General features: G+C 41.5%; 1 protein-coding gene across 1 annotated transcript; it reads left to right on the top strand.

The window, feature by feature from the left end:
- Positions 1–42,421: 42,421 nt before the first annotated feature.
- On the top strand, positions 42,422–107,195 carry LOC124163433 (homeobox protein caupolican; the record flags this gene model as incomplete). The annotated part of the gene is made up of 4 exons (XM_046540741.1): positions 42,422–42,904; positions 45,264–45,373; positions 101,613–102,019; positions 105,579–107,195. Coding segments are annotated over 4 exons (2,523 nt in total), but the record flags the coding sequence as incomplete, so codon positions are not given.
- Between the last annotated feature and the right edge of the window lie 36,984 nt (positions 107,196–144,179).

Below are 144,179 nucleotides of genomic sequence, written 5' to 3'. Positions count from 1 at the left end.
CCGAGAACAAACCTTCCATTTAGTTAAACTCGCGAAAGCCAGAAATTTTTTGTCACTAGTCGATTTGACTAATATTACAAAATAATAATACCTAATCACTTCTCACTGAAGATAGTTTAAAGCAATTTGTATGGTTCATACCTCATTGTACGACTTCCCGGAGACGTTAAGGTATACTCGAAGTCAATGCTCTTTCAGAGCAGCTTATAGCTTCAATGTCCATAAAATGCATTGCAAAAAAATAATGATTCTAATGAATTACACGAATAATTATGTACACCTTCACATTTTGACCCAAGTTAAATGAAATTAACTAAAAAATAATGTACCTCTTTTCTCCGATTACTCCCACTGACTTGAAGTAGTATGTGTTACAAGATTGTCGTTTGCGTTGATACTTAGCTATTACTACTAGAAACGTCGATGATAAATGAAAGAAGAAGACCACCTATTAGGAGTTAACACCTACAACTTTGCTGGAAAAATTTGGCGTCTTCTCAGTGTGTTTCAATGTTCTTTCTTCACACTGTAAAAGATATTTTTTTAGATTCTTACTTAAAAACGCAAGAACCATTTAAAACTTTAACTGATTCATTTAATCACTCCAGGTTAAATTTTATCTTATGATCTAAATAAAATGTGATTTTCATTACCTACTTTACTGCCGATAGGTTTCTAGCGATAGCGATATCGAGAGTACCAAAAAGTTTTCATATGATCCTGGCGACCATTTTTGAAAAACTCGAAAATCTTGTTGAAAATATGGCACCACCACGTTAACCTTATCTTGTTCAGGTATTTGGCCAAAATGTCGGCCAAAATATAATATTTACAGGGATAGTACAGGATTATGACACTTACAAATGAAAATAAAAGTAATTACTAAAATATTTTGCTTAAATGACTATAGTACATTCTGAAAATGTTGCACTCTGACCCCTAACACCCTCCAGGAATATGGTAATCATACCGGAAAGTCAGGAAACGATCTATTAAACTAAGTCATATTGACGGATCTAGGGTTGGCATAGAGGGTTAATGTAATTTATCTAGAGCTAAAAGGTAAAAGTCCACAATGCCGTAAAAATCGTGTACATGTGCATAATTGTACTGTGCAAAGCAGCATAAGGCAAGGTGAGCAATCTGCAGAGGAACTGAAGGTAAATGATAGAATAATTATGAAATTAATCGTCCTCCATGTATTTTTAAGGAATGCATTGGGATTATAAATTATTCTTATCCAACTTAACCAATAATAGAGATAAATATTGAACACCACTGAAAAGAAAAACTATACCTTCGCCCTTTCCCGCTCGATGCAATAAAACGTTCAATTACCGTCGAGTTCATGATGAACGAAGTCCCTTCTAGCTAGCATTCAAATGCGTCTTTTGTTCTATCAATAGAAAGCGGAATATAAAACTCTCATACGCAATTATCATCAAAAGTTAATTCAATTTTAAACAGCGATTAGGATTCAAGATAGAAATAATAACACATCTGAATCTGTGTCCTCATCCCTCCATAAAATGAAAGGAATAGTAACACTCAGCACGAAAGGCACTAAAAATCAATAGAGTATTTATTTTCCGTAAATATTTCCACTAAATTTACTAAAAATAGTTTTTTATTTGTTTTTCTTAAGCGTTAGGATTTTTATATTTTCTCTAAGGATTTCGTTCTCGATAATTTATATGAAGTCGGATATAGTGAGTGTTTTCGCATATTTTTATAAACCTAAATGAGCAACATCAGAAAGTCTTTGAAGATGTTATCTAATCTGAGCTAACGAAGTCTTGACGAGTTGAAAAGCTAATTAAAAGGTAATTCAAGCATGAAACGATGCATGATTAACCTCTAATAAAAGCAATAATGTAACTTAAACGAAAACAATTTGTAAGAATCTTTTCAAGTTAAGAGGATGGTCAATTTTTCGTATTCCATTGGTGTGAGCGCTGTTTTTGCACCTATTAATGGACATTAGGGTAATGTATATTTAGTGACATAATCTGTGTAGCATCAGTTACGTTTTAAAGCTTTGAGCGTGCAGGCTAAGAGGTATTTTTTGAATGGGTGTTCAAGGTTGTTTAATGAAAACGCTCTTGTGGGGTAGCATATCAATTACGACATATTTTTGGTAGTAATTTCATTTCAGCTTATTAATTGACAAAAGACGCAAATAGATAAAGATTTCAATGCGAAATGATAAGCTTTTGATCTTCTTTCGCAATTTTCAATAATAAAAAAGTCCACTAAGTACATCAAATCTAATTACGCATATTACCTTGTTGAATTTGTGTTTTGAATTAAATTTTTGTCCATCGTCTTGGCTAAGCTTCATTGACGTATTTCTTAAGCTTGAAGTTGGAATACATTACCATTATTTATGCAGGTTGTAATGTTTATTGTAATTAAAATGGGAGTGAAAATGATGTGAAATGTGCACATATTTTCTTCTCGAAACCCATTTTTATTCCTATTTCTTTGTTTTCAAATGGAGCTTTTCCACGTACAAAATAGTCAATCTATGAAAAGCAAATCATCGTTTATTCTAAAAATTCAAATCCAATGTAAAATCGTTAAAATGTCCGGGAAAAATGTTATTGCGCAAGCAAGAGGAAGGTATCCAATTTTCATGACTGCGGTTATTTAGCCGGTAGGTATTCCAAGAGTTTGACAACTCAGATATTACGACTCAAAGGTCAGCTTCAGAGAGAATATGTCATGACGAAGTGTTTCTAACGACGCAATTAACCTGATTTAGCCAAATTAAGGTGTTTCATACATCCTCGTAAATATCTTTTCTTCCCTTTCCTCGTTATGCACATGTTCACACCTTTACAAATGCGATCACCTTGAATGAAATCTTAGGCAAGAAAAAGGTACTTAAGAGTAGGTATTCTATCAAATGTAACTAATTGGATAATTGTAAGGACTAATGAATACAAAAGAACCCTCTCCTTCCCACTGTTGTTTCAGGCGTGCCTATCAGTGGATATAAATTAATAATCATATCAAAATAATCGAAAAAATATCCTAAAAATTTCGTTATTCTCCCTTTGCGCCTACTATAGTGCTTGGCGACATCACCAGTTGCATAATTTTGTTGTTTAGCTCTGTTTCTAGCGTTCTTTTATGAGTTTTGATATTTTTTCTACGAGAAAGATACGTACCCTTGAGGAATTTAAGGATTTTTACTTATTTTATACGTGGTTCATAGAATAATTTAAAGTCAGTACAGTTATCTGGGAGCACGCAATTATATCCATTTATTTTTCCAAGCTTTCTCTCGACTAATATTTTTTTTCTATTCATTTAGAGCGGTAACACTGCCCTCAGAATTCACTAAGTAGAACATGAAACTGGTTTTACGAAGATAGATAGGAATAAGAGTGTTTTTTTGTGATTCCGTATGCCTTTCTTTATTTCTGAGCATTTCCCGGAGTTAACTAAGTACGCGTAGCATAACATAGTTTTCCAAGTCCTGGGCAATCTTGGGAGAAATAATGACACATGTCACTACAGGGCGAAAAACGCGTTTCCTGAGCATTATCTTATTCGCTCCTCCCTCTGCATACAACGTGTTTGCTTAGCGATTGGCGCTTTTTTAAATTTTCCGTCGGTTTAACTTGAATTATCGATGCTGTTCAACGTCAACCTGGCGATATCATAGTGCCACAATTCATGATTGTCTCTCCACAGGCCGAACAGTATTTAAGGAATAAGGAAGTAGAAGCAGACACGAACTCAAGGAATCCATTATTTCCTAAATTTAACACATGCTCACAATTTACGTTCTCCAAATTTAAAAAAGAAAATCATTCTTCAAAGTTAGCTATAGGCTCTGAACACCATTTTCAGTAATTTTAAATGCTGTTACGAAACAAGTTTATTAAAGACGAATTGGAAGATGGATAATAATGTTTTGGAGAGCTACTTATTCACAGATGGTACCCTCATACTAGGCCAATTCTTAGACATCTGCATAGGAAATACTTGCGCTCTCTGAACTGATAATGGGACATTTAATGGGAGCATAGAATATTTATTTGAGAGATTTATGGAGTTATAAAACTTTTAATATGGTACATGAATCCCACGGCAATATGACTAGTGATGTTGGAGCTAGCGATTGTAGAGTGTCATTATAAGGGTCAAATGCGGAAATAATCGCAGTATTCGTTAAAAAATTGATTTTTAACAACCAAGGTACATAAATCATGTTGCAGAAAGTGTTGGGGCAACCAATATTCGTCGACAGTTTCTGATGGTTTATTTTTGAGAAATTATTGACCTGGCGTCGTTAGAAAATCCTTTTACCGAAATATTGCCGTTTTTTAGTCAATTTAAGTGCATATTTTTCGGACTGTAAAAATAAGAAAAGTTAGGATAAGTTAAGTTTCTTTTGGATTATATCTTTCAAATCACCTATGCCATTATCGTCGGACGATTTCCGAAAGCCATGCGAAAGATCAACTTTTTCACGTGGAGATCATACGTAAATAGCTTCCTCATTCTCATCAATTTAATATAATAATATTAATGTGTAGTACTGTATATCAATATCATCCAATTATCAAAATCTAACGAACAGTTTCTTACTATAAGGAAATATTAACCCGAAGAAGAAGTTTGCCGTGAAAATCATTTGACTTCACTGGAATAAGAATCCGAACGTTACGGACATCTTTTTCGCCGGTTACATGTTGCATAACGGACAAGGGGTATTGCAATGCATTAGAAAACATCCAAAAAATGGCAAAGAAAGCTGTCACAGAGGTAAAACAACACATGACTATCCCCTCCTTCATCAAAGAATCCGCGAGCACAATAGGAACACGGCAGAGCACGCGTCAAGTTCGGAATAACGCACGTACACGCATATTCATGTAACACACTTTTTTTTTGGATTGGGTGAAAGAATGCAATTGCAGAGGGCATGTAGGATGAGCATTCCGTCGAGGTGGCATTTTGTAGGGGGGGCGGGAGGGTCGCACGCGCAGGCCCCATTCCCCGCACAGCCATTCCTCGGACGCAAGCGTTTTGCGGGGCACGGCTTGTTGATGCCGGGCGCACGGCGGCACCTCGCCGAGGGCCGCCGCCGTTGCAGCAATCTGCATCCGCAGCGGGATTGAGCGTCGCGAGGACTCAGCTTCCGCCACGTTCTCCCATTTCGCACGTCTCCCCCATCCCCCTCTCTTTGCATCCCTCGTCCCCTCGAGAGAAAACATGTGTCGCCCACGCTCTGATAAATAATAAGCGGCCATTCTCCGTTTTCCGCACCCGCGGCGGGATGCTACCGCTCTCAATGACGGGGTGCCTCCTCTAGTGATAAAGAGTCAGGCAGGTACCCAGAAGGTAGGGTTTTCATAAATGGCTCTTCATCCGAGTTACCATGGCAATGGTAAATAACAATAGTCCGCGATTATCAATGTTTTTTTAAGGTTGTGCATTGAGTGGTATATTTGTTTATTTTTTATACAAAAGATGCATTTATCAGAAAAAGTGTTTAAATAGGTGACAGTTTTTCTTCCTGAGGACTTTAACGTAACTTTGCTTGGATAAAAAATTCCTCTCCGAATGGCATCAGTCCTGTAGAAAATTCAAAATTTGCTATGAGTACGCTTTTAACCTGCATAAAAATTGATCAATTAATGAAATTTAGCATCTTGGAAGTCTACCATGGAACCTTGAGAGACTTATACTTTTGTAGTGTTTAGTCTCAGTTTTTACAAGAGTCAACAGTTAGCTAGTCATCTCATAATTTTAATTTTAAAAAATCGCATCAATATTCATCTCTCCGCTATAATTAAGGTATTATTATATTCGGGATATGGATATCGCGTATGTCGTAACGACACAATTATTTACCAATATCGGGGTATTATTTGAGAGATGACCCACCTTATTTATCCTAAGTTATCCTGATTCATCCTATCCGGGGGTGATTTACATTCTTATTCGCTGCGAAATGGATGCCCTAAATTACGGGATGACTCCCGCAGTGTTTGCCAAGTAAGCAAAGAGTCGTCGAGTGGCGACGAGGGCTTCTTATGAGGGATTGGTGTGCTTATTTGTTCGCAGAACGACGCCCTCCCCTTTGATGATGTTTATCCTTCTCCGTTTCCACTTTCTGCCCCCGTTGCTACTCCTAGGCCGCTCCTACTTTTCTTTCGACACGTCAGTATATTGGTTGTTTTGAAGTGTTTCTCAGTGCCTTGTGCAGCTGGTCGCACAGTTGTCAACTGTTACCCAATACAACGTGCCGCGGTTGCACGAGTTGGCGCTCTTGTGGACCTCCAGGGTCCTAAAACGCACTTCGAAAAATTGATGACTCAACTTTTGACCCTCGATAACAAGTTTTCTATCTAATTATGTGGTAAAAGTTCCAGGAAACTTGGTAAATAACGTTGATATTCATACTCCAGAGAAGTAATTAATGAAATTGGTGATTAAAACCGTATCTACATTCATGAATTTGTGAATTGGTCAACTGATTTCCAGAGTTAGTTATTCTCACGTTTCAGGCGATGCTTTTTTTCTACACTAATGCAAAGAGCATTAAAAATAGAGATGATTAAGGTGGTGTTGGCATTATATTTTTGGAGCCAAAGAAAGTAAAATTGTTCTAATTCAAGGTCTATCAGAAGAATATCTAAGCCAGATGTTTCTAAAGGTTATATACACTTCCAAATTAATTCTACACATGCAATTTTACATATTTAAGGAGATTTTCACGATATAATGGAACTCACATCAGTGTATTAGTATTTTTGGCACATGTAAAATGATTTTATGAAATTAACCCCTTTATGAAAAAAACCCATTAAAATTGCTATAGTGTGGAATGAAGACTGTATCAATTCATCTACTCTATTAAAAATTATGGTTTTAGATTGATCAATGTTTAATATAATGGCGTAAAATAATTTAGCTTATATCATTGGATAATTATTATTAGATATAAATAAAATATTTTAACGGGATAACAAATTTAATCATTTTAGAGGCTGGAAAACAGATGTGCAATGACTGGAGGAGCTATTTCATGAGTGTTTATTTCACAATTTAGCGCGCAACCACTATAAAAAAAAAATGGTATCAAATAATGAAATACGTTATTGCGGCCTAGGATAATTTTTTATTTTTCATTAATTCAGCGTCAAAAAAACCCAGATATTTTACTTTTTCCAATTTTGGTTTTGCTCGCCACTTATTAGAGCAAAGGTATGAATAGAGTATCATCATCCTTTTAATTGGGGGCAAACTTTAAAAAGTATTGTCAGGATGGTGATTTTAATGTTCGACTGCATTATACCTCCAGCGTTATGATACCAGTGAAAAGTGTTCGATCCATCAGGCCATGCGCATTTATGCCGATAAATTGCTGATGTGTTGCCTGAAATCAGAATGAGCTCCACCAGGTTGGAGGAAACGCACCGAACTGCATCTCAAAGTTAATGCCCCGTGTCGTAATTTTTAGGGGTTAATCGGAGAACAATCATGGCAGCAAACGATTTGGAAATTTTTCAGAGGGTGATGAACTGAGCAATCGTTTATGGGATGGCATTTACATAATGGCGAGGATGATTTAAACTCCATCTTATGGGTGCGCAAAATATCATAACTACCTACTATCAAACACATGTATTTCTTCTATATGGATCTTCACCCTGTGTGAGGTACTAGCCATGCAATGAATAACTAAAATTTAAAACAACGGAACAATAATGTGTTAATTAATATTATTTGAATGGGGATTGGAAAAAGAACTAATGAAGAACTGATGACTAAATGATAGGTATACGATGACGGGAACGGTTATACTCTCATCATTGAACTTAATTATATCAATTTAGATAGACTGATGCGTATGGAATATAATGGTACTGTTTCCTCAAATATTTATAGATTTTTAGTATGAAGAGGGCAACGACTATTCAGATAATCTCGTAGGTCATGTTTGAATTAAGGTGCTATTTAATATTAATGCATTTTATTGTATATATTCTTTTCGAAAACATTCAACTTGTATTTTGCCTACATTTCCACGACCATTGATCGAGTGTTACGATTGAAAATTGGAAGGGAATGATAGTAATTACTGATGTGTCGACAGCCAATTAACGACGGTTTCGGAAAATAGGTTAAGCGGACAAATTAACGGGGAATAAAAAAAATTCTGCTGAAAGAAACACTTGCATTTGCACGTGACTCGGACCTTGTCCACAAATCACTCGTGGACACGAAGGCCTTTTAACAACCGAGATGGAAGTGGTCGTCAAATTTTCGGCGCGTTTCATTGCAAAATTACGAGTGTAACCAGTATTGCGGCCAGGCACGCCAAAAACGGCGGAGAGCATTATATCATCGAAACGATTGGCCCGCTTTTCCGACTCAACAAGCATCCGCTCTCGGCGGAAAAACGTCCGGTGCCGCCAATTGACATCTGAATAATTGCAAGCAATGCAGAAAATCGCATCAAACACAGCAATGCATCAACATCCTGCTTCAGATCTGTTGGAAGTTTTTAGGCGCGATTTGAGTAGGTATTTTACCCTCGCTAAGCACCCATAAAGTGTTGCATTCCGTTGATTACGTGATATTACGTTATTGAATTTTCTTCTACATTTATGTACTGATCAATATATATATATATATATATATCCACGCATCAATTGACTATATCGATGAAACAGGGCTTTCCCTTACATCTACGTAACCATTTAACTCCTCCGAAACCCTTCTTCACATTTTCCGAAATTCGCTATATCAGAATAAAAAAAAACATTTAATTCTCTCGATAGGAAGCGCTGAAATAAATGAGTTAATTTTATAAAGAAAGGCTCCCGCAGGCTTAATTCCATTTCACATCGCTTCTGGAATCCAGGGTGGAAGGTGGTAATATAAGGTTCGCTTCGTCGGCCAGAGAATGAAAAATAAGATTACACACAAAAAGGTTGAAATGAAAAAGGAGGAAATAAAGGGAGGGGGCGGGGGTGAAAGGGGTAGGCGGAGAGTACCCTGTCTGTGCGGCCGCCTGTTCGTGGACAGGGGCTCGATAGGAGGCGACTTGAGGGAGTGAGTGTGAGGTATCCAGTGGTGGGAGATTTTGAGAAGGCGGTGAGGGGGGAGGTAAATGGGGGTGGCAGGAGGAAGGTTGTAAGGGGTCGAATTGGGGAAGAGTGAATGTAACCCTGTAAGCCGCATATATCACTCGGAAGCAGCGAGTGCGACAACACACGAGTCGGCCAATGCCTTCGGAGGACATACGCGGAGTTTAAAAAAATCGCCTATTTTTCGTTCAGTCCCTCCCACCCCCACAATCTCCCGCCCGCCTTACAATCTCCCCTTATCAAACCCTTTTCCTCCCCATCACGTCTCATTCTTTTCACTGTTCTCCTACCTATGGCGCGATAGTTCTCCCTATTCCCCACGTTCATACTGTGCCATCAATTCGTTGCCGAGTTAATTTTTAGAACAGTTTTACTTAACTTTTTCATATTTCCTAAGCAAAACTATTAGCATCATGCTGACTTTATGTTTTCTTAAGCTGTTTACCTAAAAAAAATCATAAGCAAAGTTTACTGAATTTTATCGTTTTCTTCAAATTCACTTTATTACAATAACCTCAGATACTTGGTAAATAAGCGGATACAGATAGCAGTATTTGGGTAGTTGACGGTCCTATATTGTCATAGAAAACATAAGAAATGATACACGGTTTTGTTCCTGAAATTTCTCAAGATTTCAAATTATTTTGATGATTGATTAATATGAGATAAAGAAAAAAGTATCCCATCAACCACATAAACCGTAAATAACTGGATAGGTGAGTTGGAAGCTAAATTAGTCCATAAAGCATTAGCTGAGTACATTAACAAGGAGCAAACACTTTTTCACAGTGCGAAACAGCTTTGTCTCACTGCCTCCAATTAAAACTCCGCGACATAAACTCACCCTCAGTATAGTTACACCTCCGTGCATCCCCTTCCAGCATTGAGCCAGTGGCGGATTCCCCCGACGAGTAAAAATATGATTGCACGAGGGTGAATCATGTACGCTCATGAATCCTCTCCCCTCTTCACCAGATGAATGTGATTCCCTTCACATCGCTCCGAATTGCCAAGTTCATACATACACACTCACGCCCGGCCCGAAAATTCTCCCTCCCCGCTTACAAACACACCACCACGACCAATCCAAACGGCTTCAAATCGACTCTATATCGTGACAAAAGCATTCACGGACCACCCGCGCCCGACACCCCACCTCACCACACCCGCCCTTTCAACTCCCGCCACGCCACTCCGTCCCCCATCGGGGGTGGTGGGTAAGGGGGGAACCTCAATCCCGCCCCCACCACCTCCCTTTTAAAGTGCGTTAAATTGAAAAACAATCGAACGCCTAATCCGAAGCGAATAAATCACGTGAGCCCGCGACATGAATCACGGGAAGTGGTGTGAGAGATTGTAGTGACCGGCGTTTATTTTTTAAAATTCTTTTTCGCTTCACTTTTTTTTAATTGACGAGAGAGGGATGGGAAGGGTGGGGAGGGAGGGTTTGAGGAGAGCTAGGGGAGGGAAGGTTTTTTTTACAATAATAATAAAAACGGAAGGCAGGAGAGTGGGGAGATTGAGAGAGAGAGGAGAGAGGTTGGTCTGGGGGCCTTGAGGGGGGAGTTCGCGAAATGGATGGTGACCCCCGGGGGGTCGCGGGTGGTATCGCCGAGGTGGGCGTGGACACCCCGAGGGGTTTCAGGGCAGTCGCGGCCCACGAGGAGGCATCTGGTGGATCCTCCGAGGAATTAATTCGCGCGAGCATCATTCTTTTTTTTATTTTTGGTTCGAAGGGCGGCGAGAGGAAAAAGGCCAATGTAGAGAAGTTTTGATGGCGAGCGAGCGGAAAGAGGTTTTTTCGAGGGAGTTTTCCCGAGTTTCCGAAGAGCGAAAGAGAGGTGTAATGTCTGAAAAAGAGTTAAGGGTTGGAGGCGGCGGGGCGTCACGTATTTTCTGACGGGCGGAATTGGGCGGGGGGTGCATTCGCAGAGGTTGTTTGGTGGAAAACACAGGCACAGTTTCGGTGTAAACTTGTCGGGGAAGAGGTGGAGCAAGGAGTCCGCCATACGTGTCCGTTTGTAAATAGCTGGGGAGGAGTGAGCGCAGAGAAAGAGAGACTGTCCACCGCATGCGAGCGATTTTTTTCCCCAAAAAGATCAGTCTTCGAGAGGAGGTTTACCTCAATATACAGGGATACGAGCGCCGCCGATATCTACCCGCGGCAACAGCAAGACAGAGATTGTTTACTGAAGCGGAGTCCCTAATTTAATAATGGTTGTAGTTCATTGTGTTGACTCTTTCAAATATTGACTGTACTTGATTTATCTTTAGAAATTTGCTAAAAGCGGTGATCTTCTTACAGAAAATAAGTGATCGGTCGAGACTAGTGACTTTGCGTCTTACATCCAGTGGTGATATTGGGTTATTTTCCCTGAAAATTAGTGATAGCGAGCTAATGGGTGGATTATTCCATAAATAAAGCGACGATGCTGTTGATATGAACGTCAAAAATAATGTAATATTTGGACAAAAATGTGAGCTCGATCTCTTTCCGACCATTCTCTCAAAAAAGCAGGCACCGTTTAGATTTGCTGATAGCTTAAAAAATCGGAAATTTTGTATAACTAAGCAAGGGATGCTTAAAATTAGCTCACATTTAATTGCAACGCAACTAATCATTCTTCTAGCATGGCATCATTTGAAGTATTGATTTCGTCTTACAATTAGTTAAAACTTCACTTACCTCTTCACTTACTTTTACTTCACACTTACTAGCTTCACTTACCCCTGGTTGACGTGTCCAATAATATTCAACTGGACACCCTATGAGCCTCCAGCGGACCGGAATCGCGTATCGGAGAGAGACGGCAGTTGTGCAGGAGTCGCACTCACGGTTCATCGGAGAATAGAGAATAATATGTTGCCGTGGAGACGGGGAGAGGATGTTGGAGGGATGGGGAGCTTTTCGCTTTGGACGGATGGGATTTGGTGGGTGTGTGAGTGTGCAGATTTTTCTGCCCGTCCGCCGTTAATGCCTTCCCGTGGATATTGATGGAGAGAGGCCGGCGTCCGTGTCTCCGCCACCTCGATGTCTCCGTGGCGGATGATTTTTTAATCGGCACCGTCACCGGCGGCAGCGAAGGGATATATAGGATATTGGGCAGCGGAAGGGATATCTCTTTTTTATCCTCGGGAAGGGTTCAGGGCGACAAATCTTTCTTTTTTTACCTTTCCTCTCAGTCGATTTTGATCATTATTCACATGGTGAAGCACAGCGCATTTTATGCATGTCTCCCCCCTTTTACTGTTAGGTCTACTCCGTTACTGTTCTTCCATCTAATGTTGTTTTTTTCCAGAAACAATTGCATTTTTTAGGCGTAGGAAATTTTTTATACAATTATACTTTTTTCCGATTCAAGAAGACTATCCGAAGTGAAGAGTTTTTTTTATTTCGCCGCTCTCCTGAATATCCCTGATTATTCATTCATTGAGTGAGCTATCTGTCAAACCGAGGGCGCGCCAGTATAAAGAATCGTACCTATTGGAGTTTGAGAGGTTAAAAATATAGAGCGGACAGGGAGAATAAAATTGTTCGACCAGGTTCGCTGCGGGCCCTCTTTATCCCCGAATCGATTTTCGTTCGCGATCGCACTCTTCTGTCTCACGGACGATTCAACGGTCGTCATCGAATCGTAGATTCGTCCGCGCGAGCACACAATATCGGCAAAGGAATGCTCTCCCTCACCACATTCGCAAACTCTCTGACTCACTCCCCCTATCCGTGTCCCTTGCTGAAGTTCAGGCCTAAAACAGCGCCGAGCTTTGCTTCTCGCTAACGAGATCCCTTTTGCCCTCGGAGGTATTTCTTATCAAACGCGGGAGTAAGAAATTTTTCCACCCACACCCCTCCCGTCTCCTTGCATGTAATCATTTCCTCCCCCTGGGCACGGCAAGTCACTGCTCTCGACCCACACTTTACTCGAATGGGTACACTTGATAAATCTTAAGCTCAGATGAGGGTAAGCAGTGATGGTGGAGGGAAAATTGTACTACAATCGTCCTTCACCGAAAAATATGCAAAAGGGATGACATACTTTAATTACATTGGCTGTCCAGGGTAGGCTTTGATCATGAAATGAAGTTAGATATCCAACTACTGGTGATTTTGATGTGGGCTGGCTGTTAAAATTTCTTTATTTATAGATTTTACATTGTCCTACCACAATCCTCTAGTTCTTAAAAAATTATAATGAGTGGTTTATTCCTGCGAGATGAATTTAGTTGCACATCATTTTTTTAGCCACTATCGATTGTTCCAATACGATTTTGTCCTTATTTCATCGTTAACTCTATTTATTTTTAAATATTCAACACTGAGCGCAGCGTTTTATAATACAAAGGAACTTTTTTCTCATCTAACATTGACATAGGATGGGGAGGAAATGATGTTGCCCAATCGTAGGTATACAGCAATCCAGATTTATAGGAAGTTAAAATATTTCAACTCGAAACGATACGTTTAAAAATGGTGGAAGGAGTGGACACTCAGTTTCGACTAGTCCTTGGTGGTAATTATCTATGCGTACATGTCTACATGAATATTTTACTTTACTTTCTGTATTCGCAGAGTGTGTCCGACCCTCCCATCCGGTGCATCCACATCCGCACCCTTGTCCTTCCACACCACCTCAGCATCGTTTCCGCGCCGAATAACCCGGCCGCTGATGCGTTTCCAGAACCCCGAGAGAAATCGTCGCTTTGCTCGCGTCAAAAAACTCTTGTCCTTTCCGATAGATCTGCAGCATTTTTCTTCCCCTCCACTCTTCCCTCCTCTCGGCACTTTTTAATTGTGGTTTTTCGACGGCAGCTGTGCTCAACAGATGTCACGGCTTCTTCCGCCCTTTAGCCCAGGGGGGTTTGTTGAGAAGAAGGGGGTCTTGCTGGAAAGCGAGCAAGAGGGATCGCAGCGAGGGAGACACAGTCTTCTCCTTCCGTTCCTGGAATCCGCTGTTGTCCCATTTCTTTCTCTCTCTCTCCCTTTCTTTCTCTTCTCTCCTCCCCACACACATCCCTCCACCCCCTTTGCATACGATATGGTGTGGGAGAGTTGGTGGAATGAGAATCGCATAGTGCACAGGAGTGACTTACGTGGGGATGGAAGGAGGAGGAGGACACGGCAAGGTCGTGGAATACCCTGTCGCTAAGGAGGTTGTATCGAACAATTAATTTTATCATATTTTCCTTCGAAAAATTATTTTGTATCACTCTAGCCGGCCTCGGTGGCGGCGGGGTGAAATCCTTGCCTGCTGTACCGTAGGCTCGAGTAGGAAGGAGTAGATTGCTATTATTCATAGCATGGATGTTTGTGTTTGTTAAGTTGTTAACATGTTAGAAATCCCTGAAGTAAAGGCTAAATTAGTGCTGTTTTCGGAGGCATAGGAATAAAATATAAATGTAAAAATACATGAAACATCTTTTTAATGCTAAGTAAGGGTACATAGAATGCGAGAAGCTTATCGCAAGAGCATATTTTTTAAAGGATTCCTTTTTCAACCCGCATAGGCCAACCATGGCCTTAGTTCGTGGCGAGCTCTAATCGAAACCAGCTGTCGGGTTGAAGCTCTGAGGGAGTGATTGAGCCGATTGCAGCGGCATTGTAATATAAATAACGTCGTTTGTTCTTAATTGGTGCATTAATTTGCTTATAATTAATAAATAAATATCCTGTCCAGCCCATTTTTTCATCACAGTTTTTTTTTTTATTTTGTAACCCACAGTTTTTCTACGCGTAGTAATCGATTGTGGCGGATTTGAATTCGATAGATTTACAGTTACTGTAGCATTGAATGGTAAAATTTTCTGAACAACAGTCGATAAGAGTACAATGAGAACTTAAAATTATAAACGTTTAAGTTTCGAGAAATCTAAGTATTTACCGCTTGGAAGCATGGGGGTTAAAACCATTTTTAATTTTTCTTATTTTCTCTCTCTCGAGGGGAACGGCATATCGAGTCCGGGGGAGAATAGGGTGGATCCGGAAGTTTTCAAGTGGTTGGGTTAAAAAAAACGTACTTTTTTCTCAGCCCATATCCACAGTGCGTGAAATGATGTAATTAAGTGCATCGGGAAAACATGAGCAAGAATGTGTTGCTTGGTAATTTCTGTGTTTACTTTTTATCTGGAGACGAAAAAATTCAGGCCAACAATTAAAAAGCCATATTTGTGCAGCCCCTCGTATAATGCTATCTTCGATCTGAGGTCTTGTTTTTCAAGTACGGACAAAAGAGTTTCGAAGTGCTGCGCCAAGAAAATTTGGCGATCTCCCATGGGTTTTAAAAGCTTGAAAATATATAATTAAATAGTATCCATTCATTTCCAGCTTCTGTTTGAAGATTATATCTTTTACTGCCCATTATTTTTACATTTTGGCAGTATTTAGCAGTAATCTGGCATGCATTTGCTGTAAGTCAGTATGTCGTAAATGTAATATTCTCCAAAACCTTTCGTGATCGAACCATTGCCGCTGCAAATTTAACATTTTAGAATGAACCAAATATGCCAAAGTTTTCCCAAAAATCCGCAGCAGCTGAGTGTAATGAAAAATTCATCAGAGAAAGTTCCATTCAGAAATACTTTTCTGGGTTCCGGTTTGAGATTTAAACAGAAACCGGAAGCAATAAATTGTAGACTGGAAGTCTTGAAATCAAACGTTATCGTAACAACACAACAATTACGAAGAAGTATGCTCACCTTTTGCAGCCATTCGGAGAAAAATGTAGTTTTAATGATTTTAAGTAGTTGTATCCACTGAATCACAGAAACGGGACCAGAATCCCAATCACAAAAGCTCCCTGCTGTGCAATATCAAAAATGTAATCCTCAGCACTACTTTACGGTTGTGCATTCGACTTGATGAGAATCTCTACCCCACGGATGTAATTAAAGAACAGCGCAACGGTCGAATAAAATATATATTATTTCAGCTAGGATTCCTTAAGGCTTACTGTGGAAATACACTAGTTCTCTGGAGCGTTATTATGTTGTACGAGGTTTATCATAACTCCGGTGGCTTTCTACTTTGTGATTCTTCCTCATGGAAAAAGGCTTTAGGCGTATTAACCGTAGGTTAAGGTTGGCATATGGTGTTAGCATACAAAATTTTCAAAATAAATCATATTGAAAACTAAACTGTATTTGTCTTCGTAGATATAAATTGTTAATCTCATAATTATATTGCAATTCAAAAAAATATATTTTTTTAGGATAATTAAAAAATAAGCCTCGACCAAAACCTTTGTTGAAAAGCAATTTTCATATCATTTTGTAATTTCAATTTTTTTGCTTTGATATCGTTGAAAAGAAATGCCACTCTTTAAAATGAACTCCCAACTTCGGGTCTTATTATGCGTTCGTATTTTGATGGAAATATTCTAAAAATATATGCAACCGCCTTGAATGGTACGAAAAACCCTAAAATTTGAGAAAAATGAAAACAAACTGATACTAGCTACTTGTCCTAAGGAAGTCATATAACTCGCGGTAATTCCCGGGATAAGCTTCACGGATTAGATAACTGCGGCAGTGAGTCTCTTGACTACCGTAAACCATGTAACACTAAGTGATATGAGAAAATAAATTAATAATTTTTGCTCAACACGTCCATGTTTTCGTATATAATAAGCCATTACTCTATATTCTGGTGCATCAACATCTTGGTTTCCCAATGCTATGGGATCTAACTATAATATAGCCTTTATTCAGGGCTGAACTCCTTGAGCAACAAATGTCTGCACCCTTGCATTCTTGGGAGAGGTTTCGCGGTGGGTAGATCTTATTTTATCCGTCCGACATCCATTGCGACGAATTCTCACATTATCTCCTCCCGTGCACCGGAGGAGAGCTTGCGTCCGCGTTTAGATCGGCGCCGACGACAACGAGCCACGGAGAAGTCCCCGGTGCGCGTCCGTGCCATTCATCCGCCCAGCGGGAAACGCACCTTCTTCCGCTCGTCCCCGGCCTCCGAGCCGTGCATCATCATCCATCCGTCCTCCTCCAACGCTTACTTACGATCCAACCCGCCAGGTCGCACTGCTTTGGTCGTTAAGGCTACAACAGTTATAATTTTTTCCGCCCCCTCTGATCCAAATCTAAATGGCGCACAGTCCTTCACATCCGGGTGCCTTGTTCCTCGCCGCCCCTCACCCCACTCGCCTGTTCCCTTCTCCCTCTTCCCCCTTCCCCTCCACTTCAACCCACCCTACACCCCCATCACGAAAACTCGCTCTCCTACAATTTCCCTTCGCGACCTCTCCGCTGAAGACGACATCCACCTCCCTCTTTCTATCTGCCGGATTCCCATGCTCTTCTTCCCCAATATCTCCCCGCTGATCCACCCAGTTGTGTGTCACGAGATTATTCACAAACCTAGGCGAGGTTAAATTGGCTAAAACTCCCTCATCCGGTCTCCAATGACTTTGACTAATGTGCGCAGACTTTACGTGCATGATAAGTGTAGAGATGGATCGATTAGGTTGCCTGATTATACTCACAATCCAGGCTATCGCAGTGGTGCGGAATAAATATGCTCTTTTAATTCCTGGCATTTAAAATAACAGCCCTTATGGAATGATTGATAGAGTATCAAAAGAGATTCCTATTACATGACGTTCTCAAATCACCTCTACCAATACAGTGAGAATTAGAGTAACTTTTTTTCATTAATATTTTTAATACGAATTAAAAAGAATGAAAATTGAGAAGAATTGGTGAAATGTGAATAAGTATGTTAGAATATAGAATAATGGAAATATGTAGGGTAATAATTTGAGTTTGAAAAATTATCTCAACATATTTTTTCCTAGTATTCGTCATCGATAGTAATGGAAACGTTTAAGTAAACGTTTTTACACGTTCAGCCTCGTAATTTTCTTTTAAAAAGCGCATAATTGAAAAATATTTTGAGAAACCTGGGAGATGCAACTCGTATGATTCTTTTGTAAGGATGATGCACTGAATACATCACAATGATACCATTATTATTGAATTTCCACCAACATCCTCCACAGTAATATTTCAGGGGCCATGGATACGCAAAGGCAACATCCGTGAAATCAAAACGCTCAAATCAAAATCTCTTGAAATCCTTTCCAACGGATATCTGTATTTTCCCAGTGTGCGGTCGGCTATAAGGAGTCAAACATCTTTATAAACAAATATAAATAGATAGGACTGGTTTTGAAGCGGCGAGAACTGAAGTTTTCAAAAAACGAGATAGGGCCCAAGCGAACTTTGGAAAAAAAGGAAGCGAGTCGGGGATGGGGGAGACGGTGTGTGGGATAAGAAGGAAGCCGCATGCGATTGAGGTGGGGTGGAGCGCGGAGGGTAAACATATTACTTGGCTGTCGCCGGAGGAGAAGGTTGCGAGACTGTTATCGATGTGTGACAGTGATTCGAAGACGAGGTATCTACAATGGATATGCCGCTATCTCTTTGTATCACACCACGGCGAGGGAAGAGATACGGACCTACATCTTACATTATGAGCAAGTCGTTTCTTTGAAAAGCATTAAAAAACGCGGGAAGCGGTAGGAGAGGAAATAATCATGGTCGAATATCTGAACCAATAAATGTAAGATGCATCGGCCCATCAAATCATGCTTTTCCTACGCGTAATGCCGAGCGGAAGAGCTCATAAATATCATTTACGATTTGATGAACCGGCTACACGGAATTCTAAAGATAGGATTTAATTCAAAAGGCTTAAATTGAGAGAGCATTCCAAGCTTTGAATAAGTGTCATATCGTCGTCTTTTCCTTAGTACTTCTCTTTTAGATTCTTCTTCTTAGCGTGGAAGGAAAGATTTGATTTTTACACCCATTCATCTTATGAATCAAATTAAAAAGAGTTAATTAGCAGCAGTTTAAAAACTTTATTTGGTGTTTGAAGCTTAACGTAGAAAAAACATTAGCGCCTATTTGTTAATAATGAGTGATTTTCCAACTTTCATAGAAACCTCGCGAAATGGCTGTGCAAATTTGATTCGATGCGGTGGCCTCTTGACTTAGAGACCCGAGTAACATGTGCTTTTTGGATGCATTCACTAACTCCGTTACCTCTTCTTGGCTCCTCGGAGTAATCCCCTGGGAACAGGGTCCTACGTTTAGTGATCGATCAGACCATCCACCCTTGACAGTTTGCGACTGAGTCGGCTGCACAATCTGTGTCTGTGGCTATACTCGGTGCCAATGCAACGCCTGAAATCTCGTTAGTTAGATAGAAACGATTATCTCTTTCTGTCGCTCTATTTAGGACATCATGCAGTCAAATTTGGTATTGTTACTTCTCAAGTTCTTCTGTTTTCCTTAATAATGCCAGGAAAATCAGCATTTCATTTATATCATAATTCTAATTGGAGCTATATCGCATAATATTATCAACGAACAAAAAGTCAGTCGGAACCACGGAAAAATAACACAGCAACTAGTACTTGTGAAATCAAATAAAGTTTTTGAGATGAAATTGAAGTGGTATAAAATGTAATAAGAAGCAACCCTAATAACTCTCCGCTACCACCTGTGAGCCGTGGACGAAAGTTCGAGAACTATTTTTTAATTAGCTAAGTAGTACTAACAAACAAATTTCAAGCGTATGTAGTGAGGGTCAGGACTTTGCTTTCTCTCACCTCATGTTGGAGTGCGAAGGAGCTGCAAAGGTTCTCGCGGCAGCGGCAGCTGGTGGAGAGGCGTCGGGCGTGTACTCCGACTCGTGGTTGTACGAAAAATGGTGCTGAAGGAAATTAAGCTGGCTATATATGTTGCTCCAAGTGCCATTCTTCGGCTACAACCAGGTACTCGTACGCATTAGACTTTGGCCTTCAGATCATAACAAGCCCTAGCGGGCCCTTGGCTCGGCTCCGTAGCTCAACAGTGAGCACACATACAAACATAGAGCCAACCAGTAGTGTGTGTTGAACCTTGGTTGTCAAAAGGCCCAACCTTTGCAATCTTGATTAAAACAGTTACAGGTTATCCTATCTTTTTCGACTTCTTTAGATATTAACCTAAGTTGAAAAATTATCACTGATATTATTTTATAAATTATCGCTGCATAGCTAAAGATATAAGGGTCAAATTTATAGCGTCTTTAATTTTTAATGGAATTTAGCTTACGTCAATATCAAATACCGACTAATTTTGCTGCCTTCTCATCTATAGCTTGCCATAGCCTCTTGCAAATCAAATTATTTTCTAAAAGTATAGGCTGAAGAGGTACTGCCATGAATCCGACTCCGGCCAAGTTTATTTAGTTTAAAATTATCTGAATATACCGATTGTAGAAAATAAAACAATTGGTATCATTCCAAAGGCTTAAACATTTTCAAATAACATCTATTTCGATGATGTTCTTTAGATGTTTTTAATCGTCCTGAAAAAATTAGAACTATTAAAACCATTCTTATGCATATGCTGCCTTGATGGAAATTATAACGTATCATCTTAATTTCCAGACAGCAGGAATATCTAGCGAGAAATGCGGTGGTTACGAGTGTAGTGAGGAGTGGATAGAAGAATTTTCTTTGACATGGTGCCTCACCGACGGTGTCCATAGTGTAGTTATCCCTCTCTAGAGGTTCCCGAGGAAAAAGATGAACCGTTACTGCTTTGTCCTCCCAGCGATTGGTCCACGGCTCATGATCCAGGCCACCTAATTGGCCCCCCGCACAGCCTCTCCTCTCTCATACCTCGGAGCCGATTGGCTCTCTGCGGGGAGGACGAGAGGGCTACCCCGAGGGGGCCTAGGGCCCAGGTAAAGCCCCGCGAAGGGTGCGCTCTCAAGCTTATCGAAATCATCCCGTTGGGGCGGGCGACACTTGGCTTCCCCGGCGTCCGATTGGGAGAATGAGCCACATCTGCCCCGTGCATCGACGGCGATCCGGTCCCACCGCCTGCCTCACTTTAGCGATCGCGGCCACCTAGATCAAGGAAATGGAAGCACAAGCCAGTCTCTCTGAAGTTTTCATACTTTCACGGATATAAATAATGGAATAAGGATTAATTTTGTGGAATTTTTTATCGCCATGATAGAAAAATACAAACTTTTGTATTTTTCCACACTTGAATCCAACCTAAGTCGACCCAGGTTACAACGGCTTGCCGTCATTCCAGGAAAGTATAAGACACAGAATTCTGCCACACGTTGAAACATACTTTCATGCAATTAGGCTCAATTTCTTCGATTTTCGCTGCGTAGTAAATACTCCCAATATATTCATGTTCCTCATGCCATGAATTAGACTATGACATTCTAGGGAATGACGGTTAACGGTTACTTATCATAAAAGTTTTTGTTTTCTTCTATCGTCATGTTTCCATACTTGGTGTTTTTATCCGCGTCCTTGTGTTTCCGTAAAGCAATTTTTCCCTAGTGAGACTAGGTAGGCTTCTTGCGGTAAAACAGGTTCACAAAGACGAGCTGTTCACTTATTTGAACGTGACAATTTTGGGCCTCTGTCATTGCTACACATTGCATTGGAGGACGCCTTGTTTTAGGCCCCTCGAATCATATTAAAGTCGGTCGCCGAGAAGTGTTCACACAAGTTTTTCGTTACTTCGAATTGCTTGCATTCGAATACCGATATAAAATTATTTCGTCATAGAATATAAAATAATCATGAATCCATTGCATTGCATTTTAATTCCGTAGCAGTCATTATAAAAACGAGAGCTGTTGCCTGGGTAGTTACTGAAAAATCTGAAGCTCTTCGTCGGTTACGCAGGTAAGAACATTAGGACGTTGACGGAGAGAAAAATGTGAAATTAATACCTCATTAAAATATGTGAGGCAGAAAACATGATGTTCTGCCACACGTAATTACGTCCTTTCATGCAAGAAGGCCTAATTTCTTCCATTTTCCCAGCGTACCATGTTCCTCATACCATGAATTAGGCAACAGCATCCGTTAATGGTATCGATGAAGTAAAACAACTAAATCTAATGAAAATTTACCATACTTGAGCCATATGATATTTGATTATTTACTTAAGAGGGTTCGAAATGAATACGGGTTGCCCGCTTAATGTCAACGGTCATGTGATGTGAGGAGAGAGAATAAGTTTCTTCGCGGCAATAAACCTTGTATCATATGTGGTACGTGAACAAACTGGAAAGTATTTGAAAACAGCGCCTGTACTAAGAGAACATTGAATTGCATATGTTAGGATAATGATAATCTTTCAGTCGATTCAAGATCGAAAGAACTTTTTCAAAACATCTGAGCATATCTCGTGAAACATTATATTTAAAACTGTCACACCTACTTTCGGTAGCTCCAAAACAGTGGATAATGTCAAACACTAGATAGAGTTAATGAGAAAACACTAGGATGAGCTGCAATGCATACATTGGCCGAGTTTAATCTTTTGAGCGGGTTTAAATTACATAGAATCCAGTATCTTAGTCGTAAGAGGTTCTTTCGTGGTTTCCTCGATCGCTTTCAACTTTCTTCCGTCATGATCCTCCATTAGCATTGCGATAAGTAGTGGAATGATGGTTGCTTGTATACTGCGGCCCTGTTCAACGTGCTCACCTCTGAGAGTAAATATCTGAATAGGCGTTGGCACTCACGGAAAGGTAGCTGCTTTTTTGCCAGGGTTCAACGACTGAGCGTGGAGGGGGAATAAAGCAGGATGATGAAGAAGGATTAGGAAAACATTCTGCTCCTTCTGTTCCCCACTGTGTGACTGGCGACTGCAGGAGCAGGGCGAATGGCGAAGCTCGTTGGGGGAGAGGAGGCGGAGGACGGGAGTCCAGTTAAAAGCTTTTGATGGCTTATGGAGAATCAGTTTTTGCGGGCTTAAACCTGCGAAGCTTCCTGGTTAAGCGGCTGCAATGGCGGTTAAGTACCACACCGTGTATTCGCGCTCGGACATAAAACACGGCGCGCGGAGGTCGCCAACAGAAATAAAATTAAAAGGAAAGCTTCTCTATTCTGCGCGGGAGGGAATGAGCGGAAAAAAGAACTGAGCCGTTGAGAACCCCGCAAAGGGATGAAATGAATGTTTTGCCGCGGAAAAAAAATTGTGAATGCATATTAGTGGGTGCGGCATAAATTAAGGGAAAATGAAATTAGCGGTGCTGAAGGAAAGAGCTGATGGTGCCCACAGTTTTTTTTAAATAATATTTTCCGTCGATTTTTTTTTTCGTAGCAAAAATCACGCAGACAGAAATCCCTCGCGCGCGGTGGGCGGTCGGGTGCCGGATTCGTTCGGTTGGCATCACCAACTCATCAGCGCCATGTGCGAATAAAAAGAACTGGGGAAGGAATTAAACCAGTTCGTAATGCTCATTTGCAAGAGAGGTTAGCACGAGGAAAAATCGCTAGCCGTCCTACAGCCGTCGTTTGTTTTCTGGATCTGTTTCATCCTTGCTCAGCAGAGCTCAACAGTACCAGCAACCCATACTTTGTCGCGGTCGTTTGGGATGATTTTTAAAGGAGATTTGCTCGTAAAGAGAAAAATAATGGAATAAAGATACAACTGAGTATTCCAATTCCAAAAAAAAATCTATTTAATTTTCTTAAATGATGAAACATTACCAAAAATGGCCGTTTGTATCAACTTTGTGACTTTTAAAATATATTTGCAGATTTTATGCATGATTTCGACGAGTAAGCGAAATAAATATGAGAATTAATTAACGATTAGTACTGGTTACAACGGCAATGCAGTAAAATATGAGTCTAGTGCATTTTGCAGACATAAAGAGGCTCATTCAAAGGCTAATACTTAATTTGACCATGTGATGACTGATCATGAGGGGGTAATAAAAATCGTCTTCTGAGACACAGAAGTTTGACAAATTTATGTACAACCTACGGGGATTGGATCTAATTCCCATTTTCAACAATCATATAATTTGCGTGTGAGCCGAATTTTGGTGTGAAGTTTGAAAGATCGTTTGACAGAAAAAATGAAAAATATAAGAATCTATATTGAGGAAGAACATTAATACACTGTGAATTCAATACAAAAATTTTATCGAAAGCTTCATTGCTCTTCGATAGGAGTGTTCCGTTGGTGGGATATTGGTTTTTTTGATGAAGTTAGTAGGCAGTGTGGTAGCCAGGAACTTCTTTGGGGAGTCCAAAACCAGAGGCGGAAATCTTTGAAAAAAAGAGTGCTAAGTGAAGGGTTTTTAACTAATTTTAACACTTATCATCATCAAAAAACTTCATTTGTCAAAGTAATCTTTTGTAAATTCATGATTTTTCTATATGTTTTATAATATGAAGGAAAGCAATTGTATTTTTATATTTCACGGGGGGGATCTGGACCTCTCGGACTTAGCCCTTCGCTACTTCGCTGTAAGTAGGGATATATTTGGATGTGATAATAAAAGACGAGGCTATTTTTTGGATGCACTAATTAATCGTATTAATTTTCACAGCTCTATATCAGCTGCCATATAATACTCCACAAATGCTTCTCACGATCATTACAATTTATTGGAAGTATTTAGATGAACGCATAGCACTATCAACTATACCAGCTCTCAAGGCCATTCAGACAGGCACCACCCTTAGATAGACCCCTTGGGTGTAGTCGCGTGGTGTGATAGAGGCGTCATCATGGGATTCGTAGGAAGTTGGAAGGAGTTACGAGTAGGCCGACCGACGAACGACTCCTAGAACAAAGCTCGATCCTAATAGGGTGAGCGAGAATTATTGTGAGATGCGATTAATGCTACTTAAAACTCTTAGCTCGGAAGGTTTTTTTTCACTTGAGCATTCAAGCGAATTGAATATAGTAGCGTGCGCTTTTATTAATGATTAGTTAATGTTCTCTTTTTCGGCTGGCGAAGGTCTTCCGCTCTGGGTATTAGCTGTCACGAAACAAAAAGTACTGGAGGACTGAATTCCGAGGTAGAAAAGCGACGAAGTCTGGAAAACGATAAAAGCCTGGCCATCGACATAAAAGGGCTCGTATCGTACAGGTTTTCATGATGTGCGCTTCACCGAGAACCCTCGTCCCCCATATATTTTCCGGATCTTTAAAGACCAATGACGATCGTACTCAGAGCAAACGAAACCCGGTCATAAAATAGCCCTCCTCACCATTAGCATTTGATCTCTCATTTCCTCCAACTGCTCGCTCAATATTTTCCCTGACTTTTTTGGATCACCAATATCATACGCCCTCCACAAGAGAAATGATAATTTTATCACGAATTTAAGCATTATATTTGATTAAATTCAAACATGTAAGCACAATACTTTTACATTGAGTTTGCGTTTATATAATATATAGTATAGTAGTCGTATATAATTTCAAATCATTAAATTGTAAAAAAATCTAGCAGTTTACATAACAAATACTTATTTAGGTTAAAAAGACGGAGAAAGATCAAAGGTACCCAAATCAGGCTTAAAAATTGTTCCCTACTCAATATCTATGGACTTTTTCTCCCGTTAGCATCTTAATAAGTTCAACTGGAATGATACATCCCATCAATCCCTTACGGATATTTTCTCTCTATTAACAGTTCTTGTAGTAATAAGAGAAACGTAAGGACGGTATCAGAGCAGAGAACATTTTCGAAACCAGTAAAAATATCATTATTTTATACCCGGAGGATCACAGTCACACTCCAACGTCGTGATGGTTCCTTAATGAGTGACTACTTGTGAACTTCTGTTTACATCCTTTACTTAATGCAGGAAATTCAATGCCAATCCCTTTTTTCTACCATAACGCCTTCGATTTCTTCACATATCTCAAAATGTAGGTAATAAGCAAAACAAACACGAGAAAAAGCAAAATCTGCGTAATAACTTCCCTAAACTGCACATCGTTTTAATTCGCGAATAAAGAGATAGTATTCGAACACTTCGCGGTGCCGTAATTAGTAATGTAACGTGTGCTTCGTCAGTTTTTTTTCTTTTAACCTGGAGTCTCGATGACCTAACTAGACAAATTCTCACCATGCCTGAGTGGAGTGGATCGTTTCATGCAAATGAAAGGCCGCCCATTTAACTGCGCCCCAAGGCTTCATCCATTCTCTCCCTCACTGCATACATGCACCGCAGCCTCTCCTCGCATTAGTGCCTCTCGGCCGCGAACTTATAGATTACTACTCTTCCAGCCCCTCCGAAAATTCTTCACCCTCGGCACCACTTTTTGAGCTGCATGCACCGTAACACACACACGTCGGGGCAGACAACAGGGCCGGCTGGCATCGCCCAATCCCACCCCTTAAAGAGGATGGGACTTATATGCGCCGCCCCTTAAAAACACCACCTCCCTGCTCCCTATTATTTTTTATCGCCGCGATGCAAACTCCGAAGTGACGGGGGAGGGCAGCCATTGTGGCACCCGGGACGAGTCGACTAGTGTGCGGTAGGGCGACGGCCATCAAGGTAAGCGGGGAGGAGGTTGTGTTGCACCCCTGGGTAAAAAGGATGGGTTACAGGGGGAGAGGAGGATGGGCGAAAGGTGAAGGGCTTCGGACAGGGTTCTGGATTGGTCGCCACGGTAAACTGCCCGCCATGGATGCGACCCGGAGAATGGGGTGTGTGAGGGGGATTTATTCGTGAACGTATGAGAAACCAAAGAAAGATCCATGACCGGAGAAAAATCTTTTTCTCCCCCGCTTACAATTTATACATAAAACGTACCCCGCTGTTCTCTTGAATCTCCTCCGCCGCGTGCGTTATTGTCCTCTTTTTTATATTTCCTTTTACATCGCTCGCCGAGGAAGTAATACTGGCGGCCGGTTGCCGACGACAATGGATACATATAATACAAATCTGGGATGAAAAATGAAAAGGCGAAAAATGCGCAAGGACGGGAGTTCATACGTATCGTGAACAGAATTTTGTGGCAGCTGCGTGGGTTGCGAATGTTTTTTTTCACGAGGGCAATTGATATTGGCCCAAGAGGACTCGCGGGGCAGTGAAAAAACTGGCTTGCTATGCACAGATTTTATTTCATAAAAGAGGAAGTGGCAGAGTCTGGATAAGCTTCATGCTAATGCAGGAGGGTAATTCATTCAGTAATGACTTTCGAGGCTCGACTTGCCCTCACTAAACAGATCAAAATAAAGAAAGAGTTTCCTTCTGTGGTGTCTAGTACCAATTAGATTGACCTTTGAATAATATTAGTGTAGCAATCACGGAAACTATACCCTTCACCCTTGATAAGCTCCAAAAAAGAATTTTGTAAGCATTTTATTTTTTAAATCGGCTAAAGAAGGCGCCAAAAATTGCTTTTTTTGTTGTACACTTCGGAGTCCAATCATATATAAATAACCGTAATATCTTGCGACTTCTTTCATAAAGCCTCGGTACTCCATTGCAATCTGAATCTGTTGAAATTTAACTCCACAGCGAGTTAAAATGGTGGCTATGGACTGAATGAACAAGATTTGTCATTGAAGTACCAGTATGTATACATAGGAGCACATGAATTACTTCTCCATGCACTCCAGGCTGCAAAACGAGCAGCAAAAAATATACCTAGGGTCTTGTATGTGACAGGCGTTAGGGGGTGACTCTCCCCAAACAAAAGAAATAAAGCTAATCCTGTATTGACGTGTGTTTCAGAAAATGGACGACGCATTATTAGAAGCAATGGTCGCCTAGGGTTTTGCAGGATAATGGAGGGGGTAAGACGTGCAGGCAGTTGGACAAGGCCAGGCGAGCAGGGTGGGCGGGTGCACGGAGGGATATATAGGCAAGATGGGAACTTTGCATTCATGAAGGAGGAGGAGGGGTAAGGGATACTAAAGAGAGGGAGACAGATCGGCAGGGACTGTCATACTGAGAGAGGTGGACTAGTTTAGGGACGACTACTACTGCTAGTATGAGAGGGCACTGAGCCTACAGCTGCCGCTTCTATATATCCACTTCCTCCGTTCGCTTACATTCGGACCAACCTTCCGTCCCAAACCACCCGCCCAAAAGCCCTCTGCCACGTATCGTGAGACCCCCAACCCATCGAATCAACCAGATCCAGAAGCCTCACCTCCCGGCCCGTATTCAAACAACTCGGAGAGCACCCCTAGCTCTACCTCGCCGACTTACCGTCAACCTCACGTCACTGACCTCTTGTTGCGCGCACCCCCCCCCCCCTAACGCTAGTCCGTGCCTTCTTCCTTCCTCCATATTCTTCGCTCAGGATCCCCGGCCCGCTGTGTTGCCACACACAAACAAACTAGCACAAAGGAACCTCAGGCTTACATTAATGAAAGGACATCGTCCGAAATCCGGAGAGAGTTATTGTCATCCTGCCACGGATCACGCATTAGGCACAATCGCCTACGTTCCTGCCGTTTGGGTTCACTCGAGTTTTAATCTATGCCCCTCGTACATGAAGGAAGGTTTAGTTAACACTATGGCAAACAGTTCGCGAATTGCTAATACAAATAAAGGTATCACAGGTGGGGAAATGCTTATAACAAGCTGGTTCCTCCACCCTGTTGCGGTGAAGGTGTTACAATAATATTATAAGTTGTGAGGAACCATCTTAACACGCACCGTGATGAACGAGACTATGACAATAGATGAAGAAGTTATGAAAAGCATTTTAAAAGAACTACTAACGCAGTTGCATGACACAGGTCGAGGGTAATTAAAGCCTAACCGTAAAAAAGTCGTGCAAATTATTGGATCCTTAAAATAAAAAAAGCCCCGAGCGCTCGGTAAAATTCCTACTTAGTGACTCTCGACTTAATGCCACTCATTTTAAACATCCAGATTGTTCTGTATTTGCTCGTACCATTCGTAAATCCTTTCATTACCGGCACTTTTAATTGACAATATTCCGCGAAGTGCAATAAAAATGTCTTCGCCGATCCCATGCGAGCGAGATAATTAACTAACTCGAGGCATAAATGTCTGCTTTAACCCAAAACGCTCCTCAGCAGCATAAAAATTCCTGCCTTCCGTTGATATTTCGCCTTACCACCGCCTCACCGAAACCCTCTCGCTCCAGCGTTGCCGTCGTGTTTGGTCACTCAACACGAATAAAAAACCCTCGGAGCACCTCTTCCAACAACGTTCCCGACACGCTAGGTCCTCCAACACGCAAATATAATGAGAGCGGCCGCTCTCTGCAGGGCAACATTTTATTATTCTTCTGGAAAGGAAGGGAAAGAAAAACACACTCGAGTTCACATTTTGAACACACCGCGACAGCAAGGAGTAATTGGCATCACGGGTTTGCATGGCTAGACGTCCACTCAACTTGTAAGCTACAGGGGAGGTGGAGGGAAAGCTATGTAACACCATAATCCTCATCCCTCCCAGTTTGCATACACGACCAGATGTGTCGTATATATAATACATATAAAAATGAAAAGTGTTACCGAGGTGGCAGTAAAGAGGCTGTGTGCATGGGGTTTTGTCGCGACGATATTAACGCCGGGTCACCGGGAAGAGGAGGGATTAGTAATGGAAAGACAAAAACTGTGTGAGGAGCTGTATTTCAATAGGTTTGAGTGCAGGGGTGAGGGGTTAAAATGGGCCGAGAGAGTCCGTTGACGGCCATCAACGAGGGTTTGGGTGGACAATGCAAGGGCTCAGCGTGAAAAAGTGAGAGTGAAAGAAAGAGACAATAATTAATTCATGCTCCATTTGAAATTTGTATGGAGGCGTGCATCGGGTAACAGACGCTAATATATATAAGCTAAAGGGATGGGGTGGAAGGACGACATAAGGGACTCAGACTGGTGAGCATTAAGGGGGTAGTAGGTATAGGCAGCAGATATAAGTGTGAGAGAGGTTATAAAAGGAGCGAGGATATGGTATGGGGGAGAATGGAGGGATAAGGGGAGGTATTCGTCCCTTGCACATCCAGGGACGGAAATGGCGAGGCAAAGGGGGTCTCAACCCCCCCCCTCCCCCCGCGCATGACCCGGAATAAAAGAGGAAGGGAGTGGACGAAATTGAATGATTACATTATGTACCCACACATAACCTTCTCGCCCGATGGATGCATATAAGGAATGGTAGCGTATGCATGCGCGGCAGGGGTAGGTACTCCCTCTTCCCACTGCGTTGTTCGGCGGTGGGCTGTTATGTGTGTCGGTGCATGTGCGAAGTTAAGGAGATGTGCGTACGGATTGGGTTAAAAGTGGGGGGGTGTCTGTATCGGGTGGGTGGGGAGGCTTTTTGCGGGGTGAGAAATTGGGGTCGATGGGATGTGGCAGGGAGTGTGTGAAGCTTGGGGAGGGATTGCATTACGGATGGCTTTTTGACTGCGGCCTGCCCCTCAGACGTGCGCGCCCAACAGTTAAACCAGCCATATCCGAGGGGCTGGGGAAAACGCAATCGGTCACCGGAATAAGTGAATTGAGAAGGTTCAACCGATCAGAAAACCTAATAATATCCAAAATTGCGTGTGCCGCAGTTTTGGGTTCAAACGGAATAAATCATGGCTTCTTTTTCTCCCCCAACAGGTCATTGTCCGCGATTCGGTTATGATTGACTCCCTCGAATGTTGATATTCTCGCATCCAAGGATAATATATCTTGCAACAAAACATTCATTGTCTCGTGGTGTTTAGGGAAAATCGTCTTCTGTGGTTAGATGTTGTTATTCCTGTCATTCTTATGAGTTTCTGCGTTGATGTATGACATGTTTCCCCCCATACGAATCAAATTGCATGGTAAACACCACAGTTCTCAGATTTTCTTTGATTTTAGTAGAAGTAAGCAAAGACATTTCTTGAAATCCATAAAATACGTCTGACTCACATTATCTTTTTCTCTGATAAAACATTGCTGAGATTGACTTTCCGTCACATTATCTCTAAAAGAACAAAGTGAATTGAAAATGGTAAATCACAAAGGTGGAGCATATTGAGAATCACCGCTAGTCAGCTGAATAGTAATTATATGCTCCGCGAGTTGCATCCGAAAAGGTCACAAGCGGAGCTCTACAGATACTATTCATAAAAAGTAGGACATAAAAGTCTTTCAAGCTGTCAGTTAGTTATAATGTTTGCCATTTTATATCCGTTTACCAGTTTTTTCTCTCTCCCATAACGAGATACAGTAATAGTAGTCGTGGTAGCTCTATAGCGAAATTCTTTGCTCATGACCTTTTTGAGCTTAAATAATCAATTAAAGGGATTATACATAGATATGTCATTCTAATTGACAAACATTTGATTTTAGCTCTATCACTTTAATTTACTGTTTAATCATCAGTTACCAATTACCATGAAATGTTTACATTGGGACCTAGAGTTATCGGTTAAATCTAGGACTTATTTCAGCGAGATTAGGCGAATAAAATCTCCAAATTTCTCTTAAAAAAGATATCATCATATTGTAATCTTAAAGACGGAATTTTATAATGGTAAAGCAGTCCAAGCTCAACGATAACATTAATGCGGCACCCGCGTATGGCAAACTCAAGGCTTCGTTGTGCGCATACCTGCGGGAGAAGTAAAACATCGACTAAGACAGCAATTTTCTATAAGTGCAGTATTATCCTCCGTATCGCTTTAATACCATAATCCAAATCCAACGCTAACATTTTCCAGTTAAGTAATAAGTCTTAACAGATAAAACTTCTTTTTTACCCTCTTCAAACGTGGTGGTCCTTGGTCGAACTGAAAAATGCCGGCTAATTAAAGAGAACGGGTATATTATCTCCTTGGATAACAGCCTGTACTATCCTGTGGGATGTTGCATATGTCCTACCTGTCTTGAGAAATGGGGATTAACAAATTTAATCTCATAAAATATCCAGTTCGGCGAAGACTTTCGGGATCTTACTATTGAAATTTAATGAAAATGGTCCCTTCTCTACCTTGCGTATCCATTCTTCCTTCGTCCCGACTCAGTCAAATATCGCTCTAACGAGAAGGAAGCGTGAAGAAGAGGAAGAGACAGCCATTCCTCCTTCCACGCTAAAAGCCCCATTATGAGGGCCCACGACCTCATCGAATGGAGACGGTGTCCTTCTGGGGGGACGGAATCAAACCTGCCACCTTCAAAGCACAAAAGCCGACCGACCGCCTGCCCCTCGCCAAAGGCGTCTCCAGCCTCCTTCACATTATTTTATTCCGTCTTATTTCCCTTTCTCGGCCAACTCCCCATTAATTTCCTTCGCAAGGGGACCTCTGGAATGTCGCAGCGGAGGAAAAAAATAGCATCAACCCCCTTCACCTCTTCTTACCCATCGATTCTCTTTTTATTTTTTTTTCAAACCTATCCTCTTCTCGATAACGACACCTCCTCCTGCTCTCCGCGTCCATATTTTGAATATTACTCGAGAGACTCCACCTTCCTCAACCGCGTCCGCCAATCAAGGCACACTCTTCTCAAACTGTCTGGCACTGGGGAGAGGGGAAGTGTGTCGGCGGCGGGTGGGTTGTAAGGAGTTATAAAGTTCATTCTCCTTTCCCAGACTCTTTCTCTCATCTCTCCTTCCATCAAAAAGGTCTCTCTTCTCCTCCCACCATTTAGCCTTCTCCTCTTTTCTCATCTGCACCCTTCAAAATCCCCTCCCTCTTTAAGAAAAAAAAATAACCCTTCGGGAAGGAACCCTCATATTAATATTATTTTTTTTTGTTTTCGAGAAAAAGAATCCCCAATCGAGTCGGAGTGTTCGCTCGCAAAACAAAGAGTAAAAAAATAAGAGTCAAAGAGAAGAGGCTGGCGAAAAATATCGAGGCTTTTCGGAGATGGAAAGAGAGGAAGGGTGAGATAAGTTGGATGACTCGATCCAATGGGGTGGTTGGAGTTCCTTTTCGTGGCATAATCAGAGGAGAGGGAGGCGGTGGAGGATGGGTCGCATTGGCGATCGGTCACGCGAGAATGATTCCCGGCGATGCCGCCTCTTCCCCGCCGCCCTCCCTCTCCATCCTCCGCGAATTCACTCCCTACCGCCCATCTACTCCTCTCCGCCATCTTTCACCCTGAGGTATCTCCTCCTCTTTCCTCATCCCTCACATAATCTCTCCTTATCTCGCATTCCTAATTTTCGTCTTCCATTTTGTGATCTCCTGATCCTCAACTCCTCCAGAGTCCCACGGTCAGGCTACGCTGTTAGCTAACCAGGTATAAAAGTCTATCGACTAAATGCATGGTATTTGGAACTGAGAAAAACTTCCGAATTCCGCAAATATTTTATTAACCATTTGAATGCAGCGAAATCGATTTCAATGAAAGCTATTGGCTTGTATGTAACAATAGTAGACGGGGGAAAACGCGGATAAGCCTTAACTTGAATTCATAAGAGCGGGGAAATATAAAAGTTTATAAAATCAATTACATATATATTCATTGATACAACGTGAAATGTATGTAATGAGTATAATAATAGGAAATATTCATTTATATACAGTCGATGGGATTACAAGAATTGGATAAAATCGCCCATTTCGACTCAGGTGCATTATCATAATGAGAATGGGTGAGTGTTTTCATTTTCATTGAATTGTAGCTGGATAGCAAACGGGCCGTTTCCAATAACGAGAAATAGTGGGTAAGGGGTTTTGAAAAGGGCATTTCCAACCCCGAATGTGTGAAGTTAAAATACCAATTACTTAAGCATAATGTGTGCTTTTAATATGTCTACATATTCAAGACTTGTGTTAGGGATGAAATGGGGAAAGATTGTACGATATAGCTATCTCAGAGCTTTGATTGACGAATGGACTTGGTTCAATTGATAAAATGGATAGAAAACTATTAAGATATACTATGCTGATAGCAGGAAGTTCTTCTCAGATCCAGGAACTTGATCTCTTCATAAGTTTTGTGCATTAAAGTGACATCACACATTGCGAATTGCAATCCAATTTCATCCGCAATATATTCACTTCTTGCATTTGAAATAAAAAGTGGGACATTCTCGTTATTTTCTATGAGAAACTTTTTCAACTGGGTAACTGAACTCACTGAGGAAATATTGACCAATTTCATTTGCACAACACTCGTCTGGCATTGAAAGTGAACCGAATAAGCGGATGGGTAAACGTATAAGTAATATAGTGGTACTTTTATATGAATTTGATTGTTAAATTTTCTCCCTTGACAGGCATTCTTCGTCTAGCCTCCTTAAGACTTTCATCACTATTTCGAATGCATTGCACTCTCCAGCTGCATTGTCTTACTTCCGAAGCGTCTCTCATTACAATGGAGGGCTAATTACTTCCTCCTCCCTCTCCCTTCACCCCATTTCTCAGCCATCGACGGAGACATGCCAGAGTAACGGTTGCCTAGAATGCAAGCCGAAGAGAAAACTCTGGTCATCACGTACGTATACGCTTCCGGCCTAAGGTGTATGCAACTGTATTTGGCACTTTTAAGCACTATAACAAGAAATAAACGGGGATATCGGACATTAATGTAATTTTGTTTTGGAAGTCTAAATCTGGTGTTAGTTGTAATGATTGGTTGTAATTTCATGAAACTTTAACCACATAGATATGTAGAAAGTTCTCCAGTATTTATTTTTTTCAAATAATGTCACGTTGGCTCTGTAACTGCTTTGCACAGACGTACCTGTAAGGACTTTATCAACTTCCACTACAACTGAAAGTTAACAAATCCTCTGACAATATCTTTTGCGGCGACGCCCACTAAAAATGGTAGTCGCAGTAAATGAGAATTGAGAGATTTTACTAATGAAACAGATTTTAAGGATTATCGAAATGACCTAGTGCACTATTTACTTTGAATCATTATTAGAAGTATTAAATATTTTTAATTCGCGAATTCTAATGTTGGAGGATGTTGATGCCTAAATCCCCCTATCATTTCTTTAGTACTCCATAGAAACCTACCTTAATCGGTAGAATACTGTAATAAAATAAATAAAATACATGTCTGCTGCTGATTCTCTAATAAAGAGTTGCCTAAACGGAGCTGTCCCGCAGCATAACGTGCAATTTTGTACCTCCTTTGGCAGGCAAAAAGCCACCCCTACGCTTGAAAGGTATAGGAACCGCGTCCGCAATGGTTACCAAAAGTAAAAGGGACCAGTGAAGCGAAAACAGCAATCGCACCATGAAGGGAAAGCAACAGCGCGTAAGGGGTTTGTGCTTGGCGAACGAAAAGAACGGCAGGGGGGGGGGGGGGCACAAAATTTCGGCATGGTGGGGGGGGGGGGGGGGGGGGTAGGGTTCATGGATCCATTTCGGGAAGGTTTGTGGCGGGGACTCCTCATGCGGTAGGTCGAGCTTTTCTTCCCCCGCCCCATTCCATCGCCATTACGCTTCATTAACCCAGAAAGTAAACCGCGCATTCGGTGGGCATATCAAAACGCAATAAGGAGTGACACAGCTCCGTGAAAAGGCCCGCAAAATTTATCCGTTCTTGAGCCACTCCTTAGGCCCAGTGAGAGATGATGGGCCCTGATTAAGACGGCCGCGTCCATTGTGAGCTTAAGGGCGCGTTTTCGAATAAACCAAGGTGTGCCTGTCGGTTGCCTTCGCCTCAACCTACCGCACGCGAGAAATATTTTTGCCGCGCGAAGCAGACTTGAAAATGCGTCGCATCAGTTACTGGGGGGTCTCAAAAATGAATGATGAAGAAGTGGTACGATTTCTCCTCATGTTTACGGAAGGAATCGACGCGTGACGAATTTTGTCCCTCCTCCGTTCCGAGTGTCACGGGGAAGATAATTCATCGGAATGGTTCTTTAAGTATGAAGGCTCCGCTTCTAATGTCCCTCTTGCTCTCCGAAGCGGATAAACGCACACTATATTTCACAAAAGGATTCCGTATTAGTATTCACCCGAAACACACACCCTTCCATCAGGTGTAACTCGGTATATGCGAGTCGAATTTCTCATACGGCGCATAAATTATCAAGTTGTTACTATCTGACAGAGACAAATTAGTCTCATCTTTTTCTCATCAATGTTAATTCACAGCTAAATGTAAATATATCGGATTTAGGATACTTGACCATCTCAGCTGGATGTGAAAATGAAGGCTCACGATTCGGTGTCTGGACTAGGCACGGCAACATATGACTAATGCCTCCTCTCCGACTGATTACTTTGCTGGCCAAAACATCGAAACTGTTTGTCTTAATTGCCAAAAAAATGCACCCTATACATTACTTTGACGTGGTGAAAGGTTTTTACTTACTCAGAACAAGGAATGAGAATACAATGAGAACCTTTCAGTGGGATAATTGGTTATTTCCAATATCTCAATTTCCTTGGAAAATTTTAACGATATTTACGTCATATTATGTTTGATCAGAAGGAAATGATTCAAGGAATTTTGACACATCTCACAATTCCAAGAAACTAATAACCCTCAGCTTCCTCTATCATTATCCTGTCACTTTGAACTGATACATCAAAAAGCTGATTTATTTTGCATTTTTGAGACTTTCTACCTTAATGGGGAGGAAACACGCCGCGGAGATCCTTAGGGAATAAAACTACATCATACTAAAAATTAACGAGAGAGATGTTCGACGCACATCAAAGAAGGGTCGAAGGAATAGCAGACCCGAATAAGGAACATCAAGTTGATTTGTTTTGACCCCAAGGCAAAGAATATTTTTCCATCTTTCTCTCCCCTCCCTCCCTTTGATACTCCGTCGTTTTCATCAAAAGAAACATTTCCTAAGGATGAATAACAGGCTTCTTTATGGAAATGAACGCCGAACTGGACCTTGAGAGAAAGGAAAGAGGACGGGTTACAATCATTCGGCGGCTACAAACAAGCCACGCTAGCATCCCCTAGCATGTGCGCATAAACAAAAGAGCTGGATTGACTGCGAGGAGAAAGGAAGTCCCTGTGATGTAGAAAAAGGCGAAGTGTTTCGGCGAGAAGAAGATACACAAACAGTCCGAGACGCAGTCGGTCTGCCATGAGTGGCTGACTTAGGGGTACGGGCGGTGTGGACCGTGATTAGATTGCACGGCGTGGTCTGGAGATAGACGATGATGGCAGCACAAATGCTCCAGCAGGTCTGGATTGAATTCCTCGAGGCTTTTATTAAGCCATGACGAGAAGGAAATGGGGGCGAGATAGCTACGAGGAACAGTTTGGTGGAGATAATGAGGGAGTGGGGAGGAACGGTGGCGTGTTCAGGCAAGTCGTCGGGGCTAATCATCAAAAAACCTTGACAATTCTAGCTCAAAGGACCAAATGAGCCAACAGCCTGAGAAAATGACCATCGTTTATCCTACAGTGGGTGATTCTATGATGATTGAAAATCAACGCAGGAGGTTCCAACACCTCACATATATTTTACGCGTTAAGATACTTATACACGATAAATAAGGCCAGATTTTAAATATCACCGACCCTTCATGCAATGAGGACGATGTTGAAATGCTCACACGTTAGGTCGAAATTTTGTAGGCATCGCAAATGTAATACTACCTCGAGTTTACCTAAATAAGGTTAGATAGTACGTGTAAAATGAGAATTAAATAGTGCGGAAATCTCACGAAACACGCCTAATTCTTTGTGTGAAGCATCGTGTATTATCAAAACACTTCTGACCCATATTTTTGGTTCCTAAGTTAAAATTCACAATAACATACAATTTAATGCAGTATTCCCTGGCCTTTGACCTCAAATTTAACCTATTCCATCGAAAATATATTTAAGTTACGAATAGTAAAGTCTGCTCTCTGGCTTTGACTATTGCTCTTCTTCACATTTATCGTGGTCAAAAATAACGATGGATAATGTTGTTAAAAGGCATTATTATTTGAGATGATTTGATAATTAATGTTTTATGTTGCACATAAAGAATAGGTATATACATGAATCCCATGAGCATCTACCGAAGTTCCCATTGATCGACATTTTTATGGGTAAATACAATTGCTAAATACCAGCCCGCTAATTGAAGAAGTTCTTACACTCGTATTCTTCGAAAATTCTCGAAGTATGCGTAAAAATCAAGACCTGGAGCAATAGCCTCCTCGTCACAGCCGAGGAAATCGTTTTAAAAAGACACACTCCACTTCTGATTCCAATTCTTGCTCGAAACTTTGAGAACTTGGAGAGATCTCTGCATTTCTATTGAGCGGAAGAAAATCGGCAACTCTTCACGTAACTTTAACCGATTGAAAAACTAATAATTTTCCACTCGCTCAATCATTACCGTGTCACTTGGGCCGAAGGGCTGAAATCTGATCTTCAAGATAGCTGATTTCCAGATAGTTAGGCCGGGGTTGGACATCTTGCCTAAAGACCTCTTCCACTGAACTGGACAACCCGGCGATTGTCTTCGGTGGAAATCGTGCCGGTGGATTGGGCCCTCTCGAGAGCCTGAAGCTCGTATGGGCGCACCCTTACGAGAACTGGGCCGATACCCTTGGTGCGCGGAACGAAAGTGGATAAGAGGAAGGGGAAAAGAGAGAAGTGGCAGAAGCGAGAAGGCGGAACGGAAGGGAAAGAAAGGGTTTTTGAAAGGAGGCGAGCGAGAGAGAGGTCCAAGGGAAGGAGATGACAGACACAGACAAATGACTTCACTTAGGCGAGCTAAGGGGTCACAACCAACTGCGAACCTCTCCTACCCCTAGACACCCAAAACCAACCACTCTCCTGAGAGTGTCCTAATACTCATCCAGTGCGATCATTCCCCCTTCCCGAAATTCCTCAGTCCTCACCTCTCCTGCACGCTTTAACTTCTTCTCTCAATGCTTATACGCTTCTCTTTAGTACTCTTTTTCTAATGCCGCTCTCACACCTTATGATTACGGAACAGAAAGCAAGAGGGTAGGTTGTGATCCGTGAAGAATGATCGGTCCAAGCATGGATTTTGACTGATGGAAGAGGAGGCCCCCTGAGCATTGGAATGCCTGTATACAAACTTGTAGTCGGGAGGGAGGCCAACAGTAGTTTGGTACACAAGACACAACGAGGTGTGGTGACGAAGGTCCTTCCGTTGATCCGTGAACAGAAAACCTGGAGCGAGTATGACGAAGCACATTAGCGTGTTTTGGAATCGCTTAGGATGAACACTGACAAAGGAAAGTGAGTGCGAGCTTTTGACTCGACTCAGAAATCGGTTAAGCCAACGACGGAGCTGTATGGAGTGGGTTGGTTCGTGAAAGGAGGGCTCGTTAGTGGTGTCACTAAATGTTTCTTTCTCGGTTACCATCGCAGGACATATAGCGTTCTAACGATTGCTCCTGGAGAAATACTGATGGGAGTGAGTTCCATGATTTTCAGAATATAGCTATTTCTTTTGCCAAATGGCTCGTCTGTAGAAGAATCCATTCTCATTAAGAAGTTTTCGACAATTTTTATGGGCTATACAAATGTTACAAATGAGGAGATCTAAGCTTAAAACATAGTAGACACAAGTAAGAAAAACCATGATTCTGGTTTCCATTTTTTTGGTACAAGGGAAAGAAAAAAGATTGTTTGTCTGCAATGGAATACATGCTTGCATTAATGAAAAGTGTTACTGACCGAGTATCCACTCAAATGCGACTATAATTCTTAGGATTGTCTTTATTTAAATTTTGACTGAACATATATTTCTGAATAGGATTAATACCTCTTCCAAACAGATACTTCCCTTTGATGTCTGTGGATATGATTTAGTATTTTTTTAAAGCTGCAGTTCTGTAATCGGAGAAAAAAAAGGAAGTCGAAAGGACTCTCAATGAGGTAAAGCTAGATGCCTTTTCGGATTCGATTCAGATTTTTCTCATCCTCCCACCTCTGATCTCAAGAAACCCTACGAAATATCGCCCAGGCCTAGACAAACTTAGGGGAAGCGTCGACGACGCTATAAATCTGGAAATAATGACGGGAAGGTGATGAAATGATGGCAAAGAAATTGCGACAGCCGAGATCTCCCGTACCCATCCCACCTTATCTCAAAAGCCTTTTTGAAGTCGGCGGATGATATGGGGGGGGGGGGGGGCTGGTCCAAAAGGGGATGAAGATGTGTGTCCTTTCAGAGGGTGAGGGGATTCGATGGATGCTAAGGGCGTAGTGTGGGAGGGAGAAGAAGCAAGTAGTGGGGGCGGAAAGCACACGGCTCCATGGCTGAGAAGCGAGGGAAATAAAGGGATGCTGTGGAGGAAAAGATGAGGGGTCGATGGGATTCATCTCATGCCAGGCCTCTCTCTCTCTTCTCTCCAGACTTCTTATGAGTCCTCTCCGAGAGATAGTCTGCGGGTAAACATTCGACCGTCGATATATTTACAGAGAGGGGGAGCACTGGTCTTGTTTGTGCAAGGAGTGTGAATTGAAGAGAGGGTTAGCAAGGGAGGCGAAACGTAAGAAGATGGATCGCGGAGGAAGGAGACGAAGAGAGAGAGAGAGAGAAGAGGTTGACAGAATGGATAGAAAGATTGTAAAAAGAATGAATATTTTTAGATGGGGTTGCGGGTGGAGATCTCATAAAAAAATGTGGAGGGAAGAAATGAGTGCTATTGAGGAAGGCAACGGAGCGAGTGAAGAGGTAAGGGTAGTTGGCTGATACGGAAGGAGTGGAAGATCTCAACTCCTTTTTGTTTTTTATTTTTTTTATAAGGGAAAACCAATTTCTTGGGTAAAGTGAAGAGTTGAAATGAAAGATATTTAAGGAATGTGTATTTATAAAAATTTCCGTAAAAATATGCTTATTCAGATTATCTCAATTATCGAATATCACTATTTGTGATAAATAATAATAAATACTAATAATGTAACGAAAGAGAGTATTTCAATCGATATGATAACATAAATTATAGTGCGATAAATGATCTTGAGGATGAAGTTAAAAAAATTCTGTATCAACTCAGTTTCTCCGAGCCATCTTATGGTACGCATTAATGGAATAATATGTGAGTGCGTTCCGGAAAATCTAAAGACCAAATTAAAAAACGACTTATCACCCTCGCTCTGACAGAGTCGCTGGAAGTCGCAAATGGAACCTTCATCTTATATGCTGAGAGAAGCATTCCACCATTCTCTTTAATTAAACAAGGGATGCGTGACGGGCCTTATGGAAAACTTGCGTTATCTCTCATCAGAGTTCATAAAATCATTCACTAAAAAAACATTCATTTCGTAGTGGTTATCAAGCGGGCGAGAATCAGTTTGTTTTTCCTGGAGAAACGGGCCAGAACAAATTAACCCTACTAATGAACCCGGCTAATCGCAGGAGCCGGGATGCGAACGTTGTAAGAAATCATCGAAAGGGAGAAATGACTCGGTGGATATGGGACGCAAACAGGCGCAATTGTAAGATAGGCTGGAATTATCTGATGGGCGGAGATATGACACAGGAGATTCCAGTGGAGCAGCGAGAGACAATGGCAACTGCTAAAACACCTCATAGATATCTCGATGGATGGAGATAATGCGCTTTGGTTACATTTTATTTGCTTTATCTCCGACCAATGGTAAGTCCACCTTGAAGCGGCCATTAATCCGGTAGCGTCATTCGGAATGCCTTCGTCGGAACTTCCGTTTAAGCAGGCCTTCTCGCGGTAGAACGAAAGAGGTGTATGAAGACGCACGGGGTACATTACTTGCTCACGCAGGCGTTATTGCGTACATATTTTCTAAATGCCGTCATCCCCCGCGGTCGCTCGCTACTTGATGCGGTCAGAGGAGAGCGTGTTTGCTAGAAGGAGAGTATGAAATGAAAAAAATGATACTGGCCGATGGTGCGACGGAAGAACACATCCAGCACACTAGCCGCGGCGGACGGCGAAAAGTGATTAGAGTGCAGTTTGGCGGTTCGGCGAGCAGTCATTGGCTCGCCTCCACGCCCCCCGCCTCCCCACTCTCCTTCTCTGACGCCCCCGCACCGCGAGTGCCGCAAACACATTCCGCGCTCTTCGACCTTCTTTTCTTTTTCTACCATCTCCACGCAACTTCCTCTTTCTTCCCTGCGTTCTTCTCTCGCGAGCCATAAGCCCCAATCCTTATCTGCTTTCCCTAAACACACCCCCACGCACTCAGTACACCACCCATCCATGCAACATCCCTGACGGAACATCTGACACTAGCCCACCCTTTCGGTTAAGGGAGGGCTCGGCACCGACAATACACTCGGACCACCACGGGAGTCAAAGTGTGTGAGGGAGTTTGGTGAAGGAAGATGTCTCAAATGCCCCGTCCTTCGCTCTCCTTCCAGTTGACAGCTTCGGCATCCGCTGCACAGACGCCGCCGGAAGCAGCTCTCTCCACACCACCGGGAGGAATTTGCCCGCACCACCACCAACTGCTAGGCACACCGGCTGCCCCCCAAGGCGGCGCCCGGCGTCATCACCGTAGCAGCAGCGCCGGCGTCGCGCCTTCCTCCGCGTGGGCGGCGGCGACCGACGCCCCCTCGCCTCCGGGAGGCCGCGCCACGACCGCGACGCGTGGCGGGGGCGGCGGTGGGGGCGCGCCGTGCGGAGGCGGCCCGCCCGCGGGCAGCACGGCCGCCTCCTCCGCGCTCCCCTCGCCGCCGCCGCCCGCCCCCTCCCTCACGGCGGTGGCCGCGTCTGCCCCCGCCGCCGCCCCCGCCACGCCCACGGGCGGGGGCGGAGCGGGGCCCCCGCCCCTCGAGGGCCCCGGCGGCGGCCCTCCGCCACCCCACGGCCTGCGCTGCTGCGACACCGGCCGGCCCCTATTCACGGACCCGTTGACCGGGCAGACGGTGTGCTCCTGCCAGTACGCAGCAGACCCTCAATCCATGGCGGCCGTAGCGGCAGCTCATCAACACCAGCAGCAGCAGCACATGCTGGGCTACCAGAGGCTAGCGACGGCCGGCCTCCCGCTCTCGGCCGTGTACGGCGCGGCGGCGGCGGCAGCCGCGGCCGCGGCGGCAGCGGGGCCGTACGGTGACCAGATGGCGGCCGCGGCGTACTTCCCGGCCGCGCTCGGAGCGGACCAATCGCCCTTCTACACCCCAACGGTGAGTCCACATTCCATATCTCGAATAATCTGTCTAGTATTAAGTATCCATCTAATAAGCTATCAAGCAAAATGGTCAAATACAGAGTAAGTTTGCTGATCACCACAACTAATAACTTTTCGAGCAAATTTTTCCTTTCAATATTAGCTCTTTGGCGAATCTCGCACGCATGGATTTGATCGAATGTTACCTACCGTCACAATACTCTCCTAATCTCTCTTTTATTTCAGAATCGGTTCATATGCTGAATTTCTGTAATGGTTTTTATGGAATTATCCTCTCAGTTTATTTATTGACAGTGAAATGTTGTCAAAATTATATTGGCATTTTTACTGAAAATTGACGGTATTCCAATTCACATCTAACCTTCTCATTAATTGTCATTGGTTTATGATAAGAATATTTAATCAATAGCGGTTATTTTAGTATGAAACTGACGATTACTTGTTAGGCGTAATGTCGTCCAGGAAAGAATATTTTCATGGTCCATTTAGTTCATGTCTTTCCCGTAATTGCTTTGTACTTCTAATATAAGATTTCAATTCAACAGCCTTACTTATAATCAAACTACTCTAATTACTTTAATTAGCATTCCATCATATACCTTAAAGAAATGATACCTTGTGTTGCACTTCGATCTGTAGAGACTTCAAAGCACACATTACAAACGATTTGGGATGTAAACTAAGTCCTTATCTTGATTTTCTGAGATAAATCGCTCTTAAAACCCGTTCATAAGTTGTAAGTTTAAAAGGAAGCCGTAGTATTCTTGTAATTTTATGGGTATTTTTTTAAATAATTATTACTTTTGATTTAAGGATTTAATTGCTTTTGCTGATGCTAGGTCGAACGCCACAGATACTATGGGATTCTACAAAATGAGCTTATGGAATTGCAACTAAAAATTAAGTTCATCTATACATAGCAGTCAGTTTTTTTCATTTTCCGAAGTGCCATTAACTATATCATACAGTGTTGCTCAATTAATGACCATATTTCGCTTTTTTACTGCTTAGTTAGTTATATATTATTTTCGAATCTACCTACATCCCCGCCCTTTGCCCCTGGCGCCTGCGTCGTATACGCTCTCTAAAATACAAATGTTCATCCCTATCCTTAGTACAGAGGGGATATAATGCCTTGATAAAAATTTCAATATCATTAAGAAGTGATCATTAATACCACTGTGGATGCAACTCACGTTCCCTCAGGCGATGGAATCATCCGATTCTCTTACGTTCTCGAGCCTTTTACGACGATAGTTCTTCAACCCGCACAACGGGCACACAAAGGGACGCCCAGGAAAGGGAGATGGGACTTTCCCTGACATCTTCCGTCTTTCCCCCGCTGCTGCATCCGTCAGTCCCACTCGCGCTGTCCTGTGTGCCTCTGTCATCCCTCCTGTCTCCTCCCCTTCGTCTCGTCCGAATTTTAATGTATATTTAAAGAGGACTCGCCTCTCCGGTAGTCACATCAGAAGCTTATACCTCTACCGCGGACTCAGAATTTCGCATCACGAACAAAATTGTGCGTGGAAAATGTGGAAAGATCTTGACAGAATCGGGTCCTCCACGTGCCGGATAAATAGGCCCTGGCATGGTCTGGGGTACATCTTTTTATATATTGCTTTCCAGTTCAAAGTCAAATTACTCCAGTCGATCATAAGCCGGTGTACTGTGATACATTTTTTCCATTCCACTTTTTCTAGAAGTTAATAAAAGTGATTTTTCTTGGCCTATTAAACTAAGCTCAGAGCCGGGATTCTTGGCAAAAATATCTTTCATTGATTCCATACATTCAAAATTAAACGCCTATTACTTATCTGACACCTATTACCACTAAGATCTGGTATCAATCATCATTGAAATACTCGTAAGTAAAAGCATTTTAATGTTCGCATGTTTTCCTGCCATAACCTGATCTCCATAATATTTTTCAAGCATAGGAAATAGATTGGTTACTATCCAGTTTTAGATCGTTAACACTGATTAAAGGCCTTATGAGACCCGATCTCAGTGTCTAAAGTATAGTCGATGGCTTCTTGGAGGTCTGTCGAGCGATAAACAAGCACAACGGATCACGACGGAAGAAATGAAAAAATCATGGAAACTGCGTTCACTTTATGATTTACCGTCCTCTCTCCCAGGCGCCAGCGTCGGATATCACAACAAATTGGTCTCGTGTCTCGGATACATATCGGTGACCGTTTCAGTTCATACGCGCGGCGATATGCCTACCGCGCGCTGTTGATTTTCTCCCTTGCAGCGATACCTTTGTTCCGATAACTAATTGTATCCACGCTCTGCTCCTTTCCATCATGTGTGTGTGCTCGCCTGGAATGCTGTGTCGGCGAATGCAGGCGGCTGGGCTCGAGCTGAAGGACAACTTGGCTGGCGGAGCCGGAGCGTGGCCCTACCCCTCCATGTACCATCCATACGACACGGCGTTCGCGGGATATGCTTTCAACGGGTAAGTCCCCGCTCTCCTTATTCTCAGTTGCATTTTTACCGTCGCAATCGAAGCCCCTCGTATTTATGAAATCTGGCGAGAGGGAGAGAGAGATATGGAGAATTACGGCGATTGCTGAAGGCGCGGTAATCAAAAATGAACGTGTCCCAAGTAGTGCGAGCTGGCTGCGGCGTGCGTCTCACTCACGGCTATTGGTCCGGGAAATCGTGACGAATGGGTAATTAATCGCTCCAGAACTGCTACCGTTGCGTCGACTCCAGAAAGAAATTCTCGGGTAGGTGAGGCCGTCCTTGCCTTGCTGGTCGCCTGTCATCGCTGATGCTTTTATAGATATAAATAATCCCTCGGTTTAGCACAGCGAGCCAATGATGTCTTGAAAATGATGAAATTGGGTGCTTGAACAAATAAATACTTTCCATTCTTGCATTTAAATGCGGAAATAACATGTAATCGGTATATTGCGACGCTGTATGACCTTTTAGAAACCAGTAATTAAATGGGAGCTGCACGCGCACTAGTAGTTGTCTGCATGGTTTTTTTATAAATGATCACATTTCTGATTTAAATGTTAACATTATTATCCAAGTTAAAATTGAATCATGTTGGAAGAATTTTAATGGATTTAAGAATTAATTGATTTATAAACTTTAAGTGAAATTTTAAATTCAACCTAAAGTCATGAAATGCTTTACTTTCAATTTTCTAGTGATATTGACTTCTTGGAATCGATTACTTAGAAACACTGAAATAACTTACTGAATGCAATGAATGCCAGGAGTATTAGCAATAGAAATGGTTTAGTGAAAAGGTTGAAATATACAGGAGTAGATAATATCTATCAATCATTCCACCACCGTGACACGTAATCCCCAGCATGAAAATGCGCAATCCGCGGGCAGAGTGTGCGAATCATAATTTTTATTAATGTTTCATTTTTGCAAGTTAGCAAAAGAGGTAAATGTTGGCGCCACTTCAGTATTACATCAAAGAGAACTTTTTTGCTCGCCTCGATGAAGTTTAAAGTGATTATAAGCATTCATTATTGAGTAATATTGCGGTTATATTACCTTGCAATTAGGATAAATCGCAATATATCTGAAGTTATGGACCTGGATAATTCTTCTATACTCTGAACGCTTATTGGTGATGGTAATATTACGAGCCAAGGTGATAATAGGCGTTGAAAGTATAAAGACCGGTATTATGACAGCAGACAAAATGCTTAATTTCAACCACTATTTCAATTGCCCAATTTATTCCGCTCTCGCCGATGTATGAGCCAGGAAAAATGTGTGTTTACGCTAAAGATCAAAACAAAGATATACTTAATACAACTTCATAAGGGATTTAGAGGGGTATACAACTGTTTTCTTCCGTTTTGGTCCTGCTGTCCAGGAATGGGCAGCTTATATATCACGAATGATTGTTTCACTGATGTATTTACAGTAAGTTATGGAAGTAAATCAGATATCAGACCTTCAGAATTAGAGGGATAAATTTTAGATATATTAGGGGAATAAAAAAGAGATTTTAGTATCAAAATCAAAATGTATCCATGCATTAAAACTCTCGTTGCATTGAACAAATATATATTTATATCACAAAGGATGAACCATTCAATTACAACGTCGCGCAACAAGCTACTTAATCCGCGCGGAACCATAAAGGGGAGGACATGTGACTATCCCCCATCGCCAACTCACGACAATCCAGGTCCCTCGTACCACATCTCTATTTCGGTACAAGTCCTAAGCTGCCTGGTGCGACCACCGCCATCAGCTCCCCCTTCCCCGCTCCGACAGCCTCTTCTCATCCATTATGCCATTTGTCTCACACTTTCAACTCCCCCCCCCCTTTAGGACACGTTAGATGGAACGCGTATCCTTCGCAAGGGAGTGATATGGGGAGAGAGAGAGAGTTTAAATTATAAATGAAGGCGGCGGGCTAACCGCGGCTGACCCTTCGTCCGATCCTCCCTCTAACCCATTTGCGGGCCCAGACTTATTTATTCCCGATTCCGGAGTCAGGCTGGATGGATGGTCAAGGGGATGGCGGGCGACATGCCGACGCAGAAGGGATACGCACACCGGGGGGGAAAAAACGAGGGCCAGGGTGGAAAAAAAGAAGCGGATACGTGGGTGTGGCTACCTACATGTCTGGGTGCACATACGCAGGTATATACTTGGAGCCCCTTGGTGTATGCACCTATATTTGCCGAACGGATGGATATGGGAATTCATTTTTCCACCGAACCGTAAAGGACTTTAATAAATGCTGGTTATAATTTTGCTTGAGCACATGCTTTTTATGCATAGATGGCTGGTGTCCTAACATCCCCTGCCACACGCCTTTTTATTAGGGGTATACAACTATAGATAGTATGGGTATAGGGGTAGTATGTAGATGTAGATATGTTTTTGCACGAGCTGGTGAGGGAGTTCCCCTCATGAAGGTACAAGAAATAGGAGAGATATTGGGGAACAAGATATCTGACATGTTGGCGATTGGATTCCATCGAATGCTAGAAGAGATCTACAGCTATGCTATTTCCGGAATGGGTTAAAATTACCCAATGAATAAAGGCTGGGTTCAACTAGGTTTAATTCAACATTTTAAAAAGAAATCCACTCAAGATGATGATGAGTCCTTAGAATTGAAATTTATTTCAGATTCAGTTCACTCGCCTCATTTGTCAAACAAGCCGTATTGCCATTAGTTTATCGAATTTGAAAGTATTTGTTTGCTTTTATCGCGGCATTACTTCTCTCGGTCTCTCTAAAATTTTAGGCAATGGTGCGAAAAAAATACAATAACATGCCATAATATTTGCTTCTATCGGTGATATTATCAATATGTGACGGTTTTCAGGTGTAACCCGTGGATTGCTCGACAGTTCTAACGATTCTAAATCAATCGGTACGTACTGATTCTTCTTCAGAGAGGATTAGTTGATTGTGACAAATTCTAGGAATCTTCCTGTGGGAAATAACCATCAAGGCTACCAAAAGTTCGACTTATACCTTGCAACACATGCCTTCTTACTCTTGGACACAATTATTTATAAGGATATAATCGTTGGCCGCGGGAGCGAAGAAAAATAACCAATTGGATTCAAAACCGTTTAGAGTGTTCTTTAAACCAGCCAATGAAATAATTAGTATTTTCTTGGCTTGATAATTAGTAAGAGAATACATATTGCGATATAAAATTCAGTTGTGCAATGATCAAACTTAAAGCTGGAAACCTCAGAGGTAGTTCATATTTTATCGGATGTGAAGGCTATGCATTCATTCAAATGCCTATGTGAATTCACAATGGCTTTAGCTATGAAATAGGGTAGCTTTGCCTACTTAGAGGGTAATAAGCACATTTCGAAATCGTACCCATTCTTAAGTACAGGCATGATAATGACACATATGCACGGCATTACTGACATCAAACAATAAACGAGCTTGTAAGACGAATATGCTTCCGGAGCGTCATAACATGGCGTGACTGGAATCCCGACGATTAACTTTTGCAGCATTTCTCAATCCTTCGCAGGCGCGATGCCAATCCCTCGAGCAGGCGACTCCACATGACGAAATCTCATCAGCTAATAAACCATTTGCATGAATGCATGCTCCCTCGCCCCTTCTCAGAATCATCGGCTCCGCCGGTATCCACATCATCAAACCTCAACGACAAAGTACACAGGGACAAACTATTGTTCCGTTTTAACGATCCAAACGTCCGTAGGAAGCTTCACCAGTCGATGCCTTTTCTTAATGTTTTCTTCGCAAAGACATAATTCTTTCGAAACAACCACTCGTTTATGACAATGCTTGTTGCTTTGCCATTACCAAGCCAGCTGCTTGTACCACACGCCTAACCATATTAACTGTTCTCTTGAAGTAAGAATATTTTTCCCAGGATAGTTTTTTTGGTGTAAATGGCTCATAGAGTTACCCGATACCCTTGTCGGAGGAAAAGCCGTCCAAAAATTGGAATTTGGCCATTCATAAATATTAGTACCACTTAGTTGACTTATATAATGATTATGAGATTTATGATTGAGGTAACGGAATATTTTGGAAAGATAAGAGTATAAAAGCCGTATCAGACCGAATATCAACCATCTATGATTTGACCAGAAATCGAAAAATACCGTGTAATGAGATTGGAAGTGCTAGTTAGTCACCTGCACTGAAGTGGAGACTGAGAATCATGGTTTCTGATGTAAATTCATTGGTGTTAAATGAATTTACATCTGAAACCTTGATTCGAACGCGGGCCCACAGAAACAAAAGCCAGTGGCTACCAAATCCCACCTACCAAATCCCACCTACCAAATACCACCAAATATTACCTTTCGACCATTCTACCTGTCGTTGCTATGCACGATGAGTGACGGACGGCTACATTTCCTCGAGAGGAATCGTGGCTGTCGTTTCCCCGTAAAGGGTCCTTATATTTCATTTATTCGGTTGTTTTTTCGTCGGAGCCCTTCAAAGGCAGCAGGGAACGTCACAGCTCGCTCTTCCCAACCCCACACACCGCGGGCCGTGTCCGTTTCTCGCATGCGGCGCAGGTGACGCTTGAGAAATGACAATGGCCATATAGTGATGGGCACGTGGCTTACTCCGCGACAATGAGTCTGTCTCCTCGGAAAGTTTTTCGGGGTGGGGTCGCCTCCTCTTCCTCCTCCTTCGTATAAAAAGTGAACATTTGGGATGACAATCACGCCTTCACTTTCCAGCGACGGCGACAACTCCCTCGTGGCGAGGAGGTCCTACACCAAACAGCCTCTCTTTTTCTCGACTGCGGCGAACAAATAAAAAAAATACTTTATTGCTCCATAAAGAAAGGACAGGGGCGAGAGAAGAAAAACATCTACGCGAAACGCTCGTTTTTACGGCTTCAAAAGTAAATATCACGAAGTCATAGCTCGTATTTGAAAGGGTTGTTGTATTCGAGAAAAAAAATGGTGGATTTAACTCAAGAGATGTTATGTCCTCATGCCACTGAGAAGCATTTATTATATCGGCTAAACTGGGTATTACAGCACGGACTATCTCCAAGAAATGAAGAGAAAGAAGTAGTAGAATCTGAAATGTAATATTAATTTCGTGCGCCTTTATACCTTCATACACGGGAGGTCAACTGTGAATCCAAATAAAAGAATGGTCACTCGTGATATTATTATATTTGCGAGTAAATTTTCAGCTGAGAATACGGAGAAAGCAGGTGATTGTAAAAGTAGCCGATATAATAAATTATATGAAAAGATTCATATTCAAATGTTATAAAATGGATATTCAGGATTACTGGTGCGGAATCAGGATATTGTGAGTTGAAATATCGTTTAACTGTTCTGCTACTTTCAATTACACTTATTGGAAGCCATATTTCAGCGAATTATTCATCATGATCAGGTAAACAATTCACATACATCAGGCAAGTTCATGCGTACACACGGATGCTCAAGTATATTTGCGTGTAGATGCGTGAATTGTGTTCACTGCTGGTGGACTTGATGAAAATTTGAAAAATATCGAAACGCGGGCTGTGATAATGCAGTGTAAATTGGTGAATAAATTCATTTTTTCAAACTTAACCATTTATTCATGGCAGTAGTTCCATCTGGTAGATAAATACTGATTTTACGTACATTCAATTACGCCGATGAGGCATTCATTCGATTCATAATTGACGCCTCACGGGGCACGATAAGTAATTAATTTCCACGCCTGTTAATTGTTTCGTCGGCTGCATCCTCAGCCTATCGAGGGCTGGAAAAAGCGCATTCCATGACATATTTTCCACCGGAACCGCACCGCGGTGGCTCGCCTCTAGTCGGTAAAGACCCCGACGTGTTCGGGCATCGCAGCAGCTGCAAGCAGACGACGGGTCGTGCGGAGGGCTCGGAAAATCGTCGAGCGCGCCATAGCATACCGATGAATCACCCCTCGGAATCTATGCGATAATAATGGCTCGCGAATGTTAACGAAATCCTCTGCTTGCCGCTGCCGCTGCCGCCGCCGCCTCTGTGTCTTCGCCTGCTCAACGGCTTGTAGGATTCCGCAAGGGAGATTCGAATGAAAATTCCTCGGTATCCATGCTTACACGCCCCTCCCCCCGCGATGCGCAATATGAGCGCTTTTTATTCATCCATTGGAGAGATCATCAATCTAGCACCCGCCATCTAACGTTGACTTCCTCTGGTCGTTTTGAAGAATCAGTATTCAGAAGCACGCTCCTTTTGTCCTTACGCGTCGAGTGCCTTCGATGAGTGTAACATCGTTAAGGATGACTCCCTTGGATACTGACTGCGCTGAGAAGTGTTATTAAGAAAATGCTAAAGCTGAATGTTGGTAAATCAATTTATGAAAGTTAGTTGACGTACGAAAATTTGCTATTTTCCATTACTCTACCTCTGGTTTTTGAGTTACATCAAGTTAACTAGTATTATTATGCTTCCTGAATGTAACATATTGTGACGGAAAAATGAATTTCAGTGCAAATCAAGTGTGGAAAAGGGCAAATAGTTTAATTTACTTGAGAAAAAGTTGCCCAACTTTGTCAGAAATAGAAGTGGTGCTCAAAATGAATATATTTTCTAGTGGTGCTGGCAACACCATTTGTCTCAGCTACGCTACTTTCTTATGGACATTTACTATTGAATAAATAGTACGTCAACGTTAAAGAGTGTTTGCAGGTAACTTATAAACGATCGCTGAATTTTGCATGCGACTAAAAAGAAAAATATTATAAATTATTTTCCTCTCTCCTACTTCTTATCATGAACTGAGAACCATGAGCATGAATCGAAATGGCTGGGGAGCTTTATTTCGCAAAGAAGTTGCATATCCTGAAAATATGAATAAATATTCCAACAGTGACAGACCGACGTACGTGCAACCCCTACAGGTTTATTGATTATGGACTCGCGGTCACCGGAATCACCGTCACAAATATTTGTCATCGAGCGAAAAGCATCCACTTGAATGCGTGTAATTATGCACGCATGCGATTTGCGGCTCAGATAGGTACGCCCATCGCCTCCCCGACTTGGCACCTTGAAGAGGTATCTTTCAGGAACCACCCTCCCTCCCCCCTCCTTCATCTCCAACGCCTCCCCCCGCCCCCTTCCCAACCACTCGACAATCAGTTCCACCCATTTAGGGATCCACATCGGCCCGTTGTTTCCCAAACACCATTATCCCCTTACGCTCGGGTGACGCACATCCTGTGCGGGATTTGTATGCAGCGGAGCCGAGGCGCGAAGGAGAAGGAAGAGGGCGAGGGGGGAGGAAGGGGTGGAGGTGGAGGGTGGGTTTGACCACGGAGGCGACGGAGGTGAAGAAATGAGAGGGAGAGGAGACGTAGGGAAAGGTGCGTGTGGGTTAGGGGTCATGCACTGTGCTACCTTCCATCCTCAGGGCCCGGGTTCTTATTTAGCGAACACCGGAGGACTGAACAGCTGTGAGAATTTCTTGAGTTAGCCATAATTGCACGTGGAGTGCGAACTTTTTAAGGACATTCACCGAGACGCGGAGTCGAAGTGAAATCCACCGAAATTCGTACCGATATCCTTAAACAATTTTGGCGAGATATGAGGCTGTAAATTTGTGATGAATAGCTCATTATTTTCATGAAAGTTCACGTAAAATTTATCATAAAAACAATTTTACTTATGCATCGTCTGAAATTGGACCTGCTCGTAGTCGATTCTCTAATCAATCCCAGCATAATTCACCTTTGAAATTTGGTAAGTAAGATGCGAAACCAGTGGAAGTGAAGTTTTTTGGATAATATCTGAGGAAATGGCAACAAGGATCAAATTGAATCTAAGGAGTTAGCATACAGTATGAATTGTTGAGGAGGCAACAATTTATTTCTGAGCCCTTGAAAAACCAAGAGGGGCGTGAGATAAAAAATCTAAGTTCATGATATTCGCTGTTAGGAGATGAATGACAGATTTTGCCTGTGATGATTGTTCTTCACAGACCGGACTAAACCTCAGACCAATTGTTAACAAGAGCAACTGTCGGCGTCTGTGCTTGGGAACAAGATTGAAATGGAAAAAGCCGAAATCACAAGATGGTCTGATTGGATGATCTAGACATTTGTGTTTGTTGTCTTTCTTTATTCAAATTGTGAAATTAATTTTTATTTAAAGTATCCTCACGAAGGAAATGAAGCATCAGAATTATAACTAAGCCTACTTATACATAGGTACCAATTTCATTATTAAATTTTCCATTTTCCGAGAAAATATCAGATTTGGGGTTTCAAGGTTACCCTCAGCTTTTGGTCACCGCTCAGCCACCTTGAGCGCTCCTGCAAATTTAACTGGAAGAATGATTGTCCATAACAAACGAAACTACACGCGTGAAATATATGTTTAGGAGTTTGTTATGTAGCGTAGTCGAAAATAAAGCTTACATATCCGCATCTAATATTACGAACGATTGCTGAGGGCAGTGGGGAGTGGGGAATGAGGAGTACGGTCAAGAGGGGACGAGTTGAAGAGAAGATGGGCCAGCGGCTTGCGTGCCGACGATTCACGTCTGTCCCTCTTCCGCGGAATTTCTCTCCGCGGCATTTTTTTCCCTCTACCCTGCTTGCGCTGCGCCACGGCAAAAGGGTGGTCTCCGCCGCGGAGGTCTGTCCGTCTACCTCTCTTCGTGTTTTTGCGCGGAGGCGCGGGGGAGGGAGGAATGGAGGGCGATGTAAAATACGAAAGAATAAAACGAATACGGAGATGGCTTCGATTCCTCGAAAGGACGAGTATCACGATTCGAGGGAGACCGTGAGTATGAAGATGGGGGGGGGGGGGGGGAGGAGTTGGGTTGGAGAGAAAGGCGGACGTTTGGGAGGAGGGAAATAGAAGGCCGGGGGATGCAGATTTGTGTCCGTTGGAGGAAGCGCCGAGGTGGTATGGGAAGAGGTCACGGATATTCCCCGCTCTGTCGATCAATTTCAATAGAGCAAGACGCGGCAGCGTCGTCGCGTCCGAAACCGGCGACCGAGGCTCTCCCTCCCGCCAAACCATTTCCCTCTCCCCCCCTCTCTACCCTACCAACTATCCAGTAGTGCCCTGGAGGTCTCTTCCATCGTCGTGACCGCCGTGCGATGCCCTGTCCCCCCCGCAATCTTCTCCTCTCCCCCTCCTTTCTCACCTATTCCTTTCTTCCACCGCTCCCTCTCCTTGTCAGAAAAAAAATCACGAAAAAAGAATACATGGGTGAAAGCTTCCTTCGGGTGATGTTCATTTAACAATGGCTAGCTTTTTAGTCGATCAAGCATGCCCGTGTGGGTTGGTTAGTGTTTTTTCTCCGAGCGATTGTACGAGGTGCCAGCTGCGCTAGTTGTATATGCGCGGAGTCCAAAGTTTGAACATTCTTGTGGCTATTCCTATACGTTTATTTTACCTGATAGGGGAAAATATATTAGGGCGGATGGAACCGAAGAAATATATGTCCCTACAGGCCAAGTAGCATAATTGTGAAATAATAAATTTAATGAATCAATCAGGTTAATCAGTCACCCTTAGATCCTATTCACCCTTATCAATTAATCCAAACGTTTCATTAATCTGCAAGATAGGTATCACACGATATATATATATTTAATTCCGAATTTTATCGTATTAAGTTAAGAAGGATAACCTTAAACTAAATTGATGTATTATACATCTTCTCCACCTTCAAACCCCGAAGTGAAAAAATAAGCCCAATGCCTTTAGTTAAATTTTTAAGGAATCGTCAAGCATCTTTTTAATACTTATTCTGCTCGGTTTAACGTACCTAAGGTTACCGCAGTAATCGGACTGGTTACGAAACTAAAACACGGGTTTCTGTAGCTAAACGTAGAACTTGGGAATTATTTCAATTGATTAACCATCATATATTGTGAGCGACTAGGCGACATACTGAATGTTTATTATTCCTTTGCATACTAATGCCTTCTTTTTTGACTAATTTTTTAATTGGTAGTGGTGAACTGATCAAAGCCAACGACCCTTTTACTCACATTTAGAATTTTTCACATCAAAAGGAAACTTATCCTATCATTTACATATTGAAAGTGAAATATCTTGGTACTAAGTAAGTCCAAATCACGTATTATTGTAGCAATGCTTGCAACTTTCGTCGACCGCTTTAGTCATTAAGGCCCTTTCAATGCTTAGAGAGGCGATAGAATTATTACGCGACCTTGGAGCGATAGGTGATATCTAAGTCATTTCTTGTGTATGGTGGTTTTAGAAAATAATAATCAATTATTGGTAATCAATTATTGATACTGATAAATGAAATGTATAAGACTTCGCTCGACTTGTGCTGGCGTGCCAATAGTTGAAAAAGCACTTTCAGTTGTTTAAGAAGTTGTAATCTACTTATGAAAAGATTTACCGTGTACGCTGTGAGGAATCCGGTTTGGGTCGATTTCTCGAGCTAAATAAAAAAAGTACACAGAGTTAACGGAAATAAATTAATTTCCAATAAACATTTTCGTGGCCTCATATCCTTTCATGAAAGTTCTCCTTCTCATTTTTCCCGGATGACTCCGGTCCAAACTCCACAACTTAACCCTCTTCTCAAATTTGTCCGCTGATTTTTTCGCGCCCGAGGGGTTTGAAAAGAACTATTAACCGTTGCACAATCGATATCTCATCGGGAAAGAAGTTCGTCGTCCCTTTGGAACGTTGGGAAGAATAAAGAGAGGGAATATTTAAAAAAATATATCAGTGTATTATGGGATGAGGACTTAACCGTCCACCTAGGGAAGAGGAAAGGGAGATTGGAAATAGGGATTCCTAAGTGCCTCCTTCCTCTCATTCCCTTTTCCCTTTGGAAATTTCTCTCGAAACGTCGAAGGCAACCAAGAAAGCGAGAAAGGAGGAATATGGGGGAAATGGCAGGACGGCTATGAGCGGAACAGGAGGATTGATTGCATGTTAATGCATCGTGGAACTTAAGAAACACTAAGTTGACGTGGAGATATTTTTTTTAGAGTGCAAAGGAGAGTTTTTTTTTACCCAATGTGCTCGCTCCCTTCTGACGCCTTAGCCAGGAGAGGAGGGCGGAGTGTGTTCAGTTCCAGGGTGAGATAATTTTAAGGCTGAGGGGAGAGGCGGTGGTACAATGCTTGTCGGAGGGGAGGGAAAGATTTTTGAGTGACAGTGGGGGATGAAGCGTAAGAAAGCTGGTAAGTCTGAGGGGTGAGGGAGGCGCGAGAAATTTAAAAAAATGGACGGAGTTAGGATGCCGGAGAAGGAAGGGTAGGCGGTGGTAGTTCTCATTTTTTTCCAGGTTAGGAAGTGGGGGAACTAACTCACTTAAAGGCCTTTTTTCGGGGGAAGGCTTCGACGCCTCTGTGGGCCTCACGGGGTCCCAATATCCCTCCGGACAACAATGGAGGTTGTGCGACGCGGAATCAGCAAATTTGATGCCTGTAAAAAGAAAAGACCGGGGAAGAAGTCTTTTTCATCCAGCGTCGACGTCATTAAGTCTGCCTCTCGCCTGTCTTCCCCGTCTTGGATCCATATTTTTTGGTTTAGCCTGACATGATGGGGTTAAGTCTCCTTCATATCGATCGTCCGCGGGCGCATCATGCATCAGAGGCCGCTCAGGAAGCTTCCTTCCCTTCGCCGCCGTTCTACATTTGTTCCGACATTTTTCCCTCGGAAGTAAATTAAGTCCCCGGGACACGTCTTCAATGAAAACCTTTCCGTTTCGGAAGACATTGGATCTCTTGTCAGGCTCACATTTTGCGTGTTACACACAGTAAAGTATGTTTTCCATGCACGATGATGGGGGTGTTTTTATTAAATATTCTTCAAGACGATGGCGTAAGAAGAGAAACATGGAATCAAGGACTCTTAAAAGTCATGATTTTTACGCATAATGAGCTATTTAATGGTGCAATAAATATTTAGGCATCTAATAAGTCGAAAAACTCATTGGTTTTTAGATCTTCACTACAAATGTAACTTAAATATAATCATAAATAAATAATATAAAAAATAAATATAAGTCAATAATGCCAAATCTATTCCACTAATAAAAATGATATAAATAAACGATTTTATAATATGAAAGTGTAACGGGCCTGTAAATTAGGATAATAAAGCTAGGTATCAACGGAAAAATGAATATAAAAACAGGGTCTTCAATGCATACTAACTGTCATCGGCTTCCCATTCAAAGAAGTAATTTGTCCCCTTCCTCAGAGTCTTAGTCCTTGGCTGCATTAATTTCCCTCCGGCTTATCGGGAGGTTGATATCACTAATTACCGAGGGCAATACAGGGGTCAGCCGAGTGTTTAAGAGAGAGAAATCCCGAGGCTATACGTTTCACGTCATTACCGACAAGTAGGGTACGTCGGCGAGGCTTGAGTACCGATTCTGTCTCCCATCCCCAAGCTGTTTATCCGTTAACGACATAACTTACTTGAATGAGAGAGCGAAATGCGAAGGGACTAGCGGGGAGATTAGACGGGCAGGGAATGCGAATAAAAAGAGACTCGTAGCGTGGAATAGGGAGAGAGTAGGGAGGGGTGAAGCTGCCCAAGAGAATGTTTCGAGGGTGGTATTTGTGGAGAGCAGGGAGGCTTCCTGGGGAAGGATATTTGGAAAAGGACTAGGGCGCTTTAAAAAGTAATTAAAAACCCATACATCACGTGGAAAAGGAGTCGATGGTCTTAGAGCGTCAGGGGGTTCTGGGAATGTGGGTGCCGGGTTGGAATCTGAAGGAAGAGGAGGAGGGTTGGAAAGCATCTGGAATATTGCTATCTTCGCGCCCCCTCCATTCATCTAGCAGAGGCAGTGTCCTCACATTGAATGCCTCGATACGCTTATTTTCGCCCCGCCTGCCCCTCGCTCCCCCTCGTCTTGTTACCGCTCATTTCACAATGCTCCATCCCTTCTCACCACGCCGAGATCTCTTTTCAGTTAAGTCCCCACTTCCTGACGCGTCCCTCCAATGTTGACTGCAATCCAATCACCGAGGTGAGAACTGTATAAGTAGTCCGAGTGGCACGTCACCAAGCGTCATCTCTCCACCTCTTCCTCGCTTCTGTGAGTGAAAAATGTGCCCTAACAGATTAATTACTTCGCCTTCTATATAATGCGATACTGTTATAAGATCATCAGCTGTTATGATATTCACGTTTCATTTATTTCAATATGCACATTTTTTATATTTGATCGTGAATGGTTTGTACTTAGGATATCGCCGCGGTAAAGCAGTTTATTTATCGAGTGATATATTCTATGTGTTTGTTTGGATAAGTTGTCAGTGGAGCCCGACGGAAAAGTTAACGATTTTACAACTCGAGGTTGAAACAGCTATCGCTCTGAGATATTGGTATATTCAACCTATTTAACTGCTTACAGATTTTCAAACTTCACTATCATTTCAATGCCAATATTTCGGAGTTCAATGTTAGGAGAAGTCCCGCAGGCCCTCCTCCTTCACCAAAAGTTCAAATGAATCATACTATGTATTTCGAAGTTGATTTAATGGAGAGAGCATGATACAAGGGTATTGAACATACTTCCCATTGAACATACTTCCCCCATTCGGTAGAACTAATTATTGATATCCAAAGTTACTTTTTCAACATTCTCCTTCTGCCATATTTTTATCGTGATAAAACTGTATTGGAAGCTACATCTTTATTATAAAAGTTATCCACATAGCCTAACCAAAGCGCCATTCATTTTTAACCGCTTAATAAAGATTTCTGTGTCTAATTTTAGTTCTCAGAGGAATTTGCACGATAAACAAATCCAGCATCACGAATCCAGTTCGAGTCTCAATAAGAATTCATTTCCCCGAGTTGATCTCAAAGTTGCGGGTCAAACTTAACCTTCATTACTATGCAACTACAGGCATCGTCACATTTTGGAGCTGGAAAAGACGCGCTATTCTTCCTCGAGCGAGCGCCTCAGCCAATAAAATCACCTGAACCCGGAACTAAGTCGAATCGCGAGCAAAACTTCCTCAAAAAGCTGAAACTATTGGATTTTATTCTCGGGGGAAGAGCGAGACACCAACACTCGCAGCGCAGTTGGCATTGCCCTCCTCGCTGACACCTCTTGCTCTTAGATGTCCTCCCGAACGTCCCTATTTGAATCGCAAATATAGCACTTGAGTTTCGCGGAATGCTTCACGCCTTCAAATTCAACTCGGAAATCACGCTCCAAACATTCCCTCCTCCACGCAACCTTGGACGGGAGGGAAAGAAAGGGACGGAGGAAAGAGAGAGAGAGAGGTCCAACTCCTTCCACGCGTTGGGACTTTCCTGAGGAAGAGACGTACCTTATTGTTTTCTCTCCGATACCTACATTGCGTGCCCATTACTCATTCTCCTCCTTCCCGATCGTCTCCCTCATCCCCCTTTCTCACCCTTTCTACTTCTTCCTCTCTAAATTCGCCCTGTGAGGTGTGCTGTGCAACCCTCCCCGGAACAACTCCCTCCTCTCTCCTTTAACACACCCACCCCTTCCCCCCCCTGCCCCCGAGGAAGATCCCATATCCTTTCTCGCCCCGACGCCTCCGTTTAGTATACCCTGACACACACCTACGTCCTCCGCATCCGAAAAACCAGACACACACGCGCGCTCCGGTGTCGCTTCGGGGGAACAAATTTACATGTGTCACTCCCGAAGGAGTAGCTGTTACCATAGGAATAAAGGAAAAGGGTATTTTTTCCCTCGCTCACATGGGGAACCAGGTTGTGAGGGTGGGAGAGGAGTTTAGGATGGATGGCAAGGTGGAGAAAAAGGAGGCGAGGTGAGCATGAGATAAAGTGAACTAGGAAGAGGAAGCGCAGCGGAGCTAGAATCCTCCAGGCGGCTTAATTGGGGGTAGCGTTGAAATTCGTGCGTGAGCATAGATATGGCAATTTTAAGAAGTGGATCGAGCAAAATGGGGTGAAAATCAGGGGAAACTAATTCTAGGAAGGAATCAATATGTGCATTTAATATAGATTTCCTACGATTGCTCTTTGTTAAGCTTTCAAAATATGGTAATGTAGTGATACTGAAGGTCTGTGCCATCCTTTTTTTATTAAACATTAGAGCTCTCTTGGTTGATCTATCATCGATCATTTTTGGCAATCATAGACAAGTGTGATATTATAGTAAGACTGTTTAAAGAGAGAATTAACTAAAAATCGTGCGCTATCAGCATGTAATTTACGGGACGAGTATTTCCAATTAAAATATTTAAAAAATCATTTCATGGGGTTAAATAACTCACGATAATGGGAACACAAGAAAACAGTCGCGGCCAAGTATGAAGTAAAAAGAAACGTTTTTTTTCAGTACTCTGCAATAGAATAGGTTAACTTAATTTAGAACATGTTCGCAGGCTGGAATAAAAAGAGAGTTGTACATAGGAAATATCGAAGTAAATCTGGAATGTGGAGGAAACTACAACCGAATGAAAAGGTACGGGGAAGTCAGAGAGAATGGAATCGGAGAACGTGACAAGTGGAAGGCAATAATGGGAATAAGGGATTCAGCGGGTCCTTTCGTGTGTGTGTTCTCTGGTAGGCTGTGAACACTCCCCCTGATCTCATACTCTCTCACAACCGACGATTTTGAAGAAAGGCGTCGACGGGAGATTTTCTTGATCCCCTGTCCGCATGAAAATTGCAACACCCATGGGCTGATAAATCACACACCTTGTCAGATCCCAAGCGTATCATGACAACACTTCTACCCTGTAAAAGGTCGAATTTCGATGGGGCCAATCTTATGTTTCTTTCTGTTGAAAAGGTAATTCCGTCCATACTTTTCCGGTCAGTGCCAAGTTTGTTGTTCCCGATACCAAACGAGATATCTTCTCTAAGTGAGTGCTTTCTTTGACTAATAATAATCAATTACTGACCGTGAGGCATCTTAATTATAGCTTGAAATTCCTGTGCGAAGAATCGTCATTCGCTGATTTGATTTTCGCATTTTGTTAGTGTATTTGCATATAAGGAACGTCACTTGCTGTTATTGCGGGGAAACAGACACTTGGAAATGTATTGTTTATATTGGAATTCAGCATTTTCAAGGATTAAGTTAGAGTTTAATTCGATGATTATTTTTTGCTCTCACTCATGAAAATAACTAAATACATTTGAATAGGCAAAAAACAGAAGTTCCTTTTACAAAAATTGTTGTAGAGAAGAGACCAAAAACGTAAAGATAAGATTTGTAAAGAAAGTACATAATGTTTTCATGGGAATTGCTACCGGCGCAGTTAAATAATATGTTCACTCTTACACATTCGGGCAATAAAATAAAAATGTAAATAAATTTAAGAAATTAAAGAGGAAATGTAAATGATAATGCTATAATGCGTCATATTATGACGAATACGACGTCAGCTGAAGGGAATATGTAACGGGTCTCTAAAAAATTGGAATCGAAAAGCCGAATGGGGGCAATGATTTTATTCGTCAGGTAAACCTCAGAAGGATATCTTGTTTTGAAGGCGAGAGTGCGAGGGTGTCAACTAAAAATTGACTCCCAATTTACATTGTATCCTCATGAGATTTCTCCACGAATACAAGGTGTGTGTCATACTAATGTTACCTTTCGTTATAATCTGACAGTTTTTGAAGTCAGGGGAAACGAGATACAAAATTATTGTCGAAATTCTCTTAGGCTACTTGTTCGTTAGGTGAATTCATGGAGATGAAGATTGGCATGAATCCGAATCTCCATGGCAAATTCATATTTGAAATTGTAATTCATCTCCGGAATTTATTCATGTATATCCTTTCAGCTATATTGATACTGACATCCGTCCCGAGATTTGCTCATTTTCGTCACAAATCCATATCCCTGGGCTTCTGAATTCTTTTCCATTTTCGTTGTAAGATGTCAGTCTTCATTTAATAACCCATTACCGGAAACTTGAATGGAAGATGGGAATTTTAGAAAAGCGGCCCTTAATAATAAATATATTTTTCAGAATGCTTTCAGTGTTCAAGAAGAAATTGGAATTTATTCAAGAAGAATGCATAATTAATGGTGAAAAAGCTCTATTAGATGCCTCATTGTGATGAAGGTATCGTGCTATGACAAGTTTTATTTGCCGAGAAAAGAGCCCCCAGAATTGAAATAAGGAATATTAAGGTGCCAAGGGTCATTTGTTGCTAATATAAAAATTCTGAAGAATTCATTTTCCGCGAAACTCATAGGCTTATTTTATAGATTGAAAAAATTCAAAAGGTATGTCATTACCATCCAATCAGAAAAAAAACAGTCTAGAAAATTTTGCTGCAGAAGTGGAAAACTAGGTTACTTATAGAACTCTAAAATTGAATTCCAATTGGCTCGTTATTGGTTAGGCATTATTATTGTGGTAAATTATCATAATTGATCCAAGAATCAACTCAAAATATAAAGTTTATTCTCACAGAAATTATTTTTACTGCAATATTTTACGAAGAATTTAATTTTTGGTAGTCCTCACCTCTTCCTTCTTTCAAGGGATAACAAAATCACATTTACGATCTCATGAGATTGCAAGGGTATGTCCCTTGCTTCGATGACAGGAAATTGAAACACTGAAATCTCCGGAGAAACTTCATCTTCAGACATTGATCAACAACTCTGTTATTTTTTCCGTCGCAATTTCCGATGCGATCCACCATAACCGATAATAACAGACGTAACGCCCCCTTTTTGCAACTCCTGCTTCTCTATCGTTTTGCGACTCGATAAATCGATTTTCAGCGCGGAGGAATCAGGAAGGCTATAAGCTTTCCATTGAATTGGCGCTTTTCGTGTGTCAGCGATGTGATATCCGATATCCTCCTTTTCTTAAAGCCTATTCTTGGATCTTACACACCTTCGCACATGTGTACGTCGATCCTTCCGACGAGATACTGTGGTGCGAAGAATAGGGACTGGATCTTTCATTCCTTTTTACCTCTTGGATATTCTCGACTTTTCCGATATGCCGGATTTCCGCATCGGTTTCGGTCATTGGGTATCGGGACATCTCGTCAACTACCATTTCGTAGTCGGGATCATTGGTGTCTTAATGATGTGCTCGGGGGAAAATGATGAAGTGAACGCGCTCGCACTCCGGAAGATATCGATAATCAAGAAAATACGGGGTGAATAACACAGAAGAAGTGAGTAAGAAGGGAACTCAATGGATTTAACTGACGAGAAATTTCATCTTGAGTCCCCATCCGAAGAAAGCATGGTGAAATTAAGGTCATATCCACATAAGGCTAACAGGAAGGAAGGGATTTTAGGCAGACATTGATTGGTTTGATCAGACACGGATTTCGTAGAAATGCATTTAGACATCCATAGTCCAAAGAATATCGGTGAAATTGACTTCAGTAACCAATTTTTAAGAATGTTACGCAAAATGTTAATGCAACCAACAACGTCATAGAAGTATGATATGCTAGATATTTAAGAAGTGTGCTGCTTTGTATTTCTCCAATAATTTTCATGTCGATATTGCTAATAGCTTCTGCGGTACTTCGTTAACCACAGGTATAGATTTGTAAAAACATAATCAACGAGTTATATTGGGGAAATCATCAATTAGTCTTCAAAATCATAAATTTCAAATTTGCTGAATGTTCTGTGATCATTCGCCTAAAACTAAGTTGAAATGGAAGAAGATTGATTGGATACTTAAAAAAAATTAAAATGCCAACTACTCCTTTCAATTTAATTAGAGAATTATTTATGCAAGAATTGGAAACAGCACCAGGCTTCCCATGCAGATTCATGTGCACTTAATTTTTGGTAAATAAATACTAATTAAAACTTTGCATAATTTTGTATCTAAAACTATTCTCTTACGGTCTTGATGTGACAGAATGCTGCGATGGAAAAACTGAGATGAATCAAGCAGCTCAGCCTTTTTGTGTCTCACTCACACTTCTGGAAAAAAAGCCGGCTCTCATCACCATCTCATCCGGCAACCTATGCACAGTTCAAAAAACACCTTCGGTCACGCTAGTGATGCAAATGTTATTTCCTTGTTCGCTAAAAGAACGTCAGTTAGCTAAGCAAAATTGTTTTTAAGAGTATAAGTTCCGCAGAAATGTAAAAAAAATGCCGAGTGGAGACTAGAGACAAGAAGCGTCCGTCGGGTTGCGTCAGACCCCCATTCCCCTACTACCCCCCCCCTCCTTCCTCTCTTCGTGCGGCTCAAACGCCGACCCGACAGAGCAAGGTAGAATAACCTCCACCCATCTCCATCAAAATGGCGAACGCCCGCCATCTCGACTTCCACTTTACCATCGAGGATTCTTCATCGGGGCTCCAGATCTGCAGTCACCTACCGTGCAGTTACATCGGTTTGCAATAAGTAGTAGAAGGATTCGATTTTACGGAAAAAATTATGATTTATCTATAATGCCGACCTCGATGTAGCTTCAAATCCCGAATGTATGGTTTTTCACCACCATGGGCACGGATGTAGTTGTGTGCCAAAACTTATTAAATGTTAGAAAGGACGAGATAGATTAAAGAATAAACTTTGTTCTACTTTTATTTGTTCACATCTTAATAATGACCGGTAGACGTTGTAACTGGTCGAGTCTTATAATAAATACTGTGTAAAATAGTACAAACTTTATTCTATCATGTCAAGATTCCTCAAAGTAAACTCGTAAACAATTGATTTCGTTAGAAAGGAACTCATATTCCTAAGTTCGCAAGGGCAATAAAGACACAATTATAGTTATAATTGGAGGTGTAACATGTAATTTATATTGCAGCTGATATAACCTATCGAAATTTTTAATTTTCAATGCTAATAATCGCGAGTGTATGAAGTACCCTGCAAATATCGAGAATAAATAATGGATAATTCTGCTCATCTCATCGACGCGCTTGGGATGTATTTAAAAACCGATTAAACTGCGCACGAAATGTCAGCATGAGCAAAGCCTCTGATGCAAAGCCGGACTATAGTGTAGTCCCCTTGCACGTGCCACTCCCTCCTCGAACATGAGCTCTCCAATTTGTGCACACCTGCACGAAAAAAAAGCATGATTGGGAAGGCGTAAACAACCTCGCAATGATGATGGTGGCGTCGATTCGCAGCAATTAAATTCCCCACGCCATTTCTTCCCCACTCGCCCCTCATCCCCACCTAAAATGTTTGCCACGACCTCGTGCCACGCAACTAACCTAGTAGACTACCCCATCCCCCGACTTCCTTCAACACCCATGTCTCCCCCATCCCCCCATCGTCTCACCCCCATCACCTGCGAAACCCGAAGGCAGAGAAGTCAAGCGCACGAGATATTCGTTTTACTTACTCCCCCCCCCCCCTCCCCACACCTCTCCCTCTCTCATTTCCTCCTTAGATACACACTTTTTAGAAAAAAACGACACTTCGCCTTCTTACTTTTCCACCGCCGCACGCTTCACTTTTTTTTCTACACGCATTCTCTAGCTTGTGGAAATGCGATTCCAGCCACGCTTGTAGTTTTCTATTCCTCATCTCTCGTTCTCGCCGTCCGAGGAGAAAAAAAAGGAGATTATTTTCAAAAAGCGCCATGCGAGATGCAGATCAAATTTTCACATGTCGGTGTAAAAAAAATAAAACTGAGAAATGCTGGAGCAAAAAGTGTTGGTAGCTCTTTACCGTCGATTCGAAGTTATTTTTTTTCATCATATGTACAGTAAAGTTGAGTGCATAAGATGCTCTGCTCGCTGTTAGCTCCAAATTCAGGATTTCAATACACAGAAGACGCAGCATGTTAATTTCCTAGACCTGACTGTTTTTGGAAACAGCTTTTTTTGTGCACGAGCGCATAATAATGAAAAGTACGGAAAAACAGATGAAATTAAATTATTAGGATTGATTTATATTTCTCTCTATTATTTAACTCTATTTTTAATAGTGAGGGAAAAGGAAGCCGGCGTAGTAATCAATTAAAAGAGCAGTAACTGCCTCTGTTTCCAGTTCTTAGCGATCGCTTTATAGGGAAAATAAATTTGACTCCTGGAATTTTATATGCATTGTCATAAAGAAAAGGCATTTTAATACAAGGGATGGGCTCTTCAAAAGCACTACACCAAAAATACTGTGGTACCATAACACAATATAAATTTCAGGATTACTTGATACGTATTTTTCCAAGCTCTTAGCTAGACAGATAAAATTCCTCAAGAATAACCAGGAACTTCACTTTTAGAACCTGAAATATCCACCGAGTTACGCAATTGATTCTTATATGGTAGCAAATTTTTGGCTTACATTACATTAGGTAAACATTCTCGGCATGTGAGAACGTATAAACTCTCGAAAAATGTCCCCGCCTCAAAATCATTTGGTAGTTCAATGCCTCCGATCGCCTAATCGCTGGTGATGGCATTAATGGATTCCGCCGATCTAGCAATTGCAAAAGAGGAGAGGGAGGGGAATAAATTGGTGGAATGTGGTAAGAAGTGGAATGAGGAGGAAGTTAAACGGATGGGGTTTGAGGATCAAGCATGGTTTACACGACGTAGTTGACTGATATGATAGTTTCTAAAAAATCTCTATTTTTTTATCAACATTGAGTTTTACCACGAGTTCAAAAACGCTTCGTTAAGGAAGAGGCAGAATAACAAAAGAAATGCCGTTGGCGAAAGAGAAATATTTTCATCTCGTCCTTTATGAAAAAATTTAATCAAAATTAGCGTTTATATGTAAGAATTGGAAAAATAGCTAGCTATCGATAAATTTCATTAGTGTATTGTTAATTCATCGCTGCCTCTAGTGGTAAATCCATAATCATCAGCTCCTTTTCCCTTCGACACATATGCTCCACCTTCGCTATTAGCTCGCATCAAGATTGACCACGTCCGTAATCGATTTGCACGCTCTTCGCCGTACCCCCTGATCAATGTACGTACGAGTCAGGCGTAATAGTTGTTATTACTCGTCTGCTATAAGCAGTCAACTTCGACGAGTGAACGCAGCTCAATGCAATGCTCGCTCACGAGGATGCGGGGGTGGTGGGGAGGGGACATATCCGCCTGGAGACAACGGAAACCTCTGCCCACCAAAACCGCCCACCCACCCACGATACTCAAGCAAGGGAGTCAGTACCTACGTCCGTCTTTAAGAATAAGCCACCCACGTTCATCCTCCTCCATCCATGGTCCCTCAGGGAAACGAAGCCTCATGGCGAAACATCTTTCCCTCCATTGACCCTCCTACTTGCAACTCTCTTTGATAAACTTCTTTCTAACGTACCGGCGAGAAATTCGGGAGATATTTTTAAAGGGAACTGAGAAATGAATTTTTAAGGATAATTGTTGCAGTCAGTGGTGTAACTAGGAATATTCATTGGGGGGGAGGGGATGAGAGGGAATGGGGAAGGGCGACCTCCGAGGAAAATTTTGGAAAAATGACATTCCTGCAAAATACATTTTACATAATTTTAGCCCTAAAAAAATTGATTTCATTCAAAGGCTACGTTAAAATTGACTGTAAGTCAAAGCTAGACGATAATTTTTAATATTATTTTTATTTCTCTGAGGCTTTGGGGGGAGGGATCTATCCCCTTCATCCCCCTCCATAGTTCGACTGGTTGCAGTTTCATTTACTTGAGCCTTTTTTAGTTTAATGTAGCTGATACTGTCCTCATCATCAGGTTAATAAGAAAATTCTGACGGCGACTGCCCATGATAGAAGACCACCCTGAAGATAGCAAAAGAAATAAAAGAATCGGAAAAAAGAAAGAAAACTCGGAAAATCGTCCGAAAAGCGATTCCGATAAAAATCAAAACGTTGCGGCACTTTTATATACTTACCCTGAAAACGAATATTTTCAAATTCAGTGACATAAAGTGTAAAAAAATACTAAAGCTGATGTATCGGCTTGCTAAATTTTGCATTCCATGCGCATGTAATGAGTTAAGACGTTTCGCATGTACAATGGTAATTGAAAACGCTTTATACGTACATACCTATCGTTTCATACTTTTTATTCTCATTGTCCAAGGTCTCTCAAAGGTCCTTCAATTTTGATTTTGCGTTAAGCGATTGACTGCAAGCACGGTAAAACCTGTAGATGTCCCCATAGTTTTTGGTTTTAGCCTTCAACATGACTATCGTCAACCCTTTAGGCGGAGTATCAACCAATACTATCAGGCCAATTTTCCCAGGTTTATACTTTCGCCCATTCCATTACTTCTGCAGTCACTACTATACATATATCGGCCACCCCTGGCTAGCTGGTAGACCCCACCTTTCCTTTGAATTCCTTCTTCTCACATCCTCTGGCCGATGGGCGCGCAGCACACCGCTCGACGCCCTCCCACCCACGGACATCGAAGATGATATCATTTCCGCGCTCCGCTGAAAAGACAGCGACACCACCGAGCGCAAGTTAAAACACTGGCGGCAGCTCACGAGCGAGGCCCTCGATGGGGAGCGCACGAAGGCACGCATGCGGAGGTATAGTGCACACGCCCCGTGTGCTCCTTTAGCTGAGGATATCCTCCCCAGGGGCAAGGGGGCGGGAGACGTTGATGATGATGGGTGAGGGCAAAGGCATGGCTGGGCACATATCCACGCGCATGTTGCACGTTCGGGCTAGCACTCGATACCTGTCCGTATGGCATCATCGGCGCCTTCTATATTCTCCCTATCCTTGTTTTTCGGTGTTTTACTTTTGTGTTTCCTTAATCCTTTAGCCGATGCCGTCCGAAGACAGGCGAACAAGTATGCAAAATGGTGACCTCTAGGCAACGTCCTTAATTGGAATCATCACTACCGTTTTACCGGTCCGATTCAATGAATTATTTGTCGGATACTTGCGTCATCATCTTGAATATTTCACGGTGCACAGAACGCACCCATTTCAATATTCAAGTCATATCAACATTTTGACTCTGTATTTCCTTAGGTATAATATTTTTCTAATCTAGATAATAGTAAATTTTTATGATGATTTTGATGTTTTCTCTCTATGCAATGAAAATTTCAAGGTTATAACGTAATTTTTCAAAGTCTGGAAAAATGACAAAGTACAAGCGGTCGAGTTTTTCGTCCTCATAATTACCGTTCGTGAGTTTTTTCATCCATTAGTCGTAGCCATCGATAGCTTGTCACCGTATACAAAATGGTGAATGCCTGACAATACGTTAAGACTCGCGGCCAGCGTTGCTATTCCTCATAAGGCCAAAAGGAATGATGAGAATTTGTGGGAAATGGAGGTTTGGGGTTATCTGTGAATGCACATTTTTCCCATTCTCCTCTGCATGTTACTCCCTCCTATCGGAGATTATTTCCCCTATTTTTTTCTTCCGATTCCGGCAACCGATATCGCCTTATACGCCACGCTGTCTATTTCGCGGCATGTTCCCTCTCTCGCTGTGCATGTACCTTCTTCGAGGCGCCCGAACTATTTTCCTCGTATTTTTTCCCCGCCGTGTGTACCGACGCCCTCGTTCGCTCGGCTTGCTTCAACACCGTCTCCCGAACAGCATCTATGTTTCACGCGAAGTAATGGCTGAAGCTCGCGGATTGGACGGACGGATTGTGGACAAAAACGGCTGTCTGCTCGCTTTATCGCTTCTTCTCCTGCCGATGGAGGTTTTCCTCGAAGGAGCGTATTATCGCTCCCCATTTTTTTTCAGAGAGAAGCGTTGCTCAGATCCACGCGAATCATCGAAGTTGAGAATACTGTAAATTTGTAAAATTTCACCGGCGTTAACAGTCACATCAAAGCATGCCATGTGTGTACCTTAAAAGAACCGTATATATTTTTCCAACCTATGACCGGCACATTAATACCCTGTTAAGCTTGCTAAAACTAAAAATTTACCATCAACGAAAAACTAAAATTTGGCTGAAAGTGTTTTAATCGTTTTTATGTATTTCTTTCTCCTTTAAGATGCGTAACTCCATTTTTAAGACCAAGTATCTAAGATCGTCTAAACCTAATCATCCGTATATTTTCCCCGTAAAATGTGTTGACAACTGATATCCAAGATCAAACTAACGCAATCTAACCAACACACGATCTTTTGACTATTGCAACCTCTGCCGTTTTGTAACCACAAAGGATATGAGTCCACGATGGTGAACATGGCTTGCTGTCAAGGGATATATTAGCTGCGCAACCTGGTCGTAACGAATCCACCGATCACACTGCCGTCTCTAGATCAAAGTGGATTCTGCTTGCCCGTGAAAGGGAACGAAAGCGAGCACTTGGGTGGAAAAAGTAAGCTGTCAATCATGTCAGTCCGATGGCTATACAACAAATACGAAATGGCACGGATTATGTAATTAATGCTTAGGAAACAATGTGAATGCTAGTTGAATTAGAAATATGAGACTTAAAGGGTAGTTAAGGATGCACTCAACGAATTCCACAAATAATAAAGCGCATTTGATGGGATTTTAGGATCGAGTTGCATGGTAGCCTTCTAAAATAATCGTTCATAGGAAATGGATTCGATTAAAACGCGGTGAAGGCATTGAAACCTCTGCACCTTGCTTCCAATTCCTACGCTATCATTCGCCATCACATGCTACCTACTCTTATATCATACAAGCAAGATGTATGTCAATCATTACGTAAATAGGAATAAATAGAGTCAAAATGAAACCCAAGTTCAAGTGATTTTTATCGGAGACAACTGATTTTGGTGGCAAATGTTTGATTAATATCATGACTATGGAGCAGAATCCTCCATATAGCACTTACTAGTACGAATAAACAAGGTTCGGCTACTTAACCGACCACAGTTGCCAAGTGTCTGTCTGTTAAATTAAAAAAATGGATATTAGTACTACCTAGCTTCATTGTGATCTATTTCATACATTTTGTCAGCGATGGAGGTGACCGGGCGGCTGATGGCTGCTTTCATGACAAAATTTCATCGCAAGGCAGTCTTTCTTTTTTTTCTCTTTTAGCGTTGAGACAGAATGTGTTCTAACCGCAGCTGAGTCTAGTCTTTGCGCACGGATCTCGCATAACGCCCCGAGGTCCTCCCTTGCAAAACAACGGCGCCATTAGCGCAACGAAAAAAGGGCGAGGAGAGAAGACTGTCCCAACGCGCAATAACTGCGCCCACCCACGCCGACGCACTCCGAAAAGGAGAGCCATTCAAAGACACGGCTCATTCTTACGGACAGCTCTCACACCGCTCACATCCGCTGGCCCTGCGTCTGCTCATCACACAGCACCACTGCTGTCCGCTATGAAAACACAAGGTCCCTCCCGCAACGTGAATGGGCCCTGTCGTTCAGATTCAGTTCAGATGAAAGCCACACATAGCAGCAACGCACGCGGTGACTCGGTTTGATAAACAGTTGAACAGACAGAGGAATATCGGTTTAGTAAACAATATCCTGATCTATCGGACGCTCAATCCTAAGCTTCGTTTAAATACGTTATTGATTTGCCATTACAAAACTGTCATAATGAAAGAATTGAGGGCAAAAATGATAATATTATATAATCGGTATCTAACGAATTCAAGATTCGAATCCTCGTTTCGAAGGGAGCTCATGAATTCGAACGCAGATAGAACTTGCATTGTTTTTGCAGTACGCGCTAAATTTATGGTGCCAAGTAGCTTGCAAACTTCGATCACTTGGAGTGCCTCGGGAAAAAAACCCAGAGTTATAAAGATTTCTAAACATTTGACACGGAATTTACATGCTTGGAATAACTGGAATTATTTTCTTATCAAACCATTCGAGAAACGGAAGCTCAAGTCGTAGAGATTCAACTTTGTTTCTCGCCATCTATAGTTTTTATTTGAACCGCCATTGCACTAATACTGGTCAAATTATTTTTTCATTTATTCGATGAAGCTCCAACCATCAAATAGGAGGGCTTTAGAATGCTGACGATATAGATTGCCTGGTGCGAAGCAGCTATAAAACGTAACGAGTGCGAATTATCGAATTGCATCACATTGGCTACATTCCATTCAAAATGCTCGCGCAAGTCGGCCACTAATCGCTTGCCCCAAATGGGATGAAATAATTTGGTGATGCAAGTGTTGGAAGAAGAAATATTTAAGAAGAATTCATTGAGACATTCAAATCACTAGGATTCTAATACAACAATCAGCTAATATATTTTGATAAAAGCAATTGCTATTGAAGAAAGAATTTTATTTATATGTATTATCATTATATTGTTATTTGATTCTCACCTAAGCATAAAATATTATTTCAAAAAATGGGGTGCTCATTACTTCATTCTGTTTAATTCGACACCAGTCAGCAAGTCCTGAACAGAATTTTAAGCGATTTCAGTGGCTTAAGTCCATGAATTATACAAGGTCTCCATTTTTGAGTTTTCCATCTCCTTAAATATTTTATTATTCTCCTATGGTCATTTCAAAATTAATCCTAGAATTTCTTCTACCACGCGAAAATAACTGTGCTCTTTTTTTTAGGGCTTTCCTGGTTTTTGGCGGGAATGCAATGATTCAATTTATGGTGGCTTTTTTTCCCACCGTCGTTATCGTTGCGTCATTTCCCTTCAACTTAAGAAACTGAATTACTAACCGAAACATTTTTTTATTGTATCTCTGTTCACCAGTATCTGCAATCATTTATCTTCAAAGACGCCGCCTCAGTTGATAATCAATCAACTTGAAAGTTCACATACACCACTTTATCGATGAGAAATCTTTCCATTACTCGAAACAATTAATGAAAGATAAGTTAGAGCCTTCCTGATAAACCATAGAGTTAGCATTATCCGCTCAAATGATTAGATTTTTGATGGGTAAAACAAATGTATTTAAACACTTTCAGAAATGTCTGATGTATTATCTCAAACGGCAATCAACAAAATTGAGTTTAAAATGGCTCCCATTATCGCAGATAGCAATAGCCGATTACTCAGGAAAAATATTCGATTTAATGCTTCCCACTTTGAATAATGTAGAGCCTGAGCCATAGAAGTTTTAGATATAATGGCGCTGTCAACAATGCAATGAGTGCAATAAGCGAATGTGAAGTACTGAAGATTGCATTTCAGGATATCGTAACCTACACTTTGAAATAAGAACATATTTTTATTATAACTTTCCTTTCCGATATTTTTGTCATAATTTTTCAATTATGAGTACATGAGGCTAAAACACTATCTTTTCCAAAATATTTAAAGTATTTTATACTTAGAGAAAAAATCCATATAGTGATATTTTGGGGCTTCCACATGAATTATTTTGGACAGAAACCTGTTTTACTCGATTTTTTAATAATTTAGCAATAATTCGAGCCCTTAACGTTACCTGTTTACTTACGAATATTTGCTTCTTTTACTTTTGAAATAATTACTTAGTCTAGGAGGATTCAAAAAAATACAATATACACACAGGAAACGACTTGCCCAATCGTTCATGAGAAGAATTGAACGCCATGATTAGCCTTGAATTGAAGGGCATGAATATTATTTATTAAATTATCTTGTAATGATTAAGTATTTCCTTCAATGCAAGGCCTATCGTGGACGGAGCCTAGATACATACCGCTGGCTTAGGCGTTCATTGGAAGCTTGAGAGGGGCTTCTTTCATCACCCCACAATTATATCGCCACCGTCCGTCTTTCTCGGAAATCATCTCCATTTGAGCGGCGGCCCTTCCCTCGCGGGCACTCGCCATTCCGCTGACGGCAGCTCCATCTCTCAAGCCTCGTCCGCAGTGCACTCACGCGAGTTGGAGGAAAAGCAGCGATACGCAAGCGAAAACACGCACTGCTTGAGGTAAAACGACAGGCATATAAAGTACCTTTATTTTGTCATGTGTCCGGATTAATTTGAAATTAATTCAAACTTATTCAAGAAGAAGAGAAGAAGAAAGGAAAAGGATAAAAAGGAGGGCGGTTGTGAAAAGTTAAAGAGGATAAAGTCAATTTAACGTTTGTTGGTAGATACGCTAACTTGGGCGAAAGGAGGGAGCAATGATTGGAGAGAACTCTAAAGGGAGAGATGTAAGAGTCAGGAACTTGAATTATTGGTTAAATTAACTCAAGTCGCCTGAGAATCTTAGTATGAACACTTATTTTTTCTCTGTTCGAAAAATGGAAAGATTAATTTTATTTCACGATACTTTCTAATTAAAGGTTTGATTAGCAAAATTACTATAGAGAAAAACTTGCGAATTTCAGGCGTTTGTCATGCAAGATAGTATTAATCTTTTTCGTCAATAAATATTGAATACTTGAGAGTCAAAAGCAGAGGCGGATCCAGGATTTCATTCTGGGGAGGGCACAAGCAAGTCTGTTTTGTTCTGGGGGGGGGGGCACAAGGATGTCACGCAATACAAAACGAAGGCAATGATAATGGGACCGTATTAAAAGTCTTGCATATTTTTGAGGGTCTGGGGGGAGGGGGCACGTCCCCCCCCCCTAGATCCGCCTATGGTCAAAAGGAAGTTACTTAGAAACGTAAAATCATTCCCTTCTCAGCTCCACTGTGGAGAGATGTTAAGTGAAATGATAACTAAAGGGACGTCGTATGAGCGGATGGTGATTTAAGCTCCCCACCCTTAAAGCCTTCGTGGATTTCTTATAGAGACCTGCATGAGTTTATGTTCGCTCGAGGATATTAAGAGATCATTACAAAAATTCCAATGTAAACAAAGTTTCGTGAGATTCAAATGTAGTTGTAAGTATAACTAATAATTCACCATTGGTTTGTCTTATCATGTCACATAGTTTATCATGAAAATAGGTCTTTTCAAGAATACTGATCATGATAGAAGACCTATTTCAGTACTCCACACGAGAGGCGAAACAAAATTTTATGAGATTGATACATAATTCTAAATATAATGAGGATTTAGCATTGATAATTTTGATCATGTCTCATGGTTTATCATAAATATACTTCCACTGATGGATACTTATCATGATAGGAGGCCTTTTTTCAACCACCCTAGATTCGTTTCCTACGCTACGCTAGCGAGGTTAGGAAGGCTGTGCATTTGAGTCAGGGAAAGGAATGAAGTCGAAGTGGCACAGCAGAAGGAAGGGAGTAGTGAGTGAAGATGGCGGGAGGCGCAATAGGGAGGAGCAGAAGGAGTCCCTCTCTCTGTCTTGGGACGCCGCGAGGCCGGTTTTGCTTGCGGTCCGATCACATCCTCTCCACTTGTTTCTGCTCACCGGGTCGTGAATTACAAGATGGCGACGAGTTGGGAGACATCAAGAGAGAGAGAGAGAGGGCAGACGGAAGGATGTTGGGTGGGAGGGGAGATAGCGCCGCCATGAGGGAGAGATGGATCTGGCGAGAGGCAATGAAGAGGAGGTCCACGGGAAGGGGAGCGAGCGATGGGAGGGGGTTTTGGCGAGGAGACAGGGACCGTTCGAGATCATTTTTCGAAACTACGTTTTAGGGAATGGCGCCACGGAAAATTACATTCCAGCCCCACTCGTGATCAATAATATTTTTTTTTATTTGTCTTAATTACCACCTGAGAGCTTCTGGGGATAAATTCAATAATCAACACATTTTACGGGCTTAGTTCGTCTTTTTTTTCAATAAAATCGATTACTCTGCTATGTTTCGTAATATTGAAGCAGCATCTGCTCCTCTCCAAAGTAGAGTAGTGTCTTGGCAAAATTAGATGAGCTTTGGAATTTCGGGAATTTACGTCGTTGATGAACTACTTGATTTTTCAAGGAGAGACTACGAATGCAAAAACATTTTTGTAGAAAAGATACATTTCATTTCCAGTTTGTAAGCTTTTCCGTCGATGCATCGCAATGATCACGATAATCACCTGTGGTGGTATATTTGCGGAAATAATTTCTATTTTTTCCACGTTTTGGTCTCGCCCGATCTTGTTACATTGGTCGTGTTAGATATTTATCGTGTTTCTCAGGCCAAGAATTGGCCGTAGGAGGAAGGAGCCGGAGGAAAGTGTTACTATATGGAATCCGCGGATCAAACTAAATCGAACCGTACCGATATGAAGGAGAATAGGGAAAAGAGATAGGGAGACTTTTTTGGTGGAAAAAATAAAGAAAGGTATGCCCTGAATTGAGATAGGGAGGCACCGGGTGGGTTGGTGGTAGAATGCCGAAATCATGGCGGATTACACTGTGAGGTGAACTCCACCACAGCAACAGCGATAGCGGTGGAGGTGCTCCAATATTTATTTGAACCACTGCTCACAATCAGTAGTTACGCCAATTTGCAGTGAAATCACAGAAATGAATACGGAACATATGAGTGAGAAATCAAGTTTACAGATTGTTTTAAAGCCTCTGGTAATGTCGATTAACAATAATTTTGATAATTTTAACAGGCTCTAGCATTATAATAGACTCTATTAATACATGTTACAAAAAATTATGCGCCAGTCTTAAAGTGATACCGCGAAATTTTGCTGGATCATAAATTAGAGACAAATATATCTGATTATTTTTTTATGACGAAAGACAATTATGAATCGATAGCAGTTAATATTCACTAAATGTTGACTAACGTGGAAACTAGGAACAATCATTAAATTCCTGGCTGAATATAGTTTGGGTGATGAAGATAAGAATAATAGGATCCGCTTCGTGACGAAGAGAATTGAGAAAACAGGAGAAGCGTTGTATTGGTAATCACTTGGTGGAAGATATAAAGGTGGAAGACGGCGGAAAGGACAAATGAAGAAGGGAACGCGTGAGAGTGAATAAAGTTCGAATTCTAACTAGAGCTGTTGAAAAAATTCAGTTCAGGGCTGTCAAAGATAGTGAGGCACCGCACCGAGAGTAGGGCCGGTTCCAGACATTTTTCTAGTGTAAGCGCACAATATTCCGCCCCCACCCTCAAAAATTACCTGAGAGGTAGTAGGTATTTTCTCTGGGTATAGGAATAATGGTCGAGACTTGAATATCAGCGTGAACTTATAACATGCATGCTCTTATTTATTGAATGCGATACTTTTAGAGCTTAAAAACCAATGATGGAGGGGCGTCCGACGGATGGGAATAACAATAACCCGAGTGGTGGGGGTATGGGAATACACTTTAAGATGTATCCTTACTTCTGCAATAATTTTATGGAGGAAATCAGTCTTCAACCATTAATCTTTTCGTTTGATTAGAACTGAACATTGGACTGAGCGCTTTGGCCTCCCCTATTGCTTGCCGCCCTACGCGGCCGCGTACTTGGCTTACGGTTTAAACCGGCCATGAGTTAGAAGTATTGTAAAGGAATCCCAAATCAGTTCTGTATCCATGAAAGAAGAGCGGAGGAGGAAGGAGAGGTCTGACGTGGGAGGGCTGCTTAAGATAGCGGCGAGGTGGTGTAAGGGGAGGACTGACGGAATGTCTGCGTGTGTGTGAGGATGTTCGGCAGCTCTGGTGCACGGCAAAGTGCGTCATGAATAGGAGGGTGGGGGAGATGGACGGACGAATAAAAAAAGCGCGAGAGGCGAAGCGAAAAGGAGAGAGAGAGATAAAGATAAGGGCTGAAGAGGCGATGGCAGTGTGTCGCTCCTCGCTTTCTTCCCGCCCTCTACTCTCCGTATCTTCTCTCCTCCACTCCCTCTGTCTCATTCCCTTCAACACATGCGGCCTATAAGCGAACGCCTCTATTCGCAGATAGCAACCGAATACAGCTTCCTTATTCAAGCATCTCACTTCCCCTCCAATTCGCTTTTATCTTTCCCCACATTTTTGAAAAACCTTCCTGGTTGGGCAATTATAAGAGTTTACGGACAGCCTAAGGTGTTTTGTACACTTTTAAGGAGGATTATTATAGAGGAGTGGAAAGAAACCCGGCGTTAATGTCATCCTTCTCCCTTCGACCTCGGCTTAATGTAATATCCTCGGGGTGGATTTTTAATTTTACTGAAACGTCACCCGCAACAGCACCCAAGCAGGACTCCCTCCAGAAATTCTCCACCACCATCGGGACTTGAACCGGGTAGCTGTTTGTTCCTTCAGCTGGGAACCCAATATCATCGATCCTCGATCTGGGAAATCCTTCTTCATTCCAAAACGGAGAACATTTATGTAACTAGGCGAAGAAAACGATATGTGTAGGTTGCTGATATTAACAAACCACTGAAACTCATTGGTTGACCAGATTTCACAGCCACAGGGTTATGCTAACCACAATTTCGAATGATCAGTGGACAGAAAGCACCATTTTTGCTGAAGTAGGCGTCATGATTCAGGAATTCATGGAAGATACCTACGAAATCCGTTAAATTGGAAGGAATGGCCCAAAAACTAAAAAGATGGCGACATATGGGACTCCACACTGACTAATCCGCGAATTGATAATGGAGGAAGGGTGAGAGAGGGCTCCCACTCCCCTCACCGTTTTATCTCCCTCGCGATTTTCTCTCTCTTCCACTGTCCAAGAAAAGAGAGTCGTTGGCGCAATGTGGCTTTCCGCGACCGCTGCCCCCCGTCCCCATCCCTTTATCTCTTGGTCGCGCGGAGGAGAGCACCTTCTTCCATGCCACACACGAAGGGGCCGCTGATAAGCACGAAGACTCCGCCTACGACAAGAAACGGAGCAAGTGGGCGGATATGATTGCGCGCGCGCCCGCGTGTTCCGTACACCCGACGAGGACGGCCGCCATTGCCCCGAACGCAGAAGCTCAGGTTGCACTCGTATTTAGAGGACAAGAATCCTTACAAAGACGTCGTCGGCGTAATATCCCCGGATGATGGCAGGTGCGACCGCTTACCTCTCTTTCTTTTTCAATCGGAATGCACACGGCGGACTTGCTACTCATTGAAAAACTCCAACGCGAGTCTTCTTCACTATTTTCATAGCTTTTTTTCAAAATAGGAAACGTAATTCAAGATCTTAAACATTCTGCAAATTAGACTAAGGATCACTCATCTACTTATGTATTCACTGGAATTCTATAGCTGACGGATCACACCTGCCGATATCGAAGTATAGGAATCAAATTATTTATTTCTAGCCTCTCATCCAAATTGATGGTCACTCAAGTGGTGTATTTGTCTGACGATCACTCGTCTTCATTGATAATCGCTATAATTTGACCGGTAACGGCAGGCACCTGGTAATATCGATACATAGAAGTGATATAATTGATTGATGGTCACTCTTATTAATTGATCCTTGCTAAAATTTGAGATTAACAGCTATCACCAAGCCACACGGAAGAATAAGATTGGCTTAATTTACTCATTTGAAATAATTATCACAAGATTAGGTTACGGGAAGCTACTACGATTATTAACGTTCTATTGCAGGAAGAAAGCATAGATAGAGAAACTTCAACTTAAGTAAATAGAGAGATATCAGGACCCTTCTAAATGCTTAATCGTCCGTTGGAGAGTTTTTATTGATCACTCGCTAGACCACCCTATACCATTCGAAAAGCTCGAAGTTTCCCTGCATTAATTGATGTGAATTGGCTAAATCATGAATCCAAGCCCCGGTCCAACTAGGCCAATTCTCTACCCTACCCGCCAGTATGATCAATTTAATTTGATAATTGTAATTAGCCGGCCTTTCATCATGTGTTTTCATTTAATTAGCCTGCTCGAGTATTAAAAGGTGATAGTCTAATTAGGCAACCCAAAACGCAGGAACCAAGAGTGATGGAAACGATCAAATTTCCCAAGGCCCAAAGAATTTTCCAAATTTCTCCTGTCTCAATTTTTAAACGTTTATAAACTGTGAGGTAACACATTAATCATGATATTTGTGAATGAAAGAAAATTATACATAACGAAGGAGTTAATTAATTAAGACACTTCACCAGCGTTTTCAATCTTATTTCCCACTTCCACATCGAAGGATGAAAAAATAATACGATCCTTAAAGCACTATTCGAATAAAAAAAATCATGCTCCTTAAAAGGATTTTTTTTTCGACGATAAAAAAGGAGCCGCAATTGCGGGAAGAAAGAAAAAAAATGAAGTAGCGAGGTAAAGAAGACGTTTGCGCTGGCGTCGAAAGGGGCGATGGGAAGGGTAACCGAAGTCGCGCCCTGGGACTCTTGAGAATCGGTTGGCGGAAGGGGTGTCGGGGGAGGAGGGAGTCGCAGGAATGCTTCGGAGGGGGAAGGGAGCGGGAAGACAATCCTCGAATCAGGGGGAGTGGAGGAGAAGAATAAGAAGACGGGATCTTCCTTTTGCATGCAAGTGTGTGCTCGAGGGACATGGATAAGAGGGGTAAGAAGAGTGAGACGGGAGGAATTGAAATTTAAATCAGAGCGAATTTCTCTTGGGGGATTTGCGGAGAGGTGTCGACCGAAGCAGCGGCGAAGAGGGGGTGAGGGGAGTGGTATCTGCTGCTGGGGTCTCCATCCTCGAAAGGAATGTTGAAATAAGGAAGATGGAGCGAGTGGTGGAGAAGATTTGGATCATGACCACGGTGTTTCTGTCTAGGAAAGGTCTCGATGTTACCGCTGCTTCCATGTCTTTGTATCCTATTTATCTTGCTTCTAGTAGTACATTCCTCCCTCTCCTCAAATCTAGTCCTAAATGTGCCATATTTATTTTGTTTTCTTTCATTTCCAATTATATTTTCTTTCAATGTTATGATTCATCTGTACGCTATTATTTCTTCTTATCAGGCCCCATCAGTTTACTCTTCTTTGCATTAAAGTTTTATATTATTCCAAGTTATCCGAAATTCCTGCTCATTTTCCTTTTATTCTGTAACTTTTCCATCGATCTTACCCTCTTCACCATTTGCTACAGTTTTATCCCGATGATTTTACTCTTTCTTTTTCATTGATATTCATTTTTAACTATCATACAGTGCCCTGAATGAGACTCTAGGGAAATCATTGATCTGATACGGACAGAATGATATTAAAGATAACTATTGAGGTCGTTAGTCCATTGATAGGAAGTGATCGCTTCATTGGTTGCTTAGGGTGGACATTTCTCGGGGTATTGGGAAATAAACCTAATTTGTTTTACTTTGCCATAAGGAAACTCCAAAATTCATTCAGTATCCTATTCAGTATTCTGCGTGAAATGAGTAGTAGTCAGAACTCTTTGAGTAAGTCTTCCAAATCACTATCAATAAATCAGGCTTTAGGAGTGGAAAACTAATATTCCTTGCTCATTCCATAACCCACTTGATGTCCAGCCTACGTTGACGGAAAGGCAGGAAGAAGCTAGAAGGGTTGTAGGATAAGCGTGACTCCTTCGTGAATATATTGGGAGAAACATGGTATAGGGTAGGAACTAAGAAGTTGAACGTTGGTGGCAAGTATTGAATAAGAATTAGATGCTCGCTGAAGATTTGTGGCGTATTTTCAATCCCAATTATATCCGTGTCAATATGCATCCCTTTCTCTCCCTACTTCTGCTCCATCGTCCCTCATTCTCACATTCCCACACGCAAACACCTTCAAATTTTATCTCACCGCTTGGCTTGCCCCGAGAGTTTCCCATATAGCGAGACGACTTAAAATTAAGGGTCTGGGGTGAAAATCGATTTACGCCTCCTGATGGTAAGATGTAAGGGGGGGAAGGAATGGGTAGGAGGGATGCGTGACATAGAAGTGCAGGGAAAAGGGCCGGCCAGGGACCCAATGTGCAAAAGGGGTCGGACGTGGGAAGGAATTGTCGTATAGGGATTAAGATAGACAAGGATATTGGGAAGGTGGCCGAGAAGAGTGTAAAAATGTCGATGGGCGGTAGGAGGTTTTTTGGGGAATTTAAAGCGGAGACGTGAGGTTGCAATAAAAACGGAGTTTATTTCCTCTCGCGGAGCTTCCGATGTCGCCTTGATGAGAAGGCGAGAGACGGAGGCCGTAAAAGATTTGTGTGAAGTGAGGCCCGATATTATCTTGTGAATATGTAATGACTCCGTGTCTGCCTTTAATGCTCTCATCTACCCCTACCACCGCACCATGAGCGTTCACTGCTGCTCAACTCGAGTGCAACGGATTTTTAGTCGCGCAATCAGCCGTTGGAGCAACTCTCCTAGGTGCGGTGCACCTGAAAAAGAAAGCAGTACATCCGCGGAAGAAGATTTCAATCTAAAATAAAATCAACTATTACCGTGAGGAGGGTATGAGAGCTGTTCTGATTCAACAAAGTTACAGTTGAGAGCTTTCATACAAGCGGGCACCAGATCCGATCATGTTCTCGGCTGTTATACTCGACGTATCTAGATTAAGTCCCTATTTGCATTTAATTACCCCAATTACCGTACATAAAAATATTGCATCTGCCCCTGAAGTAAAAGTATCAGTCAGAAAAGTCCTAATTACACTCATAGCTAATCTATGTGCAACATTATTTGTTATTGCTGCTTCTCAGAATGTCATCGAAAACGTAATTACCCGTTTGCAGAAAAAAATGAAGAGCATTTGCGCTTACGATTTTATTCGCATTCAACCTCAGATCACATAGATATGAACTAAAGGCGCTGGAATAATGCCTCTGGGACAAGAATTGCGCCAGAATTTCCCATGCATCGAATTAGAGAAAATTCAAGTATGCACGCCTGCTTTGTAACACCCGAGGTCTTTGGGAGCAACATGTAATGTGTATCTGCTACTGAAAATCTTCTGAAAGAGAATCGTTAACGTGAGAAACATGAGGAAACGCTTCTTGAGAAACAGCTACCCGCATGTGCGTGAAGTTAATGTGAATGATAATCTTTTCACCTCTTTAAACTTCCAACTTCCGTTCTTACAGTTATGAGACTGTTCTGAGTAGAAAATCGATCGATAAATAAAATTCATGGGAGCAGGTGGAAAAATCTAGCATAAGGCACCCCTTATAATAGAATTGTTATTATGCGTGATTGGGACTTTTCCAGCGAACAATGACGCAGTACAAGGACGGAAATATATTTAAAAAATACTAATAGCTGCCAGGTTTCTTTTAATAATTAACGCTTCGTAGATAAATATGTTGGCAAAATATTTATCAACATTGGAATAGTGAGATGAAATGTTTTCAAAATATAGAAACATTTCACCTCATTGTATATGGACTAATTTCACTTCATCTCGCTAGAATTCTCAAATTTTAACAGAATTTTATTATCGCGTAGCCGCCAATGTTCGTATGGTACATGCGAGTACCATGTTTGCCATTAGGGAAAAAGGCCCGTATTAATAAAATCCCATAGTCTTATATCCAAAGGGATAAAGCATTACAAAACATTTCCCACGAATAAAAAGAATGATGAGCCATAAGGTCGTGAACCCTTATGGAGCATGAATATTTAAGGGTGTCACCCTCATCGCCTCGTCTCCACGTAAACCGCATTAGGCAGATACCACCGCTACCACGGGAAGAAGAATAAAAACAGAGTTTTGGAGGTGAAGGGGTTGGAGCCACCTTAAAATACTAGTCTTCCTTGTTCGAAGTTTTGCAGCCCGCGAGATGACACGGGAGGAGTTGAGGGAAGTTGAGCCCACGACCGTGTCACCGGCGGCGGGCGCGCTCGAAAAAGAGTTGTCTTAGAAAATGGAGACGGTAGTTTGGAGGTTGGTGGGAGGGAGGGATATCTCGGGGGGGTTGGTTGGCCTGGGATCGCATTCATGAGGTGAATTCGCCGTTCCGAAGCGCGGGAGGCGAATGTGGGGATTGGGGTGGTTTGCACCCTTCGCCACACACACACCACCCACAATCTCCGCCCCTCCCCCCCACAAACTCAACCCCACCCTCACTCCCCTGGGCACATTCGTTCTCCCGCGTTAACTCAAGGGAATCTTTCTCCCCCTACCACTCCCTTTTCCTGCCTCGCACCTCAATCTTCTTTTGTCCCACTCATCTCTCCAGAATCCCACATCCCTTACACCCGCGCGCACCTCATCTTGTGCATTCACTCCAGCCACACTTGGTGTGTGTGGGTATCCCAGATCTCTCTCGGCGAGCGGGCGGTGGCTGATCATAAAGGCGCGCGCTCTGCCTTCGCTCTTTGAATATCTCTTTTCTCTCGGAGCCGCGATGGGATTCTGAAAAAAAATAAAGCTCTCCTCCCCCGCTCATCCACGCCCATATCCCCGTGCCCTCCTCCTCCATTCCACCTGCCTTGGGTGACGACGTGCACCTAACCTCGCGTCAACTCTGCAGAGATCCCTTCCTCTCGCGTGCCTCATTTCCCCGTTCTTTCCCGAGAGCTCATTCTCTAAGTTGCCCCATCATCTCAGAATATTCCACGAGTGGAGGTTAGACACAAAAGTTCCATTGAGTTTGTACCTGCGCTACAGAATCTTTTGGCAAGATGCAGAGCAGTGGATGCTTCCTGCCACAGCTTCGCACTCCTTTTTAGACATTCAGGACAGAACACCAACTCTCCCGCTGAACTTTTCACTGCACGATTTCACTCAACTCTAATAAATAGATCATACGCCGAAGCCTATTGTGCAATGTTTGTACGATCCTCTCTATTTAAACATAAGAACATGCATATCCTTGAAGCCAACCCATAATAAGTGACACACCATTGTTCCCTGTCGTGTGTTTCTTTTATTTTACGTTTCTGTACTCCAACCAAGCAAAATGAATCCCGTTAAATATGGCTTCATAGAAAATGAAATACACCATGAAATTTCCACACGTAAGCATGTCCTTGCTCTTAGAATAATAATCAGTCTAACTAATATTTATAACTATGTGAAAATATGAGTCATATATCTTTCCAAGGATCAACCAAACAGTCTCTTTGATGCTTTTGTTCTTCTTCACCTAACTTCGGTGAGGAAATATTCGTATTACATAGTTACGTTCCATCATAATATCAAACAAGAGGAATCATTTTCAAGTCATAGGTCTTCCAGGCGTAGGATCACGTAGGTAAACGACTCATACTCAGAATGAGAACTATCAAGGGCCATGGCAAAATTTTATCTACCTCATACGGTGTGTCTACCTATAAATGCATCGCTCCACCGACCCAGAAAGACTATAAAATTCTCATGCAAACTCCTGGATCATTTTGGACTGATCCTTGATGTGCAAGCTCGTTGGATGGAAATAAAATACGGAATATCTTGTGAAACTTACCCCAGCCTACCAACCCATGCAGACATCGTGACAATGTGATGTCTTCCCAGCCCTATTACCTTCCATCTCACTCATAGGAGTGTTGGTGAATCCCCACCTGAGACCTCGAACTTTGTTTTCGGAGTGAATGCGAGCCAGATGGACATAAATAGAGAAAAAAGAAACCGAGGTGGTGTTAATGAGAAGCCCCTGCTCACTCGGAGAGACTCTGGAAATTCCCTTTCATCAGGCAGCCATCTTTCATGCGACCCCCCAAACCCCCCAATCCTATCCCGCGGCGCCGAAAACTCTCCCTCTCCTCCCACGCAGATTTCTTCTCTCCAACCGACTCCAACAAAACTCCTGTTCCATCCGTTCGTTCCTCGCTCCGCACACATTTGTGCTCCCCGACCACCTTATATATTTTTCCCCCTCTCTCTCTCTTCGACCTGCCCCTCACTCCACGCGACAACCTCTTTCAAAGATGCTCCACCGAAGAACACCAAAACCTCCGCCGTAATGTCTTCAGTTCACCCCGTCCCTCCCGCCGATCCCTCCGAGCGAATCTCCATTCTTTCCCCCGCGCACGGAAAGAACTCCCCCGCGCGGAGGCAGTTCGCCGGTGGAGGAGGCGCTCTCTTCGGGATTATTCCGGGGTCTCCCGCCCGCGCTTGACTTCTCTCCCTGTTCAACACCCTCAACTCAAGCACACACCCACCCGCCACCCCCCTATCTCCTCTTTTGCCTGCCATTCTTCCAACTCTCACTCTACCGCCATCCTCCCCGCTCGCCCTCTTCCATATAACATTCCATCTACCCTCTCCCTATCTCACTCTCTCCCGCCAAAGGTCACAACTTCGAAAATCTCATAATTTCCCCCTCGTTCCGCAGTCCCATCTTTTGTTCTTTTGCCCCGACACACCTCTCCCTCTCTCCCCGAGAATCGTTTGGAACTCCTTCCGAAGATTCGTCGACCTGATGTGATTTCCACAGAAAATTCCTCTTCTCCCATTCGCTGCCATTTTCACCTCTTGTTCCTCCCCCCCCCCATCCAGGGGTTTTCAAACTATCTCCCACCACCCCCTTTTCTTCTTCTTCTTCCGCCCCCCATCTCTGATTTTGCATCCTCCCCCTTCCATCTCCTCGGCATCCTACCAACTTCCTCCAAGATCCCAGGACCTTTTCTCTTATCGTTTTACATCATTCCCCCACCGAATTTTGACACAGCCACTATAAAAGTTTTGGCTGGATTGCCAAGGAATCACCGGCTGTTAATCCAAGAAAACATTGATCAGAAGTGATAATCGATCGGTATATTAGCTGGATATAATACTAGGAAGATTCCAATCTTTTCGAAATTCTATCGAAGCCCGGTAGGTCAAACACTATCCAACAGTTTCATCAAAAATTGTAGCCAAGAAATAATTGCTTGAAATTATGCAAATCTCGACAGTAAATACCTATCATTCAGTTATTTGTTGGTATAATATGACCTCATCTAGTAGTAATTTTTTTATCAATCTAATTTTATCTCCATCGTAGAAAAAATCAAGTAGAGCTCGCCTAATTCCATCCAATAAGTTCTCAATTTAAATTACTAGACATCTGTAGATACTTTGTGATATGTTTAATACATATAATTGGGGAAATTGGTGAATTCACTAGTAAATTAGTTGTGATGACTACTAAAGTAGGGCCTAAAACTATTAACCATGAGATTAAAATCGTGAATCCAATTAAGTGAAAAATCATTACGGCTCAAACCATCTTCTACTTTCCTGTTTCCTCGTGCTTTCTGGAGGGAAGGGCCGGGGAATTTGTGCACCTGGCATTGAGAAGACGCCCCAGAGGCACCGGGGAGCTGCAGTGGCAGCAGATGAGCGACAAATAATTATGAAGTCCAGAGAAAGAGAGCAAGAGAGGAGAGAGAAGTTTTGGCGTGGGAGGAGAGACCCTTGAGGGCGTGGGTGAGAGGGCTGTTGTGACGAGGAACAAAAGAGGAGTGAGGGGCGCAAGCAACTCAAGGCGTCGGGCTGTTCCACGCGGACGATGCCACCGCGACGTCGGTGGAGAGAGGAATCCATCTGCTTGCGGCGGCATTGGTGGATCATTCTTTTTTTCCTCTCTCTCGCTTGTTGATGGGAAAAAAGTTCAGCAGTTGAAGGAAGGGATGATAGAAAAGGTAGTAGAGATAGGCCCTATTTTTTTGGCAATCACATGCCTAATATTCGAGTTGATTCATCACTTTACGTGATGATATTTGTGAACGATATCCATAATGAATCAACAGATGCCTCTTATTTAACGTTTTGAACATCCATTTCAAGGAATTGGAGGTGTAAATCTTGAAATCCTGTGTAAGACGATGAAGATATTATTGATTTGAACAAAATCCTTACGGAAAGATTAGAACGTACAATATCGACAAAGATCGGAAGAATATTTACCATCTATTTAAACATTATGCCAGGTACAATACTTCACGACTATAGGCCAACTTAGATAGAATTTCGAGCATATTTGAGTCTATATTAGATATATTATATCAAGTTAACACCCCTATTGGTTATCACCTCTGATCAATGATTTTACTTCGAGAAATATTAGAGGAGTGGGCGGTGAGGAGGGGATATGGTGGAGTGAGGTTAGGTTGGTTGATCGCCGAGAGGAGAAGGAGAGGACGCGACCGGCTTGGAAAGCTATCTACCTAGCGTTCCACTTTGAAAACTAATTATTCTCCCCGACCCCAGTGAGCTCTTTGTGTCTGAGTAAACTCTGCTAACAAGGTGAATGCGGCGGAGTGTGAGTCAGGCTGGAAAAAAGAGAAAATGGAAGGGATCCCACGGCTCACATGCGATGCCAGCGTTTGGAAATATTCGGTGTCGTACGACATCTTCTCTCGCGCACATTTTCCCCAATTGCTCTCGCGGATGCGTCTTATTTCCTCAATGCGTAACCTAGGTGACCTAACCATCACTCTTTCAAATTCAACTCTTCGAAACGACTTTGCGAGATGGATAGGATTTCACCTCGTTCATTGTGATGACGATCTCATTAATGCTCTAGGAATCATCAACTAGCTTTTGAAGAACCGTGGATGCAATGGGGTCGTTCACTCAGCCCCGAATTCGCAATTTAATGAGATAATTAAGTAGTTAGATGGGAAGAATTTATTTTATATATATATATATTTATTTTTATATTTTATATATATTTTTATATATATTATTATAACGAAAAAAATTGCTTTCTAATCGATCAATTTGCTCATTTCTTTCAAATGAAAATTTTCAAACGTTGCCACCCATGTTTTAAGATTTTGTAACGTCATTAAAGTTCTGGCTCATTCATTTATCGTTCAGAGAGATCCGTTCCATTGACGGAGAGATTCGCTCATTAGAGTGTAAATGACAACGTGAGACGCACGTGCGAGGCCGAGAAGTAACGGGGAAGCGGTGAACCGCTTGGTAAGAATTAGTGGCGTAGTGAACTTATCTGAACTCAGCGATCAGTGTCTTTAATTTTTCAAACCTTATTGCAATCCACAGTAGTAAAAAAGGTTGAACGAGCCAATTCTTCACAAACTCTCTTTCCAATTCCAGTAATGATTTTGAAGAGATTTTGCACACCACTTTACCACTAACCTCTTGCAAGTATATGCGTTTAACACTAATTTTGAGCGAAGTGATTGCTGGCAGTTAGATCCACGATCATTAATTTTTCACGCAATATCCCAACAGCTCACCTAATCCTAACCGCTAAATAGAAAGGATTGATCGAATAAAACTTCTGACTTACGGGATAGGCATAGAAGATCTGTGTAAAATTGTAAAAATTCAATAGAAAAAATGATATTTTAAGATTTTTTTGTACTTTTCCACTATGTGTATGGAAAGTGAACCTCATAGTCGTCAAAGTTAATGCAGCTTAAGGACTAAATCGGTCATTAAATTTTCGTAAAAGTTTCCATTCCTCAGGATCGTCATCCTTCGAGTTCCATTTCCAATGCCTTTGTATGATCATTACTCATTCTGTGGGTTTTTTTTGTGAGAACTTAATCAATCTATATTTCAAGTGGAGAATGGTTTTTTCGTGAGCCACATCTTTGTCTGCTAAGTTTCATCAAATATTTGTTATTCCGTCTATTCCAATACTAATGACATTTTTGCTTTACTGAAGACCTGCTACATTTTTATGGCTCACTTTCGAGCTGAAATGGAAGAAAGCTCTTCTAATCGTTACTCATAAATGAGGGAAAGAGGTCGGGAAGGCAGTAGAGCGAGTCATCTTGCAGCTTTTATGAGAATCCAGCTGGTCTGGGGGAAAACATAGAGATTTTCTGAGATTAGAATAAGAAACTTGAATGCATTGTCTTCGTCCGTTCCGACATCTTATCTCAATTCTATCAGATTTTGTGGCAATATATGTGGAACATAATACTGAAGATACAAAGCGAACTTTTCGTTTTTTTCCGAGTTTTCTTTGAATAAGTTGACATCTTTTACATCTCGATAGGGATGAGTTTTAGTACTGCATCTTGACGCCGACGCCCTAGTTCTCACTCATTATATTCTCACCGTTGTTCCATTTCTTTTCTTTTACACCGCCGGCGATCGAAAAAGGTGTGACAGTAGTCTGGGGAACGTGGGAGGCAGTTAAATCATGGTGTTACCATAAACAAATCTTTCTCGGGTGGCACGAACCGAGAGAAAATGCTGAGTTCTCATAAAATCACTAGTGATTCCATAAGAGACTAAATTAGAATTTCGAAAATGGGAATCAGATTGTTGTGGGGTCTAGACTATTGACCACTCACCAAAGGTGCAAATCCCGACGATGGTAGAAGTAATTCTGATCCTTGTCTTTATTGTAAAGGGCATATTTCAGGTTCAACATTATCGTTTGTCTGATGACACGTTATGCTGTAATCCGTTCGGTAGCTTTCAGGAAAAGAAGAATCCTGAGCTGTTTTTTCTCACCCTTGCCTATCTTTCCTTCACTCACATGACCATACGAGTTTATCTGTGCGTAGCCTCCATCGCAAAATACCGTCAAGGCTTCATAAACCTAATTTGACGTCAATAAAATAAGTAGAAAGCTTTCACTTCTGTGCCCTAGAAATTCAGCCTAACGTATGACTCTAGATTTTCCTCCCATTCAAACTGCGGGGTTTGTAGTGATCGCCAGTAATCGTTGTTAAGTGAAAGGACTCGTATGAACTGCCTACAGTGTGACTTGCTCAGGGCAGAGGATGATGGTGGGTTTAAATAATTTAAGCATCATATTCATTGTAAAATGAAAGAAGTTAAATGCAAATTGCATCAGCTGATGATCACAGAACCATGAACTTACAAGATGCGTTTGCGAATTTTTTTTTACAAATTCCGTTTGGGACCAATGCGATGAAGCCTTCCGTAAAACAATAAGAAAAGGGATTATAAATCTGTTACTTGTGAATTTGGAAAAATATTAAAATAACGGATCGAATTACTATATTGGAATATTTCGAAATAAATATGAAAATTAATAAAAAATTAAAGACAGCCAATCCTTAGAGTAAAAAAGGCCTTATATGAATGGATCGGGCATCCCAAATCGTGTGATTTTTTAATCGGGAATACAAGGAGATGAGATATGTGGAATGAAAATGCCTCAAGAATCCGTCATAGCGGAACTATTTGAAACTAGCACGAATCGCTTAGTTGGGTATGAGAATCGCGGAATGGGTGAGAAGTACTTGTAGAGTAGGATGTTGGAGAGGAGGGGGGGATAGAAGTGTGTAAGAATAGAGTGGAGTGGGGAGGAGATGGGTGGCGAGCGAGGAAATATAGGGTGTCGGATGGCGGGCAATGGGGGGAGGGAGGAGGTGGAAGCCGGGACGTCGATGAGAGGCGGGGCCTGTGATGGCGCGCGCAACTCTTCCGCCGCCGGTCCCCTCCGCCCCCGCCTCCCCTCGCCGTCACCCCCCCCCCCCCCGCCCAACCCCACCCCCGCCGTCTAAACTCCCGACCGCCGCCGCCAGGAGCAGCTTCAAGCCCGTGACGCGATGTTCCACCTCCCCCGCATCTCTAATTCGCCCTTTCCTCTTGCTTCGTATCCTTTGCGAAAATGCCCTCCTCTCGCAGCAGGCCATCCAGACGCAGGAGTCTTACATTTCCTTCCCTTTTCCCTCCCATGAATGATTATTCTTAGATTGTTTCAACTATTACGAGAATCGCAGAAGGGATGAGAAGTATTCGTAGAGTAGGGTGATGGAGAAGGGGGAATTAAAATGCGTGAAGGCCGCTATACACGGCGAATGATCATGCGAATGATCAAGCTGAATGATCAATCACAGGATCATGCGAGCAAAATAGAGCATGTTCTAATTTTCACTGAATGATCATGCGTTCATTCGCGAATTTTTCCGTCATACACGGTGAATGATCATGCTGAATGATCGTGCGAGTGAAATCATTCGCCATGTATAATAGAGAAAATAGAGCAGAGTGCGGAGGAGAGTCTTAGTGATACCTTTCCTTCTCTTTGATTTTAATTTACTTTAACTTTAATTTATTTACCTCAATTACCCCGAAAACAGCATATTGTGGCCTTTACATCGGGAGTTTAAACAATAAACAACGGACGATCACACACACACATGCCCTGGAAGGGGCAATCTATCCAGGCGGGACTCGAACCCGCGACCTTAGGTATGGTAAGTGAGGACTTCACCCCGCCGCCACCGAGGCCGACAAAAAAAGCCTTATATAGCCTTAGTGATACCTATCCTTCTCTGTCCTCCTATGAACGATTAGAGTTAAACTATTTGAACTATTATGAAATGTTATGAGAATCACGGAAGGGGTGAGAAGGACTTGTATAGTAGGATGTAGGTGAGCTATTATGAGCAGATATATTTCATAGTGACACGGAAAACTTCATCTTGGAGCCTCGCTATGCTTCTAGGTTCGAAAAAAGCGGAAAAAAGAGAGATATTTTGCCGAACGGTAAGAATTCGATTTCTAAGATTTCGATTTCCCCTTTGAAGGACCTAAATACATGCTAAGTGGGATTCAATTGTCCTGTATCTCTAACGCGCGTCTTTTCAACTTTTACTACTAACTACTGGTGTCATAAGAACCCACGTGAGGAGATGGCTCCTGATAAGGGATATACTCTTCTTGAACTCTCGATGAACTAATGGGTCCTTCACTCATTACCAAATCATATATGCAAGTTTTAAGCACGATAATGCGAAAAATCGTTGTGGTAACAGATTCCTGAAGAAAAAATATTTAACAATCAGCCGTTTTTTACGTATAATTGCCGTAAGCCAATGAGTTTGTGACATCAATGGACTCCTGACAAGAAGTAAAAGAAGCGAATGCGGAGGAAAGGAACGCCAATTTTCTCTTTCACACCACGATTTGAGTAATAGGCCCCAGTCGTTCAGGGTGATGATGAGTATATGCTGAAAGATTCATTTCTTACCTGTCATAAATTTTTCTGGCTATATAAAAATGTATCGCAACCCACGTGAGAGCTTCACTTACTTCACTTGAGGTACTTGAAAATAACATAGGCTGAAACATGTCGTACCGAGAAAATAAATCCGTGGAAGAATATTTATCCATGAATGCCTCAAAGTATATCCTAAGTGTAAACACGAGCGAATAAGAAAATATGTGATTGACTGAGGCACCAAAATTGTGTTAGTCTCCGTTTACGATCCACATATTACCCATCGTGTGCTAAAAGGAAGTGATCACGCCTACGCATTTGTATATCTCCTCCCGATTTCTATATCCTACTCTCCGCTTCCCTCTTCCCCTTTCATCCACGTATCAAAACACCACCCCCTTTTCCTCTCCAATTATAGATACATCTCAGTGCTTTGATTTGAATGCGATGTTTTCTTTTGGTTGTTCACTGTCCTAAGCCATAAAGTTAGTCAGGAATTTGGTATACCGATGGGATAAAAGAGTTTTGGTGAACACCTCCTGATCGTGTAGGAATTCCTTCGTAAAATGATGAGAATATTTTCCCGTAGTTTCTGTCTCCACGTTCATTATCTATCATTTGCTAATACGAGCCGGTCTAGTAACGCCCACCTATTTCTCTATTTCCTCGCGATTTTCGTTTCATCCTCTCGCGTCCATGCCCTTCCATATATCCACTCTCCCCTTCCAACCTCGCATCAGAACACCTCCCCACTCTACTTTCCAACTCTTTATTATCCCCCTCTCTCTCTCTCTCTTTTCCCCGCCGAAAAAAACCTACAATTTTATTTTCTTCTTTTGCCAACCCCTTCGTCGCTGCCGCTGGAAAATCCAACGCTCTCCCGATTAGCAATCACCATGGAAACAAGCCGTTAATGCGCCAAAACCTCAGGGGCCCCGCGCGTGTGTAAGCGGAAAGGCACGGAAAAAAACAGAGCGGCTCCGAGGGTGTGAGGGGAAAAAAGCTTCCCCAAAAAACCCTTCCAACTCCAAACCAGCTCCACACCCACCCTCGCTCATCTTCCACCCCCCCCCCCCACCACCTCTCACTACGAATTCCCCTTCAAACTCTGTGCCGATCCGAAATTCCTCCCTCCCTCCTCGTCACTATGGTGGCCGTCGAGTCGGATGAGATTTTCGGCGTGCGGAATGGTTGAGTGGGAAATAGAGAGGAGAACGGAAAAGGCGTGACGATGGGGAGGAGGAGGGAGGATTGGGGTTGTTGAGGGAGGGGGATGTTCGAAATGGTGGAAATCCGATGACGGGAAAGGTTCCCGTAAGATAACAGAGTTTGGAGACGAGGGGAAAAGCGAAAAAGGGAGGGGAGTAAGTGTAAGGCGAGGCCGGGAGTGAGGCGGAGGAGGAAAAGGCAGACACCGCGGTGAAATGTTTCAACAAATGGAATGACCGAGAGGAGCTAATTACGGTTGCCGAAGCGATTCTGGGAAAAGAATCCGGAATTGTGCCGTCAGGAGAAGGTACTGAGTTGAAGGTATAGCTGCTTTTAATGAGATGTGATGCTTATAGACAGGTTCACTAATGGTTTTTTGCGTGATGAGTTTTTCTTTCCCACTCAAACGATAAGTAAGCATAGTTTCTGACACTGGCACTCCCGTTTTCCTTTTAAAATGGAGTGAACAAGGAAAAGTGGAATGGTAGCTTCTCACTTGAACATTATGAGAAATAATAGAATGGGCACACTTAGGTTTCTCATTTTCCTTCTTGTAGATTAAAAAAAATAGCCTCCAATTCCAAAGGATAACAAAGAAATGCACTGGAATTTTAGCCGTTCTTTACTTCTAATAACCTCGACGCCATTGGATAATTCCCATAAATTTCTGCCAACAATATTTTGTACACAAATTGCCAATGCACCACCATGAAAATTGACTGAATTTGTCATCCATCTCATTAATCTTAAACCGGTGTTTGCAACCTGATTTCGCCTGAAATGCCATGACTAAGATGTTCGAGTGATAGAGCGTGGATTATCCACATCATTAATACCTAGTGATCATTCATTATCCTCATCTTGAATTGTAAAAATTCAACTACGAAAAAGGAGGAGTAGAAGTGAATAAAAACGAGAGGAAGAGCTGACGAGTAATTGCACAGATTTAAAAAAATATTTTTAATAGTGATGGGAATAGAAATTTTAAAAAAGTTATGATAAATATTGTCCCAAAGACTAAATATAAATGGATAAAATCAACTGGAAAAATGAAATTACGAAGAAATCTCAGAGAAATTACGGATTAGACTATGGGTTTGGAGTAGACCGAACCGGTTGGAGCGCAACATTCCTAAACTAAAGAAATGAATTTCCTACAATTTAAGAAAGAGTTGTTGGTTTGAACAATAATGCAAAGTGTTTTTAAAAATGAAATAAAAATTAAAGGATTGCCAAAATGGAGGACGAGTACGGGATATATGGAAAGGGTTTGGAGGGGGAGCATTTGTTCACGTGGGAAAGGAAAAGTCCGTGAGAAGACCGATTCACCCCAGTCCATTCACGTTCTCTTTTTATTTCAAATCACGCCTCCGTGCTTCTCCATCCAGCCTCCCTCTGCATCCCCCGGCACATCCCTTCCCCGACGCGCCGCCGCCGCCGCGGCGGACGCCTTGCCGTACACAATTGAAACTAATCTCCGGCCTTATTATATGCCCCCATACTCGCAGTGAAAAAGAGAAAAAAGTTTTTCAAAAAACTCTCGCACCCGCCCACCTAACACACCCCTTGGTGTGACACCCTCCGCCAGGCACCCCTCGCAACTCGTGCACGACCCCCGAGGCAAAGGCCACGCTGCATCCAAAAGCTCTAATCCTTTCGACACTGCACGAGTCCCTCCCGCTTCCCGCCAGGAAAAAAAAGAGAGTCGCGATTTCTTTGTGAGCGCATCCACCCACTTCCCCAACCAACCCTCATTTTCTGCATCCTCACCTCGCAGCCGGATATCTAGGCACTTTCCAGCGGGTGCAGGAGGAGGAAGGACCCCTCCCTCGTCCTCCCCCACCTCTCACAGCAGCTCCACCCATAGAATTCCCACTTTTTTCCCTTATTAAATCACGTCCTGGACTGGAAAAAAACGAAGAAGAGGCGGGCGTGGATCCCGGGCAGGAAATGGCGGCATTATTTTTCGAAACGGCTCTGATACTTCGATCGAGGGTAGGGCATTATTTTCTCATCCTCCCCCTCCCCATCTCCCCCCGCTCCGTGCATGTGGGGTGCTTCCCATGCTCTGAAAAAAATGCATTTTCGGGCGTCGCGGGATCCGGTTGTTTGGTGCAATGGCAGAGAGAAAGAGTTAATCTCTCAAGGATTTGCTTTCGCGGCTTAAATTTGCTCCTGAGCTACGGCGCCGAATATCGCTGAAATACACCAGTTTAAATCGTTTTCGAAATACATCGCGATAGTCTTGGGGGAAATCTCGGTCAGACGATTTCTTGCCTAGCAAAATACGCGCACTACTGTATACAAATTGAATGTCGAACTGGGTATTAATGGTTCTCCAGTATGGTTTGTTATTTACATTTTCCCAATCGTAAACATTCAAAATGTTACGCCACACTTGCTGCTAGAATTTCAATTAAATTTTTCCAAGTGTAAAAATCGTCATTTTCTCTATATAATATTCAGCGAGAAGATCAAGTGCGGAATTGGAAAGAATGCTCACATTCAGTATAAACACTTGATGAAAAGCACGTGCTCGCTATTAAATTAAACCCGAAAAATTAAATTTTCGTGACGTTTACTGAGGACAATGAACTGTTGAGAGGAGTTGGAAATAATAGCTAAGTTGATTAACTGGAGAACTAAAGGCGTTTTTGACGAGAAAATTTTGCGATTTTGGCTTTAACAAAGTTGCTTTTATTCGCCCATTTCGGTTCGTTATTGCTGATTTCATTTGGCATGTAGTAGCATCGCATAAACAATATTTTTTTCTCCAACGCTCTTTAAATATCTATACCCTCGCGCTGAACACGGGTTACACGCCAACAAAAGCAGGGTCTCTCAATTAATGACACTGTTAGGCATTATGAAGAAGAGAGAGAATCACTTAATTAAAAAGTCTTTTTCGCCCGCGCCCTGAACACGCATCTCGGCAGCCTTGCTCGTTCAACCCCCGTATCATTCTCCACGGCCATCAAAGCCCTGTCATCAACAAACCGATTGAATGAAACGTCTCCTTTCTCCAACCCCGAAAAGAAGAGAGGAGAAAAAATTTATCTCCCGCCCCCACCCCCGGCTCTTTCTATCTCCTTAACGTTTTTCCTCCGTTTAGTCCAATATAAAAGGGTCCTTTTCTTCTCCTCACTTAACGAATGCTTGAGGGGGCGTATTATAGTCCGTATGGGAGGGTTGGGGGTTTGAAGGGGGGGAGGGAGTCGAAGAGGAAATAAGTAAATGGGGGAGGGTGGGGGCGTGTCGGATAAGAGCGGGGGGGTGGATGGGAAGGAGGACGGCGCCTTCGTTAAGCGCCAGAAAAGGGGCTTTCGGAAGACGGAAGGAAGGAGATGGGAAGGTTTTTTCTCGAAGGAGAAGGAGGATGTGCTCTTCCAGGGATGGGCCGCAGAGGGGTGGGAATTTAAGGTGGGGAAAGAAAGACCCTTTGGCGGGGTTGGGGTTTTTCGGGGGTGCGGACTCTGTGAGGACGGGTCGGATGGCGGGAAGGGAAAATTTAATTTCGATCCTCAGGGGGGATTCAACCCTCGGAAGAAGGGGAACGATGGGGGAAGGGTGTGGGGGATCTCTCAGCCCCGTAGTGTTGGGGGTAAGGGATGGAGAGGTGGAGGGGGAGGAGAGTTAAGGGTAGGTACCGGTACGCGGAGCCGTGAAGGAAAGAGAGAAGTTTAATCTTTGATAAGATTTTAAAGTAGGAGGGACGTGGGTTTTTATATGGGAGGATGGGCGGGCGAGAGAGGTGGGAGGTTGGGTTGGATGGGAGGAGAGGGAGTAGTGGGGGTGTTTGCCCGTGCGGGGTATGAGTGTCTTTCGGTGGGGCTTAAAAAGAAATAGTGGGGATGGGGAGGGCGTTCGGAGAAATCGGAGATGGGTAAGGGGGCGAGATGCTGGAAAAGTAAAATTAGGAGGGATGGGGGCGAAAGAGGGCAATGAGCAGATAGGTACGTCAATGGTGTAAGGGCGGCCGATGGTGCAGGTGAAGGACTGAGCATGGAAGAAAGGAGTTGCGAGAGCTGAGGCGATATTGCTGCAGAATGCGTTCTGGGAGAAGAATGTGAGGTTTGGGTCAGAGGAAAAAAATTGTAATTGTAATGGGGGTCTAAATAGTATGTATTTAGATGTAATAGCTACATAAAATGGCTCTACTGATCGCATAAGGTGTAACGCACTAATTTTGGTTATGAGAATCTTTTTTAGAAACTTTTATAGGAAAAAACGAATTTGCTCATCCTAAGCCACTAAAGCCTTTAAAGAAGGATACGTCGTGTAGATTTCTTACTTCGTGTTAGATTTTATTGGATTATTTTATTATCATTTTTATTGGATTTTAATTCCTCTCACCAATCTTACGCGGTTAGAACTCGTAACGGACGTTTTCTCATGGTTTTTGTGTCAAAATTACTTATTATTTACTCTTATTCTAATTATTTGTAAAAGGGAATAATTAAAAATGGAATGCAATTGGAGTAACCAGAGGTTAATAAAAATCTTCATTTACGCCTCAAAAATTGTTTCAATGTTCTTACTTTTTCTTTTTCTTGTCTTAAAAGTCTTCATGGTATTTAATTAGTCAACTTTCCACCAGGATTTCGGGTTAAGTGAAGATTTTTCATTCATTAAACACGTTTTGTAGAATTCACTTATCCATGATCACTTGATAATATACGTTTAAGCAGCTCATTTTAGAATTAAGGAGTGCATGAAGAAACTATTCTTCAATGCGCGGCCAACTGAACTTCTGACTTGATCACTGCTGTCGATCAATCGCCCAGGACTACTGGAAGCTTACTGTTATAATATTTTCCCAAGGCTAACAACAAATCACGGAGACTATTGTTCCTCTAATGAACGCTGTGGGAGACCCATAAATTAATGAAGATCTGAATTACCTGCCGGAAAACTTGGAGATCAGGAGAAACACTCAGTTCGAATCAATATTGCAGGAAATCGACCGAAGATTCCAACTTAACGAGCGAAAGGTGGAAAATTCCGTCTTGCTTCGCCGGTACATCGAGTCGGAAGGAAAGAACGAACCTTCTTGAGTGGAGAGAGAAAAAAAAAGAAATTCTCCACCCGCACGGCTTGTTTTATTTAAGTAACCCAGCCTTGAAGACAAGCCTCGAGAGAAAGAGAGAGGGGTAGAATTTCTCGGAGAGGATCCGTGATAGAGGGAAGGGCAGGAAATAAAGATTGGCGTCGTAGCACTACCGGTGAGGTTGAGCGTTAAGGGGTTGCGGACTGGCGAGAGAGGGATGGAAAAGGAAGGGGGTTGGTGGGATGGGCAGGAAGAGGATCAGGGCAGCAGCGAATGAGAGGGAAGCGAAAAGTGGAGGACAAGGAAAGGTCTTGAATAAAACAGCGGAGCGAGACGCGAGGGAGGTCTAATTGGACATGGCGGAACTTCTGATCACAGTGGCCCCAAGCACACACGTGGGGACCGAAAAGGAAAAGATAAATGGTTAAAGAAGGCGACTGAGTGAGTGATGTGAGTGGTGGTGGGGGGTGGCTGTCACCCCTAGCTGGTGGCGGAGTAAACAAAGGAAGCGCGATGGGAAGATGGCGTCACCTGCAAGTGTCGATCCGCAGTGGAGAGAGAGAGAGAGGGAGGGAGGATTTTTTTTAATTGATCCCCTCTCTCCGCTATCGCGTTCGATGGATCACCGGAGGAGGAGGCGGTAGAAGAATGGCCGATTCGGTTACAGGAAAGTGGAGGGAAGATCAAACCTAAAAGTGCAGAACAGAGGAGGGGATTCGCACAGGTCAAGGAGAACGATTTTTTTTCCTCCGCAAATTTTTCCCACTGTGGTGCTTTTGCGGCTATTTCCGTAAAGGACATTTTTTTTAATAGCCCGCAGCTGCACTATAAATCAGCTACGCCCATTTATGAGTAAATATTAGACTTTAATTTCGCATGAAATCCACTCATGCGTTCATATCAAGATCTCGAATTTTATCGTGAAGGTAATTAAAAAGAAAGAATGCATAACAAGTATTTCTCAGACAAAATGGCGAGACATGTCCCACATACCCGAAACCGACCCATCCCGTGAAGCGAAAACTACCCATCCATGATATTTCCAAGTCTTTCAATCATCATCAAAGAAGTAACTGGAGTAAAAATAATTTTAACCTTGCTGATATGAAGTGAACTATATATTATCTATCTCAGCTCACCGATCCCAACAAGATATGGATTGCTAAATGAAAAAAGAGGTGAAGAGCTCCATATTTCACCGGTAATATATTATGTCCTTCGCCTATAATTCAACGCACCCACCTTTTTTCGCTTCGAGATTTACTTTCATGTCTGCGTTACAACTCTTGCGACTGCTTAAATATTTCCTCGTCCTTGCGATGTTCGCCCGCGCGAAGAATGTCTGGATAAAGGTAAACTTGCAAAAAATACGAGGTGGGAAACTTTTGTGAGGAGAAAAATAGCAGAACGCCCAGCAATAAATACAATTGATTTTGTCATATGTGACCAAGAAAATGCGGTTGTGTCCATTTTTCTTAATCAGTGGAAATAAGTTACAGTGAATGCTTATAGCCCCGACTGTTATAATACATTGGTCCCACATATCATCGCTGGTGTAGGAGACCCAATTTTTTTCTGGGAGTTATGCTGAAAAATAGTTGGGACCAAGACATATTATAATCGGTGTAGCGGGATCCGTACCGAAACAATTCGAGAGAACGAAGCCTTCCAGGCTATCAATGAAAATTGGTACGCATTGTCCTTTTAAAATTTGCGGTAAGAATATGATAGTGACATGCGTTATAGAAGAGTAAGTTTTTGTCTCCGGTAACTATAAGCAAAACCAGATCTCAAATATTGTCAGGCGATGTTCCATGCTTTAGCCCGTTATCCTAGAGGTGTTTGTATTAATCGTGCTTAACATTGCAATCAAGTTTGACTCAATCCATTTTCCTGATTTTTATGAATACAGATATTACGGCAAAAAACTCAGGTTATCTATACGTATGATGCGTAATTTGGGATATAATATGTGCATGGTGTCGTATAATTAAAATTATCCGAAGTATATTAAAGTGCTATGGTATTGGAATATTTTATGGAGCACAATACTCTTTATATGCAAGCAAAGATGCACTAAATATAAATTTAAAGCCTTAATTAGGAAATTTCTTGTCTAAGTCAATAAGGGGGTGAGAACTAAATGAATACTTTTTTTCGTTTAAATTCCAAATTTACCATACATTTTGCACCAACCTGTGAGACCACCACTTCTGCACCCTTTTCTCGGAAATTTTATTTATTTTCCCCCACGAACTCTGCATCCCGACTTATGGGCGTAACCATCGCGGGGGGGGGGCAGCTGCCCCCCATAGAAACAAAAATCGCTTAAGTCTTTAAGCAAAATCAGCACTGAATTGAAACGAAAGTATTCAGCAAATTTTCTTTAAACCCACCAAAAATGATATGTATTAGTACAAGATATGTAACTAAAATAAAACTATTTTTTCAAGGAAATAATATCATAAACTAATATAGCGCTGTGGTAATTTTCTTAAAATGTTGGTTTCATTCACCTTTTCCATGCTAAAATGCCACAAATTGGCTTCCCCCCCCCCCCCCTAGTTGTGATCCTGGGTGCGCCCTTGCCCCGACTCGCAACCTTAAATTGAAACTCTCCTTTTTTCCTTCCAAAACCGTAGGTACGGCATGGACCTGAACGGCGCCCGTCGCAAGAACGCAACCCGAGAGACCACGAGCACCTTAAAGGCGTGGTTGAACGAGCACAAGAAGAACCCGTACCCCACGAAGGGCGAGAAGATCATGCTGGCCATCATCACGAAGATGACGCTGACGCAGGTTTCCACGTGGTTCGCTAACGCGCGGCGGAGGCTCAAGAAGGAGAACAAGATGACGTGGGAGCCGCGGAATCGCGTGGAGGACGAGGACAACAACAATAACAGTCACCACGAGGATGACGACGACGACGATGACGACGACATGGGAGGCGGGGGCGGTGGGGGCGGAGGGGGCGGCCCGGACGTCGGACGCAAGTCGGACGGCGCCAACGGGAAGGACGCCCTCTTGGGGAAGGAGAATCCGTCCCAAGGTGAGCGCATGACGTCTGAACGGACGCAGGGAGTCCATTGAGGGATTTTCCCGGAGAAAAGGCGAGACCAAGCTTTTTTCCTCCCTTTTGTTCCACTCTGTCCGGTTCATTCATGATCCTAGATCGGCAGCGATCGATCAATTTTGTCTTTGTGAATGGAAATAGTGTCTTTTCAGTTGAATGGCTTCTGACACCACCGTGTGGAATTAGCTCGAGTAGCATAAAATATTCGCTTGAAAAATTCACTCCTCACTGTCTCACAGAGTTAACTTAGTTTATTATCATTTTTAACTTATATCAGTAATATTTATGGTATAAAAACTGGTTTAGGTCGATGGTTTGGTGTGTCTCCATTATTTATTGGGAAAATGTACTAGTGAGTGAAAATAGTACTAAACAGTGGAATGGCTTCAAAAATTTTCCCGGTGAACTTAACTTATAGGATACATAATATTTCCTTAAACGAAAATTCATTACCGACTACTGTTGGAAGAATTATGCCAGCAAATTTTATTGGAGTAAAAGTGATACTAAATCGCTGGAAAGGCCAATCTCCTATATAGCCAGAGTTTACTTACAGAATTACTTGAAGCCATAACGGAGATTAATTAAAGTCCAGTTCTGTTTCGAGCCTAACTTCATCGTAGCCATGAAGAAGAGCGGTGAGCAAAAAAAGTTGGTTTCACTATTGACTGCATAACGCTAGAATATAAAATCAACAATTCCTAAGCTGCTTCGATAGCATGGGATAAGATTTGAATTTAATGGACGCCAAAAATAGTTGTAAAAATGTCCCTAATGGCTCTTCTCTTTCAATCTAAGTTGCTAAAACTCAGTTTGTGACCTCAGTAATAAAAAACTGCCCCAAATTTTAATGTAAACCAATTAAATAAAGGATAAGTTTGTTTGTTATCATGTACCACGATGCAAATCTACCAATTCAAAGAACAAAATCAAAATCAATTCAAAGAAAAAATTATAACTGTCGGTTTTTAAAAATCTTTTCAATAGGGGCCTCTCTTGACGTCTAAGGCATGAGAGTAGGCGAGGGCTCAATACTCAGTACTGCTTACGTCACTCCGGGCACGGCACGTGCATTAGCTATTTTTGAACAACGTTTTGAAAACATGAAGTGCTTCCTTAAATACGATTACTACTCGAACCGGTGGTCTGAAATGACTGCTTGCGTTCCGGCATACACGAGAAGGAAGAGAGTAAGCCATCTAAATCCATGCATCACAAATTAAATACTTCATGACATGGCTACAACGAAGTCTAACTACCTATGAAGCCAAAATTTCAAATTAATTATTTGCTATAAAAATATTCTAAGCAAGACACCCAAAAGGCTCAACACGGTTTTTCAATTAATTTACGGTATGCTATTATTATTTAATGCTTATTAATACCACAGATATAAGTCACTATATGACGGTTAGTAAAGTGAATTACATAATATGTCGCTTGCATATTTACGCCATGTCGATACTGTCGCGATTTGCATACTTACGCATAAGGTGATAAGAGATCAGTGAAGCTTTCGGCCCACCCAACAATCTTATCTCTCCGCACTCTTGTGTCCTGTCATTCTGCTCCTGTATTACTCAAATCTTGTTCTGGGAGGCCTCTTGGCATTCTTGAGGCTTGTGATTGTATCTAAAAAGAAATTTCATAGATTCCAAATAACAAATATAAAAATTCATGAAAGTGTAAGTTTACCTGATTTTGATATCATAAACGTAATAGTTTGGCTTCAATCTGTCCGAAACTCAAAATACAGGTTGTATTCAATAGTAATTAAGCAATAAGAGTTTAAGGTTTATTTATCACAGAAATTATGCGCACCTCGCAAAATTTGGTGTATGTTTTGCCATTTTAACATCTTAAAATAGGGTCCGTGTTTAATGAAGTCGCATGAGAATACTAGACCAAATTTCAATCGTTATGTTTATACAGTGATTCCTGTCTTAAATATTTAGCTAAAATATTACTTTTCAAGCAAACCTGGTTGGGCATTGATAGCAACAAACTCATACGCGATGAAAAGTGTATAATTGTTTCATTTGCACGTTTCTGCATATATCAGAGAAAGCCAAGCATGCATACCTTTAAGATCGGACTGGGAGAAAAATACCTTCTCCTGGGATAACTATCTGGTTCGATTTCAACTAAGGCTTTGTCTTACGTACAACTATGCTCGAACGAAAACCCCTTTTCGTTAGTCACAGGGTTAGGAAATCTGAAGGGTGTAAATAAAGGGATTTGTCGGGAGGAAAACTGCAATATCCACATTCACAAACATCATTTAAAAAGCCGTAATCCCTTTAGGCCTTCTTTCATTGCTTTGAGAGTTGTTTTTGACTCGCCAGTCCGGCTGCTAGACCGGCGAGCTCGTTGACCGTGCCACACCGCAGTTTCTCGGGTGCAGAAAAAAAATATCCGGCGCAGCGCCACCGCTCCTGCACCTCTTTCTCAACCCTTCCTTTCCCATTTTTTTCGAAAATTCTTTCACACTAGTCCAGCACCTTGCTGCTCGCGCCATGACAATGCCTCCTCGCACTCGACTCCTCGACTTAAACCCTGCTGTCCAACCTCGTCCTTGCAGTCCCTTGGCTTCGGCGACATGATTCGAATCCCTGGTATTACAGAAGGGATTTCCGAGGCTTGCAGGCGTTCTCCCTTTCTCCACGCTCGCCGTGCACACTCCACTCCGCTCCTCGTCCGCTCGTTATGTCCGGCTTCCTTTCCACACCCCCGTTTTGTTGTAACTGTTGATGTTCACCCGGTTGGCCCTCGCAAGAGCTTCTATTGCAGATTTTCTTCGTATGCCATCGAAATATTTCGTTGCTTACAATTTTAATTTCGAAAAGCCTCTTTATTTTCGACTCGAGGTGTAAAAAAGATGTTTTTTATGAAGAAGTTTGTTAAATGTGAACAGACAATGAAAAAACAAAATTCTTCGCCGTATAAGATTCGCAAGTTACTCTGTAGTCGATAACGCACTGCTGGTGGACCCATAGATATAACATCTAAAACTTTATTTCATTTAACTCGAGGAATAATTTACAAAGCTACCTATGACACTATCAGATGCCGGAATATGTTTGTCATTTTGGTTGAAAAAAATCTAGCAGTTTGATAATTGGACGATGAATTCATTTTTCCCTCCATGCAAGTGCATAAAATAATTAGGCATATTTTGATTAATCCAAATTTTCAGCTATTGGTATGGAATTTAAGTAAGTAATTTTAAAATTAAGATGTAAAAATATGGAAATATTACAAATATCATGGGACCAATAGCAGTGCGTAAGGATTCAAAACATCATATGAGAAATTAATCCTTCCTTTATGGAGCTCTCCAGAAAGAATTCTTATGAATTTAAGAGCTGTGAATTTCCTACCTACCGTGAAGGTATTTCGTAACGTAATTGGTATATGTTTAATGAAAGTTCGCTGTATGACTGCTAAGTCTACCGAAGCGATATTTATGGAAGTTGTTCGCAGGAAAGTCTCATTTGTGTAAATGGCTGATGCATTTCCTCTTCTTCATCCACAGACTCGAAGGACTCCGGCACGGCGTCGAGCGAGGACGGCGAGAGGATGGGCGAGAGGGAGCAGCGTCTTGGCCTGCTTGAGCTCCGCCGCGCCTCCATGCTGGGCGGCCTGGGCCTTGGCGGAGGGCCGCACCCGGGTGCAGGCGGTGGGATGCCGGGCCGACGGGACGAGTGGGGTGACCCGCACGCCGCAGAGAGCGGCCCGGACTCCCCAGAGTGCCTCTTCGAGAAACCACTGCACCCGCTCGGCATCCACGCGCCGCACCCGCATCACCCAGGGCAGCCACACCCCATCCACCCGCTGCATCCGGGTTCCCACCTCCAACACCACCCGCACCACCTTCAGCCGCCTGGTCCGCACCCACACCATCCGCACCTCTCCGCCTCCTTCCCCACGCACCTGCACCCTCCGCCGCCCCCTCCACCTCCTCCGCACCACCACCACCTCTACCACCACCCGCACCTCGCCCACCCCCACGCCGCGCTCAACCCGCACCACCAGGGCCTCGGTCCGCTGCACCTCCACCGGGTGCCCTCCTCCACATCCTCATCCGCCTCACCGCCCGCACACCCGGACCCCGCCCTCACCCCACCCGCGGCACCCGGGGACTCGGCCAGCACCAACGGCAGCACCAAGCCAAGGATATGGTCCCTGGCCGACATGGCGAGCAAGGAGAGCGACCGGGGCCCGCACCCGGCCATCGTCTCCGCCTCCTCGCCGCCCACGTCCGCCTCCGCGTCCTCCGCCTTCTACTCCACGGCGGCCGGGAAGTTGGTCGCACCCCTCGCCGCGAGGAGCGGCATGCCCTCCCAGTCGATCCCGCCACACCCGGCTGCCATGGCCGCGGCCGCAATGGCGGCAGGATACGGTGGGCGCCCGGCCGCCGCGCACGACTTTTACCGCAGCTTGTACGGGGCGGCCGCGGCGGCGGCAGCAGCAGGGAACAACCCCGGAGGACCCCTGGTTGTTTCCGGCAATGGTTTGGGAGGAGGGAGCGGCGGAGATGTGTCCCTCCTGGAGACGTACACGAGGACTTTCGGACTCAACGGGTGCATTGGAACCGGAGGCGGGCCAGGAGGCGGGAGCGGTGGAGGCAGCGGTGGACCTCTATCCTCGGTTCTGTCTAAGGCGGCGGCGGCAGTGGCTTCATCCAAAGCTTCTTCTGCATCTTCGGCGCCTCTCCCTCCCCCAACCTCCACGGCTTCCAGCGGCGGAGGACCTTCCGGACAGTTCCCTCTGAACGGAAGCAGTGGTGGTCTGAGCTTGGCGTCGCTGTCGTCCCTGACGGGGCCGGCTGCGGCTTCTTCCGGTGCAGCGGCGACCAACGCTTCGTCCTCCTCCTCCTCGTCTTCGTCTTCATCTTCCTCCAGCTCCTCCTCGTCCATCGAGCAGCAATTGCAGTCCGCGGGGCTGCACACGGCCGTTCGGCTGACGCCGTCTTCCTCGGACGGGAAGGGCGCTTCCTCGGCGAGCGTGCCCGCCACTTCCCAGGCGCCGAGCAGCGTGGCCGTCTCTAAGGCCTGACCCGCTGCCGGCCACACCCTTCCCCGCCCGTGGCTGAAGTGAGTTGAGTGCTGAAGTGGTTTATCGTGTTTGGACAGGCAGAATCGGAGCTCCTGCATTGCCTTTCGGTGTTCAATGAAGTCCTGAGCGCACGATAGCTAAGATTTGAACGTTTTTCACGTCGATTACGTCGAGTGAAAAGTGGGGAATGAAGTTCGCAGTATTTTTACGTGAGCAATACCAATAATTTAATGTGTACCAGGATGCAGGCCGGAATGTAAGATAGATTTCTCGAATAACCTTACAGGTGAGAATTAGTATGTGATAGAAAATTTTCGTTTCCTGAAGATGGGAATGTAACCGAAAATGTTACTCTGCTGGTATCAAATAGTCAGTCGAGGGTTACGCACAAGGTTATTCCCATTCTGTCTTCGCGCTGGACCGTAAAATTAGTCTGACTCCACTCATGGAGCCAAATTAAATCGGAAGTGCTTCACATTTCACCTCAATAACCGCATGCGGCAATGTGGCTTCACTTTCCTGCTTAGTGTGGAACTGCATGGTTTTAAGTCACCCAAAACTTAGTGGATTCACCAAAGTGAACGAGTTCTGAGTGCTTTAAGCGTTTGATGACCGCAAAAACTTATTTGTGGATAAAAGACATGCCAGCTGTGCAAAACGGTGATCAAATGTTAGAAAAAAAACTTATCGCTCGCCCTGAGCTTAAACACTTAGATACTCTGTGATGGAAACACATATGTGCTGCCCACAACGAGGAGCTTAAAAAGTATTGGTGGTGGGAAAGGTTACGAAAATTGATGGACAAGTGAAAATATGTGTATTGAATGTACCAAATACTTAGTGGGGTGTGTAAAAATGTTGAACAATGTTCCAGTCGAAAGATTTATGAGCTGACGCCTGAGAGACATTGACAGTGTATCAAGCATCTCGAATATTTAGGTTCGAGAGGAGTTTTCGTATCGATATACATAAATATATAAATATTAATGTGTGAACATGAAAGAAGTCATAGAGGTTAACTTAAATAATTATTATATGTGATAACTAAAGTTTTATTTCCAAAAAAGGTTTACATCGTAAAAAAAAACCAAACCCTTCTGTCCAAGTAGCCTTCCAGTGTGCTAACACCCATTTGAAAACCTTTCTACATCTTTAAAAATAAATCGAAAATCTTCGGGTTTTCCTGGAAATACCTTTTTGTAAAAGACGATGGCGATAATTTGGCATAGGTAATCCGAATTTAGGCAGAGCTTTCAATAGTCTTGAGTAAAATAACCTCCAAATAATTTTCTTTGGTGATATTTGTTAATTTCACCCAAAAATGGAAGCCAAGTGAATTTTTTTAAAACTGGAGTTCAAGAAAATTGTTCCCTCAGATTTTTTAACGTACCAATTGTACACCTACGTTACCTTCTTGTGTTGTTACGAAAGCATTGGCAATTTTTTCGGAAAAATACCTTTGTTGTAACAATTGTTCTTTTCGTCTAAAGATCAATTATTGGCCAATTGAAGTCTGTCTACTGTGTATGTATGTATGTGTATATGTAGGGTTCTAGACGTGAAGAGAGAGTGCTTGTTTTTATCAATGAGTAATTGGTGAATTAAAACGTTTTCAGAATAATAACTGGATCTGAATATAATTCCTTGGACAGTGAGAAAATTCTTAATATGATACTTCCTTCAAATTTTCTTGGAAGAGCGACAGTTGTGACAATTGATTTACTCCAACCTGGTATTTACTGAATTTGCCACATCGTTTGATATGGTCAGTATAATTTATTTGAACTTCGGGAACCACATACTTTGGAAATTCTCTTAACTCATAGATATTATGGAACAGCATAAACATATCTAAGCATTACCACGCTGGAAATGCGGCACATTACCATTCAAAGCCATGAAAAATCCCAATGAACGCTATAGAGGTTGACACATACTTCTATCATTTGGCTAGATAAGCATGATCAAAGTGAAGAGCCAATGATAATTCATCACGAGACCTTTCATGCTTAGGGACTACACCTAATGGTCGTCCTGAATAACCCTTCTTTGTGTGTGTGGACACTCTGTGACGAGACAATAAAATAAAAATTGTTCAATTGTGTGACTCATTTTTATTTACAATATTGTTTTCTAGCTAAATTAAACATGCATCCATCGCACTTTTTCTTGATTACACGTATGAATCGCTAACTGCAGAAAGGCATCCTGTCCAAGTTGGACGATTTATCTTCTTTTTCTTTAAGTTGTGGCTAGGCGCAAAAGACAACGTTTCCTTTTAAAAGGAAACATATCAGCTTGGTGATATTAGCATGACATACATCCTTTTAGTAGGAAAAGTTTAGTATTGCACCAAGCAACAACCTAAAGAAAAATCGTACTACTTGGACATTCTCTCTGCAGTTAGAGATTCATATATATGAGTTGCATGTGGCCAATGAGCTGAATCGGACTGAATCGAAGTCCGTAAAATATGTTTCGAACATGATGTCGGTAGAAAACGTTTACCTGACACTTAATTGGTTTTTAGAACATAAAAAAGTGTCCTCTTTAAGTGCCTGCAGTGCAACGACAATGGGTTCTTTCCTGTGTGAAAACAATTAAGCTAACTTTTACTGATTCCTGGTTACAAATTAGGAAGGTAAAATTATCTTTTCAATATTTGTAATTTAATGAACTATCTCAAGAAACGCGCTAAGTACACGCATAATTCGAGTATTCCGTTGGGATTCTCATGTCAGATATCGACTCCTACTCTTCAGTGATTTTTTGTACCATTCTATTACTCGTTCCTCATAAATTAAAGTATGCTTTTATTTCTAAAAAATGCATAGATAAAGAAATTCTCAATTTAATTACAACCCTTCATCAATTTTTTGTGTTTACCACGAAACTTCACCATAAGGCCAATGAACAACACATTTATAACCGTAATAAAATATGATGAAAGGACACTGATAGGGAACAACTTACTGGCAAAATCTCATCAATAAAATTTGAATTATTAATTTTGTCAAGAAAGGAAGATCTTAACAGAAAGCCTCAGAGGTTGCAAAATCCTTTGCTATTCCTTGCGAAATAATGACTGCTTGCGAAATAATAACTGACGCATTGGCTTTACTAATAAGGATGTATTGTAACCACCATACATTCTAATTGTTAATCCACCGTTCAAAGGAAATCGAAGTAAGTTAAATTTTCATATGTAAGTAGAGTAACTTTAATCAAGGGCAGAAACGGCCTCGAAGTAGGCGCAGGTGCCCATGCATACCGGCGATGAAAATCCAGAGTAAGAATACAAGGTAAGGTAAAAGATCATTCAAAGTCAGCATTTCCTTGCATTACATGTGCATGTTTAAAGAAAGCCAGTGTACTTGGCATAGTTAACAGATCTTGTTTGTAAAAGATAAAATTTAAAGAATACGTGGTTAAAAAAGAAGTCAAATACAAATTTAATTACTTCTCAGTGAAATATGACCACAAGGACAGTTCCAAAATAATCAATAGGTAGAGGGAAAATTTCCCTCAATATCATTAATTTGAACTAGATAAAATCAGCCTATATTTGATCAATAAAGATATTAAAAATAATGAAAAGTGACGAAAACTTGATGGATATTATCAGAGTCATACTCAGAATCCAGCCTTGAGACCTCGGGCCAATGAAATACTTCCCCAAAAATCACAATCATAAGGTTCTCCTTGCTTATGAAACTATTTCTCTTGCAATTGTAACCCAACCGTAACCTCTTCCAATTATCTGCAAGTACAAGAGAAAAGCAAGCATTTCTTGCCTTGCAATACATGTTGATAATTCCATGGCGTTAAACGCAGAGTTATTTAAGGAAGTGTAGGTATCATTGAAAATTCATTTAGCATAAAATATAGCATCACATATTACCACATCAGCCTGGCGAAAGAATAATTTCGTATCACATTCTTGGGCCATATGGGAGAAATTGGACCAAACCACGACGCATCAGTGGTAAAATGTTTAAACTTCGATCTCGAGACGGAGTTCAAATGAAGTGACCGCATATGGTGAACATAGATAGTGATACTTCATTTTACTGATGGTAAACAACGGACCATTGCCATAATATCTTCATGTGGTGATGTTTCGCTTTCCCAGAGTGTTCATTAATTGGGTTTCACTCCGAGAGAAATACCCCACTTAATGATGGGAAACAACCTAGGCATCGAAGCCCCGGCAATTATGAAATGATCCACCGTTTGAAATCCCTAGAGAGATACACCTATTTTCGTGACCCATGATGGCATAAAAGTTTCGGTAAAATCCATTATAAATGTTATAGTTTAACTTTTACATATTCATCAAGATACTTGCTACTGCGAAATATCAGAATATGAATACTTAAGCCCTCATAATTTTATCCCTTTTCGGTGTGTAGTGGCATAATATTTTCCATGCAGATCATATACAATGGAGTAAAGCAGGGACAAAGAAAATATGAAGAGGAGAAAGGGAGTATTCCTTGATGAGTGGAGAGAATATTCCCGGGTTATGTCCCAGCAGAAGTGGGGAATGATAAAGTGGGCATGTGGGACGGACAAGACATTATCATAAGCAATACCTCACGAGACACGGTGACCGCATGGACATGAATATAACGGAAAAATGTGACATTCAATAAAACTCCCCGAGAGACACCATGGCGCGCTGGGAGAACATCAACTGGGAGGTAGCATGAGATAATCTCTGGGTAAACATTTCAAAGTGTAGCGAAAATTAAGTTGCTTTTTCTCCCATTTGCACAAGAAAGAGCTGACTCTCAACCAAGGGAATCACCGTGAATAGGTCATTATGATTTACGATGAGCCTCCCAATCATGATATTTTTATGGTGACTAATAGTTTTCAAAATCTACTTTAAAGCCACCTCTTTTTTTATCAAAATCAGACGTTTGCTATTGCTGCATTAGCGAATTACGTCTGGCAGAAATCCAATAGTTACTGCGCACGATCGACTGTTTTCCGTAAAATGAAGAGAACTCTTGTACGAATGTAAAAAATAAATACTTACGAAAGAAGTAGGTATAGGAGAAATTATTATTAATCGTCTGAGAAGAAGAACCAGGCGCAATCACTATTGCCCTCAGGTAAGTGAATTTGAGAAATTTCTTGACTCCGTATTCAGATACAACTACAGAGAAAGTGATTCAGAGCCTAAAATTGAGAAAATGAAAGAAAAAAGATGGCTTTGCGATATGATCTGCACTAGCTATGGAATGAGAGACAACAGATTATTAAAATTAGCATCATATTTAATCTATTTGTCAATCATATAAAGCCATTCTTGAAGTGAATATTTTAAATAAAAAAATAGTCAGTCGCATGTCATTACGGACATTACCAAATTCCGCTGTGATTGCCTATCTGGAAGATGGCAGCAAGAGATCACCTCGTTTACGATAAGCACGAAGAGTAAATAGAAAATCCAAATGCTTAAAAAATTGTAATTCAAGACCACCTTGAAAAAGAAATTAGATGATACTTCTTAGGGGAAATTTATTTATACACTGAGAGTTTCATCAGCTCTGATAGTTTTCCCATGGGCAATAGAGAAACTTATGTCTTACAATTTCACTTCGTATTACTCTGAAATAACAGAGGGAACCTAAATGCTGCCTCACTTTTTTCACTGTGGCAATTCTCAATTTCTAAATCTTTTAAATTTTCTTCAGAAAAAAACAAATTTTCAGAATGCCACGGGTTTCCACAACACACTCTGCAACGAGAACCTCTGAAACTGAAGCTGCCTATTCTACAAAAATTTCCTCAGTCTTCATGGCTGCGTCGCTTAAAGAAAGAGAGAGAGGGGATATATAACGTGGAGATATATATCATAGTTGTCTCCCTAATAGGAAATATTCCCTCGATGTTTATCATAGCCTTGTCTATCCGTGTTATTATTTTTCGTCATGCCTGCCTCGTCGCAACCTTTCCCCCTCAGCGCCCCCCATACATCCGTGAGCGCCTCATCTTTTAACGTCCTGCATATCTGCCGGGGAAAGGTTTGAGGAAACAAAAAGATAAGGAGACAGTCCTCATCCCACCCGGGGTTCCCTTCAGCCGCCTATCCTCCCCAAGGAAAGAGAGAGAGAGAGAAAAATAAGAAGAAGCTGAGCAGAGAGACGTTCAGTCATCCCTTCATCTCGAACAAAAGGCCTTTGCTGGACCACCAAGGGTGTGGATGTGGCCCCCGAGGGGCCCCAGCGAGAGAGAGAGAGAGCGGAAACGCAGCTAGGAGGAAGAAATGAATCGCAAACGCGTGATATCTGTTTTATCGTCATTGTAGTCACGCCGTGTGGCGCATGTGATTACGTTCCGGGAGGAAGAGGATAAGCGGAGATGGTGGAAGAGGGGAGAATAAGACGGGATGGTAAGGATGAGGGACCATAAAGAAGCAGCTCTGAAGGGAAGGAAGAGTGAAGACTGTTAAACGGTGAGGTGGAGGGAGTCTCGTTAGTGGACACCATGAGAGCAGGGCTCACTGTCTTATCGAAAGTGAAGTGCCGCGGTTAATTTTTTTTCAATTTATTTGCAGCTCATTTAATTGCGTTCCTTGCAATTGTAACGTATTCACTGATTTCATATCATTTCATGATTTTCATTTTGGCCCTTCTCTTAGTGAGAATCTTGAACATTTGCCTTAATTTCTCTTAGCATTCCATGCACTACTTCTCACTGTCATCAGACCACAATAACAGCAATGATTACCGAGAAAGGAATTTCATGGGCACTGCATAACTATCAATGAAAAACACTGTTAAACGCATATTTAGCTTATATGTGTGCAACTATCCGAATCGTTAAGTGCATAATCTATACGTGAGATAATATCATGGCTCAATGTGAGATAACCTAATACAAATGAGTAACGTTCCTGAATTACCTATTTAAAAAGGTGTGTCCGTTAAGTGGATGGTTGCTGTCTTTACTCATGAATTCAAATGATTTCGTTGTAAGTTTCTACACGATCTACAACTTAAGTACCTCTAAAATTGATTTTATGATTGCTTTGATATTATTGCTGACGCTTTTCTTTTACACATTTTGACTAGGCTAATCCTGTGAACGCTGAAATCCTAAATAATAACGCAAAATGTAGCCCGTAACTTGTGTTAACATTGGAAAATATACTCATAATACCATCCAGCAAATCGGTGAGGTGTTGCACTGTTGCAGCCCCTCGACCAATAGACTCTTTTGGGGAAACTGTTTGGAGATGGTGTTCTAATAGAAGAATGTATTTTATTTTCCTGAAATTGATGTCCCTTGAAAATGATATCATATACTTAAGTGCATGAATGCAAATGCATACGCATATACCGCAATGGCAAGACACCGTGGTTCATTCACACAATGGTTCGATCCAAAGGTTAGATTGGGTGTGAGAAAGTAAAGCCAACGAATAAACCTAAAAATACGTAGATTGACATAGATTGCGAGTCGTGATACAGCGGCTAACGTTAAAAAAACAAGAGACCGAACCGGTGCCCACGGATGAAATCATTTATGATAACAATAAAAAAATATTCGTGTATATTTCAACCATAGTTGCACTCTTACTTACGTAGAAGGCTTATTATGTCACAGATATCCAGCTGAAAAAATCTACCACAAAAGATTCCTGGGATGGGGACGAGGGAACCACATGACTTCACCCACTCAGGCTAAATAAACTCAATACCTTGGGTCTTCCCTTATCTTAGTACGCCTTCTCATCGTAGACCATGCATGGGCATGGAGCTAAGTTGAATGTATTAAAAAACTTAATTTGCATATGCGTACATTTGGCAAAACCTCCGAAAATCACCGCAACTTGAGGAACACATTCCAGCGGTCTTGGATTGTATCCACTCAAGAGGAGCTACCTCGGGTCTACCCTTACCCACCTTCTTATAATTGAGCATCCAAGCACATAGTTTAGTTGAATATATGCATAAATTTAGTTTGCATATGCGGATATCATGCAAAACCGCCGAAAATCTCTGCAACTTGAGGAACGCATTCCTGCGGTCTCGGATTGTATCCACTCAAGAGGAGCCGTAGTGCAACGCGGCGGCTCTCCGCGAGGACACAATGGGAGTGGAAAGAGCGGCTATTGAGCGTGGCACACTCGTTTTGGCAGCCGTTATCGTAAATCCCGCGGCTTGTCTTGCATCCACCGCTCCTGGTGGACCCGTGCCAGGGAGAAAACCCTCGCAAGGGAGCGGAAGAGATCGCCGGACGGCGAAGGGAGCGCAGCGGGGTAAAGAGAGACTCCTCTTTAACGCCACGTGCAGGACTTGTAACTGCACGGAGGAAGGGGACGCCGTGGTTTGAACTAGGGAGGAAGGAGGAAGTCGTTAAAAATGAAGAAACGAGATTACAAAGCCGAAGTGAGAGGGGCGACTCGGATGAGTTCTTGCGAGTCGCGAATATGTTGGTCCGTGTAATGGGAGGTTCCTTACCATGAGTCCTGCGGCTGGCACTTTATCTTCTATTAGTTCCACGCCCGTGCCAAAGTTTTCCTCCGCCTGCCATCGCTCTCACTTCGCCTTTCGCCCGACTTCTCTTTTTTTTCTTCTCCTCCGCATTTCTTCGGGCACGCTCGAAGGAGCGTAAAAGGAGGAACAGAAGGAAAGCATGTCCCCATTCGACCTCAGTATGTCACGAAGCCTTTGGAGAGAGGCGTAATTTGTTGCTCTCTCTCTCTCTCCCTCTCTCTTTCCCTCCGTGCCCCTCCACCGATTCCCTCTTCGGCTGGCGCGAGGTGCGATGCCCTTCCCATGAGTAATAAGGGGCAGAGAAATGATCCGCTCCAACTTAAGCTCGCGAGATGAGGAATGCTACCGTCAGTGGATGTGCCTACAGTAATTTTACGCCTTTCGTCTCAATTATTTATGGGCGACGTCTAAGTTTGCGAGTGTTCCTTTTTTTCCGCCTCCGTTTCATGTCTTGGCGCGACGGTCGGTGACTAATAATTTCGTCTCGCGACCAATATCCATCCGCCGCGGTAGCTCCACAATTAGTGCCCGGCCTAACGGTGTGTTTTCACCTCGCTGGAAGAGACAGCAATGGGCTCAAGTAGGTAATCCGCCATTTTATGTTAGGAGGTTATCTTCATTCGATCTTGGATACGGTGCCAGGGAATTAGATCATTTAAGCAAATATTAAATGACTGTTGTATTAAGCGAAAGATTTTTCACATTATCAGCCCCAAAAGAAAAATTGGAGTACATGCAAAGAAATTCCTTCTCAGACTCGTTCTTTATTAAGAAGACCACAGCCAATCAAGATGCGTGTATACCTATCATTTTGTTTTGGTAAAAACCAATTCCGTTGTGCTCGTCGGTCGTTAAATCTAGTATCGGATATCCTCGATGCATTCTAGGCTTATCGTGAAGATTTATTAAATTCCAAGGGCAACAGGAACGAGGCCGTATTAGACAAATAAACGATTGATGAGATAAGAGTAGCAGATAGATGCTATTTGAATGAAAAATTATGCCAATGTATAATTTTTCAGAAGTATATTTTCTTCAATCTGTCATTTTTCCTTTGTCGTACGCTACTTTTTTTTGAGTCGGATTGCTAAACTGACACCAGGAAATATTGATAAATACTGTCATATAACAGCCGAAAAATACCCAGGGGTTAAAAACCCATTAAGTAAATGTTTTTCTTGGCCTTTTTCATACTCCAAGAATTATTTCCTGGAGTTCCTAGACTCCCTGAGCGAAAGAGTGCTCATTTATATTCTTTATTTGCTTCCGGATCGGTTTCTACATACCGTAAGTGCAATTAAGTTCCATGTAACCGGATGTGAAAGATCTCATGTCTCGAATGTCGTGTAATTGCTTCTCATAGAAAGGATTTGTAACTAGGAGCATTGATGGAATGAAAAAGCTTGCCGACGACCAATTAAATGTTTGATCATCACAACTGCTACACCTACTCATATTTTAATAATAATTATACCCATTTCGGTGGGAAATATTTTTTACCTACCCTGAGAACTATTTAAAAATGCCTCACTCCATATGAGTACGTTCCTAGATATAACATGTCTTAAACCCTTCATTCCGTCAAAAATAATTTTTATCATATCTCTTTCTGTGCTTCACTTTTCTTATGTCCCTCTGTCTCTGTCTAAAAACCTGTTTGAAATGCAGAAATATCTTTTGACACAAATTATCAGAGAGATTCGATAAAAATAATAAATTAGGTCAGTATATTTTTCGGGGAATAATTATTTCCATTCTTGCTCACTTTCCTAACCACCCGATTTAGCATGTTCAGGCTCAGCTTTCAAAAGTAACCCAAAAATATCAAGATAAATCAATCAAGTAGAATCCATATCTGAAGCAGGAACCCTTTCAGTTGCGCTTGTCAGCATGGAACGTGTGTTTGCTAATACTGCCAGCAAATCATTTTAATTTGATCCAGAATTTGACGACTGAAAGTATATTTTACGATATTTGGTTAAATTCTTCGTGAAATAACACGCATATATCAGGAAATGTAACATACATAAAAATGACTTTCTGATACCATATATTTTGTGACAAAAGGGTGACAAATTAATTTCACTTTTCTTATCGATTAACTGAAAACAGCCTTATTAAAGCATAGGCTTATGACTGTATTTTACTTATTCACAAGTTTTACACACGAATTTTATTTTTAAGGAATCCAAATTTCAGTCAGTACATTAAATACACTACGAATCTTCTGGAAAATCTGGAAAACTAAATATTTTGTTTCATCCAGCATAAGCGTAGGGCCCCATACATAAGGTCTGAACGGAGCTGTGACTCCCGCTAATCTCGTGGGTGAGACAATAAAAGGTAAATTTAAAAAACAACACAGAATAAGAGGCTAATATGATACATTTGACTTTCTGATATTTAGTTTTTTTGTAAATATATTCATATTTTATTAAGTTACGACACATGATTAACATTATTATTTATGTCCATGTATTTGTTTTTCTTGTTTTACCGGTTTACAAAATGTAACTGTTAATATGACCGGCAAAACGTGTGCTCCTAATTTTTAAATCAAAGTCACACCCTATAATGGAAAGTATTCCATTCATACCATTAATGATAGAAGTACACTACAATTTTACAGCTTCATAATTAATTACAAACAGCTTAGCTTATCTCTTGAAGATATTTAGAAACCGAGTCATTATCTACAAATACACGACTCTATGCTCGGAAAACTTTTTGGAGAAAAATAAAACCGTGAGCCCGAGCAATCTTATCGAGAGTCATCATCCGTTTATAATCCCTTAAGTGCAATCAAAAATCCTCTGGACGGACGGCAACCACGTCGGCGTGACTTTCCATCAATTTTCCAGACCACTGCCAACAGGCAGCGCTGGAACAAAGGCCTTTGACCCGCGTGAGGTAGACATGAGCCAAGAGAAAGGGAAGGGACGGGAGAGGAGGAAATATCCGAACGTTCCCGGTCAAAATCCTTCCCTCCCGCAATTTTTTTAATAACGCAAAAAGAAGGATTCTACGCGGAACTGTTTCCGCGAAAAAATTAGGCCGTGGCGTGACTGGATGATTTCCTCCCATCTCTTCTTCTTTCTTACGCGTATTAAAAGCCCTGTTGTATGTGTGCGTTTGTGTCTGTGGGTGATGTTGGCAATTGGACAATGTGAAAACTATCTCCGGCGGACAGACAGGAACCGAGAGAATGTCTGTGCGTCTTAAACATGTCCTTAAGTTATTGGTACAGCTATAAGTATGACTCGAAATTCGGAACGAATCGACTCAAATTAGGCACAATTCTATTTGATTCGCTAAAGAATAAGAATGCTAACTAAAAATAAGGTATAATTATGTTTGATGCGCTAAGAATAGGAATACTTCACTCAGTATTACACGGATCGAATGTTGTGCATGGAAAAGTTCTAAAAATTCTAATCAATCGCACTTATTTTCCAATATAATGATAAGACTTTTAGTTTTTAAACCCGAAGTTAATTGCGGTAATGAGTACTTAAGAATCTGCCGCTTCTTTTATAGCAAAGTTTAAGCTAAGAAAATATTAAAACCGTTGTTCAGATATTCATGGCTCTTGAAAATTCAGTTAAGACTCGAAAGAAATTTTTTCCTTCAAATGCTCTTCGATTTGATATACAAACGACATCCGTTTTATCTAATTTAATACTTTGAGGGTTATTAGATTCGATTGCATGCGATATGGAAGTCCCTGATACGTATTGTTTTAATCACAGAGAAATATATGCTATAATATTCACATAATCATATACTCACTTATACTCATATCTAAGTATCGGCTTCTCTTAAACAGGGATAAAGCCTTGATGTTTCATCATAGGACACTAAAGGCATTTTCCATTTTCACCCAACGCAATGGACCAAACAGTGGATTCCGTAACTCACTGGAAGATATGCTGGAGAAAAGTTGCTCTTGGTAGTTTCCCACAAGTAACAAACGATGGCGCTTTTTACTTTGATAATGATGTGGTAGCTTTGGCAGAGGTCGAGATATTATCAATGAAATTAGCGAAAAATAAAAAAGTGCTTCTTTTGACCCACCATGACAGTGATACAATTCCACGAAGTTAAGATAGTAACGGTTGAATTAGTGCGACTGACTGATCATCTCGTTTCGATAGCCAAAATTCATAGAACTGGAACTCTTCCGGAGATGACACCAGATAGTACGTGATTCATAGATTATATTTAAATGAAAACGAGCATGCTTTCTCTTCTTAAATGAATAAAAATGACCTCTAAGAGATGACCGTGTCTTTGCATGGGAATATTCGTACCTCTTAAATATGCTAGATTTTGAGTGGAATGCATAAAACTTCGCTGATGAATTAGGTATATTCTATGAACCGGAAAAGACTGCAAGAGTCACTCCATATTCCTTTCTCTTTTCTGGACCCGTAATGGATTTTTTTCACCCAGTAGACCGCCCGCAAATGTGGGATTAAGAGCATGGGGCGATAGTCTGGTGCTGTTCGGCTGGACACCTCACTCTTTCATCCTAAACCTCTCTCCGCGCTGCTCACCTTACCTCCCACTGCAACCCCAACCCATCTCACTCGGACGTCTTGTTCCAAAAATCGACCACCACTCACGCCCATCCTCGCGCTAAAAGTCTCAGTCAGTCATCCGGGAGCCTAATTTGTCAAAGGCGGCGTTGGCGAGCGGCGAGGATGTGCCCCGGAGAGCCCTTCATCGGTTCTCTGTCAAGCCGAGGTCCGCGCCAGATAAAGAGTTGAGGTCGAAAAAGCGGTGTGGATAAGGGAGAGAGAGAGGTTATTTTTTGTCGCCATCAAGGGATTTCGGTCCCTCCGAAAGATCTTCGCCGCACCGCCGCCGTTTCTGGACCAAATTAAAAGGTCCCGGCCGGCTTCGGCTCGATTTTGCGGATAGCCATCGCTTGCGGAAAATGGCTATCGACCATCACACGAATGTGTCTCACATAAGGCCTTGACTTGGGGACATCGGAAAAAGTGGTCTCAAGCCACTTTTCCGGATCTCATTTCAAATTGCGCGCAAAACTTATACTGCAGCTAAGATAATGAAGGTCGACCTGTTAAACAAAAAGTTTCAAGGAAATGAAAAATAAAAATCAATGCCCGAAAATAAATAAATTAAACATAAAAGATTTTTTATGAAGTAATTAAAATCATTTATTTTCTTATTTTTAGACAATGTGTCAATGATGAGCTAAGAAAATTATCTGGGGCACAGTAGGTTGGCTTATTATTGTTTGTAAGAGGTACTTCAATTAAAATCGCAAAATCATATAGTAATCCTTCATGACAGCAAGTTTAGGGGAGAAAATCACCAAGTGGACACATGACATCAGGAGTGAGACACAAGAAAGGATGAAAGGAAGGACATTTATGTTTGTATGAAATAAGTACGCAGGACATTAAAGGCCAGTTATATAATGTGTAGTCATCGTTAACCGGGAGACGATACTGTCGTAACAATAGCTTGAGACTAATTGAGCGTTAGAGTAACGCAAAAGTAGTTGTGGACAATGCTTAGATAAACAGGTAATCTTACATGGAAGAACTCGTAAGTTGACGTTAATACTCTCCGAAAATGTATGACTTATCATTACAAAATCGGCGTTAAATGACAAATAACTATTGTAAAAGAATAGAACAGGGTAAAAGAGAATGATGATACACCGACGGATGAGCAGAGAAAATGGATGAGAGGAGCAAGATTAGTAAAACTCGAGAATAAACAAAATTTCCGCAAGTTTGCCAATAGTTCACTGAACATAAAACGATTTCTATTCCCTGAAATATAATATTTTGACTGATTAACATGAAGGCTTTGTTAAGCAATCGGTTTAAGGCCATTACTAACCATAAAAATCTTGAAGATATGAAAAAAATGGAAGTCCTTGAGGACAGATTTCAGCTTAAGAAAATTGCATGATTCCTTGACATTTAGAATAATATGTACTCGATCATTCTATGGTCTTCAAATATGTCATAACAATTGAAATGTGCATGTATTTACAATGGTTTATTTATATAAAAATTTATTTACTTCAAGGCACACGGCATGAATATTGAAGCTAATGGCAGCAAAATTAGGAAATTATTAATATTAAGCTATCACGACATCCATTAGAGCCATTGGATTTAAATTAACCTTAGGTTAAGAATAGCAAAAAGTTATTGGTATATATTTTAATGTTCAGCATCCTGGTTTTATTAATTTACTATAACGTAATAAACCATATTCATCTGTATGAATGGAGTGTAGTGTGATAGCATAATTTAAATAGTTTATCAATGTTTATAATTTTTTTAAGCAACCAGAATAACTTGTCTCAAATGGAAATACTTCCCAATACCCAGTGTGAGATACAACGCCACAATAATAACTCCCATCTCAAGCAGCAAGTGGACGCAATTTAATATTTATGGTAGTAGGGAAAAGAGAATTCTTAGAAATTCTATCAACTATAGTGTTTTCATCAAATTATGTTCATGTATATTTCATTGAATATAGATTAATATGTACTCAGGGAAAATTTATACCGCAGAGTGAACAAAAATACTATCATTAATAATCTTCCAGTCTCGTTTAAGAATACCAAAGGTCTTGAGAATTTGATAAAATTTTGAATGATTTTTATTTTATAAACATGTTAATTACAGGGTTACAATACTCATGAATCAATCCTATTGTTAATGAGGTGAAGAACTTGGTCTCCAATATAGCAAGCACGCATGTCAATACACATGGTTTCTAAAAATATCAGTGGAGGCAGCCGAATGAAAGAGGAATTCAAACGAGCTCAGAAGGGCGCACATTTAACCTATTGGCCCGCACAAAGTCCTCAAAGGCGAGACATAAAATTAAAATAGCACGAGAGATCCTTGTTCCGACATCGAGGCGATGCAAATTGCACCCGATGAGGCGGAGCAATTGCGCACTTGGTTCCAGATATCATAGCCCGAGGTTTTTCCGCTTTTAGACTCTGCCCTTTAGCATTTAAATTAAATCTCACGCGGGCGCGGCCATATGGCAACAATTAAAAGGAAGTGCCGCCTTCTCCGAGGAGAAATGGTGTATGGAGTGGGGGGAGCCCACGAGTATGTTTTCGAAAGCGGAGCCTACAAAGAGGGTAAGAAGGAATGGGGGAGGGAGGGGAGAGAGAAGGGAGGGGGGAGGAAATAGGTGGGAGGGGGAGGGTGAGACGGCGAATTGATGGCGAAGGCGGGGATTAATTTTGCCGAGTAAACTTGGGGACCAAAGTAAATAAGGGCGTTTGATTTTATGGGGAGCCGTGGAGGTGAGGTTTCCAAAGGGGAGGAAAATTAGGGACGAGAGAGAAGAGGGAGAGAAAAAAAAGGCCTTCGCCATAGAGCCGGAGAAGATGGAGGCACGATGACAAACAAGGCATCAAAAAGGCAAAAATAGTTGATCAGTCTGGGACACTGATAAAATACGGCCGCGGGCCATAAAAAGACGAAAGGAAAATATCCGCTGGTGTAAATCAAATCGGGTCACGTGATCCTTTCCATAGTCGAAAAAGACGCACGCGCAAATTGAAGGTTTACAGAGAATTGTAGAGTGTCGTTTAACAGTACTTATGCCGGGAAACTTACGTGAATGAATATATAACTGGTGAGGTGTTAAGAATGCTTTCTAAATATGTATTTATTGGCTTGTATTTCATTGGCTCCATTTCTTAGAACGCGTTTCTTCCCTGTACACAAAATCGTACTTTGCATTGCATTAAATATTGGATATAATCCTTATCTGGAAAGGTAAGGTACTTTCAAAAAGATGTCAAAAGAGGAGTCTCATCTGAAGCTTGGTAAGTGGATCTATTCCGCATTAAGAATACTTTTAACTGATTACTTCGTGCTTTGTAAACTTTGGTAGTTAACCGTAGTTGGTTGAAATAGGAAAAGAATAGTCGTAGGTATTGCAAGCAACAAACTGAAGCGGAATGCCTTAAAAAACATTTTGAAAATACTTACGAATAGTTAGAATAAACGAACAAAATAACGTTCCGCGATTCGTCATATATGCTTATGCCGTCTTCAGTTCAATTCAAACACCATAATTCACAATTAGCCAATTAAATTCAGACCCTGATAATTAAATTAAAGAATTAGGGCTTCCGTAAGGCTCGAGGAAGGATGGAAGGCTCGGCGGAAATATCCAGCGATGTTGAAACGGACTCACAACACCCGATGGCATCGCAGGAACTACCCTTAAGTAGGTACATGAATATGAGGTAGGAAATAGAATACGTGGGGCTCTAAGTAACTGCACAGGAAAAGGTTATTAATTACAGAGCACGGGGATAAAAAATAATGCATCTCGATGATGAATAAAGATGAGGAGTGAAAAAAATATCTATCGCATAACAATGGCGTGAGATACTCCCCGTAATGGGTAGTGGTGCACGCTGTACCTGCAAGACTTTATGGCGTTGAATAAAAAAAATCCATGTACCTCATGAGAAAATGCTTCGCCCCATTCTCAGAGCGACAACTTCCTCCGGCTAAGAAGTTATTAGTGAATACAGGAACGAGTGCTTCGCCGCGTGTCATACCTCCCTCTCATAAGGCGAAACCCTCGCTGCAGACCCATTCCTCTCCACCCTGCTGTTTCCACTAAAAGTCTCCCGAAAGCGTTTTCCCCGTATTAACGATTACGCCCGCGGTTCGTGCGTAGGCGGAGCGCGCACGGGATAAATACGTGGTGAGGAATGGGAGAGCAAATGGGTGGTATAAATCGGCTATAAGGACTTTTCCGCCTTCGTAATACCGAGAGGAAGGGAGGGAGAGGAACTTAGCGTGGATGGGGGAGGGGGCGGTTTGAAAAACGATGAGACGGAGGGAAGGGGGTGGAGGGATGTTTCTTTCGCCTAGCACGCCGAAGGAGCATTCGCCCGAGGACTCGTTTTCGGAAGGAACCGTTCGGAAACAGGGGATAGGGAAGCGAGCAAGGGCTCCGACACACGTGCGGCGATGTTATGAGGAGCTGAGGCAACTGAGGAGCGTGGAACGCGCAAAGGGGGATATTATAAGAGATCAGCGAGAGAGAGAAAATAAGGGAAGAGTCTTCTCTGTCTCTTAGGAGGTTGCCAAGCACTTTTCCGGAGTACCAAAGAAATCCGTTCGCGACCGAGCGTACAACGCCGCTCCGGTTAGAAAGCAGTAAAGGGCATAAGACAAACGACGCTCAAAAACAACGGGAGGAACGAAACCGCGTGCGCACCGAGAGAACACGAATCTACAATTTGGCGCAGAAGGGCCCGCAGTCGTTATAATATCAGCTTTAGACGAAACTCGTGTACTAGAGACGTTTGGGACGAACAGCAAGTATTGTCACGACTAAGAAGGTATAAGCGAGAAACGAAAAAATGTATTATGTCGATTTCTTTCACCCATTCAGAATGTGGGTACCTATCTTATTGTGCTCTAAAAACCGCCATTAATAATAACGAAGCTTTCGACATCATTTTATGATTTGATATTGTGATTTAAACATCACAAATAATGAAGATCTCTGAAGTAAATTCTTGCCTATATTCATTTGTATAGATTACATTAGTATTTTATTTTATTTGCATAACAAACTGAATAAGGCATAACTCTATATAAGCTTCATATTAATAATATAAATATTTCCTTTGGTACCTCACCTAGATGATTTTTAATATTCAGTTAAATAAAACCTTACTTTATTTTAAAAACGCTTGAATTGAATGGAAATGAAGCTAAAATCAATGTTGTTGGTTATAAAATATTTCACATACAATACGAATGTTTAGGTTATATGCTAGAGTTTATTTAGTCATGTAACTAGCTTATCTCTTTTAGCAAAGAGGTTAGTCATCTATTAAAAGTAGTATTCTTTCCACAACACATACACATTCAATATTTGTTCTGAAAAAACCCTAACCCGAAAAAACACCTGAAAAACGAGACCGCGTGAGCACTGAGAAAACATGAATATACAATTTGGCGGAGGAAGGACCGGGACCCATTTAAAAATCGATGGTTGATGAGGCTTGGCCATTTAAAGAGGTCCTCTGGCGATCATCAAATATTGACGCAATTAACTTTTGCGTATTTAAGTCGCGTGCAATTTGAATCACTCTCCTCTTCATCTTTGCTCAGGGTTTTCGAGACCAAGAAAAAAGAGGGGGAGAAGAAAGGAAGAGAAGACCGCGGACTTGTAATGCGTAACGCGTCCCCTTCCACACGCTTTCTTTCCTAAAAGCGTCTCCTCTCGCATTCATTTCGTTTTGCTTTGCGTGCGTCAACCGAGGCGTTTTACGACTCTTAGCTGATTCATTTATGGGGATTATTTACACAGTCGTTATTTGTGTTTTATCTACCAATTTGGATCCGCTTTGATGATGACGGGAAAATCTCCAAGAACTATTCACCCACTCCAGGATTGACGCAGCGGGCATGATGATGCTGGCGCTTTCTCGCCGGTCTTAAGTTTGTGACTGCAAGGAATTGTGGCATTCGTTCCAATTTGGAACATCTTGAGGGAGAGCAAACAGCGCTGAATCACGGTGCAACTCCGCGGTGGGTCGGAGTAATTTTGTAATCTCGCGGTAACTGTCGTCCGGGTTCATATTTTTGCTTCCCCGACTTGGCTCGCCCGTGCTTTTACGTATGTTCCCAGATGTGGCGAAGAAATTAATTATACACCAGCGCCGAGGATTCGAGGAAATAATTTAGAAGCGTGGAAGCAGTCAAAACAAAAGGATTTATATGAAATTAATTAGTTGCCGGGTCCCGTAAGCATAATGTCTACAACTTACTGCATGGTTTCGGAGCATTCCTCGAGCCAAAGGTAATCTTTCATGTGAACTTGACGAAAAAAACGCAAATACAATGAATATTTCTGTCGAAATTTTTTAGATACATTAGAAATATTATGCAAGTATCTGATAATAATGTTTAAGGGGATATTATGCTGATATCAAATATAGAATTTTGGAAATTGGTTATGCGGCCTAAAAGTAACTGCGCTCGAAGTAAGGAAAGAGGACGAACATTGAAGCTGAAACTTTAAAAAAACGCACTAAAGATAGAAAAAATGACCATAAATCAAAAAAATGAGTTTTGAAACTTTTATTTAAACATTTTCTTGCATTAAAAAAAGTACAGCTCAAAAAAAATTCGTGCGGCTCAATTTAAGGATGTATGCATGCCACGTTGATCCAAAGAGCTAAAAGGAAGTATTTTGGGATACATGCCGCAAAACCTAATTCTTGATATTTTTAAAATTATAGGATATTCACCAAAAAAATAACTTTGCCACTGATATTTTTAGAATAATGCTAAAAGAAGAAAACTATCGACCACAATGAATTATTTTTACTGCATTTGGAGGGTAATGAGCTAAAACAACAGCACGATTACCGTGTACTATGTCGATATCACTTGATTTTCATAAAAAAACCTCGAATTTCAAGGCATGTAGATCAATTGAGAAACACTACTTGATGCTTTCAATTCACGTGATGCCGTCTCCTTGTGCGTTCACTTTCTCCTCCATTTCCTCTTCCTTCGTCCTCCTTTCTTCCGACTCCCCCTCCTTCCTTCTCCTCCCTCCTGCACACTCCTCGCCCGTCCCCCTTCTACTTAGGCCCTCGAATCCTCCACGCTAACCCTCGCCCTCCTCCCTAACTCAGACGGCTCGAGATAATTATGTTCGACTAACGAACGGCCTGACACTTTGAAATCCCACTTTGTGTCACCGCTGGATAAACCAAGGGGTAATTTATCCGCGAGGGCTATTTAGAGAAGTTTACAGCTTAGGGTTAGAGGTTCCGAAGAGGGGTTAGGGATGAGGGGGGGAGGAGGCTTGGGGAATGGAGGAGGCGCGGAGGCAGCCGAGCGTAAGAGAGGGAGAGAGGAAGAGAAGATAAGGAAAGGCGAGCTAGAGAGAGATAAGAAAGGAAATGCTGAAGAAGAGCAAGAATTAAAGAGAAAAAAATATATAAAAATAATGAGAAGCGGACGTATATTAAACAATATATTACATGCATCCGTCTGCCTCTTAAAATAATTTTTATGCGTCGCAATAATTCTTATTGTAACTGCGACACATAAATCAGCGGCGTAATCGAAGCCTTGTTTCGCTGTTAATGGCTCTCCTCAGATTTGGCTTTTAATGGGTCATATAAAATTAAAACTATGTGTGGGGAAACCCATAAGTTTTGACAGAAAAATAAAGTGAAACAAAAGTTAGCGTAATTTGTTTACTATAACTTATTTCCATAATAGTACATTGAATTTATACAAATAATTTCCTTTTGAAGATGCGTATTATAATATACTTTTTAAAACTATGTATCCTGGGAATATTTGTTTGTTAGTCGACTTAGCATTTATGTATAAAGAAAATCGTCATAGTCATGGTACACGCTGGATATCACATAAGCATGCGAAAGAAAAGCTATATTTTCAGACTATCAGTGAAAAATATTTTTCCATTTTCTTTGAAAACAGCTAAAAAAGGCTAAAAAGATTAATGAGGAAAGAAATTTTATTTCAATTTTGAAAAGATACGCATATTCTGCCATAAGTTTCAAACCGAGCGTTTATTTTTATGTCTGACATAATTTAATCCCCTAACATACGAGGAAGAACTTTGCTTCTGTACCATGAATAGAAGATTCAAGCCAGCAATATGATAAATATAAGTATTACCGTATAGATTAAAATAAATTTATACAGTCAACAATCGGAATAGGATAGATGATATGGACAAAATATTGGCTCTGGGGTCTGAGTGTAACTTTCCAATAATTCAGAGTTGATGTGGATTGATATTAATCCATGACGACTAAACCAAGATTTTTGGTCAGCATTAAACATATTATGATGCAGCTATTAAAGCTATAAATTGAGAATATTTGCAATACCTATTACAAAAAGGCATTTTCAACGTAGATCAGTAGGAACGGTCAGTTTAAGCTGATGGTCATAAATAAAGATTAAATCAATAACTTCAGCTATCATTCTAAATATAAAAATAAAATATTGTAAATTCTGTGTTTTATAAAAATAGCCCTTGGTGGGCCTATTACAGAAATGAATTTCAACCATTTGAGGCAGTATTAAATCATTCATTATCACCGACCCGACGCCAGATTGTATTTCTGCTTAAGCTTTGTAAAGCATTTAAGTCTATTCTTGAACAGCTGACTATTTCGTCTATCAAGGTCACAAATGATTTTGATCGGTCGCTGTTCCTCCTCTTATCATCACCACCCAAATTTTTTCCAGCCAAAAATAGACTGCTTCTTGCAAGGAATGACTTGATTTCTCTCCATTGACAATTTTTCGTAGTCACGCGCTTTCCACGAATCGTTTAGGGGTAAAATATTTCAGTCCAACTCTTCTCTTTTGCCGCGGGGAGCGGAAAAACCTTTGGAATGTCTTTCATCTACGAAATGTGTCGTACTCTGTCGACGCCGAGCCCACGGAAGAGGGAGGACGGGTATCGGCGAGGGCAAAGGAGGAAAGGAAATACGGATCCGATAAGGGCAGCATGGTCGTTGGGATGAGCCGCTGAAGTCGCGAGTCGAGAGATTAAACAGCTTCGCTTGAACACGCAAGAAGACGGACTCCCGCGGCCACACCTCCAAGGGGAAAGTCGCCGACACCCTCTCACTTGAAACCCCTCCCCCTTTAAGCCCCCCGGAATGTATCTTTGGATGCAAGTAAAAAATTATTTGCCCAATCTCAAACTTTCAATCGAAAAATAAAACAATACAATTTTTCCTTTATTTTACTCATTATTGTTTTAATCCTTAAAATTATTTTATCATGGAAAACAAAGGAATAAACTTTGTCAGGGCCACAAATATATTTGAAATGGCACTGCTTGAGTTTCATAAAATAGCTACGTTGTCGGGTGGAGTTCGATGTTATGAGTTATATTATGAAACCCGGGTCGTGTTTTTTTCAAATACATTAGTAAATTTAACGAAGTTTATTCTTTCTTTTTCCTTAATGGAAAGATTTATAACAGTTAAGCCTGAAATAATCAATTATATCACGTTATCATCGTGCTAATTGTAGAGTTCATAGAATAGACTTCTATCAACAATTGGCTGTTTGTCAAATATGGAAAGAAGCATCTCAAAATGCTGAGATGAAAGTTTCAAAATTGATATATAGTCAATAAATAAAATAATAAATGTTAACCTGGGTAACCTACCTGAATATCCTGAAAATTTCAAGGTGAATGGGTTAATTAATAGCGAGCAATACGCCTTCAAATAAGACCAGTCAAGCGGGAGGCATGCGTGCATCAAATGGCCATTCTATCCACGAATATTACAATAGAGGATCCTGAAGTCAGCATCATAATGTCGTCCATCGCGCATTTAAATGGGTTTCCAGAAGTCGACACTCGCGTCGCTGACGGACAAAGTGATCCGAGTTTCACGAGGAAATAAGGCATAATTAGTGGTGTTAACCGAAATTTATATACATCATGAGGTGACCTATCAAATGTATAAATGCTCAATGCTATTCCTCGCAATAACAAACTTTCAAATGAAAAATATTGGACAAAAGTGGATCGCAATTCACCGCGCCGCGGACGTTTTTGAAAACCGTATTAAATGCGACCGAAGTGGCAACAGAAATCAGCATTTTATGGGATGGAATTAGACCTTCTCAATGCAGACCTCTTGATTCTATCTTTCAGGGGAGTACACCAACGATATCTTTTCAGGGACCATGAAATTGAGAGCTCGAGCTGTAATTTTCCCCATAACTTACACTTTCCATTATTTTCCCTGGTAAATTAATTCCTTTTCAAATCCTTATGCCATCGAAATCCAAAGGTAGCGTCATAATTTTTAGGGGATAAAATAGGCGCTATTTTTACACTAAGTTTTACTCATATGTGTAATTTTTTGTTTAATTTTCAGGATTTCACAAGTTTAAAGAGAGATTAAGGAAAAATAACTTTGAATATTGATGAAAAAGAAATTTAAAAAATATTTTCATACCTATTAATTACATTGATGGTCAACGTTAGAGAGAATACAAATATATCAAAGTTAAGCCATTGTCAACTTCATGGAAGATGGAGCTATCCATGCCTGCCCATCCTCCAGGTGTGACCAAAGTGGACCTGAGAGGCACCCTGCATGCAGCAAGATGACCTGGTCCTTATTAAAGACGATAATATACCCGTACTCAGGTGGATCTTTGGTCTACACCCAGGTCAAGATGGCGTTTCTAGAGTGGCGACGCGACGGTGGCGAGCGCCGAGCTAAAATGCACTGGCGCGTCTCAGTCTACGCTTCTCAATAATATCATCCCATCCTCTAAAGAAGACATTTGAAGTATAAATATTTTATTTAATCATGTAAAATGCCATCTGCATCGGTTTTGTTTGCAAAGAGAGACGTAATTGTTGAATAATAAATTTTCATCATTTAATTGACTTGATGTTAGTAATCAGTTTGAAGGGTTGACGATTTTGTTCAGGTGAATCATTAGTGTGAGTGAGTATAGGAGCATTTCAACAAGTTTCGATTGTGTCAAAATGCGAGTGATTTTTTTAATAGTTAATTTTAGTGAGGAATAATGCATGGATAAACAAAAATGAATAAAAAAAGTTTATAGCTGTGGTTGGTATTTGTCTCTATCGTATGATTTCCTTTTATTTTATGCATCAGTTTGTTTTTCTACTCTTCCACACAATCGAGTACTTCAATGTAAATCCCGGCTTTTCAAAGCGAGCGGAATGTTGGGTCGTTTTCCTCTCCCCTTTCGGCTTCGTCAGCTCTAAGGGTTTCCTAGGTTTGGCCTTTTCGGGTGGCTCCCTACGCATGTGTTTAGTAAACTAATTTTTTATAAAATAAGATTTATGATGAAAAAAAAAAACATTGAATGACGATATAAAAGTAACTGAAAATGAGGTAGTAATGGGAACGAAATAGAGAAATTTTAGTTACTTGAATTACCTTCTATTGAAATCTTCGTTGAAAAAGACCCAGCACTGGAACATTTTTACCTCTCCAAGGTGGAAGAAGGAGGGGGTTTGCAAACATCAGGTATGATCAGATTCTGGGGGAGAGCCGGGTGGTGAGCTGGGACGCGGGCTGTGTGGAGGGCTGAGTGATGAGCTGAATTTCTGGCGGACTCTGCGGTGGGGGTGGAAAGAGGGCTATTAACTCCTTTGATACATGCTCCAGATTTCTTTAATCTTCGATAAACTCATTCATATTCTGGGTCTTCTTGCATCTCCTCTTCACCTTTTTGCTTTTTGAAACAGGTACCTGTAAATAAAATACGTAAAAGTATATGTACATATAAATGTGAAATTTCAGGCAACCTCAAATGTAATGACTTCCTTTAATAACCACAGGGATTGAATTTCTTTTCAACCCAATTAATATGTCATTATTTTATCTAAACTAATTCCTAGGATGATAGTTTCGAGTCAAATCCATGCAATGGTATTAATTTTTATACGCTACGGTAGGTGAAGGAAAAGTAACACTTCACTGCCTCTCTTATTACTCGACATTTTATTTTAATCTAATCAGTCTTATTCGTTATCAAAGCATGCGTTTCCACATTCATTTCTTTAAGAATACAGTGACTCAAGCGAGTATCACGAGTGTCAATTTGGAATATAATTGGTCATGGCTTAGTGCTTAATCGGTTTTCTCCGATTGTGAATCGGCGTCGTGCATGCAGAAAAGTTTCAGCAAATTTTAATGCCGCTGAATAATAAGATATGTCTATTTTGTGTTTCACTTTAGGACTTTAAAAATCACGTAAGCCTCTCTGGCTCCTATGGCTCTTGGAAAATTATGTGTTCTGTAAACATTAAGTTTTGATATTGGGAGATTTTCAAATTCCTCTCGTGGTATTACATATGCTTCCTATTAATGTTTTAAGTAATTTCAATACTTCTTTGGGTAGACTTGTGGATTTTTTAATGCGCCAAGTATTCCTCAAATGCACGATTATTATAATCTAGTCAGCATGAATTGGCGTATATTTCCATCGTAGTGTGTGGGCGTGAACATTATCATAGGCGAGTTGTGAAGTACAAGATTTTGGTAATGCCTCTATTGTACCTTAGTATGGTTCTGAAAGTCTAATAACTAAGTGTTAACATTAATAAGTAACTTAAAGTGTAGCTATTTTAAAATGTTGCAACAATGTTTATTGAAGTAAAAAAAGCTAAAATAACTGAAACGTGCATTACTAGAAAGTTTCATGCGCTAAATATTTTTTTTAAATAAGTTATGATTAGTGAATTAATCTCTCACGTGTTTCAAATGCCAAGTCAGAAGTTCACCCGAACTCTAAATTCAATCAAAATATAGATCCAGGCATATTCATGATGTCACACAAAATCATGTCAACTGAAGATTTCACCATGTGATGAAACATTGGTCGTGTCCAATAAGAAACAGCTTAAAAAGCCGAGTGAATTTTGCTATTTCCACCATAGAGAGGTTTCAAACAATCTATCTTGATAACAAAAGTTTATATCGAAAGTTTTTTTTACGTCTATAGGCTATGCAACTAATCAAAGCATGGCTTTGTTTTTAGACAGGCTTTATTTATATCTAATGAGTTATTTTCATTCAACCATTCTATATTTTGTCAACCTTCTGTTTCAGTCGGCATCGGACCAAGTTTTTCGTGCGGAGCACAAAGACTTAATCAGTGGACTGAATAAAATACAAAGGAAAGCGGCGCGAATCGTTAAAAACTGCTACGGGCGTGCAGCGTTACCCAGATATTAAGAGAATTATGCTGGGAGCCGCTAGAGACACGGAGGCTGCGCGCTAGGCTTATATTGCTTGAACAATTGAGTATAGATATCTTTAGGAGCGACACGGAGGCCATCACCGCTGCACCCCACTAAGTTTCCAGGTCCGACAGAAGCGATAAATTAAGACAGATATTTTGCCGAACGGATAAATACCTACGGGAATTCGTTTTTCCCCCCAAATCATAAAGGACTTGAATAATTCCTCGTCGCAATGTTGTTTGAGCATTTTATTTTTACATGTAGACGGCTGGTGTTCTAACACCCCCTGCCACAAGCCTTTTAGGTGGCTTGTGGGGTAGTATGTAGATGTAGATGAAGTTTGCAACACATACGCTTCAACGCGTACATTTCTGACCGCCAGCTAAAGGGGCCTGTAGGCGAGGAAGGAGACGGACGAAGTTTATTTTAAGAATGCAATGTCGGCCATAATTGCCGCATCAACGCCTGGAATGAGCTTACGGAGAGGAGGAAGGATACGGAGAATGGGACGGAGGTGGTGCAGTTGATGAAAGCAAGCAAAGCTACGAAGGGTACGGGAGTCACGGATTGATATGAGCCCAATGAGAATAGCTGAGCGGAATTCACATTCCAGCGCCGCATAGCAACTAAAATCTACATTCAAATGTCAATATATCATAAGAAATTCATAGCTACAATGTTAAGGTATTGGAATGCACTCCCGGAGGATATAAAATTATGTCAATATGTAACTAGTCTCAAAATTAAATTATTCAAGCACATATTTTTTAAAAACGAAAAGTCTTCCCAAGCATTGTTCATAAGCACAATATATCCTAAATTTATGTTAGTACTTATCCTTATTTATCAAGTTATCTTTATTTGTCTAGTTATCCTTATTTATCTAGTTTTACCCTAAGCTATTTATATTATGTATGATCTGTTTACTACTCCTGTATGAACGTAAACCTGGAATTCCTGAAAATGACAAGCAGACATATTGTCTGTGGTTTATGCTACCATAAGTCACAGTTCTGTCACCTTTTTCTTTTACACTTTGTGAACTATCCCCATTATGTTTTTACCAAATTCCATTCTGATCCTAATAAATGCTATTTTTTGTTTGATGTCTAGTTATATATTGAGTGGAAGTTGTTATCACAATGTGGAAAGCACTATTCAATTTTTGTTTAATTGTCTGTTGTAGTTCTTCGGAATGTATCCTTATTTCTAATAGTTTTCTAATTGTTAATGCAAGCTTAATTTTTATTCATGTGAATTCCTTAGGACTATAGGACTAGGACGTTTATTATTGTTATTAAAATCTTGAAAAACAAAAAGATGATGCATCAAAAGTGACTTATATGGCTAAATAACTTAAAAAGTATTCTACTTCACTCCACTTGCTCTGACTTTGCCTAAAACTATTCTTGGCTTGTTAAATGAAGGATTTTTTCTCTATTACGATCACTGCGATCGGTATAAAGAAGATAACCAAATGAAACAGCGACAAACCTAATGAAATACAAATATTTATGGCTCATTAAATAAATGACATTTTAAGAGCCTCGATTTGATTTTAATCCTGAATATGACAAAGGGACACATATTTTAGCCCCGGATGGCGGGATGGCGCACAGAGGACACCAAAACCCTAATGGAAACCCAAATACATCTAGCGTATCCAAGGGATTACATAACCTCTAGGAGGCATCACCAACGTGGTCTCCAGTTCCGGGTGGTTCTTAGAACATATGGACGCACAGCAATGGGTGGCATGGGTTAGGACTAACGCAGGCAAGACCACGATCTTCGTACCACCTGACGGAGTTTAAAAATACGACCAGATGCGAACGAGCTTAGAGTCTATCATAGGAACCTGTAACTTCTTAGTCTCCAGCGGCTAATATAGTAAATTTATTGCTACATAACAGGGACCGCACTTTAAGGCTCATTCAATGAAGCATATGCATACTTATAAAATCTGTATCAGGCAAATAAATAGAATAAATAATTTTTTGAGAGAGATTAATGCTTGAGCTACATTTCAATACAATTTAACTCAACATGACGAATAATTAGCATTCAATTCTTAAAAGTAAAGGCATTTCGTCCATGAACATGATGCAGCACTCGACCCATTTTCACATTGGGATTGTATTCGACCCTATTTTGACTGCTCAATGCCACGTGTCATTGCCTGAGTGTCAACGTGTCGTGTGAACCAAAGTTAGAGAGCAGAAAGATCACAGATAAACTATAAATATAACTGATAAAAATTTGTAAATTTCCAAAGTAATTTTATTCTATCAACCTTGCTTTCAGCAACTATGAGTAATTATCGAAGTCCAAATAATATCAGTAGGCTGTAGGTACAAAAGAAGATTCTAATTCTAAGATTGGGAAGTTAATGTGTAGAATTTAAGGATTATTGCCTCATTATCATCACCTATTTACGAAAAATATAATTCGTGGCTGTTAGTATTTTTTAGCTTTCCTGTGAAAAAAACAGGATAAAATATTTAATTCCTACCTCAAAAATGTCTTTGAGAGATTAAAAAAATTAAATCTAACTAAATCTAACAACTATTAAATTTTTTTTTGTTTAAACTATTGGTTGTATAACCCCGTATATGGGGTGATTCGAGGACAGCTCCCGATGGACTATAACACTACGAAATTTGATTGAATTCTGGGACCCGGTTTTCGGACCCCTTGTAAGCCCGTCAACAGCTTATGACTGTGGATTAAAATTGTTAATCTGTTCACGGTAGATCCCTCACTACCACAGCGAACCTCTCGAGGTGGGAACAAGGGAAACAGCGCGCAAGTAAAAGGAATACAGAAGTACAAGGAGGGGGAAGAATGGAAGGATAAAGGTGACGGATGCTGGGGATGGATATGAGGGAGAGGGAAGAGTTTGAAAGAACGTCGCATCCCGCGGTAAACGCGATGAGTTCAAAAAAATACATGAAAGGAGATTCAAGAAAGAGAGAGAGAGGTTTAAGGGGATGGACGTAGCAAGGCGGCACTTTGCGTCTCTTTTTTAATAACGAATGCGTTTCAGTTGCGGCGAGGACGTCTCCCGGAGGATGGGAAACACACAAAAAAAAGACATGAGAAGACAGAAAAAGTTATAAATGGGGGAATCGGTTGAGCTCAAATAAATTTTCCGCCCCGAAACGAGTGCGGAATAAACACGGCGGTTAATAAAACCTGCCCTTTACGTCCCCCCCCCCTACCTCACCTCCCCCCGCCTCCCTCGTCAAGAGCGAGCACGGATACAATAAGCTGCGAAATACTTTATCGTCTTCGGGTTACGAGGCTCGAGCGGAGGCGGGCTCGAAGAGTACGGAGGAGAGAGAGGCTCGTGAGGGAACTCTTGAAGACGCCGTAGTTTTCCGAAAGGCGGATTAATTATGGACGCGGGACCCGCTTCTCAATTTTTCTTTCTTCTTCTCTTCGGAAAGGCGGGCGCGCGGGATGGAGGGTGGAGTGGGGGAAATGAACGATGCTCGGCGGGGTGGCGAAAAATAATTTTTCGCCCCCGCGCGATATTTCCCCGTTCCTGTTTTGAAAGTGTGTCAGCATATGCCCCGCTTGAATTACTTCCACATCCGTTTCCACAAAGTGTTTATTTTTCGCGGCGTAGTGATCAATTTTTACAACTCTGCGTTCTCCGTGCTCCTCAAAACTGCAGCTGTGGCGAGGAATATATTATTTTTTTAAGAGAACATCGTGTCATCAAAAGAATGAAACTCCCAGAAAATAGAGGTCTACTCAGAGAGCTCACTTTGTGCCTGTTCATAGGGAGATGTATCCTCGTAAGAATTACGCGTACTTAATACAAGGTACCTACGGATAAAATTACGCGTTCAGGCCGTAATTTTGCTGGAATCCTGGGCACAATGGCAATAAATTTGAGCAAACTTTTCCCCACTGTATGTGAGATATACTCAGGATGCATGAACTGTCCTCCTTCATCACAATTCCGACGAATGTAGTTTCAAAACGTTTACTCAAATACAAAAAATACGCATTTAAAATCTGGATAAATATAAACAATACAACTGTATTATAGGTATCCTATTATATGAAGGTAACAGAACGGATAGAAACTACAAAAGTAAAAAGTAAATAATTCTGTTACGCGTGAGAAAATAATTTTCTATCTAATAATATCTGCTAGTGACATAGGAGAACATATTTTTACTCACCTTTCGTTGCAAGAAGATTAAAGCTGAATTCATTCATTTAGCGTCTCTCAATTAGTATACACGAAAAGTTAGAATTCTGTCTGCATTTCAGCTTCCTGATACGTAGAAAAAGTGTGAGCCTAATTATGAGCAAAATTGTACGAACGACGTTGAAAAGAAAGATATTGGCTGATTTTTAGTAACTGAAGTGATATTGGTTACCGAATGGTGCAAGACTACTTTATGGAAATAGTTTGTAGATGGAGTTTCTTTAAATAAAAAATAGCATAATATTCGTTGATTTCCAAGTAAAAAAAAGGGGACTTAAATAATTTGTCCTAGTGTTGATACCATTTTTAACAGTACTTAATGGAATAAAATTATTTAAAAAATAAAAATTGGAAAAAAATCAGGCTAGTTATTGTTATTATTAGTTATAAACGGTCAAGATTTCATTTGCAAAACGGATCCTCGTCTGTTGATTTCGGAACTGAATGACATAGAAGGCATTCTTCAAGGCCATGAAGCAAAAATGTACTTTAAATTGTGATAAGAGCACTTGTAGAAGACATTATTGATGGCCATTTAACGCTTTAAGGCCATCACGAGTCCGTTGAATAGTCGCATCGGGCGACTCAAAAGCGATAAAATTTTGGCAGTTCCTTCTCCAAGTGATTAATGGAAAAGTCACTTTAGTCCTCCATCGACGGGATATCTTTTCGCGTGAGATATTGTTTTCATGCCAATAGAATATAATTCAATCACAATGGCTATCGGGAACTTTGAAAAATGAGTAACGCCTCCCGATTGAAGCCAAGGCATGCATGATCGTGACGCGATGACGCAAAACGGCAGTTGGCCGTGTAATGATGAATAAGAATTCCCGGAAGGATAGACAATGGACAGGAAGATAAGTAGCGGAGCGGAGTCTGCTTTGGCGGAGAGTGGGCGAGGCAAGTCGGGAGACGAAGAGAAAGCGTAGGATTCAGAAGAGGGTGCTAAGCAACGCCATCCATACTTGCCTACTGGTATGGACACTTGCTCCGGTGTTTAGATGAACAATTTATAACCAAAACAACAGGGCCGGTTCAAGACATTATTCTAGTGCAAGCGAACAAAAATCCGCCCCCTCCTCTCCAAACATAACCTGAGAGGAGGTAGAGATTCTCCCTTGATTCATTCATAAATAAATACAAATAATTTTGGAATAAGGGTGGAGACTTAAACATCAGCGTGAACTTATGCCGTGCTTGCTCTTATTTATTGAATTTGATATTTTTAGACCTTAAAAACAAATTATGCATGAAAATTCAGAGTAATAAATGAAAATAAATCACTGAATACAACAAAAGTCAGCTTTCAAGAGATTCAGCTATTTATTTACTTTACAATAAAAACGAACATAGGATTTTTATACTTAGAGCACTAAAAACAGGCGCCCCCTTTTGCTAGGGGTCATACGCGGCCGCGTACTTTGCTCATTGCTTAAACCGGCCCCACAAACACCCCTGATAAAATTTTGAGGTTTTGAATTTTAGCCTGAAGCGAAAATACGGATCAACAAATGATCCCAATTATAGTACGACCAATATAACCAGATCAACGGTAACACATGAGAGTAAAAATATCCTAAATTTAACGTGTATATACCTCTCTCATCTCCCTCTGATGTAACTAGATCTAACTACTAACTAGATTTTTAACTTTGATTCACATTTTTTAAACATCATCCGGGCTTTAGGTGAATAACATTCTGAAATTTATCACAATATGGCCACAGAAAAATGCATGAACACTACTGTAAAACATGGTCTTCTACTCTATAAAAAAATTACTATTACTTTTCTGGCTTAATTATTACACGATAAATAAAACATCATGAAATCAATTTCAGTGTAATAGTTATTGCTAATTCAAACATTACTGCTATCACAGGTATCAAGCTCTATTGAATGCATTAAGACATCATTTTGTGAATTAATTGCGCTGATTTAAAATATACGAATAGAAATTTAAAAAAATCTAATCCAATCACGTATGCTTCTTACTTTATTTTACTCGACTTCATCCTTGAACATGTTTAAATGATATGAGACGTAATAAGTTGGTATAAACAACTTCCTTAGGGGATAATTTAGCCCAAGGATTCTCGTAGATAGTCTTAGCTAGTCTTAAATAAAAGTAATTTTAAAAATTGCTTTTCTTAATCCAACGTAATGAAGCAAAGATTAACAATTTTCACTGAAAATACGAAATTTGAACAATTTCACTTGAGATTAGAGGGGGGTGGATCCAAATCTCACGATATCTCACTATGAGGGCAGGGGGGGTCCAAAAATCACCAAAATCATCTCACTTAATTAGCGGACGCCCACTTGCCAAGTTTCAATTTGCGCATAGCAGTGTCGTGACCCCCCCCTCCCCGAAATATTTGAACACAATTACTTTGCTTCATAGAAGAAAAAAAAATATTGAAAAATCATGAATTTACAATATATTTATTTAACGAATGAAGTTATTTCGATTATGAAAATTGTTGAAATTAGTTTAAAACCCTCTACTTAGTACCCTGTTAAAAAAAAAAAAATTCACCCCTGGTTTTGGACCCTTCCCTCCCCGAACGATATTCCTGGCTACTCCACTGACGCGTAGGCTCAGAAGAGGAGGCGCAGTGATGAAATTGAACTAGTTAGAGAGAGAGAGAGAGAGAGGGATAGCAGGATATAGGATAATGGAAGAGGGGGAAATGAGAAGAAAGGAAGAGGATCAGATGCGATGGGGGGGGGGGGGGGGGGGAATGAGACCGGATGGGATCCACAAGAGAAATTGATGAAGGGGGTTGGCTGCGGGGATGAAGACGCACTTCCGTGAGGATGGAGCTGCTGGAAAATTGGCCGAGTTATATGGCGGATGCGGTCGCTGTGGCTACGGAGGGGCACATGGGAGGTATCCATGGATGGAGTGCAGGGAGGGTGAAGAGTTTTAAAGGCAACGGGGTAACCCGTGCGGAAATTTCGCACTTTTACGCCATCAGGGAATAAAATACGTTAAGGAACGATGTGATTGGCTTTTAAATAGAGAAGAAGGTGTATCATAATGGACTTTCTAGCATTTTCATGATAAACTCTCACTGTTCTACATAACGATTTTATACTGTTCAACCATGTCCAATCACCATGTGCATTACGTATTATTTTTATGTTTTATCGTCAATTACCGTTGATAATAATTCTCGAAATCTTCATACTACTTAGGTTTATTTAAAATATTTTTCCTGCTTATATTACATTTCTTTGATATAGTAATGTATTGAACGGGTTTCAAATAATTTTTTGAAGTTTAGAATTAAAAAAATGTGTGGAGTCGTTATACTTCGAGCGAGTAATTGGCATTGAAATCGAAAATTTTAAGTGAAATCATTAAAATTTTAATTTCAATATTTGCAATTTAATTTAATAAAATTAAATTGCAAATATTGAAATTTAATGTTTGGATTATATTTTTGTCAAAAGCCGATGATTCAACGTTTATAATGATGCCTCATTTACCACTGTAGGTGCAGTATTAACGATGCATATACGGAATGATAGAAAAAGATCTTTCTTTACTAGTATATATGATTAGGGTAAGAAATTCCTTCTGGTTAGTTGGGGATGACATGCGACCGAGTTTAAAAGGGTGCTTGATACCCACGATGGCACCCACATCATACCACGATGACCACTCACAGTTACAGAAATTCAATTCCTGATTTTTTCCCAAGAATGTTTTCGAAATTCCGCGCATACCTTGCTAAGAGTTCTCAAACGCAGTCTACACAACATTGAAATTCGGAATGAAATTTGGTGAAATTCCCAGGATATCAGGGAAATTAATTAGTAAACTTAGTTGACCTAATAGTCGATTGCAACGGACAGAAAAAAAACTAACAATTGAAATTACTTTGAACTTAATTTAAATTATTTTTATAGCGAATAATAGGCGCAACTCAGTTTAAGGGAGCCCAACAGTATGAATTGCATGGAGATCAATGTCAGGGTATGCAGAAACGCGTATGGAAGACAGAAAAGTTGTACAACGTGCGAAAAATGTTCATAGCGATCAGTACCTTCACCTTAGTCAATAGTATGTTATGAGCAAATCGTACGGTGTTTCGTAATTCCCTTAAATTTCAAGAATCTTAGTCAAGTTAGCTAACCCATAGACGAAGGATCTGATAAATAAGAAAATCATAAATCGCTTCATTTTCCCTTCATTCTTTTTTAAAATACGACAATTTCGTTTTTTGCTTACATAACCTTTCCTGGTCTCTTGAGGAGATTTGCAATTAGTCCATATATTTCCCCTGGTAGCTTTTGAATCACCTGTTTTCCCGTATTCTCCGCTCAATGAGTGGCCGACTCACATGGAGTACCTTTTAAAAGGTTAATCGAGGAAAAACTCGTGCGATTCCGAGATATTAAGTGAGCATTATTGAGAATATATTATGAACAGAACCGTCAGCGTGCGGAGGATGATGAGATACGAGTAAACAAGAGGTTAAAACTAAATACCAAGCATGAAGTCAAGGAGATTTGTATGTTGCCGAGATGTTACATACACACCAGAGCGTAAAAAATATAATAATAAATAGATTTAAGGAATTGTTTATCGAAATCGAAGGAGAATAAACGACAAATTGGGAGTATTTTTCACATTAAGATAAGCGACAGCAGTGGCGCCGACTTCATGGGGCCTGAGGGGGCCCGAGCCCCCTCAAAAATTCGTTATAGGTGTGAGGAAAAAATGTGTCAGGCTTGTCGATTTTCCCCGGAGTGTCCAGATATCGACATTCGAGTTATCAGGGTTCCAATATTGATCATATGACTCTTCTAAAATGCTAAAAAAACTTAAAACTCACAACTTATAAAATTTCCCGGGGCAAGATCCCCGGTTTGGGCCCCCCCAATATTTTTTTAAGTCGGCATCCCTGAGCAGCAATCACCAATGCCATGTTATTGGAAGGCTATAATAATCTACAGCGGCGATGGTATTCATAAAGAAACATGTAATGTTAAAATCAAAATCATAGCTCACGATGAAACTAATTACAAAGAAAGACTTATTTAAAACTCTTGAATCACTGAATACTTTAACATGATACACGATATATAATTTACGTTCAGATACATGAGTGAGTGGAGCTCAGCGTATGAATCTAATTTATTTTATTTCGTAGAACATTTGTAAAAAAGGGACTAAAGACTAGGAGAGCATAAAGTATGTAGGAGTGAAAGAATTGTTTTGAAATAAAAAAGGAAAAATGGTAAATATGTGCGGAAAATTTAGAAAATTAAGATTTTAAGATTCATTTACAACCCAATGAGAAAGAGCTTACAAATTTGATCGAAAATAAATGCACACAAAGATTTCCATTAAAACGCAGAACATATTCACCTTAGCAGCCAATTTTTCTGTCAGTGAAGTGAAAGATGATGTAACTGAGCGTGTTCGATATTCACCTCGTGCCAATAGGACACCGTAATGTAATATGCCTTCATTTCACTGAGTCTACCGTCCCAGTCGTAGTTTCTTTCTCGTCAAAGGTAGGAAGAAGTTATGAGGGGCTCAAGTAGCCTCTCGGATGGATTCCAACCGATAGAAGATAGTATAGTTTATCCATTACGGCGAAGAAAGATATCGCATTAATAGACACCTAATTTCCTCCGAAGCACCACGAACATGACGCTAGAGATCGTGCATTCAGATACAGACCTTATTGACTACTTGGAGACAGAAACCGCTTTTATGTCACGTTAAAAAAAAAGAAGGCTGGCTCATATTATGCAAGGCAGACCTATCTATACTTTAACGATGGGACCTATAAACTCCCCTATACATTCGTTCCAGTCACGGTTAATTATCCCTATCTCTTGGTCACGTATTAAACTTCCTTGCGTCGATGACGGAGCATAAAGTGCCCTTCACGTGCTATTCCCGTTGTCACGCTGACCACACACTGAAAACGGCTAGCACCGGGAAATCTCGTAAGGAGGCTCGGACGTGACTCGAGTTGATAAATGAAAGGAGGACGGCGTGAATCTAAAGGACGATAGTCGCTTTATTCACACGTAATGGTGAACCGGTAGTGAAAAAGAAGGCAAAAAAATAATTTACGTCCATCGTCTCGGATTTTCTCGAGTGGAATCTCACCGCAATAAATGCAAATGTAAGTGATTGTGATATGCTATTGCACTGTCTAGATAAGCATCTATAAGATACGACGAGATTCAAATAAATGTTTTTTTTCTAACAGGTGACACGGCCTGATGCACATTGTAAAGGAGGGATTTAGGTTCGGGTTAATGGCAAAAATTTGCATAATAACTCGCTAAAATTTGTACAAGGGATCATTATGACGGAAGCATATATTACTGTTTCGTAACGCAATATGTTTGCCCATTTGCATTTCCTGGTGGCGCAACTAGTAAGAATAATACAATGCATCCCTACTATTATTCGTTAATAAGTCTTGTTTGATGTACCTTTCCGCATATAATTCAGAGGTAATTTAAATAATTTAAGCTGGGTAGGTAG

The sequence above is a fragment of the Ischnura elegans genome, chromosome 1 (genome assembly GCF_921293095.1).
Source record: "Ischnura elegans chromosome 1, ioIscEleg1.1, whole genome shotgun sequence".
In the NCBI taxonomy this organism is placed as follows: Eukaryota; Metazoa; Arthropoda; class Insecta; order Odonata; family Coenagrionidae; genus Ischnura; species Ischnura elegans.
Note: the sequence above shows the minus strand (reverse complement) of the source record. Positions and strands in the feature narration are given on the sequence as shown.